Consider the following 144,179-nt stretch of genomic DNA (forward strand, 5'->3'; position numbering starts at 1 on the left):
AAATATCAAGAAAATATTCCTTATCTAGCCCTTACATCAATGACCTTTTCTTCTTCCTACAGGCACATACCAAAATCTCCATATGTCTGAAAGTGTAAGAGCCCCCGGGACTGGTTCCCAAGCAAGAGGTGACGTCTTCCAAAGCACCCTGGCATCCTCCCGGAAAAATACACAGGGCAAGAACAGGCAGGGTCTACAGTTGGGTCTAATAGAACCAAGTGACATTGGTTTCACCACTTCTCCTGACCCATTTTTTCCCCATAGGAATTCATATTACTTAGCAGATCCCATGCTAGCATAGCCCTGCAGTGATTCATATACAACACAGTTGGAACAGGTAAGAAATATGAACTGCTTCAGAGTTGCAAGTGATGCATGAGCTAAAGCTTGGCTTCCCTAGGCCATTAAATACCTACAGGAGAGTGAAAAATCACATGGATTTTCACACACCTGCTAATGGAAAGACCCTAATGCATAAGAATACCTTTTGTGCTTAACTTCCCATTTTGCTTGTGATGCTTCTTTTTGCTTAGTTTTCATATTCGGTCTGCATTTAGGGTATTTAATCTGGCACAGCCTGCACAAGACCATATGCCACACTTAGAGAGCAGAGCAAATACAAATAAGGAGCTTTCATTTAATCACTTATTTAATTTGCAATGATCTAGACCTCTGTGATCTGAAGGAGTACCGTACCAACACCAACAGACAAAACCAGAAAAAGAGTGCAGAGAGCACACCTGCTGCATCAAGTAGATTGTGCCTGACCCCACCCACATATACATTGTGACTGGACACAATCTGGGCACCTTATCACAGGGCTCATAGGAAATTAACATTTTTCCAGCAATTACTCCTCTGAAATGAAGAGAAGAACCAAAATTATTCCCAGGATCTGTGCACCCCACTGGTTCTGACTGGCAAAAACTATCCCCAGGTTCTCATAAACAGTTATATTCAGTCTCAATGTTCCCAAAATACTAGCTTGATAGCTGTTAATCTGAGCCTAGGAGCAAAACCAGAAGACAAAACTTCACTAGCTTTTATACACACAATTAAAGAGGTAAAGAAAGGTAAAACAGCGGTAACATCATCAGCTTGGCACGACAGATAAAAAGTAAGAATTGAGTAAATTTCGCATTGCCCAAGTAGACATGGATAAATTCCAGGTAGTTGTCCTTATTCTTTGCTACACCTGAGGTTCCATCCAGTTTTAGCTCATACTTATTTTCTGATGCTACTTCATGATAGCAATACAGCAGGCGTGCTTTCATGCAGAGTAACTTCTGCCTCAACACATCTTCCCAAAAAGTATTTGTACCCTAAGAGAGAGTCTTTGTTCAATTCTGACTATGACTCAAATGCTGAGACATAACATGGACAACAAAAACCTCAACACTGGAATATCTTCCTGTATAAGGCATACTTCATCATCATCTGAGCAATTAAACTAACTTTTAAGATCATTGAAGATTATGCAAGGAAAAAAAAAAAAAGAAAAAAGCAACCACCATATCCTAAGGGGTTGTTTTCTTCTGCCTGAAAGTTAAGTGACATTAAACATTTCTAAGGCTCTGTGTTACTCACACAATAGATAGAGCTCTCTCAGCTATTTCTGCATGTTAGATATGTCATTTACATTGAATGACAGTGACTTAAATGTCAGCAATGGGTGCACGCATACAAGAAAACCAAGACTCTTGGGAACAGCTTACTATCAATTAATGATGGGTAACTATCAAAAACTCCTAAATTTCAAGTCAGCTCACCGTCTGTAATTATTAAATGCCTTATCTGTAAAAAAGACCTATGTCTATGCAACACAGTTATATCACAATACAGCAAGTCCTTGCTGATTAAGAGTTGATTAGAAACATTATAAATACAACACTATGGGAGCAATTTTGCATTTTCAGTCTTAGTTGAAACTCTAAACCTATAACATAATTCAAAATAACGTAAATTTAGTAAAGCATTTGTTTTTAAGATGTGCTTAAGATTGGGGATTTTTAGCCTAACTGGGTACTAAGAAGTCAAGAAACTTTTAAGCAATTGTTTTGGATTTGTTTTGTTTTCTCTATTGCTTCGTCACTCAACATTTTCTTGTTAGTCACTTCCCCTCTTTTTATACCTCTGTTCACAGTCCCTCCCCTTTTCTTACCTTCATTCCCCTTCCACTGCTGCATGTACAATTAATAAATATCTGCAGTGTAAACGTTTTCTAAGCTACCACTCCAAACTTTTAAAACAATCTATAACTGATCAGGTCACAAAATATCAGGACAAATAGGAAAGATTTCCTTCTAAGTGATGTTCTCTTAATTACCACACCAACAGCATTTTTCCCCACAAAGACTGAAAACTGTTTACCAAAAAGATGAAAACTGTAATGTTTAGTCTTCAGTGTGTATACATAATTTCTATACATACAAAAAAGAAACAGTTTCATATACAACTTTTCAACCAACCTTACTGTACACTATTCTGCAAACTACAGTTTGAAGCTTTGAAATACAAATAGCAAAATTTTACGTAAGTACTTCAAATATCTTCCTTTACCAGCCTGGATAGCTGTGCCATCTTTACAAACCTTTGTTGTCTTACGCAAAGCTTCTTGAGAAAGCACCTACTGCTTATATCTGATTTTCGTCTTATATGAGTGCCTTTGATCTGGCTTTGATCTTCTCATTTCAGTCAGTCTCACAGAATGAGAGACTCAAGTCACATTAAAACCCTTACCATGTTTTTAAAAGCTATCATTTAATACTTTGGGAAAAGTGAGACTGTCAAAAACCTTTTAGCGAGATTTCTGTAGAGCTTTGATTAAAAGAGGTAGTTTTTAATTTTTAGAGTAATGTCGATACATTTCAAAGAATTCATTTTCTAAATCTATTTAGGAAAAACATTTTCTCAGTTTAAAAGGCTGAATAACAAAATCAAGAGCTTCTAGTTCAGTGTTTTTAAACAATCAAAATACGCAGAATGCCTGTTAATTTCATTTAGGTGAAGACAATTCATTGTGAACCATTAGTTCGAACATAGCTAACCACAGAATCTAACGGGGTAAGGGAACGGTGTCCATACGCTAGCCCAGTCCGGCTGCTACTTCAAAGGTAATGTTATTCTTTCTGAAGCAGAACTCAAAAGTGTTTGAACACAAATGATAGCTACAAGTCTACCACGTAATACAATTTAGTACCGTATTCCAATGTATACATAGTATACATACAGGCATCTATCTGTTTGAAAACTGATAAATTCCAGATACACATTTTCAAGCATTTGCACATAGAAACTGGATCATTTAACAAGGAACCATCAAAATGACATCATCAACTGAAGATTTTCCTATCTGGAGACAGCATAATAACAGACTAAGAACCCCTCTCTTTCAAAGTATGCTCACCTTGTCCAAGGACTTCTCAATATCAGATGTGTAAGAGATTCCTCTGGCCCGTGACTGGTTCGGAAATAAAGATACACCGATCGCCTAGCTAGCAAGTCAAACAGAACAGTAAAATATTAGATCTTTTCTCCGAGGGCAGCACTAATGTAGGTCTGTCCTCTGTACCAAAGCCAGTACGAAATGAATTCCTTTGACACATCTATCACTTTCTTAAATTTGGATTAAATTAGCCAACATCTAATTTCAAAAAAATACAGAAAGATGATGGAGCAAGCAAACAACAACGCTATTGCTTTTTTTCCCCTGTAGGAAACAGGATCAAAACAAACAAGCTAGTCAACTCAAAGACTTTCCAACCCAGTTAATCTCTTGTCAGTCTGTTCCTGTCAAAGGAATTCTCCAAAAAGCGTCATTTTTTTTTTTTTCTGGACAATTATTTTCAAATATTTAATCTTTTGTTGAACTTAAGCCTCACACCTTAGCAACAGAAGTCCTATACGTGTTCCTTGGCAGATGGAAACAGCATTTTCTCAACTAACGATTCAGGGGGTTATCTTAACCCCTGTCAGAAGTTTGTCTGGAGCCACTGTATGACCTCTCTGTGATTTCTAACGTCCAGTTATTAAATTAAACGAACAGATGCCCGCAGCAAATATTTTATTAACACAGTAAGGACTTCAGTAACTTTCCAAATAACTAATTCACATAGGGAATTCATAAGCCATTATAGATTTATAAGATTTTATCTTGCTGTTCCTGGTTAATCTCGCAGTTCTGCCCAATCAGAAATTTTCCTGCTTTTTCACACTATGCCTAACTGCATTGAAGTATGAAATGTCTATGCACAAAAACTGACTACATTAATTCAAATAGTTTAGACCACTTCTATAAGGAAAAGAGAATTTCCACTGCAACAGACTTACATGCACAATATTCAGTACTATGGCCTTAAACAGTGCCAGTAACCTATAATTTGATTGTAAACATCTGAGCACAGCTGAGTGACAGCTATAATGGAATCAAATTGAAAGCTTACAGCGGTCCAAACTGTTGGTTTTCTTGGCTGACTGAATTAGCCAAAACTAATGTTTAAAGTCTGTCTGTGAAAAGACTTTAACACTTCCTAGTCTGCAGGTAGTTGTTTTTCTCTCTTCAAATCATTCTTCTAAAGTTACATTAATATTCTGAGCTGTGGTTTTACATTGGCATTTATTTTGTCACAAGCTCAAACATAAGAAAGCAAATGTTTGCCTTTAAACACAAATAAAAGAAAAATATAAGTTATTATGTGAATAAACCTTTCCTTTCTCTCCAGTCTTCTTTAATCAGTTAAGAAACTAATACATTTGTAGAAAGCCAGGAACACTGATTTGTGCATTGCATTACCTAAATCCTGTCAAATATATTGTAATAGTTTGTTCTTGACTTCTCTGCAGAAGATCCACCTGAACTCACACTCCATATTAACTGCAGAAATCAATTAGTTGGGGGAAAAAAAACATTATATCCCATATTACAGCAGTTAAGTTCTCAAAGGATATGTGTAGAAGGGAAGCCTCCACAGTAAGAAACACAGAATGGAAACACAGTGTGATTCCTTTATGACTGCGCTGGTTTTACTGGAGGATGGCAAGAGAGTAGAGGCCCTATTATAAGAGTCTAGCAGTAACATCAGGCTCTCTTTGGATTCAGGCTGAAGTCTTCAATTATAACTAGCACATCCAGCAAGGTATTAAAAAAGTGGATGCCAGAAGCCTTGCCACTGAGCTTTTGAATGTGTCTATCACCCAGACTTAAAAGGTGAATTGTAGAATGCTCCGATTCCTGAGGTGTGGTTCAGCACGTGTCTGTTTGTTCAGGTTTTTCCTCCTCTTGGGACGAACAGATTTGAAATTCTGTATTGCTGCTTCCAAATCCTTTAATAAACAATTAACAATGCTTCCTTAACAGTGTGGGGAATATGAAGTTATCAGAACTGACATTCTAGGGCTGCAAAAATAATACCAGAAGCAGAGTTAGCCCTTGTAAAATGTTCAGACTACTAGCCTAAGTGCTCGTTTCTTACACCATTCTATCTGACCTACTTAGCCACTATGACTTAGAGTATTCTTTCTGCTGTGAGAAATGCTTTCCACCTCCACTGTCACTTACAGTTCTTTTTCTGATGTGAAAAACGCTTTCCACCTCCACACGTACCCTCCTGGTCATTTGCCTGGAATGTTTCGAGTATCCGTTCAGGTCACATCAAAGATCTGCCCCACACATCATCTATGAAGCTCTAGTACATCTACTTTTACAAATCTCCCAGCTAGTTTGAGGATGGAACTTAATTGTCTTGCAAAAGGGGTCGCCTGCAATACTGGGGCCAGCATTCAATGACCTTTCCACTCCCACATTCCTCCTGGAAACAAATAGGTCACTGAAAATTTGTCATTATCTGTGTTATTAATTATTGATCTTTAAAGAGTCACTTTGAAAAATTTTGATCAGACTTCAGCCTTTTAACAGAACTTCAGGAATATCATGCACACTGGCTTAAGAGTCTTCTCCAGGAACTTAGAATACAAGTAATTTCCAGCAGGTTTGGAGCCGAACAAAGGCTCACTCTGAAAGCACTAGCGAAGACCAGTATCTACTTCTAGGCTTAGATCTAGATATTAACCAGTAAAAAATCGTATTTAATGCATGTATATTCAACGTGTGCAGAGACAGACATCACCAGTTCTGTATGACATCCCAAAAGCCTTATCTGCAGTAAGATACATTCACAAGGCATTGCTGTTGATTTCAAAACCTGGCTGAAGGTTATACAGATCCCTTTGAGAAGTTATAGTCTTTTCTTCATTACAAAAGTGTAAGGTGCAAAACAGTCCCATGTTATACTGACTCTGCCAAACTAGCAAATATTTTAAAAAGACAACAAATAAATCTCCAGAATTAAAAATAAAATAAAATAAAATAAAACCTCACATTATTTTTATTGGTTGATAGCAGTGTTCACAAAAATATGGCTGAAGAAATTCTCCTGCTGTTTATTTAAATGGCCTGTACATCTGCTAGGGCCAACCTAAGCATTAGATTGTCTGCTAGATAAGAAAAGATGTGAATCAATGAGCAAATTACTCGAGCCACTGCACTGCCAAATTGGAACTGAGAGTGATCAAGTGGTAAAGCACATTATAGTTGCAAATATCTTCTGCATCCATACTTAACATAAAGAATTTGCAAGAGGCAGGTGACTGCCCACACAAAGATGCAGGCAGTTCATGACAAAATGGTTGTCTCTCCTAAAAACAAAACTAAATACAAAAACAAAACAAAACAAAACAAAACAAAACACCAAACCCTACTTTTCTTTGTAACATTAGGAGGAAATTCCAAAACAAAGCAATATTACATCATTATTCAAACTGCAGTAGTGTTTAGGATCCTGCCATGGTTCTAAATGGTGTAAGGTACTACAGTGCTATCCCGCTTCTTGAACTGGCAAACTCCAAACCCAGTGTGTTCAAATTTTAGAGCTGGTTGAAATATACATTATATATATATATATATACACACATATATATATACGTATTATACACATATATACATATATATATACAAACACATTATACACATATATATACACATATATATATATACACATATTCATTCCAATTAATTAATTAACTTTTTCTTTTCTTTTTTTTACAGTAATAATTTCCATTTTATAAACATGTTTTACTCAGAGTTTGGAGGGTACTTTTTGATTTTGTTTTGTTATGGTTAAAAACATCACTTAGCAGAATTTTTAAATAAATTTTTTAAAATACGTCACAACTTGACTGAAATGAACAATCAAATTTATCAATAAAAGAATGAAAATGTACCACAATCTAGCAAGCCAGATTAACAACACAAAAAATTAAAAATATTCTGCTGACACACAAAATAATTCCTCTGAAAGGTTTCATTAAAATCTTTTAAGATGGAAAATTTTTTTATTTTTTAATAATCCTAACTCAAGAAAAGGAGTGATTTTGGCAAAATTCAATCAACAGTAGCTGTTTCTCTGAAGTTCAACATACAAGTTTCTCAAAACATTTAAAAATAATTTTAAAATACAGTCTACATTGTTACTTGTACTCACACTGTCAAATTAGCCTCAAATTACTTTTTTATATAGTATTCCTTCCAAGGTCAGTATTTCAAAGCATAGCATCATATAATAGCCAGGTTTTTAATCATTAGAGAGAATTACTTCAGCTATTCTTCATCTTTTCACACAGAACTTTATCTGAGAAGCATTATTAAAATGACAAACTTCACTGGAAAATTCAAGAATTGAAAGGAAGTGCTTAATAACACAAATTCCATGAAAGATATTCATTAAACATCTTCAAAAATTCTCAGGAATATCAATAATAGTAAAAAATTGTACCTGTTTGCTGGAACAAAGTTTTGAATGAAATGCTTTGTGTAAATTTTGATCAGTTCAGAATGAAATAAATATCGAAAATATCAATTTTCCACAAAACAGAAATTCAAAAAGTTTCAATTTGTTCTCATGTAAATGTCAATATTTATCACATAGTGTCAACAGCCATGTAGTAACACAGAGAGACTTTCATAGCGCCCTCAATTGCCTTTTCTTCACCAGGAGGTCATGAGCAGATTAAAAATTCATGGAGTACAAAAATATTGTTACGTCTCCCATTTCAAAGCTGCATTTTCAGTACCAATTGCAAATACTGAAGTAGGATACAGTGTGATTTACAAAGGAGAGGCTATTAAAGTGATACACACATACACAACACCAAACTTACAAAATCAGTCTATACCCTGTTCGTCAGGACTTCACCATCAGTGTCCACATACTTCTTCATGAATATTGTAAGAAGCAACCATGCCTCAAAACAAGAAGAAGAGAGTCATTCTGGGGTCTTACTTTCTTTCTCCTTTCTCCTGCAACATGAATCTTCTATTTCCGTGCTACAGAAAAAAAGTTCAGAGATGAAGAGCGAACACAAAGTGGGTGTGAAATTCAAACTGTAATGTAAGTAAAATAAAGCTCTTCGGTAAATCATTCACCTGCCACCTTTCTTGCCGGACATGTTAAACTGGATTTAAGGGACATGTTACTCTTTACAGATATTCAGTGTTTAGAATGAGGATCTCACAGCCTATCACCTTTCATGGTGCCTCCTGCATTTTGAGAGACCTTTATAGTAATAGGCTTGTATTTATCACCAAGCTCCTTAATCTTCTGGAGAAAGCCAGTCGTCAATATAAACATAAAGCAAGCTAAACACAAGTAGGAACTTGGTATGAGACAGGCATGACTTTATACAAGCGTAGAAGAGTCTAGGACTAATATAAATCAAGATGTTAACAAATACATCTTTGTCTTGAGACCAGAAAACCATTTAAAAATGAGGTGAAAAGAGACAATTGAAACTTGCTCTTATGTTTGAAGAAAATAAAGTATTGTGAAAATGAAGTTTAGTGAAGTATATTTTTTCATAAGGTTCTGCAAACAGCACAGAACTAAGTGTGTCTAAGAGATGGAAAAAAAAACCCTAAATTAACTGAAGACCCTATTTTTCCAAAGGTCTGCAAACACATTTAATTTGATACATAATAAACACCACCACTTCTCACTGATGGAAATACAGGCAACATTCCTACCAACTTCAACAGGTTTTATCCATGTTCATAACTACACATATAAATCTCTTCAGAATTAGGAACTTGGGCTGCTGCAGAAAGTGCTTAAACTGCAATGAACAATTTTTTCAGCAAATTACTGAGCAAAATAAGCATCTTCCTGTACTGCCAGTTATCTGTAACTAGATAAGAAGATCTACTCATTGCAAAATTTTCATAGTTTTCTGAACAAATTTTAGCTGTAAGATTTCTTGTGAGGTATGCAGTACTTTGTATTACTTCGCAATATACACTAATAAATTAATAGTATGTGTGATTGGTGATTTAGATCCTTTTTTGGTAGATGATGCAATATTTCACTAACCAATTTCTATTCATATTTACACAAATATTGTCAACAGGCCTTAAAATTCAGTTTTTATAAGCTCACACAAACAAGAAATGTTGCTTGAATAACTATAAAAGAATAAAAAAGAAACACAGATAAATTGGACATAGAAAATAATGACAAATTCTGTTCTTACAATATGTTCAGCTCTAGATAAAGTGCAAATTTCCAATATTCGGCGACAATCAAAAGTCTATCACATTTTTCGCCTATGCTCACCTTAAGAACCCTGGCCAAAATTCAGCATAGCTGAAAAATTCAGATACCATTCTAGATTTTGTCTTCAGTACTCATTATTCCTGCTTCTGCAAGTCTGATAAGAACACTATGATGGAAAACACCATCCTTGCAGTCTCCTGTGTAGATCAGAAAATAGTATTTTTCTACCTGACGTGGCAATTTGTCTTATACGGTTATCATATGGTTTGATAATATGGCATCTACACCACACTTGCTCTGCTATTATACAAAACACTAGCCAATGAGTATTGCTGTTGAAAAGTCACACATAAATATTTGCTTGGTCGTGGATTTTTTTTTTTACGTGACCTTTCATAACTGAACACTCAGGCCCTGCTCCTGAGACGCATGTGTGGAAATGTTAAATCTGTACTTTAATGTTTTAAACTCCAGGGTCCTGAACTGCACTCTACTGGTTTTATATGTTTTCCTTCTTCCAATACAGTTGTATTCTAGGAAGAATGCGATATAATTCCACAATTAATTCCTACCTGCTGTGACAGCGCCCCCTCAGGGTAAAGATGATTTTTTGCATTAATACTCTGAAAGCTGCCACTGTGACTGACCTTAAAGACACTGACAAATTAATTACTTTGCTAGTCAATATGGCATGGCAGCTTAAAGATTTGAGCAGATACCCATTCAGTTAACATGCATGCTGCCATCTGCTGAATACGACAGCAAGGGATTTGTAATACTCTCTCTGAAAGAAAAGCTGCGTAGCACCTTCCAACAAATATGTTACCAAACTCCTCATTCATAGCTTATTTCACAAGTCAAATAAAGACTGTTGAGGTTCTGTAAGAGAACTGGTAGTATCTTACATTTCTTTGATCCACAGGTTTAAAATTAAAAAAGAGACTATCTTAGAGGATTCATTAAAGCTTTGGTTCTGAGCCCACTGCTTTAACAGCTGGAGCTAGGTTATATTCAAAAAGATCATGAGATTTATGTGAACAGTCATGCAGTGCAGATGTGAGCAAGGGAGTTCATAGTTTATGTACCTCACTGTCAAGACTCAGTGATACCCTGACTTAAAGAGCTCTCCTCTGGCTTGAAATAAAAAAAAAGTGGCAATAACATTCAAGCTGAAGCTCCTGCAAAACAATGGTCGGGGCCAGCACAGAGGAGTGAATTTTTTAAAAAAAAAATAAGTACGAGAAAGCTTGATACCATTCTTACAAAGACTAGTTTTCTTCTGAAAAAAAAAGCAGAGGCCTACCAAAACTTCATACATTCTTTTTCTTTTTGATTTTCAATAAAACCACATCAAATTAGAAAACTGAGCAATTTGTACTCTACTGTTTGTGCAAATAAAAATATACATCAAACTGGTCTAAAACTATATACATACACACATAAAAATATATACATATATATACAGATAAAACCATTACAATATACACTGTATCGGTCCAAAAATATATACTGATGGGAAATACAGCACCTATTTTTTCTCATCTATGTCGAGGGATAAGATAGGTGGCTCCAAGTCCCACACACAGCAGAAGAGGCAAGCCAGTTGTGCAGATCACCACTCTTCACATTGAAACAGGATCACAGGATAATTTAGACTGGAAGAGACCTCAGGAGGTCTCCAGTCCAAACTGCTCCTCCAAGCAGGGTCAGCTGTCAGGTCAGAGTTGGTTACTCAGAGTTTTATTCAATCTGGTCTAGAAAACCTCCAAGGGTGCAGACTGTACTACCTTGCTGGGCAACCCGTTCCACTGCTTGACTGTCTTAATGGTGAAAAAGGGCTTCCTTATGTCTTGAAATATGTCGTATTTATAGCTTTTTACACCTCCTGAATATCAGATATTGTAGGTATGACTCACTTTTCAGGCACACTAGTTGTAAATGAAGGACAGCTGTCCAAAAGACCAACAAAATTACTGGAATGTAAACCACAGCATGAGGGAAAACAAGACCCTTTGCACCAAAGTATAGTTTTATTATGATCATTTACTATGGATGACTTAATCCAGCTATTCCCTCTAGAATGTACAAATGGGCTGATATCCTACAGAAACTGAAGAAAATCTTTATAAACATTCTTCTCTAAAGAGATGCTGTGTTTACTTTGATCAAGTATCATAGCCAAAGCTACGAAGGAGTGGAATCGGAAAGAACGGAACCATTTCATCTGTCCATCTGATGCTGCTGTGCAACAGGATAGGAGAAATTCAAAACAAAACTTGGGCCAACTCAAGCATTTGGGGTAACACTGGGCAAATGGAATATGATAAAAAAAGGGATAATATGTCCCACATGCAAGTTACAGACTCCTAAATTTGATATTGTAACGAGAAAATAGAAAACAAATGACGCTATATTGTGGAATGCAGAATCCGCTGAGCTGTTAAATCTATCCAGTGCAACTCTTAGTGAGCAAACCTACACTGCTTCGAGGCTTGGATGGAGCTTGTTTGGAGGTCTCCTCGCTCAAGGCAATTAGTGTATAATCTGGATAATCTCCTCACAGATTAAGAAGAGCAGATACCATTCAATAATTGCCAAGAGACACACCAACTTACTTTATAAAAGGACTTTAGAACCTAACAAATGTTGTATGAAGTAAGCTGAAATACTTTTTTAAAATATTTTTCTTCCTAACATTTGCCTTTTAAAAAGCTGTCTCCCTACTTAAACTAATCTCAGAGAGAATACTGACATATACCTTTCATAGCTACGATCCCACATCAGTGTTCAAAGTCTAATCCTACAGAAGCACCAGGGGAACGCCAGTAAACACCAGCTTAGACCATTACTTTTTTTCAGATTAGTTATATTCTAGCACCCAACTAGAATTAAAATATCATAACAGTGCCTGAGTTTATGTCATCAGCTATAACAAGCATCCTTCTTGGCTGTATGGGACAGACCCACAAATATTGCAGTAGTACCACAAATAGCAGCATACTACTAGGTTCTTGTACAAACTGAAACTGATTAAAAATCAAAGTGCTGAACTACTGTACTACAGAAAACACCCACCTCTTAAGCTCATTTGTCTTTGTGGCAAGTTCTTAGGCAAACTTTTCTTTCTCCATTCCAGCAGAAATTTCTGTACAGCACACAGACGTGAGATAATAGATACACTGATTCTTCATCTGGGGAAAAATATCGGGTATGAAGGCAACATTCAGAACTTTAAAATAGAACAGAACATAAAATCCATCAGAACGTTTGCACCATAATTTATAATCATGACCTAATCATGCTTCTAAGTACTTGTGCCCTTAAGCGATTGTGACAAAGACTGGTATTGCAATTGAACTTTCAGTAGTGATTCCTTGTTATTATTATTTTGAAAGTCAGTCCTGCAGGATGCCGAGCCCCAGAAACTCCCAAGGATCAATAGTTGAGGATACTCGGGTCCTTTCAATTCCCACAAACATCTCGTTGTTTCACAGGAATATTGGAAGCAGCCTCTTCACTATGACACTCTGCTCATATGTATGCTATGAGACACGAATTAGTCTTGTTGCATATAAACATTTACAGAATTAAAATTACTATCTAAATAAATTCATGTGTCATCATGCATCATATTTCTCTGTCTTTGTTATTTTTGCAGTATGTATTTGCAAAGTACATTATGTTCCAAAATAGAACTAGTCAATATTAAACATTCTACAGATTCCCAAAACTTAGCCGAGGAATTAATTTTCTGATCAGCTACTTAGCTCAACTTTAACTGCGACTTGACAGGCTGCAAATTATCTGGTTTAAGAGGTAATATTCAATTTTAAATTATGCCAACTGAATACTGTTTAAAAATGTTATTATTGCTATTCATACTGAGTGATCGTATCTTCTTTATTTTCAAAATCTGCTGGCCAAACCAATTTCTATTAAACAACTGACTAGATTTTACTATCTGCACTAGAATTCTGAAATAAAACATATTTCAACCTTAGTTCTCCAAGCTGCACTTATTTTATGTGATAGTGAATGTTTAAGAAGATCGGAGAGTTCATCAAGAACATATTTACTGCCCTTGTGATCTTTTAAAAGAGAACTTAATCCTTAAGTTTTACGATATTTAAAACTATAAAAGTCACACACAACCAATAATACACTTAAAGGTCCCTCTGATGGGATATGTTGTATTGTACTTGTCCATATTAGAGAGGAAAATATCAGGAAGCTTGTGAGCAGAGTTCCATAATGTTCTATGAGAAGCATTTTTGGTAGATGAGCTTTGTTCACATATGCTGTGACTTTCATTAGAAATGCCATTCCTACATTTCAAACTGATGAAATCTTTAATTACGTGTTTTCATTTCTATTTATACAGTAAGTCGTATTTAAATATAACTGATTTGTAAACCCAAAACGACTATAGCCATGTAGTGCTCTAAGTAAAGATGATATTAACTCCTAAAGGGACAGAAAGAGTAAGATAATTTATTTTACTAATTTGCTTTTGATGCATAAATAAAGTCGTGACTTAAAAAAAGCAAAGAAAAACAAAGAGAACTGAATCACCTTATAGAAATATTTACAAATATTGATATTCAGATCAGCTTCAAAACAACTTACATTTCCACAGAGTTAAGCCTTTGTTGTATTTCATATGAACTCTAAATACCTGGGAATAATTTACTAGGGCAGTTTCTCCTCCTTTAAAATTAAGGTCAAACTTAACCTCCAGCAAAAGTAAATTCTAAATATATAGAAAGAGCTGGAGATGTGAAAGAGGTGCTTAACCCACTGGTTCTCTACTAAACCTGTCCACTTCACCCAGTACCCAAACACTTCCGTACATCCGCCATGCACGACTTTGCATACTTCACAAAAGCCAGTAACGATTATGCTGATCCACAGCTACCTGCACCTGCAGGACGCCTGACGCTGGCACTGACAATAAGCTCATTGGGCAGTAACATTAGTATTGCAGTTCTTCAGAAACTTGAATTTTAACTATTTTCAGTGCACACTTAGATAAAAAGGAAGTCAATTTTCACAGAAAAGTTCCTAAAAAAACTCTGAATATCAAAAAATCTTTTTAAATATTCACTTTAAGAGAGCAGGGAGTAGTAAAAACATCAACTGCTAGATTTATTTTCAATAATTATTTAGTGAGCTTTCAACTTTCATAATGTAGAGAAAAACAAAATACATTTTTTAGGTATTAGTAGGATTTAAAAAAATGCTCAAGTGTTGACCTAACTGCACAATTCTATTTAGTAATCATCACTAGGACAGTTACACTGATAAAACATGCTTCTAAAACTTCATTTCAGAATTGTAACTAATATAGCAATGGGGATTAGGAAGCGAGGTTGTAGTATTGACAGACTCCAAAAAAATGATGACTCTCCTTACACGACTGATAACTATAAAGTATATTTCAATGAGATGGCAAAATCTGTCCAAATACAAGCAAATTTAATAATTTACAGTAGTCCTGAATTTCGTCCCATATCTGCAGTATCTCTGTATTTTTTTAACATCTACATACTCTTCACTGGCTAAATTAAATAAATTAGTATTTCACTGATTTTTGTATTCTCTTGATTTAACAAGCCATCTGTTTCTCTCACGTTCCTTACAAATATAATCAAATACAACATCTATCATAAAAGTTTAGCTTCCGTATCATTGATAGCGTAATTTTGGTTTTATCTTTTTCTCTCTTTCCTGTCACTGAAATATCAAAGTCTCTTCTGTAATGAAAGACACATTTACATTCTCCAAGGCCATGTCAGCTCCATTAAAGGGTCAATATTCAACCCCTTTTCCCAAATCCCTAAACTACAATGCCAAATCTGGACCACCTTCCTAACTTGGTGGAAAATTTAACACCCATGAAATATTTAAGACTATTTAAGCAACATTTTTTTATTTATATATTTATAATATTAATATTTAAGACTGATTTCATGAAAAATTTTGTTGTCCAGAAAAAAATATTCAGTATCACTGCAATTAAAAATACAGCTTTCAGGTGTGACCTGCTATAAATAATTTAAAGAGTGTTTGTCTACAGATGCATATGTATGTTGTCTTTTATCATAACTCCCATCAGTACTTTCGAGCTGTCAAACTCAGATTGCAGAACTTAGAACTTATTTATATATAATTCAGTACTTACACCCAATTTATCAACTTAGTTTCCAATGTACCCAAGTACCTGTCTCATTCCGACTGCCAGCAGTACATGTTGCAATATGGTGTGAAAAAGTTGTTATAACTTTAGCCACACACTGAGAATATCCTTGGCTATCTAGACAAGCTGCATTCAGCGTGCCTCCATTTTGCTAACACTGTCACTGATGCCTGCAGGAAAGCTTTTGATATCTCTTTTCTTCTCTCTCGTGACTATTTTAGCCTGACAGCAGCCACCTCCGTACAAAGAATTCAAGAAGAAATGTAATTCACGCAGAATATCATAGGTTTTAAGGATGATTAAAAGCTTTGTTAGAGAGAGATCGCTGGAATCAGGTATTCCCTTGAAACCTTGTGGCATACAGCAGAAGTAAAAACTTCTCATATGGACTTGAATGTTGTTTAATTATTTCAGACGCATTTTAACAAACTCAGTTATTGCAGGTACTAATTGCTACTGATTCTCATCACTCTTCAGAGAGTCTTTTCTGGCAAAAAAATGAGTTGTCAGGTTGCTAGAGGGTGGAGGAATAAGTCCATTACATTATTTTCTTTTTTTTCCTAATGGACTGTTAAAATCAAGCGGAGCAGAATTGGGACATTTCACGCTGTCCTTTTGAAACACATTTCGGTACCTTTTCGTATATCAAACAAATTATTCGCTTGTAACACATAAAAGTATCTGAGGATTTCAGGAGATCTGAAGTCTCACTTTTTCCAGGGGCCCAGGGAAGCATTTGTTTTATTTTTAACTTGCACTCTGCAGTATTTTACTGATTTCAAAGACATTTATTTTGAGCAGCATCAGGAAGCGGACAAACATACCACATCGCTGAAGCTCTTCATAAAGTCTGCATTCTACGATAATTTAATAGTTCGTACATCTTGCCAGTTTTATCTATGGTAGACTGAAAAAAGGGAGTGGGAAAAAGTGTGGGGAAAATAAAGGTAGGGAAAATAAGAGAACTAGTCTCTGAGGTACTCTAGAAAAGATCTAAATACCTTCACACCCGCCTTTGTGATTTTAGAATCTGTGTTCTTTTTCACAAGAAACTGTTTCTTTAGAAAACACCATTCATTTTGTCCTTTGCAGAACCTCAGATTTTCAGTGCTTTGGTAGCATGACTTTACTTATTATCGAATCCATATTAATATATGCAGCTGTCCCTTTTTTTTTATCATTATTTCATAGAAAATAGACCTTTTACATCTTTTCTACAGAAAAAAAAAAAAACACAACAACCAAGGCACAAAAAACTAAACCCGCCTCCTTGCTGCATCTTCTTGAATCTTCTTTGCAGAAGAAAATTCAATAGAGTTCGTATCAGAGGGGATTCTCTTCCCATTGTAGACCCTGGAATGTCAATGGAAGCTCATCCATAAATTCTATAAGTTCTTCTTCTTGTCATAAGGAACTACACTTTGTAGATCTACCTTCCATGGAAATGGAAGACTTCATCTTTGTAGAAGATACTGTTGACCAAAAGGGAGCTTCTCTAAGTCATCTTACATAAAGCATAAATTTTGACTCACTCACAAAAGAAAAATGTGGTTATTTTAATCCTAGAAGATATTCAGAACGCAAAAATATAATAAACCACTGCAGGAAAAATTGGCATTTTTGATCTGGGAACATAATGCCAAGGACATGCAATCTTTTTGGACAGCATGTGGGCAGAACAGTTTCTGCTCCATTTGTCTTTCAGTGGTGGTCTTAACTCTTGAAGATAAAAGATACCAATCATGTAGGCTTGGAGAGTATAAGTCAGAAAACCATGCCCTGTCCATACTCACTGTATTAGACACTCAACCAAAACACCCTTCCAAGCTTGCATTTTTGTTTAATTTCTTTATACCGAAGTTTTGCTTCTTTAAGGCTATTTTTATCCTATTTTTCTGTTTGTTAAGATTACATAGCATCTAAAAATCCACCACAGCATTGGCCTTTCTGTGCTAGCTGCTAAAAAAGCACACAGTGTAGACCCCACAGAACCTAATAAAGACCAAAAAAAAAACCCAACTGTAAAGCTAATACATTTTTACCATATAAAGCTGAAAACCTCATTTATAATAATCTTATTTATAATCTTATAACTCAGGTTACCCTGACCATAGATCATGAGCTCGACTGAGTCTTGTACAGGAAAATAACTGAAACTAACATACTTTGCCCATGCTAACGGGATGGTGCTGCTCCAAGTGTGATTTGCATGTTGGCCACATTCAGCTGTGCTGAACATGCCACCCCGAGGAAGCCAAATCGCATCCCTGCCTGCACCTCCTCATCTGGAGCTGTGGAAGAGTGACCATGGGCTGCTGCACAGGCAGAAAGGAGCCTGGGCTCACAAACCAGCGTTGTCCAACTGCAAATACGCCGGTTGAAGTGGAGAAAAGGAGACGCTTGACTGCACGCTACAACATGTCCTTGGGAGGATCCCAAAGAACTCCTCAACCAGTGACCTCCACCAACCTTCACCTACGTAGGCCTCCCCACCGCAGCTCACTGGCCAAACCGCACGACGGTCCCTTGCTGGCCCGCGGACTGGCTGGACAGCAGAGTGGCAGCTTTCCCCTCACCGGGGCTCAGCCAAGCCCCGACCTCACTTTCTAGATGCGGGAGCGAAAGGGCAGCAGGATCCCCCAGACAAAACCCCCCTCCCCGCTGCGGCACCTGCAGCTCCCCGCCACGGCCCGCCCTCGCCCCTCTCCCGGTGCCAGGTGCCCCTCTCGGGAGGGCCGCACCTGCCCGCCCGCAGCCGAGGCGAGAGCCGTGCCTGGCTGCACACTGCCCTCCGCGGAGAAAGCAGCCTCCGCCAGCCGCCCCCTCCGCCGGGGAACGACTCAAACTTTGGGCGAAGGGGCACGGAGAGCCCCGCCGTGAGGCGGGACACCGCGCCCTCCAGCAGCCCGGGCCGCGCCTCTCCTCAGCCGGCGGCTGCCCGCGCCCCTCAGCGGCGCGGCCCGGCGCGGCCCGGCCCGGCCCGGCCCGGCCCGGCCGGCCACCGCGTCCCCGGCCGCTCCCCGCTAACTGTCCGCGGCTCCCTCACGGCGGCGGTGATGTCACATCCGCCGTCCGCTCCCCGTCCAGCCCCGTCCGCGCCGCCGTCTCCCGGGCCCAAACTTTCGCGGTGGGCTGGCCGGGGGCGGAGGGGAGGGGCGGGGGTGGGACGGGGCAGCCGAGCCGCTCCGGCAGCACGGGCAGCGCCGTCCTCGCCCGCCCTCTTTCCTTCCTTCCCTCCCTCCCTCCCCGCGCCGAGGCTGCCCGCGGAATGAGCGTCCCCCGGGCGGCTCCCGCTGCCGCCTCCACTCGGGCTCCGGCGGGCGGGCGGGAAGCGCGGCTGCCGGCGCGGTCGCTGCAGCGGGAGCGGAGTGAATGACCGAGCGGAGCGGCGCGGAGAGGCAGCCCCGGGATCAGGATGCGGGCGCCCGCCAACATCCTCAACCTCCTGCTGCTGTCCTTGCTGGCCGGCCTCGATCCCTCCAAGGTAGGAGGCGGCCGGGCGCCCCCGCGGACCCCAAGTTCTCCCGGCCCCGCAGCGGGAAGCGGAGCGAAGGCGGGCGGTGCCGGCCCGCGCACGGCGTATGCAGTAGCGGGCGATGCGGCTCCGCCGGGCGGCTGGATGGCTCCGGGGACAGGCGGGTGCGTGTCCTTCGCTGTCCGCTCCGCCAGGCGGGAGAGTTCGGTGGCGGAAGCGGCTGGCCCCGGTCTCGGGGTTACCGGCTCCGCCGGGCGCGGCGGGGACGCGCGGGTGCGAGCGGTCGGAGGGGCTGTGGGCGCGCTGCAGCCGGGCCCACCGCAGCGGCACGCAGAGCACCCGCACCCCCCAGTGTGTGTCCCCCGCACCCCCAGTGTCTCCCTCAGAAGTTCTGTCCGCGGCGGGCGGGGGCCGTCGGGCCGGGGCCGGTAGGTGTCCGTCGGGGACGGACGGCGGGTGGTCGGGCTCAGGAGGCGTTTGGGGTGCTGGGTGGCTGCAGCAGCTCTGGGGAAGCCGCCGGGCACTGGAAGCGGGGATCGACGGCCTCCGAGTGGAAATAAATTTGTCTGGAGTGGGACCGGAGGCGTCACGTGAAGACGCCGGTTTTAATGCCACAGCCGCTGCTGCGGAGTTCCGTTATTTTCGGACGTGTCCAGGTCAGCAAAAGATCACATCTGGTACCGAAATCATGATAAAGAGTAAACAGTAGGCTTTAGCCACGCAGCCTGGCGTGTGAAGGTGATTTTGGAGTAAATCATTAAAGCAATCAGAATTGCACTTCAGGGCAATAACGACTGAAACCCCCTAGGCCTGCAGATGTCCGTAGTGCTGCATCTTATGGATGTAGAACTTGTCTCGTTTGTCTTTTTGTGACATGCAATCCTGTAACCGCGAGCATTATAGAAAAAGTAACGGGAGCGGAATCACTCTTACAGCATCGCAGTCCATCACCAGCAGCGCGCTGTCCCTACCGCGCTGCCGCGATTTGTGTGGTGTGTTGGTGAATGTCATTGTAGTGGTACCGTTTGGGTACCAGACGACCATATGAGGCAATGTTCAGCTCCTCTGGCGGGTTTTTTTTTTTTCCTTTAAAATAAAGGCATTAATCATATACAAACATGTACTGCATTTCCAATAGTATGGAAGGGATGTTCCTCTATAAAAATGTAAAGATAGAACTTAAAAAAGCAATTCAGTGGAAATGTGATTTACAGCTGCAGCATTCTGAGTTTTTAATCAGTAAGATAACAGTGACAACTTCAAAAAGCAGGAGTGATGTAGGATTAATGACATTAGCTAAGTAATTAATTATATCAATATTATTAAATAGGAGCTATTTGAAAGTATCAGCTATTGCTATGCCCGTAAAGAGACTCATCAGGCAATGCATAGAGTTCCACATCTGTGTCAACAGCAGCACATGGTCACATTATAATTACAGGTTTCCAGACACTCATTTTTCTTTATTTTTCTATCTTCTGTTACACTTAGTGAGACCTATTAAAGTTAAGAGACTTAGACTGCGTGAAAGCAGGGAAAGCAAAATTTGTTTAACTGTCTATCCACAGAAGAGTAAAACCACTAATGAAGCCATCGAGCTTCAGCTGGCAGAATTATTCCTTTAGTTCAGGTGTTAGAGATATGCCCCAAAATAACAGTGGGAAGAAATGCTTCGTCTTACATGTCTATCACCATCCAGCACTGAAAAGCAGGATGAGCCACTGGAATGAAATGGCATAAATTAACTTTTGAAACTTTGCTTCTAGCCTTTTTTGCTGTGGCATACTGTGCAGAGGGCATAAAAATGGCCTTTTATTCATCACTCTGTGTGACATTTTCAGGGATATTAAAATGTTCATTGCAGGCTCTTTTAACTTTGTGAAGGGGTCACGAGCCAGAAAGCTCAAAAGTCCTTAAGATTATGTAAAAATAAGAGCCCTTAATCAAAGTCTGGTGTTTATTAGAGGTAAATTGGGTTTTCAGAAATAAAAACATGAGATTAAATGGTTACTCAGATCTTTGGTTAAGATGCTGCACCACATTAAGCACAAAAATGATGCCACATGGCAGATAATAATTTCATTTTGTTGACTATGAACAACAGATTTCATATTTCTGTGAAAAGTGATATATGTAAAAATGTTTACAGGTCTTTTTTAGCAAATAAGTACAAGTTGTGACTGAAATCTCACTTTAGAAATGGAAGTAGTGATTTATGTTAAATTGAAATGGAATAATAATTTTCTGCCCTGCAGGTTGGGAAGCAAATACATCATATGAAATTAATTGTAGGAAACAGGGGGATGTTAAGTTCTTTCTTTTCCAAAAAGAATTGTGCAGTATGCCCATGACTAGACAACTTTTTCCATGCCCTTGACACTCAGCTTATGAAAATACATCACATCAGGCATTTCAAAGCACACACAGTACATTCCTATTCATGTCCTACATAATTAATATTCAAGTAATAACTTATTTTGCTGATTGACTACTTTAAGATAATGCCTGAGAAATAAAGCTTTGATTTAGCACCAGGCCATCACTGACTCAAGACTGCTGTCCACAGACACTCTTATTATGACAGGGCTTTTATGCTAAATTTACTAGATTATTTACTGATAGTAAAGTGTTTAAGTATCGCCATCTTATGGTAAAATATGTAACAAAAAAAAAATATATAGGTTATTCTTAAATCTCTGGAACATTGAGATTTTGTTTCAATCATAGTTATTTATTGCCCATGCTTTTGTATTTTTTATTTTTTTCTTTCTGCTAAACAGGATATAGAATACTGACCAGCTCTGGAAATTCTTCTTTAACAAATGTAAGACAGCTCACCACTGATTAATTTTAAACACTCTTAGTGCTAATTACAGAATATCAATGTGAAGAGACTTACTAAATGTTATATCTCTTAATTTGATTCTATTTTTCTCTGTGTTTACATAGAAAAATACAAGAAAATATAACTATTTGTTATATTTCAGTAAAATTTTATTTCCAACAGGGTGGCTAGATATTCAGCAGGAAGCCAGTTGTAGGGTAAGGACTTGGAATAGAAAATCTTTCTTTTCTACTTTTCTCCTACACTTAAGTGCAGTATCTTGAAAGAAGGAACTATTAAGTATTAGGAAATTTCTAAGAGTTACTGCTAGATGGCATCTCTGTGCTGCTTTTCTGCAAGCCTGGAGTTTTCTGTAATGACCTTCATAGTATGCAAAGTGGACTTCTTTTAGAAGGGTTGCTTTTGCTGGTCATCATTTGATGATCACAGTGGTATAACCAAGTAAGCATTTTATACTGATGTAATGCTACTCCACATTGAAATCAAGCTCGGCAGGTTTCAAAGTCTTGATGGCATTTTTTTTAAGTTTAATTTTGAAAATTTAAATAGATCTGAAAAACATGTTCATTTTTCAATGCAATTAATGAACTTTGTGCCTTTAACTTTTATAATGGCTGTATATCCTACATCTGTTGGGTTTGAATTTGGCAAAAAAAATGTTTCAGAAGAAGACTGCCAAATACAATCCCAAAGAGAAGCTAAATACAGTATCATTAAGGACAGTTACAGAAAGCAGCTGTTATGTATATTCATTGCTTGGGATAATAGGATATTTGAGAATATTAACATTAAAAAATAAAAGCAAATTTGAAACCAGTCATCTATTTTTGAATGCTTAATTGAACTTTACATTTTGATCTTTAGAATGGTTGTGTTTCCAAAAGTTAAAAATCTACAATTTTCACACGTAATCAGACCATGCAACTCACACTAAAATCTTTTTCACAGATTTCAAGGACTTGTCAGTAGGAAGAGTGTGCTGCTTTAACACTGCTTCGCAATACAAATTAATTCATCCCTATTGTGAGATTTTATAACAAGAATACTATGTACAAACAAGGGTTACCACAGTACACTGGTTTTGACTCATAGTACTACAATGCACTGCAAAATTAAATGAAAATCTCATTAGCTACCTGGAAATTAATTTACCGTGTTTCCTACAGCATTAGTTAGTCAATATGAAAATCATATACAATTATTTAGCCTGAGTGATTTAAGTGTGCCCTAAATCATTAATTGCTGAAAGTGGTCAACTCTCGCTTGGTGTCTGCTCTCCCATTTCTGAGCAACATGATTCAGTAGCCATTGAAGAACATCCTACTGCTCCAGTACATCCAGGGCCCTCTCCCAGGTGTCATTCCAGTTACGTTACTGTCACTCTGGTAACTTCAGTCAATGGGTAAAGACCAAAGAGTGTTGTTAACACTACTGTTTCTTCCTGCAATGGTCAATACAATGCCTTCTAACCTTTCAGTCCTGGACAAAAAGATGCTTCATATATTTCATATTCATCCACACTCAATGACACAGGTCCACCATATGTTATGTAAAATCACAGAAAGGGATTCACTATATCATTTTAAGTAACGTATATGAAGGTATTGGAAGAGACTATGCAAAGACACGCATGTGAGTGACATCTGCATGGCTGCTAACTCTTCTGGCTTGGTCTTCAGACATCCCATGGTCTTTAAGGGCTTTTTATGGTGTTTCTAGATGGATACAGATTTAACACAGTTACAAATTTCAAGTTCAAATCCATGAAGTTCGTAAGGGGCCTATTAAGAAATGAACAGAGAGTCCTCAGAGAGGGTCCAGTCTATTTTGGGCACTGAAATCCCCTTTTCAATACTGTAGTATGTCAAAAGTGCTTCAGGGCATCACTTAGGCATTCTTACTGAGTCTTCACTGAAAGCCAGGTGAAATTCAAAAGCCATGTGTAAATCTTTGCAGCAGTGGTCTGGGAGGAGTCCTCTCAAAGACCGTCTTTCACAAAAACGACAATCTATCCTACTGCCTCACTCCACAAGGCAGTAGATCTCTTGTGTAACATGAAACCTAGAGAAAGTGAGGAGCTTGTGTGCCTGGGTTTGAATACAGAATTCTTTTCACGAGGGAGCGTTCAGGAAAAAGTGTAAAACTTCTCTTACTTATAGAAATGAACTGAAAATTTCAGAAATTCTTGCATTTAAGCCTAAGTTAGATAAAAACAGAAAGAAAGAAAATACCTCAGAATTCCAGACCAGATCTATTATTCACATGTTTTTAAACCAAGTTGTGTGACAGCAGCGCGTGTTTCTAGACACATCAATAATTCCAGCTAAGAACCTCGCCAGCAGAATTCTTAGCCCTCCAAGCCAGTAAAAAACAGAAATACAGGAGCAGTACTTATTACTCTTGAAAATTCTTTGAATGGTCTACAGAAAAACATTCAGGAGTTAAACATTTTTTATGTAATTCAAGAATGCTGAAAGAAGATCAAAGAGCTTAAATGGTAGTCATTTAATGTAAGGATACAGTGTGCACTTCTTCCCACATGGTCAGCTAGTAAGTGTGCATTTGGTGCACCTGCAGAACAGAACAATTTACTCTTCACCTGATCTGATCTCATTTTTCAAAAAGGAGTTCCTGCACACAAAAAAATTAAGCCCAAAACAAACAAAAAAACCCCCACAGCCTCAAATCTGTCCCCCTTCACTATTTTTACTCACTTTTTTTTTTTCTAAAAGGAAATCATTTTAATGCATTCGCAGGGAGATCTCTTAAGAACTCTCAAAGTACACAGCATCAATCTTCATGTACTTCATCCTGGCATTAATGATGTTTTTGTTGAGTTTGCTAAAAAGAAAAAAACAGGTGATAAACATCTTAACCATTCCTTTATTCAGTCAGCAGGGACATTTTCCTAACACTAGAAAGAATTAATTTTCTAGAGGACAAAATTCCTCTTACTTCAGTACTAACTTATCTTTACCATCAGTTCAGAAAGTTGATTCCTTTGTTTATCATATTTACACTGGAACACACTGAATATTAACCAGAAATGACAGTGCATGTTATCCAAGAAGTAAAAATATAAGTGAAACAGAAATGTAAAGGTGGCTGTTTTGTAGTGAAAGCTACACAGGACTCTAATTTAGAAATGGACAAAAAGTTGCAACTTTAACAATTCTGATTATGGCACATTATTATCTGGCTACCTGAAGGACGCCCGTCCACCCCTGATGGCCACTTGAAACCTTTCACTGTCTGAAATAAAGGAGCTACCCTCATTTCAAGATGCAGGAATTGAACATAAGTTGTTCAGTTAAGGGAGCATTCGTCTCTGTTCATGAATTTAAGGTTCATATTACAATGCTTGGATGATGGTGAAGTCCAAGCAAAGACAATTCTGAGATTATTTCTTAACATTGTGCACAGTGCAGTGTCAATCTGAAAAAAAAAAGAGACTGATCTTGGACAAAACCTCTTATGTCACAGCATTACTTCCAAGAATCAGTGACACTTCACTGTAACCATGGACTGCAGCTTCAGATTTTCTCATTAGTGACTCCAATCTAAAGGCAACTGAATTTCTATTAGCAGTGTAATTTATCAGAACACTTAAAACTATTTCAAAAGCATTACTGTTTTTATGGTCATTGTTTTATTCCTCTCCTTAAAGGTTTTTCAAGTCTAGAATTGGTTTTGTTTGGAATTGGAGAATTCATATTTCTGTCTGAAAGAGATACCAAGATACCAGAATGGAAGATAACAGGGCCCCCTATATGGATTATCTTATCCCCATTCAGAGGACTATCTCATTGGGAATAGTACTAGAAGATTTTTTAACAAATAGGGAAATAACCTCTGTATCAGACAAAGAAAGTCTAGCTAGCTTCTTTTTGAGTAAAACTAAATGATCTAGTCCTCATCTTTACTGGCAAACTTCTAGAAATAGTCTCCTAATAACTACGTTTTCTGACAAGATGACTGATTCATATTAATGCACCACAAAATGTGCATGCTCAGGGAAAGAAACACAACACAAAATGTTGGTGATACCAGCAGTTAACCTTGAGGAGGTAACTGTATTAATAATTTGCTTACTTAAAGTCTCGTGGTGGTGTCACACATAGCATATACCTTTTTTTCATACTATCCTGTGCCCTCTTCAGCTTCATGACAGAGGTTTACTTATCAGAAAAGCAAAACAAACAACCAGGCATGGTTTCCATAAGCTGGTAAGCAACCATAAACTGGAACTTGAGTTATAGCCAAAAGTAGGTTGAATAGGAAATACCAGGCCTGTGGATATGGAATTTTGTAAACTCTTGCCCAGCTGCTTCTCTATCTATGTCTTTCACGAGAAAGAAAAACATTATGTAATTATTCACAAAATATGCTCTCCTATTTATTTAAAACTTTTTTCCTCAAGAGAAATTAAAGTAATTTTGATATTCTGACCTCTTCTGAGCCTCAGACTTTTAAATCACTTAAATAACTAACCTAAAGCAGCCCCAGATGACACAGATGTAATTTTCTCATCCTCCATTCCCCTCAAGAACAGTCATCTGCCTGCTGCACTGCCTTCTAACCAAACAAATCCTTGCAACTGTGAATGCAGATTTAATATTTCTATTTACTTATTTCACCGAAAAGCGTATATCAGTCAGTGTAACAGCAGCTTAAGCCAATTCTGAAAGCAAGTAGCTCTCTTCACTCCTATGGCTTTGGGAAATAGTGTTTACATCCTCCTGAAGCTGTAAAATAACCTGTAAGGGGGGAGCCGGCACAATTGGAAGAGACTCACTTGGTTCAGAGGAGTGCAGCTTCATGGACTCGTGTATTAAGTGCCAATCACAACACTGTGAACGATATTCTTAAATTATTGGTGCGTGTTATTAAAAAACAGAGTTTTCTAGAGATTTTCATGGACCTCCTTTTTTTAGAACCACTACCTTAGGAAAATACTTTAATATATGCTTCAGTGTATCCCTTTCAAGGAGATAACTAAGCACTTAAATAATTTTCCATATATGAAATTGTAGATGTTATTTGAGTTTGGACTTCAGTTTTAAAATTGGATTTACAGAAATACGGACTTCAGCAAATTTAGAATACATGAATACCTGTGGTGACATCAAATATTATTGATCTGAGATCTCATTATAAATGTAAACCTGTTACACACTTGCTTACTTGTGTTAAACAGGGTTGTTCAGCCTCCACCTCCCTACTGCAATTATTTTTTTCCTATTCATTTGGTATAATCTCTTACATAATCTAACAATTCTACCTCTTGAGACTTTTCCAAGAAAATACATAGAAAACAGTGTAGTTGTAACCCTGAGCAGCCATTACTGAGTAACAAACAGTGCATAGGATAGATGATGGTATGAAAAATTTAAGATACAGCTGTAGATATATGCACTCACAGTTCTGAAAGCAAGTGTGTGACAGGTTTGAATTGATGAGATCTCAGACCAATGTTATTTGCTGTCATCACAGGTGTTTCTGGGCCCTTGCGTAAAGAATACAGAGGTGCATATCAGGCAGAGTAGCAAATGAGCATGTTACAACACATACGCTCTTTCTGAAGCATAAAGTAGGGAACTTTGAATATTTAGTAACTAATTCATATTTTCAGAAATCAACTACCAATTATGTCTGGTGTTTTATTACAAAAAAAGTCAGATAAGCTCAGGCATCACAAAAGTCCACAACTATATTAAATAAAAAACCCCACAGATATTAAGTAATATTCAAATTATTCCACCAATAAAGTAATTGTAGAAATTAATGAAAAAATACTGGTTAACAAAATCAGAATTGCTAAGTTCTTAAGTTTTTTGTAGAACTGTAACCTCCTAAATTATTTATAATATGCCCTGCACATGTTTTACTCAGACTGACAATGAAGTGAAAGCTTTTTGGAAGTTCCTTATTCAGAGAAAAGGATTCTGAAAAGCAAATTTAAGCCTGAAAGTTACTTCTGTCACCTCAACTTAGCCATGGAATTATTTTAAAATACATGGTTCAAAGAATGTTCAAAATTGTGGTTGTTTGCTTCAAAGTGAAATTACATTTCCTATGGGATCAGCACCATTCAACAGATTATTTTCTTTTGAGTTAGGCTTTCTAATATACTCAGTGAATTACTTTTTAAATCAGTAGCTATTTTTCAGATACACAAAAAGCCTTGTTCAAGGTGTCAGTTACAACATTATATTCAGTTTATTCAGCCTGGACATAATTTCTATTCTGATAACTGATTTGTCTTGAACAGCAGTTACTTAACATACTGCCAGGAATGAATTTACTATGAGGAGTAAAGGGCTGTGCAGACTTCCCTCGCGATCGGTCTCCGTGCATTCCCAGGATCTATTCTATGGCTCTGGCTCCCCAGTCAAAATGTCTTCATGACAACAGTACAGTAAAATTAGCCAAAATCAGAACCTGGAATAACTCTTTTGGAGGTTACCGTTCCTGGTAATTATTTCAAGAGATTCATATGTAGAAATCAAATTAAAAAAAAATAAAATAAATAAGTGCAACTCAAAAAAAAGTCATAGTGAAATGTAGTGTAATAAAACTCATTTTCCTGAAGACAAACAAAGGGAATGATATTAGCCTTTCAGTCAGTTAATACCAAATTAAAATAATAGTTGGTAGTTGCTCATTCATGGCAAATAGATGACAAAATACTTGTCATGAGCTCAATAGTCCCAAGCGGTTTTATACAAAACAGGTCATGAGACTTTATCATCAGTGCAATCAGAGACCTTTGGAGGTCGTCTAGTCCGTACCTTCAGCATTCAGACCCCTCTGAACAGCAGCTCTGACCTTCGGCGATTTCCTCTAATTTGGTGTCATTCTGCCCCATCACCCTGAAGATGTCAAAGCCTATCAACCCCTCAGCAGTGCCTCTCGCTGCCAGCTGCAAGTGAGACTTCAAACCACTACCCTTTGCCAGTCCAAATTCTTTCTGCCCGCCTTGTAATCCACCCATCCAGTTCATAACTCCCCAGTTTGACTACAGCAAGGATACTGTAGGATACCATGTCAAAAGGCTCAGTATGTGACATCCTCTGCTTACAGCTCAGGTAATCGGAGATATCTAGTGGTTTCTTTGTTTCTGTTCGTATTTTTCAGTCAGGCTCTGTTGGGTATGGTTACAGTCCATTCCTAGAGGAAAAACAGATTTATCCAGTGATACAAAGAGTAGTTGTGAGCTCATACAATTTTATTTTGGAGTTTGCTTTCATCAGGTCCTAAAAAAAAAATTCAGCAAATACTGAAGTTTTTAAAACTATGGCAAAAAGAAACACTGGTGTTTTTATACAATGTTGATTTACGTCCAAGTCATTTTCTATATATCTTCCCAGTGCAATGTTATCGTGAATAATAGTTTTCAACTGAGTGATTGTGATAACATAATCTTACTATTTGTTTTCTTATCTTCTTTATTGGAAGAGGAGCTACTGATTTTTCCACAGCACAGTTCTTATCCTAAAGCCATTAAGACTGAATTTATATTTCTCAATTTTTTCAGCAGCAGACTAAGGGCTACAAGCATAGGCTTTAGTGAAGTTCGTGGATTGTTCAATTCAGAATGACTGGAAGATTTAATTATTTTGTTAGTAGGATACTGAGGTATCTCCTGGGCATTATTTTTCCTATAGGAGATGTAGAAATGTTGTACAATATACTGTGATCCATCTTCCTTACCCTTTTGTCCACACCAGCTCTTACTTAACTGACAGCTATGACTTTTAGTTACATTGAATTTCTGTAACTCACAGTGGTTTTGTTTTATTTGTTATATTTGAAAAATAATTATTTATTGGTATAAATCTCTCCTTTTTTAGACATAGGATATAATATCCTTGCCCACTTGCACTACAAGTAAATTCAATAGAATAAACAAATTTACTTTCTGTAAGTAATTTATTATTCTTATACTTCTCAGTCTGTCCCCTTTCTAAATAAATTTATTCTAGTACTACTACTCTCCCTGTACTCTAATACATCTTTTGCCAGTGCTCTAATACATTTTTCAGCAATTCTTTAGTCCCCACTGCTTATTCTGCTTACTCCTTTTTGAGGTATTCTGAGAGAAACTCGTTACACTTTTTGAGAGACACACATTACATCACATAGGGAGAACTGGTCATATCTTTGTCCTGTGTGTATTCCTGGTCCCCATGGAGGGGGTTCATGGATAGGCTTGTTCTCTGACTTGCAGCAATAGCCAGTCCCGTTGGAATGTACCCTAGAAACAGCTGAGATACAAGGATTGCCACTGACCTGGTTTCCATTCTGTCTCTGAATGCATGCACAATTGTCAAAACATTAAAAACATATGTGTTACCAATCTCCCATGAGGATCAGCTTTAGCCACAAGCAAAGAATATGGTCTCCTGCATTTTTGTCTTTTCAGAGCCTCAGGTTCCTCTCTGACTCTTTAACCTAAAGGCTAATCCTACTTCCACCCCTGCCTGCCATATGACGGGCAGGGATTTACTGACTCTCTGATACCTCCTCAGTCCCCAACACCAATTTTGCAAGTGCTCTTGCTTTTCTTTCTCTTTGTGATTAATGTGTTGACATGAAAATGATATGGACATTACTGTTTAACAAGCTCAACAGCACGTATGTTAATAACACATGCAATTAAACTAGATATGCAAAAATACAGCTGAAAGGCATATGAGCAAAGGGGAAGCTATATTCCATACTATGACGCACAAAAATTAAACTTTCTGGTCTTACAGAAGTCCCTCCTGGCCCCGGAAAACTACACTGAAACCAAAAGCAAAGAGTAAGAGAAGTTCCTCTAAGATAGGAAGGCGTATAAATAGTGAGAGTTGCTACGTCTTTACCCCTCTGCTGAGTTTGTACATAAAACTCCTGGAGTTACATATGCACCACATATTTCTACATTCTGTGGTATTACAGGCTCACTTACAACATCAAAAAACGTGTCAGTTGTGGCTGTCAGAAGGTTAAATAGCTAATTTGCATTCTAATCCTTTTTAATAAGAAGTTTATAAACATAATTTTTCATGACCTTCTGCTATATTAGTCCTGCAGACACTGGTAAAATAAATACTTCCATATTAGCTGATGGTATAGAAATACGGGTCTACCTTGTTTCCCTTCCATACGTCTTGCTGTGATCAGCAATCTGTTCGGCACAATTCAAGGTGTTCAAATTTCTGCACTGTAGTTGTCCTCTTTTGCTGATCTTCCTTTGCCCTCTGGACTTGCTTTCTCATAAAACCATGTACATATTCCGTTAAAGTTCAAGTCAGCGAATGTGAATATCTTCACTGCAGTGAAAAAGCAAAATCAGAGTATCCAAAGGTGCAGTTAGTTGCCTTACACTTAGATATGGAACCCTGGTGGCTTTAGATGATTGCTCTTGTCCGTATCTAGAGTGAATGTTGCTATTGCAATTCTCTGAGATCTTTATAGTTTCTTTTCATTTAAACAGCTTTTAAATATTGCTTGGCACCATGGCTGGGACATTCATTCAGGTGTCTCTTACAAAATAATTTTATATATCAGTCATTTTGATTAGTAGTGGTCCAACACATTTGAATCAGGAGAAGTACTAGAAAATACAAAATGCAAAGACCCCTGCTATATCATTTTCATCAGCAGCTCTTAAAAATTTCAGAAAATCTACTTTTAAAGCAAAATTCAATATCCAGAATAAAATTAAAACTAGATATACAGTAATTTATCTTTCCCATTATTATATTTCTAGATCTAACTTTTGCTGAAGTGTTACAAGTTTATTATTAATTGTGATGATCTGAGACAGAAAATTGTTGCTTTGGAGAGACAAGAGGCTTTTTACAAGGATATGCTCATGAAAAAAATAACATCATAAATTCTGTTTAGAAAAGCTACTATTAGCTACAGATTGTTGTTCTTCGTAATTTTGTTATCAAAAAATACAATGACAAAAATGCTGACTCTTTTCTGGAAAAGGCTAAATATTTAGTTAATGGAAATAAGATCTATATGTCATTTTACATTATCCACTCTGTGCTCTGTGTCACCAATCAATCTTTTTCATAATCTCTCATTTCCTGGGACGAGTTATCTTTATTATTTCTAATGTTTATTTCCTGCTTATTTATGAAACACCTTTAATTCACTATATTTATTTTTATTGATTTAAAGATATAGCTTCTATTTTAAATATTAATTTCTTAGAAAATTATTTTTATTGGAGGGTGTGAAAGATGAAGGCCTAAGGGTGGAGGAAGTGGCTGGTTTATTTCAGTTCTATAACCTTTCTATAAATTAAACCTTGAGCGTTTTTATCAGCCCTTTCAGTCAGAAGTCCACTATGGGAAACATTTATTTTGGCAGTGCAGCATCCTCCATTATGTTCACTGTGTTTGCTTTGGTGTAAGACACTGCTGGACAATAAATCATATTCACAATAGCAGCAATGTTCTGTCTTTGTTTCAAGCCGCAAAATACAACTTTAACTGAGGACCTATATGCTTGTTCTCCTCCTCTTTCTCGATGAAAAAGAGGATGCATTTGAAGAAAATTTTGAATGGAAATATTGACTGAATCAGTGTTCTCAGACTGTCCCATTTGTTTAGACCATGGTGGTCATCTTTTTTTAAATACTAAGCACACCCTTCTCTGAGGTCGACTTTCTCAACTCAAGAATGAAAAACTATTGGCTGAAACACTCAGTCACTGAAAAGTATGTCATGAAGCATTAACTTTGCTTTCATGAGTGCCACCAGGGACTAGATTGTGGAATTTTGGAGTGGGCAGAGAAGTACAATTTCTCCTCCCAGTCAGTGGTAGCTTTCCCCTTCTTCCTCCTCCCACTCAGAGCTACCAGCTCCAGAGAGCAGCACATGAGGAAAACCACAAACGCTACTCACCTGCTCTTCCAACTCCTTCAGCATCATCTGCGTGTGGAGGGATGTACAGGCAGATCTATTGCTCTACATGTCGGACTAGATGATGAAATTATCCCAGATGGAAATGATGCGCACAGAGAGAGAACGCATGTGTTGGCTTAATTTGTGTTTCCTCTGGCCTGCGTGAGAAGTGAAGAGACATTCTTGTTCCTTTGGAGATTTCAGAACACTCTCCAAAGACAGAATGTCATGGCTTCCCTGATGTCTCTGTACATGAAGCCACCAGGCAATACTGAGAGCCCTGAATTTTAATTTTTCTGAGAAAACAAAAGAAAAGGGATTGTGATGCAATACTGGCAATAGCTGTAGTGTGCAGATTTGCCCAGTGCTAGATTTGTCAAGTGAAAAAGCTACACTAATGACAAAGGTTCACTGCTGTTCATACAAAAGAAAAATTTACCCAGATGCTACTGGCATTCATATTACATTCACTAGTGTCTGTCAGGAATAGAATGAATTGCTCTTGTTTATAGCTCTCTCCCGTTCAGAAATGCCACAGAAATTAAATAAGGTTAAGACTGGTTAGGTCATTGAGTCTACCTCTGTACAAGGGACATGACCAGTTCATGTTATCTCATATGGTTACACAAATCACTTTCGAAACAGATGGTAATAGTGATGGTAGTTATTGAAAAAAATTCCTGAAAAGCCCTACCCTCCTAGTTCTTCTGTTAAATAGAAACAAGGTTGCAATTTTTTCTCCTTTGGAATTTTCCCAAACCATGTGCAATTAGATATTGCCTAACACTTACTTTCCCCTTCTCATTAATATTCCTGGACATAGGCTATTTGTATTTTGTGGGTTTCCTGTTTTGATAGCCTCTAGCACTTGAAAATGACTGATGTTGTCATTTCACTTTCTAATTATTCTGGACCCCTACCTCCAGAAACTAATCTCTTAGGCAAATCTTTTCATGTTAAAATATCACCCTTTTCTTATCCATTGACATAAATTTCAGGTACAGTTCTAAAGACTTACAGTGTCACGTCATCACTAGAGTCCCAAACATTTTCAGTTTTTAAGAAACTGGTAAAGGTGATATCTTGCTTTTCTAATATTTTTGCTTCCTCTGGAAAATCTGTTATTATTAGCTAATTTCATACCAAAGTCCTTAGGCTTCTCCTTTCTTCTCCCTCCAAAATGCTAATTGTTATACTGTACCCACACACTCCTTGTTGGCAATCTTGGAATGCTTTCCAACTAGCCATGTTCCTTACAGAGCCCCTTACCTGCTAGGCATTTGCTTCTGCCATATTCAGTTGTCTTTAGAGAATGGCTTCTTTTTCCAGGAACCTTTTTGATATTTTTCAGTTTTGAAAGATTCTTGAGAGTTTTGCTAAGTTTTGACAGGTTGCTCCATTCCCCTCCATATCACTTCATGTGCTGAATTTTGTTATTTCTATTATTTTTAATAATAATTGAAACCAATCCTCTGAGCTACAAATAAGTGCATTTCAAGCCAAATGTGCTGTTAACATAAGGAAAACATCCCAAGATTGCAAGAATTCACATGATTATGGTTCATGCACCATATATGTTTGATTTTACTTAAAAGTCCGTAACAGACAGATCTAGTAACTTGTTCATTGGACTGGAAAGACTTTCAGCTATCCTTCCAAGGGCATATATCCAAATTCTGGAACAGTTACTCCAATTAGTATCAGTTCAACTACAATGCTTCATGACAGGCATTGGGGGAAAAAAAAAAAAAAAAAAATAAAAAGAAAAAACCACCACTGCCTAAAGGTACCGTTTTTTATATATTGGTTGTTTTGGGGAGGCCATTTTTTGACACACGTCTGCTCAAACAAAGCATTGGCTGTAGCAGGAGGAACTAATGATCACCATACCTGACACCATCTATTTAAACACAAGCTTAAGAAATATCTTAAATAATCTACTTGGTAATTTTAAATTTAAAAAAATAATAATTATTATCCAGTCAACAATTCACATTTGGAGATCAGGCATATTACTTCAGTCTCTACTTTTTCTACTGAACTTTTATTTGAATTCAGAGCATTTTAAAATTGGCAACATTCTGTTAGAGACATCTTGACGCCAAACAGAGCACGTCCTTCCCATTTCCAGTCAATAAAGCTTTGCACTTCTCTTTTCGTTAGGACCAGTGGGCTCAGACCTACAACCTGAGCGAATTCTTGCCTGACAAAATGACAAGGCTGATTCCACAGTACGAGTGAGTGCCATGGTGTCCATTCATTACAAGACCCTACTTGAAGATTAACTTCCTTGAAGAGTAACTGGCTGAAAGACCAAAGATACACTGGAAGTAACGGGAACTTCAGAATAAACCAATAAATGCCTAACTGTGGATACAGACTATGCCACTGCTGGCTTTAAAAGTGACCTCTAAATCAAATTCAAAGCTACATGCTAGATCACCTGCACTGTTTACCTTGAGGCATGCCAGAGGAGAAACTTTCCAGCAAACCACTGTACAGTCGTACCCAGTTGCAGTGTGGACATTCCCATAACCAGGCATCTTAGGTGTAGCACAGAGGGAGCCGTACAGGCTCAAGAACAACTGCATATCTATATATGTATTGCTGGCCTGCGCGCTTTTTTTTTTTGTTGAGGCAAGCACATCATCATTTTTACTGGGCCTTTCTTATTAATTTTTTGCACCACTGATTCTGAAGTGAGAATCAGCACAATAGGTATAGTTTCTGGTACGTTTCCCTTACAAATTCTGTTTTTTACAAGTGAAATATCTCTTGGTGGCAAAGACTGCCTCTAGACTGAGCAGTGGATACGTGCTAGGGTACGTCTGGAGGCTTGACTTGTTCATTGTCCAGTCAGGGTCAGTGGGCACTGGGACTTCTTTGCAGCCCTCCTTGGGTTTCTCTCCCACTGAAACCAAGGTACGGGAGAACCTGGTTAGGTGCCTATAAGTAGCCTTATGTGGGCTTATAGCCAAAGCTTGTACCCAGAGCTAACAGCTTGCAAGCACTCTCAAGAGCCCAAACTTAGAAAATCAGAACTGAGCAGATAAATGCACCCAAATACTTTTTTTGCTACTTCGTTTGTCACGTGGCACAAAAATTGTTTCTTCTGAATTGTGTTGTTTGGAACAATGTCTGTATTATAAATGCTGAATGCATGAGATACCAACCTTATAGGATAAAATGAAAAATCACTCTCAAATAAAAAGACTGTGATACGGTGATAGATTATGATGGGAAGAAGGATGCCAGTAATAAGGACTTAGCAGAATGTGCTAAATAGCGGGCACATTGTGAAAAATATACTAGGTACTCTGAAAAGTGGCAAGAATAGGCTTAGGAAGGGAAGATAACGAGAAACCCAAATGACACAATGTGAGATTAAAATAAATAATTCTACTGGAAACACTGAAAATGGAAATATCTGAAAAAAACCCATGATAATATCTTGAAGACTATTTTGTCTTTCATAGAGGTACTGACATATTAATAAAAGAGCATATTAAAAATAAGACTACCAGTACCAAAGTAGACTGGGACTGGGATACATTTTGTTTAAAAATACACTGCTGTTTGCGTAAAGAAAGCCCTATGGCTGTAACTCCCTCTGCCTTCCACCAAGGGAAAAACCAAGAGATCTCCAAAGAAAAAGTAATGGCCACAGCAGCAAAGCTAGGTTCATTTCTCACGTGTAACATCACTCAGTTGTAAGTTAGGATGTCACCATACCCGTGACTAGGTCAGCAGGCCTATGCCCGTCAAAGATTATCTCTTACTGGACAAGCACATCGGTGCAAGATGCCTATGAAGAAAATGAGGATGAAAAAGGTCAAATGATTCAATGTTTTTCTTTTCTAGCACACTGTCTTCAGTAGATCAGAAAGAAAACAGAAATAAAATCTTCCACAAATAGTCATTCCCATTTTTAAACAAACACAGGTTAAAAATTGTTTGTACTCCTTTTCTAGCAAGCAAAATTGACGACAGAGCAGAATGTCAGGTGAATACTGTAATATATTTTTGAATATGAGTTTATAATTTGCACTTGCATTCATACAGGATAACAAATTTTCCCTACTCATTTAAGAAATACCAATATATTTTATGGCTTATCAATCCAAAGTAGCTCAAAGTTTAGCATTCAGGTTTGTGAATTATTCATAAAATAGCTACACACCAGGAACTATTTCTAGAAATGTTGCAGAAAATAGCACTCTGTCTATAGACTGGTTCTAGTAAAAGAGGAAGCTAATTTTGTTAAATTGTTTAGATCAAATCATCTGCTTAGCCTTATTATTGAGTATACAGTGCAGTCTATTTTTAACTATGCGATGGGGCTCTCAGCACATCTCAGAAGTGTGACACAGCCTAACACATTGCACTGCTGCATTTTTTTTCCCAGTTCTTCATACTCCGATTCAGTCCCTACTGTTGTTTATAACAAAACTGCCCAGAGTTAAGTAATGCTTAGAAAGCAGTATCTGTTTTACTGATCGCTAGGGAGGAGAAATATATGCTCCTGTTGTACTTTCTAAAAAGTAGTTCCATGCAATTATGAAAAATTAGATAAAGTAGGCAAGGGATCTCCCAAGTCATTGCATAGACCCAGGAATAAAAAGGGGGAAAAAAAGGGATCAGTCACTAAAGCCTTACAGAAGAATATGAAGTACTATTAAATAGCAGGGAAGAGTGAAAGACTAAGAGACGTTTGAGTTTCCTTCAACAGATGACTGAGGAATGAGTCAGAAAGCGAACAAAACAAGGAATAAGCCACTATGTATTTGAAACAGAATCCTCGACAATGTGATTTAGACCTGTTCCCAGGTTTTATCACTCTTTAGGTAGCCATCAGTCTCAAGTAGTTTGCAGCAAAGAAAAAAGCTCTTTCCTACTAGTTTTATAGTTTCTTGCAACATCATTTGCTAGATTTTTAAGTCATTTATTCATGTCTGTAAATAATGAGCACAATTACATAAATGCATTTTAAAGGACAAGGGGGGAAATTACATGCTTGGATTTTAAAAGAATTTTTCAGTTTTATTTGCTTATTTTTCCTACTATAAACATACAGATCTTTGCAGGAAGGATCTATATAGACAGATTGATGGATGTGCGTGAATAGAAGTCATCTTATTAGTTGTCATCATAAATGAAAATATCAATACTATTCTAAGGTGAGATCGCGTTTTCTGTGCTGCTACCAAGACAGGAAATAGCATTTCTAACTCTTAGTATTCTCCCATCTTGTACTAAGAGTTACGCAAACATTATCAGGATATTCCACTAAGATTTTAAAAAAATCTAGTATCATCCATACTTGTACTTTTACTTTGTTCATTTTCAAGACCATTTTTGGTATTAGATTTTCAATAGTGTAGATATACATACAATTTTAAAGTTGCAAGCTTAAGTATTTTCAGAAATTCATGTTCTTAAATTCAGACAAGTATTTACACTAGAAATATTTGTCCTGTCAGGAGTCAAAATTAAGCACATACAACTAAGTTGACTGGTCAAAATTATCCATATAATCTTGAACGCCAGATGCTTTCAGAGACAGATTTGTAACAAAACTTCAGCCAAGGTTTTAGGTGGGTCAATACCACAGCTTTTGCAGAAGACACTTGAGGACATCAGTCTAGTATCAGTAACTTTGTGGTTGGATGAGACCATGTGATATTTTCTGCAAACAGTCCACCTAGCTCCAGCAGTTGTCTTTCTGACAGGAAACAGGTACAGTATACAATGAGTCCAGAAAGTGCTTTCCAGAACTTCATGAGACCTAATAGCCTTTTAGTAATACAAAAACACCTGTTCCTAGAACTCCTCAAGGTAATTTCCATATTTTCTTGTCTATCCAGTAAACAAATATTGTTCTGTAGGCCTACTATGAATATACAGTTATGAATGGATCCAGAGTATGGATTTGCTTCGAACGCTTCTATTCAAGTAAATCTTCCATTGTGTTCCTGGGAACTGCTAAGCCATCCTCTTATGTTTCTGTCCAGACCTTTTTCTTTTGAGGCAATCATACAGTAGGCAGAGGAAACAACAGATAACTTCCATCTGAGAAAGAGTAAACAGAGTAAACAAGATGACTGTTACTACAGGGTTCTCAAGGGATTTGTATAGCACAATCTCAAGGCAATAAATTCCCTTATTCTATAGCTAGAAGAGGAATGTGTTGGAGTTAAGTTAGTCTGAGGCACAATTAAGAAGCATTAGGACACCTAGGCCAATGTTGCTACTCCAGGATTGATGTAGTTACAAACACTGTCTGCACTGCAGCAGGGAAACAGAGGCAAAGACTGAGGCCTGACTTATGACCAAAGAACATCAGAGAAGCATCTGATCCTGAAAGGTCTGTCTTACCGTTTTTATTCATTCATGCTGCAGACTTATAAAGATATTTTATCAGAAAAATACAATCACACTGTACTCCAAATTAAGTCCTTGGGGAAAAGAATGATTTTATTTTCCTCCTTCAGTACTCTTTCTTCTACTGCCTGGAAAAAAAAACAACAACAACAAAAACACAAGCTTTTTGAAAGTTTCTCCAAGTTTGGATTTCTTAGATATTTTTGCTCTGCCATTTCCTAAGATTCATGAAAGGGAGAAAGAGACTTCTGAAGGTGAGAACTGTAAAAGCCCATGTATGAGCTGCAGGAAAGCAAGAATGGGAATTATAGTTTCCTCATTAATACTAGACAGAGTGTACTTTAAGAGAAGGAGCCATCCACAGCAGATCCATGCAGGCAGCATATTCCTTGGATGATTCTAGAGACTCGAGATATTTCGAAAGAACAAAACAATTATTCTGAGTATGCCAGACCTTGTAACCCTTCTGACAAGCCCTTTTGCTTTGGTCATTCAGGTTGTATATGGTGCAGGAGGACAGCATGAAAATACCTTACCTCTGGGCTCTGCTTCTAACTGAGAGACGCTGCAGCCCCTGAGCACTATCAGAAGGCAGACAGGCAGAGTTATACCTGTTGAGGATTTGACACTAACTCAATTCTTTGTCATAATTTTGTGGTGTTACTGAGTCCTAGAGTGATCCTGCCATCCTCAAGTCAGTGATTACTGGCTATGCCTGGGACTGACACCCACACAGCACTAAAAAGCTAGGGAGATGAGACAGAATCTGGCCACCATTATTTAACATCCTTGCCCCCATTTTCCTCCTTCCCTCCTCTTCACTAAACCTGAAATAACAAGACATTTTTTAGATTCATTTCTGTCACCAGAAGTTCTCAGAGAGGTCAAGCTGAGTCAGGAGCTGGACCCATTCTAGTGCTAAAGAGAAGTCTAAACTGCTTTGTGTGCAGTGGAATTCTCAATTGCCTTTTCTCCTCTGCTTGAAAGACTTTTAACAAAGTCATGCTGCTTTTTACTCCCTGCTCATCATTAGCTAAATAAAACTGCTACATAAATATTTTATTCTGGTAGGACCTTAATATTCAAATAAATCAACATACTCCAACAAACACGTCCAGTATTACAGGTTGCTCTGAGTTGACCAGGCACGTATAAAGCTTTCTTCCCCCCCAGCCAATAAACAGAGTTGTTATGCTTTGGAAAGATCACCCTGAGTGTTTTCATTCTGTTTGTCTGGTGAACCAACGAGCAGAAGAAATGTCCAGGGAACAAAATTCTGACATCCCTTAAACTGATGTAAACAATGTACTATTCTGAAGACAGTCACTTCAGGTTTACTCCTAGATATCAAAAGACACAATGGGGCTCAGTACTTTTTGAGAAGACGGCTAAACTTGCATAATACAATGCCATTTAATACTCAGAGTCACCCCTAACAACAACCTTAAGGTAAGCGCAGAGTTGCATTTCATACACAGAAATGCCTATGGAGCTAAATGATGTTTATACTTGTAAAGGGTTTTGCTCATCTTTTCTATTAGTTATCATGCAGATGCAGTTTCATTATTTGCTAGCAGCAGGACTGGAAATCTACAAAACACAGATATAGTAGTTTTGAATCCCTGTCCCTTTTGTCAGCTTAATTTTCAGAGACTGTTTTGAGAAGAGTGCAATAGCAGAGTGTGAAAAACAGAATGGTATCTTTGGTTTCTGTACCCAGTGACAGAAAACACAATTTCTTTTACCATGCACACTTGCAACCAAGTAATTATGTTTGGTGAACAGACAATCCTGAATCCTTAACCTGTCTAAATAAATAAGAATTTAGGGATTTAGCTCTACATAACAACTGCTTCACCTTATTAATATATGATTACCTTTACCATGTTTAATGGTGAGATAATATGTTGTTGTCACCTAGTGTTTAGTATTCATTGTGCATAATCTAGAAACAAAATGCATTTACGTGATGTTTCCTCACACATGCACATATATTCTCCATCCATTGTGAAGCGGCATATGGGCATGCTACTGAGAGTCATACAGAAGGTATATTTATATCTTACATAGCATATCCTTTTTATACCAAATCTACAGTTTAGGGGCCAGATTTTATCACAGCTGTATTCAGCTACAATCAACGGATGTTACATTCAGTTCTACCTCTATTGCTGTCACTCCAGGGTTTTAGGAATTTAACTGTAGTTTCATATCCTTTACAAGAACACACTGTTCATATCGTATGGGAGGTAACAGGATTTTAGAATTCCTCTTTTTTGCTGGGCTGGACTGACCATGTTAAAATACTATGACATCCTTAGATTAAAGTCTCTGTCTAAATTAAAATCATTATTATTACCAAAGAGAAATTAAAGAGCAATTTGAAAGACAATGAAATGGAAAAGAGTTCAGTCAGACTTGTTCCGGGCTTAAATACTTAACGTCTTTTTGTGAATTAAAATTTGGTTGAACAAAAGAACATGAGCTTGGGTAACCTACAATTAACTCACATGAAGTAGTGATGTGGAGTCTTTCTGAGGAGCTCCTATGGCACTTGGGAGGTGGCTGATTAACTGCGCTGCTGGGACGGATTCCACCTCCGCGGAGTTTCCACAGCATACCTATCAGGAAACCCTCCCTGTACAATTAGTGTACTCTTTACTGACTGGACCTGAAAAGATGACAGTGCAGTAGAACTATTTGCCAATTACTTGCCCTTAATGAAAATTGTGTTCCAAACCCTTCAAGCTTTTGTAGTGTGTAGACTACAACTCATTTCCAGATGATCCATTCTTCCTCTCTTTATAAGATTAAGCCTTTGGAAACAATATAGGTTGTCTTCCTCCAAATTATGCCCTGGGGATACAATTGTTAATGAGCATTAGATTGTTTTACTACTACATGAATTGCACAAAGAAAGAATTGTTTCCCCCTTTCCTCCAAAAGATGTTAATTATTGCTATTAATATAAGAAAGTGTTTACTATTCTTGTCACGCTGGCTCATTTGCAGCGGCAGATTATCTTGGGAAGAGAAGAGGCAAGCCTACATCCGTTTTTGTATTCCTCCCTGCCCTGAAGTTCTGTATAGCTCTCTGTGGGAGGAACAAAAGAACGGGACTCATTCTTACTTATTTTCCTCAGCAGTCACACAGCTGATTTCACAATATAATGCTGAGTTCATAACGCTTCCAGTGTTTACCAAAATAAGGGAGACAATGCTGTTTGTGTGTTCAACTTCAAACTATGAGAGATTGCAGGAATGTATACTCCTGTACCAAGTGCAGGAGAGAGGGAGTGGTCCAGAGCTCAGTTTGTTTTTTAATGTTTCTTGCTCTTTCTATTCCATCCCTGTTTACTAAAGGAATAGTACAGAAAAAATATTTGCAAAGGAACACAGGAGGGACCCTTCCTTTGTTCATTCTGACACTTCCTTGGCATTTATTTTGTCTCAGTTTGGCAAAATTACATTGCAGCTGTCTGGAAGTGTTATTTAGTCTGTTATTTAGTCTGTTCACTCTGCGTGAAGTATTTTTAGATTTGATTTTGTTGAGCCTCCTCTGTTTTAGTAAGTGATTTCTAATTCATACAAGTTCCACGGACCCAAGAGCTCCATTAACCTTCACTATGCCATCTCTGCAGTTCATAGTCTGAGCTCATGTACAAATGCAAAGATACACATGAACCAGTGTCTTAACAAAGATTAAAAATTTATCAAACAAACTTCTGATTGAAGGAGAAGCTAAGAGGCACAGCTGGCTTATTGACACTAAGATACCACAGTTGTTCTGTTTGACTGTTTTTAGTGGACCAGAACCTAGTCAATAGTTTCTGACTTTTCTGTCTCGGTTTCTGTATCAGAAGAGATCACTTTCTGTCACTCTGCTGCCTTCTAAGAACACAGCTCATTTTAATAGTATTTCAGGGGATTTTCCCCCTCTTTAACTCATATGAAAAGAGGAAAAATCTTGCAGGTACTTCAGAAACTTTTCTCCTTTCCAGTTCACTCCCTCCACCCAGAAACAAATCTTGCACTCCCTACCTTCATCAGAACTATCACAGAATAGTGGAAAATATAGACAGGAACTCAAAAAGGTATTTCATTTATTCCTCCAAAACTGTATCATAACTCATCATAAACCCTCAGCCCTGCATTATCGTAGAATACAGTTGAAATTAATTAACTTTTGAGTGCTCCATGCTGACAGAGAGTGTCATAAGACCATTTTCTTAAATGGGAAATGAACAAATTTGTCTCAAACTAACAAAGACTTCCAGCCATGCAGCTCTTCCCTTTTGCTCTAAAGTCTTCCAAATCACTTGTTGAAATTATCATCTAAGCATTACAGAGTTCTCACTCATAACTTGTGCCTGCGCATTGGGCTATCTGATGGAATGTGCAGGTGGGATTGAGCAGATCTAAAATACTGTGCTATGGAAAAGAAAGGAAAAAAGTGATCAAGTCAGTGCTGTGAAAAGTGCCACAATGTGTGGCCTGTTGTTCAAGAATGTTATTCTGAACATAACTGGCATGCCTTATGTTCCCTTTAAGGCTTTGAGTCAGTTACAGTTCATGAATTTCTTTGTTAGTGTTGCCTCAATTACAAAAGATGATAGCTTGTACTGTATTTTTTTAGAAACATAGTACAAAGTGGTGACTTCCCCTCTGTTTCCCAGAAAAGTTTCACAGAGTATTTATATTTCAACGGATAGGATGTTACTTGTATTAAAACAACCTCGGCCATTCTCACTGATGCATCCTCCCTCCTACAGCACTGTGCAAGGTCTTCGTCAGAAAGTGTGGGGGTTGCTGTCCTCTGGAAGTGCTCTTTTGCACAGGACAGGACACATGAGCCTGGAAAGGTTTGCCTCAGTGCTCCTATTTCAGAAACTCACTGAAACACAATCAGTATCTTTGAAGTCAATGATATTTGACCATGTAACATTGCAAGTACCAATGTACTAATTGATGGAAATGATGACACATTTTTAGAAATTTATATTTATTTTGTTTTACAAAACTCTTTAAAAAGTTGCATTACAGTTTCCTCAATTCTAAGTGTTCTTTTCAATTCCTGTAACTAACCAGTAATTTATACATTACTTCAAGAGCAGAGGCAGAACCCATACTTGCATTCTTGTGCATATTCCTTTAATTACAGGATATCCATGAATCTGTATTATGAGCAGGAAAAAATAAGTGCTGTAAATAACAATCAGTGCTTCCATAAGGTGAAATAAGAGGTTTTCTTTCATCATTTCATTGATTACATGGTGAACTTGTAGCAGGAAATTCTCTCCAGTTGATTGGAATGAAAGACAGTTCACTGGGTAGCAGTCGTAGGAATTTTCATTCATATGGACGTTCCTTTGTGTTTCAGTAAAACTATATCAGACTTGGGTAGTGCGATTAATTCGTGCACCAAATAAAAACCATCAGAAAGCACCACTGTGTATAAGATATTTTAGTGAAATTTGCACACTCCTTTACTATTGATAAGGGACTCTGGAGAAACAGTAACACACCAGTCCTTTTCCTTTAAAACTGTATCTCAGTACTACAGCCTGGCATTTCTGCTGTGATTTCCTAAAGATTACAGGTTCACTTTTCAGGAACCACTGACATGTATCCAGTAAAAGACCAGAGGAGAAGGGCTAACATGATCATAAATCACTTGCAGTACTGCAGTCTTGGTGTTGCCAAGAGAACCTGCTCATCATAACACAAATCAGAGCTGACTGAAGCCCGTGATGCCAAGAAGTGATTGTCTCAGAGGTCCAGGAAGACAGTGAGCAAGAGTCATATAACGCAGAGATCCCTTCGTGCCAAGACATCCTTTCTTAGTCAGGGCAGGACAGCAGAGAGTCCCAAAGCATCCTAACAGAAACCAGAAAGCGTCTGTTTCTTGAAGTATGTCAGCCTTAGTTCTTACTCTTCTGTTTCATTCTCCCTGTGAAAGAGCTCAATTTTCAGCTACAGTAGTTTTCTTTTGGTAGATGGTTAGCATATTACCTAGTAGAAACACCATACTAGACTGAGAAAAAATCTTATTAAAAAGGGTCATTATGGAATAAGGAATAAAGATTATTACTTCAGTCAGCTTTCCATAATAATGTTCCAGACTGATTGCTGTAAGCCTGAACACCCACTGCCTCTCTTGTTTCTTTACTTTGGCTGCCCCTAGTCTAAGACAGAATTATACATTAAATCTCAGGTTATTCTGTTACTCCATATATTTCCTTCTGGTTTTATCTGTTACTTTCATTTGTATAATGCTATGTTCCTTCTTCTTCCCTACTTTTTCATTTAGTCTTGTATTGGCCTATGTAGTATTTTTGCTTTTTTCCTCTTTTACAATAGATTGCAGATCTGTTTCCCAACCCAAAAGGCTTAAATTATAGTGTGAAAAGAGAGTTGCCTTATATTCTTCATAATTACTAAAGACTGACTGTGCAATAACATAACTGTCTGTATAGAACGCTGGAAGGCTTTTGTCCCACTGGTTACATTCCTAATGCATAAAGCAGTATACTATCTTATAGCTACATTGCAGTTCATATGCCTTTGGCATAAGTAACGGCTTTGAGTAGTATGGAATTTATCATCTCTTTCAACATTTGATAGACCACATTCTTCTTCGGGGTGCTTTTGTTTTGCAAGATACTGATATTCCCAACTGTCAGCCCTTTCAGTTTCTATTTCATTTTTAAAGGGTCTGTATGGGCTTCTTGGACACACTATTTTCTCCAAATTGTCTCAGTGATGGATAATATGTTTGATTATCTTCTCTACAGGTATCTAATGAAATTTTTCACATTTAGACTGTAGGGCCAGTTTTCTCTTTTTTTCTATTTAGTAAGTTACTGGAGAATTGTTTTGTCTAATGGAGCAGTACTTGCATTTTGTGCTCAGAAACAATGTTGTTTCCAATTCATTACATAAGGAGAAATGAGGCATCTTGTGAAGTAGGCATTAGGATATGAAGTCAGAAAGTCTGCATTGATAAGCCAGATTGGTCTGTAGGGAAATTGGATGTTTCCACCCCACTAAAAAGCTATTATAATCACATTCTTTTGACTGCAAAGCAAGCTGCACTAGAGACTCCATTTGCTCCCTCCTTAATGCATCTGATTTCTAATACCTCACTTTTGAGTCAAAGCAAGAGATTTTACCATTCTTCTTGTGAATTTCTTGCACTTCCTGATTCCCGGCCTACATTCCCATACTGGTTTCATTAGGTTCTAGCACCCTTGCCAGCAGGACAACATAAACTTGCAGCAACACAGGAACAATATCTTCTGAATTAAACGCTAGTTCCTCCAAGGCCCAAAGTGCAAAGAGGAAGAGTAAAAACAGTAAGTGGTGTTTATATCTAGATGGTATTTGTACATTTATACATCCACCTTAGCTTTCCAGCTATATCTCTAGAGCACAATGCAATGGAGGTAAAAGCTGAAGTTTCTCATCTTCTATGTAAACCAGTCTTTTCCTATCTCTTCCACTCTGCCTCCTTGCTCTGATGTGTTTGGGGTAGAACTGCCTACAATCCCACATTTCAGGCTTGAGAGAAGTACTCCATTCAAGGCTGCAGGAGTCAGACATACTTTCTGCTGTACTTATGATGAAGCCATTTTTACTTCAAGCCACTTGAAGGAGTTTGCCTGGGCCTTACCTTTATGTTCATTTAATTTTTCGTATGTTTCAAGTTAATATGCATTGAGAAAGGACAGCATTGCACAAATGAGCTCCTTTATGTAAGAGAACTTGTTACATTTTGAAATAAATATTTACAAACCAAATATATTCTGTTTGTCTCTGGGACTGCTGATCAGTTTGAAGGGATTTATAGCCATGACGTTTCACATACATCTGGGAATTCATAGCAGGAATGAAAGTCATCAAGGAACACTGCTTGGGATACTGCACGGTGTTTTGCTATCTCTTCTAAACATACTGCACAGTCCAAAATTTATTTATAGGCAGTTAGTCATACCTTCAAGGAACTACTAGGGAAGTCTATACTAGGAAGGTTTGGACCTTAGCAAATCTAAGTCTACAGTCTGATACCTCAATTTCTTAATACAGAGCTACAACTCCTAGGAAAGAATTTGACCCTGCAAGGAAAGATGGAAAATTTGGAGTCAGATTACAGAGTTTTTCTGCAAAGAGATCCAGATCTGGGAATCTGATTCCAAAAATCAGTTGCTCTAAACCCAGAAAGCAAACTGTAGCACAGAAGTGTTAAGGCAGTGTTCTACATCCATGTATGTACACAAGCCATGTGAAGTTTTTACGAAGAGGTCATATCATTTATTAAAGTGACTGATAGAGAAAATGGTTTGCTAAGGGAAAAATTTGGCAATTTATGTTGCTTAAGAAACCATAGCCATGAGTTCTGAAGAATCAAAACCACAAGAACTACAAACAGCTGCTTCTGTACAGCTCAGACATGTATCTTAACAATAAATAAACATAAAAGACTGCCAGCAGCAAGGCGTTTGGTTAGATTTCAGGATAAAAGAAGGTTGTTTGAATGTCTACAGTGAAGTGTGGTTTTGTAGTTTGCTTTCCCAGGATCTAGATCATTCCCATAGGCTGTTTTGCTTTTAGAGTAGGGCTATATCCAGTACCCTGTTAAACGGCAAAGTATATTTCAAGTCTCCATCAATTTTTCAAAAGAATTAAGGTGTCTAAGTTGGTATTGTCTAAGCTGGTATTTAATCTAAACCCTTTGAAATGATAATTTGTTGTTCAACCCAAAATATCCATTCATGTTACTAATAAACCATTGAATTTCTGTTAAGTGACTTGATTGACAAGCTTTCTGTGGATCAAAAAGTCATTTGCAACCTAGGGACTTGTCTCTTTCACATATTAACAATTGATTAAAAGGAAGCGTTCCAAAATGTTTCTTTTTGTATCAACATCATTTAACAAAATCTCCAGTGATAAGTTTAATATTTTAAATTCATTAGAATATTTTTAATTCATCATACTGCAGATGAAAAAATGTGCATGTCACTACCGTTATCTACTGAGTTACCCTTTAGCTCATGAAATAACTCATCTGCATCCTTAGTACACTGAACAATGAATCAAAAATCTCACAATCCGGAGCAGAGCTTAACAACGTGAACTAAAGTAATCTATGCAAACCAAGAGAACTGTGATATACCTCTTGTGCAAATCATGCAAGTCACGCTTTGCCTTTAAACTGATTTTGATTATTTGACTATAATGAGCAAAAACCATTTGCAAAGTGACTGTCATTTGATTAAGTTACTCCAGAGCTAAAATTTAGCACTTTATTTTAAAACTCCATCTAAATTATTCCAGGAAAACATGGTAGAAATTCAAGCTGGGTTTTGTTGCAGTGCCCTTCAGGAAATGGCTTGTATTATCTGTAAAACGTGCATGTGGTAGTAAAAGAAAAAGAGCTCTCAATGGAGATAATTTAGAAAAGCATTAATAACAGTCTTCAGCCTCAAGTGGTCATCCCTCGCATCAGATTTAAGATCAGCAGAAGTCTGTGTCCTAAACAGTCAAAAACAGGCGAGAAGCTGCAACGAGCTAATTATTGGTTTACTGGGGTTTATTTCTATTGACAAAGCCAGTGTCTTTAAAAGTATCTGTTACTGTCTGTCCATTACGCAAGTTTTCTTGTTTTCACTGACTGCACACTGCTACAGTCACGTGTTAATGTTTCTGCTTTCCTTGCTCCTTTGACCCTTTCCTTCCCTTTTGACTGCCAGAAAGCTTGTGAGAAATAAGAACACAGGCAGCGGGCGTTTCCCTGCAGCAACCATGTTTTTAAGACAGAGAATATATTTTCACCTTTTTTTTTCCAGCGTTATATGTTACATTAAAGAAAAAACCCACCTAATTCTTGCGAATAGCCCTATGGCATCCCATCTGGCTCAAAAGAAAACAAGTATTTTCCCTAAGCACTGGCTGAGGTGGGTTCCATCTGGAATCACTTTTCTCCTTATTTGTGACAGATTGACTATGTGTTATATTCACAAGAAAACAAATAAACAATCACTTGCTAGTCCATCAAAAGCAAGAAGTCAATAAAAAAGTATATGTGAAACGCAGCTTCTTCAGCTTCACACTTTTAACCTCTGCAATATTTTTTCAACGTCTTCCTATTTCTGCCAAACCATCTCTTCTTATATAGATTTTAAATCATTTTATTTTAGTTATAAATTTAAAACTGATTTCCAAGGCTAACAATGATGGACCTCAGCGCTTTCTTATTGCTGTTTAATTGCCTTAACACCACCAGCACTTTGACAAATGGGCTAAGATGTATCCATTTTTTTCCAGTTTCGTGTTAATAGTTTTTACTTTTATGGTTTAATATCTTGGTGCTTTTTAAAAGCAGAGATCTGAACCTTGGCTAAGAACACATGAAGGCAAGACAAAAAGTCAGAACGCAATATTCACTTGGTCAGACAGCTGTAAAAAAATAGAACTTTATAGTCAAAATTACTTCTGCATTAGCCATCTTAAGCACGTCACACCCCTTAATAGGAAGAGCACCTTGCCTGCAACTCGCAAGTAATCTTATTAGGCTTCAAACAACAAAAGGAGAACTATGATAATTTCATTAGATTTCAAATACTAAATATTTTAAGCCCACCAGCAATCATCAGCCTCCTTATATTTAGAAGTGCCTGAAAAGAATATGTATTTCATTGTGTACTTGAATCATTTCTGTATGGGATATTTTGGAAGTACTGAGTGATTCAAATAGGATTCAAAAAATATATAAATATAATCTAATATGCTTTACTCAGCTCAGGATAAAACATAGGAAATAAAATTCCAGATATGTTATAGTCAGATCTTTGAAAAAGATTGTTCATTTCTGAGGCACTATCTCCAGTGCTCTCAAGCTGGATTACAATTTTGAGAGGAGAGAAAAGCAGCCAGATTTTTTTCACATGGATTTTGCTGGAAATACTAAATACGTCGTAATTTTCATAATTTTCTCCTCTCAAGCTACATTTGAAAACGTAAGCTCTACTTATTTACAGCATTTCCTACCTCTCTCTTGCTATCCAGATGCTGACAAAGACAGTTTCACCCCTCTAAGCAATGTCTCACATAGAGCACCCATGGCATCTCGGATGTTTGTATTAGCAAGGGCATACTGGGTTTCCAGGTGAAAATTAAGGTGTTTCGGTTCACAATGAAGACCAAAATTACAATGCTTTGTTTGTGAAGGGCATTATTATGACTCGGGATACTAAATGATGGTTCACAGAAATCAAACAGCCATGATTAAAGAAGTTCACCTTTAGCTCCAGCAATAAAGATGACAGTTTCAACAGCTTTTCTCTGTTGACAACCAAAGTATCAATGTTCTTAGTTACTTTCAGTGTATGAAGGGCTGATATATGAGTGGTTTAGGTGCAAGAGGGCTATATTGATGTATCTGGATCTTGAATACTGTATTCTACACTATGTTATAGGGCTGATGGGGTTTTTTCCCTTTTAAAATACAGAAAAGTGCATACCAGATAGTCTGGAACTTAAGCTTTCATGAAATCCAAATAAGCATCTCAGGTGAACTGTGTAATTGGCTGTAGATTAGTCATCTCAGCTTTAAGATATGGTGATATCACAGAAATGGATTAAAACTTTTCCTCTGCAGGCATTCGCGTTTCAACAGACCTGAAGAATGAAGTGGTTTTCCTTTCAAAATGCTGTGTGCTGTTTGCTGTTGGGGTGGGGTGTCTTTACCTTCATGACCTTTACAGTAGTTTGGATTGAAATTTCCTTTTCGTGTTTTGTGATCCTTGAGATGAGTTTGTGCATGTTTTTAAATGATCTTTTTGGATTGAAAACACTTCAGGAGCTCCAGCACAAGTTGTGTGTCTAAAGTTACTTTTTGCCCTTGCAAATAGTTCCTTCACTTCCTGCATCACTGTTAGCCAAGCTGCAGAAGCAAATTACAAGATTTATTAGAAATCTTTTATTAAATTTCTTTCATTTGCTAATGAGTTAGTTAAATCTTCCTGTAAAATTAATATCAAATCTCAAAAGTTATGTAAATGCCTTCATTAACCAAAATCTTGGCCCTGTTTTATTAATTAGATCTAAAAACTTATGTAAAACTTCACCAGCTTTGCCTATGAGTTTTATCCTTCACAATCACATTGCTAAGCAGTCCTTTAAAGACTCACTGACTTTGGGATTCTTAATTGGTGAATTCCCCTTAATTCAAGCTAGAAAGAAAAATGCCTGCCTTGAACTTCTGGTGGACAGAAACCTTTTTCTCTGGAAATGAAATCTTTGCTTCTAAGCCATTCATTGATGCCAGCTCCTCACACATTTCGTATTTTTCTCCTGTGAGAGAATAGTCATCTCTACAGTTTTTAATTTTGATATTGTAAACAGAGGATTATGACTGCACACAGAGATTAAGGGCTGGAGATGATAAAAAATGGCCTTAAACTTCCTTCTGAAAAGACCTTTTAAAAACATAGGTTACAGACTGTATGGAGAGTGTCAGTAAACAGAAGGCTTCTGATGTGGGTTCGCCTGAGTCTTCATCATTTATACTCCTCTGTTGTCAGCTCACTAAACCCCGCAAAACTGCAGAATTCCAGTCATCTCGTAAATTGGGAATGACCTTGTTTCCTTTGGTCGTGAAATGCGACTATAAAACAACAAGTGCAATGTGACATGATGTGTACGGTTATTTCTTTCAGAATACTTTGCATTTGGAAGCTGGAATGTGAGCCTTTTGTGGGGGATAAGTCATTGATTAGTTTGATGTCAGAACTGCTTACTGTGCTGTAAAAGCTGCCACAGCCTGTAGTATCAGACATTCCACTGCATGACTGCAGAGCAACACAAAGCCCAACCATTTTCCACTGCCTCAACTGCTGCAGTCGTGTTCTGTAATGACTGAAAAATCACTCATTATTAGTCCAAGACCACAGCTCTAACTCAGACTAGGATTCAATGGCTGTTTTAGAGACTCGTGAAAAATGTTGTGAAGGATAACACATTACAGGGTGAAGAATCACAAGCCCTGAAATGATTAACCTTTAAGTACCACCATGCAAGCTACATAGGTATAGTATGAACATAGTTGTTTAGACTATCTCTCCAGCTTTTATTTTTCACAAGTTTGAAGAAATATTCTACATTTAACTCAGTGTTAACATTGGCTCACAATTTTCTGTGCCTAGTTTTAGGAGAACTTTTGGTGTACCCTCTAAGTCAAAGTGCTGGTAGAATGAAGGAAGGAAAGTCAGAATACAAAGTACTGCTTTCAAAACAACGTGGATACCTGTGGCTGTCCAACACACTTGCTGAGCCTGGGATCCTGGAAAAAATCACAAGCTGTATGAACTACAGTAGCCTTATTTGTCCCAAAAGAGAGGCAACTTCCAATCCTAAGAACATTAACCAGTTCAGGATTTTGTTAATGCTCAGGGGAGGACATCAACCCGCACGCAGTGTACCCGGGGTGACGGAATGACCATGCTGAGGATGGGCGCACTAGCGTGACTGCCACTGTCCCATGCATAAATACTAAATTTATAAAAAGGTGCTTTGGGTTGTCTGTCTTCCAGGTATCTTTCCTTTGTGACAGTCAAGTGACAAGTTAGGAGCAAAGAGGCAGCAATCCCCAATACCTCACCACTGAGTACGTCTCAGTACTTAACAGCTCCATTCCCCCACCACCACCACTGCCTCCCTGCAGCTTTCTTTTCCTTTCTCCTACTAGTTCTACAAAGTTATGGTAAACTTTTCATGTTCAAACTAGCTTTTACAATCTTGCTTCTCACCCATGTGCAGAAATCTCAGTCATCCTTACAAAAACTTACAAAATTGGGGTTTTGTCATTTCAGGAAAATGGTAGCCACATTTTATTTAAGGGTTTTTTTTATTTTCTGTAAGCCAGTGTTACCTCATGAGAGGTCAGAGCACTGCTCTTCACAACATCTGGGACATATTTGTGGGGTTTTTTTCATATTTATGTTTGGTTTTCTTCACTGCTGTGCATTTCTCACAGTACTATCTTCAGACAAGAGCATCAATTTAATAAATTTGTCTTTTCGCCCACTATGGGCTGGGAACAGAATTTTGGACCTTCAAATTTGACACCCAAATTCCTCATCCATGAAAAGCTTCAGCTGCTGTCAGCATTCTGGCCCTGCGCAGCCCCACAGAGGGCAGCACCCGTCCCTTACAGGGATGGGCCTCACTCAGCCACCCAGAGCCTTACGTGCCCCTTTTGATAATCTCAGTGAGAAACAAAAAGCAGGGTAAAGGGCAAGATTTGTCAACATGAATGACTGAATCCTTTAAAGTGAAATATGGTTTAAAACTTTTTTTCTGTTCTGTAAAATATAAGTAGGAAATAAAAAAGGCGTCTAGAAAAACTGTGCATCATCATTTCAGTGAGGTCTATGAGATACTCCATATGATTTTTCTGCAAGTAATACAATTTTGATTAATTTCCAAATACGTATCTTTAGGTCTTCTCAGCAGAAACTTTCAGGATTGTAACAGCCTTATGAAATAATAAGTGTTTGCTTTCTATACCCCTATTTAAACATAAAAGTATTTTAGTGTCTCTGATCTCAAATCATACTTTGTGGCATATACGTGGGTTATTTTACCCACTACCGAAATGCAGCCATCTCTGAGGTGAAACACAGCAGCTGTTTAATTGTAGTCAAAGCACTATACAGCATTTAGAACAGATTACAGAATCCAACTGAAACTGCAGGAAGTCTTTTTCTAGACAGAGCATAGCTAACTCTGCTGGAATTTGGCCATGGCGTTCAGATTAACACCTCCGTCTTGCAGGAAAGATCGCCCGTGGAATTTTCTCAATATTCACTTATACTCTTTGTATGCTTTGATTCCTGTTTAAAAGTAAACTAGTCCTTCCAGAACGGTATCAAGAAACAGTATACATTAAAAGTGGAATCACTTCCAATGAGGCACGTTCACAAAATCCTATTTTTTGATGATTTTTCAGAAAACACATGCAGTGATTTCTGAACAGCCACGTAATTTTCTTTCTCGATCTTTCTGCCTACTGAAAGAGGTCTTAATATCTCAGAAAGGAAATATTGTCAACGCCACTGTTTTTAGAAAATCCTAACGGAAGATGCTGCAGCCTTTAAATGCCATTATCAGTGCCGTGCTGGTTAAACCTATAATTTTTTGGTTAGTATCTACATGTACTATAGCCCATGGGGTGCCAGACCTTGGGAAGTAAGCACTAGTTTAGACTTCTGAAGAATTTTCCCTATTTCATCCTTACGGAGCATATGACAGGGATATGTTAGCAGAGGGAATCAGTGTGACATGACAGCCTGAGAAGAGGCTTGCCAAAAGAACCTATGAAGCACAGTGGGACGAAGGGCAGGTCAGTAGGATAACCCTCCCCATTTCATTTTTCCGTTAATCAGTTTACAAAGTCTGTACAACTATCGGCATCAGGAAATAAAAGGAGAGTAAAGCCAGGTGTTTCTGTAATCCAAAGCTGTAGATTTACCAGGACCTGTTTGTCAGAGTACAGCAGAAATCAAACGACAGTAGATAGTTCCTTTGCTTTCAGTTCCAAAGACAGCACTTGGCCAAACGTGAATACACCCATGCTACTAAATAAAAACAAGATGAGCTGCTCTCTGGACCCTGAGGCACAGCTCCTTTCCACACACTGAAACTACTCTCTTTACCTCCTGAAATTGCTGTATCCATGTCCAGACCATCTATGAATCATGCCCAGGCATAAAAAGAAAAGGTGATCAGGCTATGGGCCAGTGTCCAACCCCGTGCTCCAACCCTGTTGTATTTATAAGTACAGACATAGCCCACTAGTCTTTTCCCAAAGCCCAAATTCCTCTTTTAGAGGGAATTTTCTTTTACAAACCTTTCCTACTTTAAGTACTTTTTCCTCACTCACAAAGATTCAAAAGGGCGATTTTAAAAAGGGACTGAACAAGTTTACCTGTGGCTATTAAATGTGTCAGTCCACAGGCAACCTCCAGTTTAGGAGTCTGTAGCCACTGACTGCCAAAAGCTGTGAGCATACATTAACCAGAGGAAGGTTCAGTTGTGCTGGCCATTTTCACAGAGTCTAATTGGGCTTCTGTTCCAAGTATCTTATGTCTCTGCTTTATGATATCTAGTTGCAGTCAGAGGCAGCTGAAACCACCTATTTTATTAAATTACCACAGAATTCACTAATTTTCATGGCTCAAGCTCTACTTCAGGATTGTATGCTATCTAACTTCATGGTGAATTTCTGCTTCTAGATATCTTAGAAGAACAAGTTTGTTTTTAAATTTATCCTCAATGAAAGCCAGCTCACCTGCCTCACCCACCCTCAACAGAATAATATGTATTTTGAGGTTGGAAAAAAGACAAAATTGCAGATGGTTAAAAACCTTAAGCATGAGGATTACTCCAGAAGGAATTATGCATAAATCCTTATATCAAATCCCTACAGTTTTCAAAAGAACATTGAAACTGCAGTACTGTGTGATGGGCAACCAGTTCCAGACGCAGGATCGTCCAGCATTGCACCCTGCCATTCTGTGGGTGTTCGTAGCAAGAGGAGGGAGCCCAGGTTCCTCCCAAAGCATGCAGATTCCCAGCCTCTTTTGAAGGGAAAAAGGACACTCTGCACAATCTTTAGTTGCTCTCTACTAAATTCTCTCTTTATATTTTAGAAAAGAATCTTTTTGAGTAAGTGTGAATAACCTTGATCACCCAGAGAAATAGAGGACAGAACAGAAAAGGGCGATTTCACTGAGCTCTTTTTGTCCCATGAGATCCGTCACCATATCACACATTTGAGGGAAAAGCTTATGAGGTTTTACTGAGTATCTGATATAAATGTTATTGAAAATTAAAATGGCAGGAAGTCAACTGAAGAAGTTTGAGGGGTTTCTAAGGGTTTTTTCCATTCAGTTACTCCTTCCCTGCCTGTTTGGTTTTGTTGGTTTTTTTTTTACCCCAGCTCTTACAATTAACTTCAGACTTTCCTAAACCACACTGCCCAGCCTGCTTCTAGTTTCAGGCAACTCTTATCATTAACTAGGCCCGCTGCAGACACACTACTTTGACGGTCTGTACACTTGGGAATTGCTAACAGAATACAAGACAAAAGGTGGGGAAAAAAAAAACCATGAAAATGCTCTCTAAGAACAACGCCTGCCTTCATTCAAAGGAAGCTCCCCAAAGCCTGAAAAAATGAACAAGCGGAGAGCTAAGACCACTTCAGAAAGCATGTCACCTCAACAGCATTGGTATAGAAGCACGTAAAGGACAACAGACTTTGAAAATTCCCTGCTTGATACTTTTCCCATCAGTGGAGATGCCCAGCTGAAGAATGTCACTGTGTGTGCACAGATGAGCTGGTGAAAGGGTATTCTCTAGAAAGGGCATCTACTTCTCAATCTGCTCTTACAAAGAACCTGGATATCACTACTCATACGTAGCACTGCAAAGCCAGAGGTTTTTGTTGAACAAAAACATAGAGTTAGATAAGAAGCTAATGTTTTCTAAATTCAGAGAGTTGAAATTGAACAAAAAGTGCAAAGATGTACTTTCTCAGTCCACCTGCAGCTCTACAAGTTTTAATTGCTATTCAGATTCTGAGAACTGTGCTTTATACATGCATTAACCTCATGTGACTAAATAGCGCCCAGCAACATGACTAATGTATGGACATACATTTTTTAAATGAATGTAAATCAGAATGTAACAGGATCTCAAGGTGAAAGTAAATATCAGAGACTAGAAGAGCCTCCAACTTCATATATAATAACAGTAACAGTGAACATGTCCCTGTCTGGGGGAAGGGTGTAGCCGACGTAAACAAACCCAAGTTCAGCATTAAATTTGCAGCAGCATGGGACACAGCTGCCACATACTTACAGTCCTAGAAGATCAGTATTGCAGCTTTCCAGCGTCAGCGGCACTACTGTTAGTCCCGGGGCTAGGGCCGCGTTACAAGACTCACATATACCTCTACAACCTGCCGTCATCCCTGCAGTGCAGAGCAAATGTGCTTTAAGGCCCTTGTGCAGTTATAGGGGATCCAATTTCGGCACCATGGGGATGCCAACCAGATACCAGCTACGTGGTAATTTTAAATTCTATAACCAGCCCAGAGTGCTAGAGGATTATCTCCTGCTGGGCTCTTTAAAGATGTATCTAGCAGTGATACCATGAATCACGTCAGCAGGTTTTCTCTTTAACAGCTAAACTAGTTGGAAGAAAATAAAGTTCTAAACTACTTTAATGAATACTGTATCACAAGAACCAAGCCGCATATCAGCTGTTAGGAATAATCATAATAACCAACCAAACAGCTTTCTTTGCAGTAGTTGGCAATACACTGGATTAAGGATAATTGGTAGTAATTATTCACCTGGACTTCAGAAAAGCCTTTTATTGTCTTTTGAATGTACTTTGTCCAAGGTTAAAACAGTCAGGAGGGACCAGTTATGTTCTTTTCTGGAACAGAAAATGTTCAAGAGAAGAAAACCAAAAATACTAACAGCTGCAGCTCAATGTGGTAAAAAAAAAATAAAATCTATCATTACTTTAAGGAAATGTCTTGGTACTTGGGGAATTAATATGCTTATAAAACTTCTGAAAGAGGATAGGAACAAAAAAGGTGATAAAACTGGTGAATGACAATCTTTTTTGTGTTAGGTTTAGAGAGAGTGCTGAGGTACTTCAGAAGAACCCAGTAAAACTAGAAAGTTATGCAACATTGCCAAATGTAATCTATCCCATATTGGAACTAACCAATGCAGCTACTCAGAAGATTGATAAATTAACAATGAAGTGCAACATTTCAGCAAAAAGCCTGACTCTGGTATCATTCTGGCTGGTTCAATATGCACATCTGTTCAGTGGACAACTTTGAGCCTATCTCCACAGAAACACGAACTCTGTTTCAAAGACTCAAACACCCCCACTTGCTGTGCTCTTCGTCATGTTGAGGTAATGCCTGACTGACCTCTCAGCCTCAAGACACCATATCAAAGGGTGTCTTCCCACAGGGTCTCTGTCTTCGGAGAAACATACGTAATGGCCACCATCACACAATCCAAGCTGTTATGAAATTTATCTTCTGAAATAGAGGAAATATGCTGAGTAATCAGCTGCCATTGCAGAACTGTGAAGTGCAGGAGTGCTTCTGAAGCTCTGCATCGAAGAGCACGTCCCTGTACCACCAACAACCCCATACTGGCCTGAAACATGGCACTCACCAGCCATCCCTGCTCTGTTTTTCACAGTAAGGAAACCCAGACGCTTGGCTGGAGCCAGTTGCTTACACCAGACAACAGGAGGCCAAGGTCCAAGCACACACCGCAGAGAGTAAGCACAGACACCACTACAAGCGCTGATTTATGAAACCTAATGCTGCTGTTGACTCCTTTGGAGTCAACGGAACAACAGAAAGCAGAGTCACCGCGGGCTCACGAAAGATATCAACACCATTAAAGAGATTCAACAAAACTGCGTTGTTTCATGGCCTTGATTACCACGGTATCCAAGTGCATTGATGAAGGGATTTTTCTGTTAAGCAGCTAAAAGCAATTCTGGTTGTTGAATGCAGATGAAGGTCACAATTTTCAAAAAAAGGTTTTTCAATGGAAAACTACAGATTTGGATTGAGCATTTCTCAAATTTGCAGTCTAATCGTGACTTCTAGTAAGTATTTTTTTCACACAAGACATAATTAAGCTGTGGAACTCCATGCCAGTGGATGTTGTGCCTCCTAAAAATACAGATGAGTTAAAAAGTTTCTTGAGAAATTCATGGAAGAAAGCAGCATGAAAGACTGTTGAGCATGAAGTTACAACCTCTGGCCCAGTAAGTACCACAGTTTGCAGGAAGGTTACACCAAGAAAAGTGTTACTGTATGTCTGTTCTCTTCTTACATTCCTCTTTTAATCATCCACTGCTGGCCATCGCTAGAGAAAGGAGTTAAGTGGATCAAGGAGACTGATCCAGTGCAGCATCTTTTTTACTGGGATTTTTTTTTTTTTTTCCCTGAGTTCCAAAAAAAAGTGTGTTTTCTTGTTCAGACATCAGGGCCATCAATTATCTGTTGATATTTTGAGTTCTCTGGAGAAAACAGCCCTTGTGTGTTATTTTGTCCCAGGAGTTTTGGTATCTGTTAGACAAAGTATGTGAAATAAGCCAAACTGCATGCAAACAAGTGTGTGCATTCAACATGGTACAGGTAAATAGAACTACAAGGTGTTTAGTATTTAATTGATTGTCATTTTCCTATTTAGGCCTTTTTCTGCAATGTGTATATAAATACAGAGAAACTAGCAAAAACCTCATTTTTCTGTGCAGAAGCTGTCTAAGCTTTTTTTTATAATATATAAGCATATTCTTTCACTGTTTTTAAATGTATCTCTTCAGTGAATTGGGATTTTTGAGTATTTGAAACATTTCACAGCTCACCTTACTGTGTAACTCCCAGAAAAGTTTTGATACTTGGATACACAGAATTTCTCTCTGTATTCTGTTGCTAGAAGACTTTTTATAAGATTGTATAATGGCTCTCAGTGTTTTTTCAATTTCTTTTAAAAAAATTAATTTTCCATGTGTCTTTATTAAACTGCAGAGATTTATTGAAATAATTCTGCATGAATGTTGGAACAGAAAAGTCTAGCCTGGATTTGGTGTATGAGCTCCGAGAATCTCAAAAACCTTTTGCAGGGGTTTAGTAACTTCAATAAACGCATTCATGATCACACAGTCCTATAAAAATACATCCCATCCCTTCAGTTTCACTGCAGGTTTTCTTCATACAAACCAACAAAATTCCTTAAGAAAATTATAGTCTTTTGGAAGCAAATGCAGAAACAAAGTCCATAACTGCCTCTGGCAAAAATACAGTAGTCTAACTCTACAAACTTTTAAGCAAGTTCTCTCTAAAAAACAAATGCTCTTGGAAGTCTTTGCTCAGCATTTCTTCTTTTTAAAATAATTCTAAAAAAAAGTAAAACAACCCCAACGGCACAATGATTTCTACACTCTTTTTTTCTGATGGGTTTTTTTTTCCCCTACAGTTGCTAAATTCATGAATAAGATAAATTGCTACTGAACCTGGAGATCGTTCTACAGCACTAGAGAACAGTAGATTTAACAGCAGAATAGAGCCAAAAGAAGCCTCAAAACGCTACATGAGCCACCCACAATTTGTCTTCTGTTCCCATCCAAACGGCAATGAAGACATACTGAGTCTGCCAGCCCGGGATGTGATACAGTAGCTCTCGGTATAAAAAGTTGTGAACTAACAAGAACACTGAGAAATGTGAATCTTTACTGCTTCAATGTTCTTCTATGAACAACAGATATTAAGCAAATATCTTAATAACAAGCTGTGCGAATCCTAAAGTCACTGATGTTTGTAACTTCTGTGAGATGAACAAATCAAGAAAGGTTCAGAAAGGTTTCTGGTGTTTTCATGGGCAGGCTGACAGGCTCCCCCATCCCCCTGGACAAGCATAGTATCATCTTTAGAAATAGGCGTGAGCACACATCTGCCAAGGCAGCGATGGGGAGTGGGGGGTTTTTTGTGCTTGGGTTTGTGATTGGGCTTTTGCATTTCAGACAGGAACACATACCACTCTGCAAGGACTGAACTAGTGCTAATTGACTCTCTAGCAGCTATAAGGAGGTCATTCACCCATTCCATCTCCCACTGGTAACTGCAATGATTATTAGCATAGAAAGGACTGCTTATTTAGTGGTCAGCATAAGGTAGTCGTAAGTATTTGTTAGTAAGAGCAGAAAGACAGAGGGCAAACAAGAATACGAGTGTCTTTAATGGATGATTAGATCTGGGTAGCTTGATCTCCTTTCATGCTGTGGATGTTGAGTGCTGCAGTCACGCCTCTCACTGCCAGCCTGCACTGGGGATGATAATCAGTCACTATGAAAACTCATTAGCTCCACAGCAATGAGTCCTCCACTGCTGAAGCTTGGTGCTGTTCTTAGTACCATGGCAATGATCTCTAACTGGATGTCCCAAACTCTCCCATCTCTGGTAGGACTAAATACCACCAGAATAACCACTTCAGATACTCTAGTAAGTAGCTGTGATGTGTTGCAAGCCATCTTCATGCTGAAGTAGTGTGTAAGTGCCAGCAAAAGCTTTAGTTTGCTGCCTCTATGTAAATCTCTTTAAGCTACTAATGTTCCTATCATCACTTAATGCATGCTTCTCTTTGGGCATCATAAAACTGCACATTGGTAAGCATGTTGTAGTCTTATTATGAAAGGAAATATTTTAAAATAGCATCCTTAAATATTTAAGAACAAATGCCTTCAACTTGAGCGTGAAATGCTAAAAATAGTACAGCAATGTCATTTCATTTGTCTAGACTTTTTTTCCTATACTTACTGTTCCAGAAAAATGTATTGCATTACTAAGAAAAAAAGATGTGGCTGTAGGTTTCTTTTTGTCTGAATAATTTTGTATATTAGCTATTCACTACGACATGCAAAGGGTCTGATTCTCTCCTATTTTTCTTTATCAGAGTACAGTTAAACAAATAAATAGCTGTTAGAAACAAAACAAATTTGGTACTAGGAGGCTGGGTACCAGAATTTTAGAAAGGCTAATATGGGAATAATACAAGTGGCACAAATATCACTTTGTATCATTGATGCTTATATACAGCAGCCTGTGTTAATGAAGACCTACAGAACAGCTGTGATTAATGACTCATGAGAAGCCTGAAAATTAAAGTAATACTTCAGTTGGGCAAGAGGGAACACTGTACTGGTATTCATAAATAAAACTAGAACACCATTTTCTAAATGTTTAGTAAAACACTCTTCTCTCATCTTTTTGTGTAACTGCAATCAGATGTTTACATAATAGTATGTTATGTAAAATGTGAATTTAACTATTTGTACAGTAGTTTACTATGCTCAGAACTTCTCGTTTTTTAGTTGTAACTCAATATGATGCTTTTACTAATCAACAATTAATTAATTGAATATATACATGTGGGAAAAACATTACTGCAGAAAATCACTGCATTCAGACTTTAAATATTACAACTTTAAAATTAATTAAATGATGTAAGAAATAATTGTTGTGCTTTAGAGCAGCAAGAAGGTGAGAAGACAAGGAAAAGCTCTCTTTATTTTCTTTAAATGTAACCTGTGCTCATTGAACTACAGCCTATATTGCTAGTTCTTGTGGCAATATGACATTACAAGTGATAATGGTCCCTCTCACGTTTAAGTGCAAGCCTAGGTTGCAACTGAGTAACTACGAGATGCACACTAGTTGTTATTACACACACATATATATCTTTTTATACACACACACACACACGTATGTGTTTATATATATTAACATGTTCAGATTCCAAGTAGTGTAAACTGTCATGCTTCCCTTGGCTGCAACAGAGCACTGCTGATATAAATGTCCCCTAAGGATTATTTCAGTAATGCACTTTGCAGTCAGTGAGCTGGAGTTTTATGTATATGTTGTGTTTCAAGAGGGGTGGCAGGGGTGCCACTAGAGCTGGGGAGACAATCATAAAAATCTTACTATCTGAGCTCGGCAACATCTGCCAAGTGGAAAAAAATAATAATAAAAAAACCAGCTTCAAACGTGTGGGGTCCTTTTCGCGTAAAACCAAGCACCCCAATCTGCCACCTTTCTGTAAACTTTAGATGTTGCTGAGAGACCTTATGCCCCAGGTGTTCAGTAATACTGAGGTCATCACTGCCCGGTTCTTAACTGCCATCAAGATTGTCCACTGGCAGCTTGTCCAGTGAACAGTGCAGCACTTGCACTTCTCCAGTTCTCTCCTAGCATACACACAGCTCATGAACTGTGTATATTGTACCAGGGGGAAAAAAAAAAAAACCTCTCAATTTCCTCCCCTCAGCTGGAAGAATTGTACGAGGAGGTGGGGTTGGGGAAACTGCCTCCTCTTTGGAGCTCTGTTCCAGTCCCAGGATTGAAATTGCAAGACAAGCTGAAAAATACTGTTTATATTTAAGCAACCGTATTAAGTATATGTACTGCTGTTTGCCCTGTCACTAGTAGCAACAGAGGCAACTATACCAGTTTTATTAGAATATATAAAAGTGCAAGTGAAAAAATAAATCTTTTGGAGGTAATTGAAGTGAGTCTGTGGCACAGCAGCCTGCCAAGGCAATGGATAATACTGGTCTTTGTAGGGACTCCTCTGTTTCCCCAGATTTTCAAGAATAGCATAATCTATTATCATTGCTGTTCTCCACTTGTTATTTCTTTTCTTGTTTGTTTAGGAAGGCCTGTTAGCAGTAAGCCTGCATTTGAAGAGTAGATTCAGTAGCTTCTGTAAGGTTTTGGTTCTAGCTCTTTCCCTGCATGGCACAGCAGCTTCTGCTTGAGGTAGGCATTAAATGTCAAACTGAAAAAATAACAGAGAAAAAAGAAAAAAAAGCAAAGTGCACCTACACCCACATGCTTGTTTTTCTCTGTGATCACATTGCCCGTCCTCAGTAATGCAGGAACCCTAACGGCCCAAATACAGGGAACCACCGAGTACCACAAAGAGCTGTAGCCTACATTGTAGGAGGACTATGTGAGCGCTCATTTATGCAATGACCGATTACCAACACCATGCGCTTGTATTGGGCCTGACAGTCTCTCACTGTGAGATATAGTCTCCCAAATAGCAGTTACTTTTTAAAGTCAAGCTGGATGTTAGATACCATAAGAAAATATCTGCTAAGTTAATCAATAAAGGAGTTTTTTTTCCTTAGATAAAGCAGAGAGAGACACTCATGACATCACTAGAATGTAGAAGTACCTTTGGTAACACAGCCTGGTTTATAACGGCTTTATTACGGACTGTGCATGATCCTGGCATCTCAAACATTCTCTGCTGTAGAACACTAACTTGAATGCAGTAAACCCACTTGCTACCAATCTAAATGGAGCAGGCATAAGGCTCAAATATCACAGTTTTTCATAAACTCATATTAAGTTTTTCTGTCCTTAAGGAATTATAATCACAAGCTGTAGGTTCCTGAACAAGTTCCTGAACTTCAGCAAAAATTCTGTTGCCTTGCTCATGCATGACAGCACTGTCTGGGCATAAGTTCTGCAGAGAATCATGGAAACTACTGAAGTGAATAGAGCTTACGCTTTGCCAGGGCTACCAGCCTTGATAGGCATCACTTGTTCAAGCTCACAATTTTAGTAGCTGCTCAAAACCAATTTAAATCATCTCTGCAGGTGTAATTTTGTCTAGTTTTTATTATTCTCTATGTCTTAAACTAGATTCCCTTCACCCTAAAAATTAAGGTGAAGAGAACACCATAGAGGCGATATGATTTAGCACTGAATTCTGGATACGCCTTTCTAGCAAACCCTGAGGCAAGTTCAGCAATCCTCTTTTTAGTCACCTACATTATGACACTTTTTTTTTCCCTTGTAAAACAGGGAAACAATACAATTTTGATTTTTCAGTTAGCTCTGCAGTAGAAGAGCTCACTGCTATCTTCAATGACTTCTGAAGAAGAGTCATTGTGAAAAATCTGTGCTCTTTTCTAACCTCAGTCCACAGAGATATTGCGCCTCTTCTGAGGTGAGGAGCTCTGCAACTTACTCTGCGCTAAGCTGCCAGTAAAGCATCGATATCAAAGCTTGCCAGTTTAAATAATCACTCTGTGTGCTGACACGGAGTACAGTTTTATAATATAACTAGGAATTGATTCCAACTCTGGCCAGACCAAAATTACTTCAATGGCATCCATTAGCATCTGTGCTATGAAATTCAGCAGTCAATACTATATTGTTAGGAAAGAATAATGCATAATATTAACTTTAAATTACAGTTTAAAAAGAAAGTAAAAAAAGTCTTATGTTCATTAGTTTTAATTCCATCACCTGGATTAATTTTCAATCATTAATTATACTGCTTTCTCTCATTCTTATGCTGTGTATTTCTGTACATCCCACTAAAAAGACAGATACCTAGTCCCACAAGGTATCACACCAACTTTAGAAGCAGTGCAGCATCAGCCTGCTCTTCAAGAAAACGTGATTTTTTTTGTTTTTCGTTCTTGGTTGTGGTTGCTGTAAAAAAGAACAGGTTAGGAATTTGCAGGATTTTTCTGTCCCAGTGAAGGACATGCAATGTCTTAACTGGACTGTGCCACGCTTGCCATGACCCCATTCACCTAAAGTAGCCTTCACTGCTCCCCTGCAGCAAGGCTCTCTTCCCTTCGGTGTATGTGTCCAGAGAGAACAGTTTTCGCTGTGCTGCATCTTTAAGAGCAAACCTGCTAGCCCGCATCCCGACCTGCCTCTGAGCCTGTTCCCAGCGCCTGAGTCACGTACACCGTGCTCTCTCTTTGGGCTTTTATATTTGTTCTTTTCTGTCTTTGGTGTTTCCATTAGTCTAAAGTAAAAGTCATTCAGGCTGAAAGGACATGTTTGGTCTCTGTTGATGAAAAACTGTAACATCCCTTTGCAAAGAATTAAATTGACTAGTTTGTGCTGAATCACAAGCAGAAAAGTGTTCTCGTCCACTCTGGAAACAATGCGTGCTCAACTCTTCTAGAGAGCTATTACCAGGGTGCAAGATATGACAAGACTGTGCAAAACCACCAATCTAATTAGTTAAGAGAGAAGTAAGTGTTGACTAGGAGGAACCTCCTTGGAAACACACACTGCAAAAATAAACAAAAATAATCTGAGGTAGTGGTTTTTCAAACCACACCAAAAAATTCAGTTCAGTTCCCTTTATGTTTATTATTTTGTTGTTACAGACTCAGATTAGCCCCAAGGAAGGGTGGCAAGTTTATAGCTCAGCCCAGGATCCTGATGGCCGTTGCATTTGCACTGTGGTTGCACCTGAACAAAACCTATGTTCAAGAGATGCCAAAAGCAGGCAGCTCAGACAGCTGCTAGAGAAGGTAAGTCTTGCCAACTAATTCCTCCTTTTAATCACTAAACTTCTCACCGAAATCCACTCCCTTCCCTCTAAGTTTAATACATAATGGAGTACTGAAGAATTATCTAATAAAAATATTTCTTCAGAGTGTATCCTCCACCTGTATTCTAACCACAGATCATTATTTGTCTATTTTCCTTAGATCACACCTTTCCCAACCCAAGCCATTTATCTAGCAAAGCGAAGTTGCATCTTCTCTCTTGTTCACTCCTCCCAAAATTATTCTTACACACAGACAGGACTGATTTTTCTGTGTAAAAACAGTTACAAATCCCACCTCAAACTGGCTAGTTGCTGTGGGATTTAAACTACAGCTTCTGCTTCAATCATATGAGACGCTTGAAGGTCATTTCTTGTCTCTTATCAACAAATAACAAGATACAGACATGACAGCATCTGCAAAGCAGACTGTACAGAAGAGGAAGAGTTCTAATTTTCTTTCATTTGTTCTTTCCTCAAATAATACTATTTATTCATTCTCCAAACAAACCAATTCTTGTTTCCAGTATTATCCACTATGGCATATATAGAACAAACAGTGAAGTTATTTTGCATCAACCATGGCCAAAACGCTGCACCCGTGAAAACACGAACTATTGCTCTGCATTCCCTGTGTAAGTAACCAAGGTTACAGCTACTGTATCACAACTAGTGGTACAGAACCTGAGGCCTGAGAGAGGGGTTGAACAGCAGCAGAAAGCAATGTAAAATGTAGCCTTAAGATTACATTTTTTAACATACAATTTTCAGTATTTTTCTAGCTATAGAAAAATCACTCCAGTGCTAACACTGTGCCAAATTCCCACAGATTATCCTTCCTCAGCAGGGACGTAGTTTCAGGTTGTGACAGAGCCCGTAGCGTGGGATGCAGGGAGAGGGCACTGATGAAGCAGCACACAGAGGAGGAGCTACCTCCCCTCACACTGTCCATTTACTAACAGAGGAGGACTTCAGTCCCCAGGGTCTTTGCTCCAAATACCGAAATATTAATGTAAAAAAATCTGACTTCCTTTTTGGGGTGGGGGCTGGAGGGGTGTTAAGATCTCAATATAGTTTTTGAGCTGCCACAGAAAAGAACCTAAATCATCAGTCTCTAAAAGGTATTTTCTTATGATTAGAACTGTGGTAATTATGGGTATGTAATGTCCTATTATTTCTTCTCTTAAGTCCGTGCACAGTTGTTTAATTAGAGCCTCTATGTGAATGAATCTTCTGCCAAATGAAAACACTCAAAGTTCTTCCAAGACCTGAAGGACTTTATTTGCCTGCTTTCAACAATCAGAAAGCAGAGAAAAAATAAACCTTACTGGTTTTCATTAAAATTACTTCCTAAGAATTGGTAAGGGCGACTGTGCAACAAATAATGTATACTATTTTCAAGAGCATTTCCTGAATCCACACATTCTGTAGGTCACAATATATTAGTTTCAAACATTAATATCGGTTCAAACATTGCACATTCTTGCAAACAACAGGAATATTGCCAGGTTTGTCTTTTATTAGGAAGGGGTTTGGGTTGGTTTTTTTTTTTTTGCTTGAGCCAAAACTTCAATATGGTGTCTAATACATTCAAAGCAGTCTACTTTTTTCATGTTTTGGGAAAACAAAACACTTACTGAAATAGAATAACTGCCTTGCAAAATGTGTCATTTTTATGACTGGCAAAAGCATTGATTTTATAACAGTCACTTTTAAAAATACGTATAATTTACTCTAGATAACAGTTATTCTTGCCTCATTGTGGTAAAAGTGCTCACTATAGCTACAAAGTCACTTGTTCTACAAAAGTTACCTGAACATTCACTACTTCTCATCTGTAAAAAAAAAAAAAATGTGGTTTTCTACCAATAAGACAACTGGATAAAATTTCTAATTTTATATCTACTTAGAAAATCATGAGCAAACACCTATTTGATGATAGGCACACCCCAGCTTATCTCTGGATAGTGTTACGAATTCCTTATACTGAATTATTATACAAAAGCCTACTGGCAATAAAAATCATGCTCTTCATATTATCCAAAATCTCCAGATCTCAGTCCTGTCCCTCCCAAAGTCCTTGGGAGGAAACAAGTGCTATGTAGCACATCCTGAAGGACAGACAGGATCTACTGCAAGTGTCAAAGTAGACACCACTGCCCAACAGCCTTTTTTGAGCCCATTGGTGATGTTGCTGAAAGGATCTCTCTCTCTTTACCTCAAAGAGGTTACTCCAAATCACTTAGAGCTTCAAGGTCTTGCTCCTCTGTTAGCCCTGTTCCCCAATTTTTGTACTGTCATGCAGTTATGGAGTTTAAAACTATACTGTGGTATAAATGACTCACAACTAAAGCATTGACATCAGCACATTTTATTGCCTGACATTTAACTACCTAACCAGGAAAAAAAAATAAAGCAACAAAAAGTGCATTTAGAGAGTGTTCTTCTTTAACAGGTTCAGAATATGTCCCAATCTATTGAAGTTTTAAATCTACGGACTCAGAGGGATTTCCAGTATGTTTTAAAAATGGAAACACAAATGAAAGGGCTGAAGGCCAAGTTTCGGCAAATTGAAGATGATCGGAAGACATTAATGACAAAGCATTTTCAAGTAGGTTTTATTTTAACAATAACTTTGAAAGCCTGCTGGAAGCAATGTACTAAGCAATGCATGGACTGCTAAGATCTCAGCTTGAAATGCTCATACAAGAGCAGCATTAAAAAGTAAAGCATAATAAATCTTCCTTTATGATGATAATCTTTTGCTCTGTTCAATTTAATTGTAACAGGGAGTAACTATTAATTATTAAGTCATTAGAGAAATGTCACTATAAACAGATTCCTGTCTTTTCTGTATCAATGTGCATGTCATATTGAGAAATTTATGTTTGTTCAAGCTCCAGTGATAAATGGGGAGATCCAATGGAATTAACAGCAAACAACTAGAGAGTTCTGCACTTTTACTCTTGCCTGACATTTACTGCAGTTGAAGGGAAGAAAGCCTATAATAAATCAGGTTATTGTAATTTTTATCCAGTACAATTAAGATCTAATTTCATGTCTGAAGGTTTGCTCTTTCGAGTTTGGGATGGGGAGGAGGGCAATCATTCCCAGTCACATTTGTGTGATTAAAAAAAGACTTCAAAGGAATTTTAATGACAACAAAACCCACAAGCCAATGTTTTTGTGAGGAAGGAGAGTTGCAGAGATTACGAAATAGCATTGTATATTCTGAAAAAGCTATCTGAAGTACTCTTAAGGAAATAACGTTACAAGAGCATGTTTAAATTCTTTAAATATCAAGTCTGATAAACTGATATTGCAAGACTGCAAGACAGCGAAATAGCATCTAGAAAATACATTCTGAGGATAACATTATGTTAACTAAACATGTATTTTAAAGTGTTTATGAAAGTTCACATAAAATGGACTTAATTTTCTTATTGGTGCTAAAGTTAGATACTTAAACAGTTACATAGCTAAGGGGTCTAATGTTTTTCAGAAACGCTGAATATTCAGTGGGACTTAATGAGCACAATAATGATCCAACTACCAAATTTTGTTCTTTACGTCATCATTCTTAGTTTAGTTTGAGCACATACTGCTTCCAGCTGTTTTCAGATAGTAGGAAACTTCTTCATCTTTTTTCCTTCATTACTCGCCGCTATAGTAACAACACGTTTGTATAACGCCATGTATATGCTGTAATCTCATTATAGTTTTCCTTGGGAACAAAATACCAAAATTCAAATGTCTGATACCTGATGTCAAAGGTAGCAGATTTCTGCAGTACTCTAACCTTTTACATATTTGGTATTTTATTGGCCAGTCATTTAACTTCAGTTTGACAGTTTGCCAGGAGTATATAACAGATTTCCAGGCAATCAAGTTATAGAGTAATTTAAAAGGTCAACATAACACAATATGCTGCTGGCCTTCTGAAATTTGATCTACTAAAGTTCCAGTGCTTTATCTTTTCTGAGACAAAGAAACTCATTCTGGATACAGCATAACCCTTCGTATCAGCAGGCACAAAGTGCCAGAATGTGTCTACCACCTATCCAAGTTGCAATACAAATTAGTTCTTGTACCGCTCATCACAGCCACAAGCTAGGAGTGACAGCATTTCTTTATCATGAAAATACCAAAACCATCTTTATACCATTTACTGAAATGAGATATTCTAACACTGTGGCTCCATGTTGACGAGAACCAAAGAGTACAAACTTGATCCAGATCACGCTTGAGCGTGGCATCATACTTCAGTCAATCCGCATTTATGGCAGGCAGGAGATACCTGATCGCCACAAAAAGTTACAGCAATTTGCTCAAATGATACCTCATCTGGCATAAATCCTGTCAGGAATAAGTTGCCTTCACTAATTCTCTTAAATGCATTTTATCTTCCTGAGTTTTTACAAGCTTTGCTTTTTTTTTCCCATCATGGTTTACCCATGATTTTTGGCAGTTCACTGCCCCGCAGAACGAAAGCGTAAGTTTGTAGCCTCAAAATGAAGTGAGAAAAACTTTGGCTTCTGGAGCTCTGCTTTCTATGTCACCAAGCCTACTCTCCCTGTCATTAAGGAAAAAATAACTATTCATTTTAACAGGCACAAAGTAGGCTCAAGTTATTTTTTTAATAAAAACAGTCAAATAAAATCAGTTTTAACCGTAGACAAACAGACTCTCCACTTCTTTCTGTCCATTTCAGTAATTCTGCTACTATAACGTAATTGGCAGCCCCCTTGAGAGTAGAACCAACAGAACTCCTGGTACTCTCAAATCCATTTATAATGACTTACCTGCTTATAATTTAAAATGCAATTTTCTAGCTATTAAGGTGACCTGTGTGCAAAATATACTTCTTAACAACACATGTAAGTCTTTGTTTTGAGTAAACAATATGGATGTATTAGCTAGGTGATGAAGAGATCCCGCAGAACTCTGAAGCTGTCTTAGAACATGTTGGAGAGGCAAAAATTCAGAGGTGGATCTTCAAGCAGCAAAAATGCTGACCCTGCCTATCGGCTTCGTTCACATCTCCTTAGCAAAAATGCGTTTGGCATCATCATGTTATTTATTTTGGAAATGCCCTACCCTGTTTATTGCATCCTTTAGTACCAGTGATGTAACTAGCGGTACGTGGGTGTCTTCGCACTCCTCAGTGACTACACTGACCTCTAACCACGTTTGCTTCTGCACCTCTTTCTTGTGCTTGGCTTCCATTTAGTTCTCTTCTGCATTCCCTTATAACCTGCTGAGTACCCCAGCTATTCCTCAGGACTTGACTTTTTAACCCTTTCAATAGCCTCTCCCTGTGTGTCCTCATCTGTTCCCAACCTCTATGACCACCTAATGCTGGTACCCAACAAATCTTTATTTCCATCCTTTGCCTTGTTTTGTCCAGGCTTGCATCTCCTCATGTCTCTCTTGCATTTGCTTATGGGAGTCCTGCTGTTCCCTCAAATTGTAACAAGATATACAAATCTGTATATACAGATGATACATAGGGGCAAACATGTCTGCTTTTCTATAAAGCAAAACCTTTTGACAGCAAGGATTCTTTAAGGTTTTCAGCAGAATAACCACCAAACAAAAGACAACCTCAAACAACTAGTTTAAAATTAATAAAGCCCTTATGATTAGTGCAGTTCCAAGGACAATTAAGAAGTGAAAGATAAGCAGCCGATATAGGTTACAAACCGAGACAAATTCTCAAAGTATGAGACTTGGCAAAAGTCTGAGAAAGGGGTGATCCAAGACTCCAAAGTGGAGCCTTATTTTATTTAGTCAATGTTTATAAGAATATGATTGGCAACACAACAACAACTGCACATGGCAAAAAAACAGACTTGTGATAGTCCAGAAAAGAGATCAGCTGAGGAAGTTCAAAGGCACCTAGTGATGTAGCAGGGTGACAAATACAAAGCACAGTTAAGAACCATGGATTTTTTACTTCAGAAGAAACAGGTGTGTATCACTGTGGCTGGAACAGAACTAAACAGTGTTCAACAGCCACTGAGAAAGAAAATGAATTCAGTATTTCTAAGGAGCGAAATAGAAATTAAGAGCTCACCAACTATGACAGCACTGTAGAACAGGTATGGCCTCCTTGAACATCGCTGTCTGTTCAGGCCTAATCACCTTCTCTCAAGACAGACGCACTTAGTGGGGGGTTGTATCCTCTGGAAGGAAAGTCAGACCTTCAGCAGGTTGGGATCAGATCACTTGAAGCTAATTGTGTACTGTCAGCAGAAAAACTATTCTCTCGTGCATTTTACCTACTGCTTATGAACATTAAGTCTGAGGTTTCCAAGTTTCACAATACACTAATAACAGCTCTGTAAGTAAAATCAATAATCATTTTCAAGTCATTTTAATAATCAGGCATAAATATTACATTAATGGGAATTAGGGGATTGAACTCCTTTAAACTGCTCTAACGCACATTTGATTGCCTTTAACAGGAGTTGAAAGAAAAGATGGATGAGCTCCTGCCACTGATCCCAGTTCTGGAACAATACAAAACTGATGCCAAATTAATCACCCAGTTCAAGGAGGAAATTAGGAATCTGTCTACTGTCCTCACTGGGATTCAGGAAGAAATTGGTGCTTATGACTATGAGGAACTACACCAGCGTGTACTCAGTTTAGAAACCAGGCTTCGAGACTGCATGAAAAAGCTCAGTAAGTTAACAATTTTATGGCAAATTTGGTCCCTCAGCTCTATATTTTTAGTTGTCTGTATAGAAAGATGAAGAGTTTTTGCTTTGATGAAAGACAGCATTACATTCTGATCTGTGCTACCCTAATAAAAATCAAGAGTAACTCAGTCCAAGGTCAGTCATACCGTTCTGTTTGCACCAGTGTATAATGATCTGCCCTACTGTATGCAGAAGGAATTAAGATGGAAAATGATAAGAGACAGCAACTTGAAAATCTAAGAGATTTACAACTGGTTGGAGAGCTACAAATATTATTTCAAAAAAGCTCAGCTAGGCATTGAGACTGGGGTCATCTTTGGGATGTCAGTGTGAAAAAAGATTTCGTGGGAAGTAGACTGGGATCAGTTTCGCAACATCCACATCATAGCCCTGTCACCTTGCTGTGATGCCTGAGAGGCCACTCTTGACTGTGATGTCTTCAGATCTGTAATATTAGCGTTAAGAGAGATGTGCCATTCTCCAGTTTGCGATGCGACATAATTAACCATTACACCTAGTTTAAGCGAACAAAGTATGATTTTCGAAGGAGGGAAGCAAAGCAACAGTCCGTTGCGAGCCCTGCACTGGATTTACATCAGGCAGCCTCCACCTTGGTTGCTCACATGCTGGCTTTAGTTAGAAAAAGTCAAATGTTGAGCATCTCCAAAAATCAGCACTAGCTCAGTGTCAGCTACCAAAAGTGAAAGCCTGAAGAAGCATAGTCAAGTGTCTTCCTCAACCTCCGTTACCCAAAGAGGGATAATTAGTACCTACCTGCTTTACAACCCCAGTGCAGTCTCCCCCCTGCCCTATCCATGCTTTCTGAGACTCCTGAATGGATCACTATTGCCATTTGGATTGCTACAGCCAACAATCCAGCCCCTCTATGAGAAATCAATACTTTGTAGGTTAACACTGAACATGAATAAACTAGAAATTCCAAGGTGCAGTCCTGGGATCAATATCTCAGTTATCAAGTGTGAATGTTTACTTCTAAATGCATGACATGAAATATGTTATTAAATTGATAAGCAGTGCCTCTTTATTTTTGTGAGGCAATGGAACGAGAAAACTCTAGGTTAGGTTAGCCTTCTAAATTATTTCTTTTCAATTTCTTTGTTTTACACTAGCAATAACACAGTGATGATGGGCTAAAATACATGAAAGACTTCTACAAACAGAAATTTCTAATGATCCTATTTTCCCCTCAGTACACACACATAATAGCACATTACTGCATTGACAGGAGGCAGTCAGGAGAAAATGGCTGCATTGCAATACCGCAGCAAGCAAGAAAATTCATATAAATAGGCAGTATTTTCTGCTAGTGAGTGTTCTAGTAAGTTTGTTAGACACCAAAAGATCATCAACTTATCTTTAATGAGTATCGTGTTTTTCTTTGCTTTCACAGCATATTCTTGTAACATTGACTAGTGAAGTGACTACAGTATAAAATAAGTTTTATACATCAGAATGACTATCTGTATTCACAGGGGTTATTCCCCTATTTTTCATCCACATTTCCCCTCCTATCTATCCTGAGTTCTTGTAACACGTTCTATTTCTCATGATGTACTAATGTAAAGAAAAAAATTATTAAAATTATGTATATTTACAATAGAGAGAGAATTTTTGTATGAAATGGATTGTTAAGCACATCCATTATTAAAAACGGTTTGGCCTTCTCAAGCTCTACAGATTTATTCATCCTTATTGGCATTATTCCCTGGTCTTAGATGCTTAAATGACTTTTATGCTCGCCTCCTAATGGGCTGGCTCTATTTCTGGCCTACCTCTGTGTGCCTTCTAAAGTAAAAACAGCTTCAGTTAGGCTCCCTGTGAGTGACTCTTGAAAGCTGGTGCTGCGTGTTTAGATCAGCAAGCATAAAGGAAAAACCGCTTTCATGGCTACACCTTCTCCCCAGCCACTTCCACCGCGCTGGAGGTGATCCAGCTGTGACTGCCCGTGCCAATCGGATGGCCAGAAGCCTGTGGCAGCAGAAGGCAGATCGGCCCCAAAGTGCCACAGGATCTGGCTTGAATCTTCACAGATTTTGCCGCATTTCACAATATAATTATCTAACCGGCGTGTGTAATAGCTATTTTCCATTCTTCTCCCTAGCAGGTGTTTTTCAGCAGTATAATACATTATTTATATTGTCCTGGCCACTTAAAAGGGATCTTCCATCTGCACTGGCAACCCTTTCAACCCTCATTAACATACAGTAAGCAGTTGGTTTCCTTTCACTGAGGTTTAATGATTACCAGAGCAGTTGTGATAACTGAAACTTGCTTCTTCTCTTTGCAATAAGAGCAAAATCAAGCTGAAGCTGCTGAGAAATTTGTCCACAATACTTTAAAATTAGAGTGAATGCAATTAAACACGTAGGAATAGAGTGCATAGGATCGCACACACCACAAATTCACATATGCTTATGCATGTATGGGTCCTTTGCTGGCAGTCATGTAAGGCATGTGCATTTGTAAGAGAATGCAGGTTGCACAGTATGCTTGGGACCCTCCTGTTCTTGTCATAATGTGTTTATGAAATTGGAAAAAAATTATATGGGTAGCATACATAGAAGCCAATATTCTGCCAAATGTTGCTTATGAAATATGAAGAAATAATTGCAGGAGACACAGATTGGATTAATTTGTAGCTACATCTGTTTATAATGTAGAATCTAAACAACATTTTACAGTGACATTTTTTGTTCTAAATTCAAAAGCAGAATATTCTCTATATCCAAAGAAATGCTGTTATATCAGTGACAGAAGAGGTATTAGTGCAGGCATAAGATTACTTTGATTGCAGCGGCACTTGTACTTCCAAAGCATCCTTCCCTTTGGGATTTGAAGAACTTGACAAATATCATTTAGTACAAAATTGTGCAATAGATATATATACATCCCCATTTTGTAGAGGAAGGAACAAGCAGCCCAGAAGGATAAATGACTTTCCCAAAGATTACACAGCAAGTCATTGCATGGAGGCAGAAGAATCCAGAGGCTTCATGTCAGCAAGCCCTAATAACTGGACTGTAGTGCTTCCTGGATTTGTATTATGCAGGACAACGGACATACACCCACTAAGTAAGAACTAATTCTTCATTCCCTCACGTTACAATGTTATGACAAATTTGACCATAAGCAGAAAAGCACAAGTAGTAAAACACTTGAAAGTCATTTGTGCAACCACTGAAAAAGAAATACTCGCTTCATTTCCCCCTATTTATTAGCTACAATAAATAGAATAATGATGCTTATGAACACTTCGAGAGAATGTTATGATTTTATTTCGCTTGCAAGTCCTTCTATAAATCATACACTCACTTGGTATATATAGCAGCTACCAATATTCTTTTGCATCAGAGACTGGGACTATCAACTACCTATTCCTAGCTGTCTTCAAAACAGCTCCCAATTGCTCTATCACAACCTTGTCCTGGTATTTGCTCACTTTGGAGCAGCTTTCTAGATGTATTCTGCCCCACAGACTTTCCAGCCTACAGGGCTAGTACACCTACTTTCTTTTTCAATGGTCACTTCATTCTCAACTTCTTCCTTAATATAAATAAATACAAGAAATCACAGACTTACAAGAGTCCACGGCACAAAACTGTTACAAGGGATGAATCAAGCCATAAACAGCCAGACTCTACAGTTCAATTTAGGATGAATAAACACTCAGAGGTTTGATTTTCCAATTACTACAATCAGTTATGGTTGGGATTTTCTAATGTAGGCAGCTGCTTCTTTCAATGTCCAGGGTAAGAGACCGAATCCTTTTAAAATTCCCACTCTTTTTCTGTGTAACCCTGTCTGAGCCTCTTAGTGGTGGAAAAAAATGCCTAGAAATACCACTTTTTTTCTTTTTTCTTAGTGTTCCTGAACTTCCTGACATTTGCTAGTATGGAGATGTATTTGACCTACCTTCTCACTAGCATCTGGTCCATCTCATGTCACAGAATTAGAGAGCAGAGGTTTGCTATAAACCAAAACTTTTCAATCAGTAAAAAAAAAAATCGCCTTCCCACCATCACAGGAGTTATTTCCACATCCTCATATGTTCCCTTCTGCCACAAAAAAAAAAAAAAAAAAAAAGGCGGGCTAGAGGGGGGAAGGAGTTTTTTGTAGTGTTTAAAAAAAGAATGCATAGGCCAGTTTTAATTCTCAGCCATCTCACTGCTACGGAAAATTCATAGCCCAGAAGCGTTTCCCATTTCACTTGACATTTGTGTGTGTTCTACTTCCCTACATACAAAATGAGCTCAAGTAAAGTCTCAACTGGAAACTAACAGAATTTTTTTAATTTCGGATTCGCAGACTTGCCGTACCACAAAAGCATTAAGTAAATGATCCTGCCTTTCAGAATATTGGTATCACCACTCCCAAGCAAGAAAACCCAGCGTGCAAGATCAATTTTAATATAGCCACACAAACAATTATAAGGTTCATTCTGCAGCTAAGAATATAGGCTGCGATTAGATCAACACATTTCACACTTAAGCAGACAAGAAGAAGCTGTTTCCAATTCTAGTGGAGGAGCGAGGAAAGTTTCTTGCACTGAATGCAAAGCTGGAAGTGCTTACAACCACACAGAAAACTCGCCTTGCTTTGTCAGCGGGCTGTTAAACACTATCTTGAGCTTTGGTCTGGAAAGAGTCGTCATTCTTTTAACTTCTATATCAAATGGAAGATCAGGCTTGGGCAAACTGTGAGGGAATTATCTTTATAAACCAGTATTGCTAATGATTTCAGTGTTAGACTGATAAACTGCATATTGTAGTAACACGTCATCACAATGCTGTGATATTCATCTGGAATAAATTATTTCATTGTCTTAGTAAGACAATAACACTTCAGCACAGACAGCACACTTGCTGCTTTAAAATGAAGAAAACATAAGTGATCCCGATTCCGCCAGTTTTTAATAGGTCTGCTGTAATGACTGGGTAGACACATTCGAAGTTCCAAAAGACAGAACTGGAGAAAACCACGATACCTTTCTCTAGAGGAATGAGAAATTAGTTTTACCATTTTCTTAATTGCATTCACTTGATTCTCTTAACTTCCGATGAAATATTGGAAGCAACATTGCATTAGAGGACTGCCTGAAGGTTTGACAGAACAAAGTGTGAACTGAATGTCAGAGGGATTTAAATGAGAAGGGGAGGACAATTTGGCCTCAGTCACTTTTTCCGAATCTCACACTCCCCTGCTTCAGTCAGCGACAGGTTCGCTGTGTTCGCAAGACTGATATTTAGCAAGCCAGTTGATTTGTGGAACACTTGGGACAATTTATTTCTACACTAGTTACCTGTGCAGCCTTAAACAGTTCAAACCAGCGTGAGCTGATTTATCAAGTGGACCGTTTGGCCAGGGCTTGCTTTGGGGCTTTGTCCTGTTCTTTCAAACAGTTCTTTCTGAAGCAAGAAGACTTGCTGACGAGTGGTTCCAGTCACCCTGTGTCTGGAAGCAATGGTCTGAGTTCTGACTACTCAAAAGAAGAGAGACACGACACCCATTTACTTGTCCCTGGACGTTCTTCAAATTAACAGAAGAGTAAGATTCTGAAACAAGCTGCAGCTGGAGTAAGGGTGAGGGTAGGAAAGTGCAAACAACATTTCCCCATTTTTAAAATCATTTTAATAATTTTATAAAAAGGCTGCCTGCAATAGCAAGGTACTAGACTTACCTGACTAGAATTTTGGTGGAGACTTCACACATTAAGCTCCTGTGCCTAAGGATCTCCCAAGCCATGAGGAGGCTGTGATGACAAGACAGAGGCGGGCACTGACAGCTCGGCTGCTTCCTTCTTACTGCCCGTGCTGCCAGCAAGGAGGCCGACAGACCTCAGGTACCGCTGAGGTTTACAGCAGAAACCTGCTGGTGGGATATGAATTATCACTACAACAGGAACGACTTACCATATTTGGAGAAAACACTTGTAGTATTAATCCTTAGTTTTAAATACCAGGCCCATCAAGTTGTATCACAAATGGGCAAATTTATGGGTTTCTCTTTAATGAACAAGAGAAAGACAAGTTCAGACATGCTACAGGGGAGGAGGGAAAAAAAAAAACACCCAACAACAACAAAAAAACCCACCAGAGTTCCTCATGCATCTTACAAGATGCTCTGTTTTGTTATGCTGACAAGAGAAGCTCTGTCACTTTTTCAGTCAGCTGCCCCTCAGCTATATAGCAACTCTTCTAAGTTTTCCTTTCTTGATCACTACATGCTATCTGAGAATAAGAACTTCATCGTATAAATATACCCTGACTCAGACTGCTCATCATTTAGTGGCTGAAGTACCATGTCATCATTTTTTCACACCAAACAGTATCTCGATAAATTTTGAAAGACCGTTCTCTAAAACCATCTGCCTCCTGTCAGAGGGGAAAGCGGCTCGGTTCATGCAGTCTAAATGAAATCAAGACTGAAGATGTTTGTTAATTATTAAAATGTAATTAACAGGATCAATAAAAGTAATACAACAGACGAACCACAGTACTAGACACTTAAGAGACATTAATAAACCTGCAACATTCTGAACACCCTTCCCTCGCTGGAATCGAAAAGCTCCAGTCGCACATGGCACACCACGCGCACCCACGCCTGTGGAGTTAGGGGCGCGCACCCCCCACAACACTCGGCACGGGCCACAAGCACACCCCGACTTCTACACCTCTCGAGCTCGACGTGTGCCCGTGCTGCTCCCCCCGGTCCGCTCACACGCGCGGCTGGCGGGAAAGCCTGCGAGTTCACCCGCACCTGCCCTGGCTGCGGGACCCGGCTCGCTGCCCCCGGTCCTCCGCCACCCCTCGCCGAGCGCTGGCCGCCCCCGGTGCCTGGGGGGCCGCTGGGCCGCGGGCATCGTGCCAGCGGGCAGTTTCGCAAATTCAGCTCAGGCCGGGCACGCTCCCGTGGCCACCCCACCGCCCGGCCTGGCCCACGCCGCGTGCAAGAGGTGGGCTCTGTGAGCACCCCCACGTCTCTGCCGCAGGCGCTTCTTTAAGTCTTGTCCGTTCAAAAGCAAAATTTCACAGCTCCTTTTTGATTCCACGTTTAGCTTCCTGGGTGTTTTTTTAATTACAAGAAACAGTGTTTCAGAATTCCAAATTCTTTGCTTATGTTTTCCTACTGATTTCAATACTGTGTTTTAAAGGCACCAATTAGTACACCCTTTAACTCATATATTCACTTTATTTTAGTTATCTTAAAAACTACAAATTCAGGAGTAATTACTTTTTTCGTATTTTTTTCTACTTATTAGTTTTCTGATAATTTTATTCTTCTGAAGGTTTGACTTTGCCTCATGCCCATTTCTGAGACTATTTACTAACACAGCAGCTAAAAATAAAAGCCTTCACCTTGATAGGATATAGTCCTCTACTTTTCAAGCTAATAGCAGTTTCTTGCTGTACAAAACCAGCACTCAGCACACAATACTAGCAGCCTATCTACAAAAAATTGCAGAATAAGAAATTATGTACTATGATAACAACTGTAGAAAACCTGTAAGATTCTTTAAAATGGGAAATTCCAAAATATCTTCAAAAGATGGTGAGATACATCGATTGAGATACATAAATAATAATGTCTTTGAATTAACCCAGAAAACAGACACAGCCTACCCTGCTCACTGAGGTCTCCACATGTACTCTGTTATTATTTCCACTGTGCCCCACTTCCCTGGCCATGAATGAAATCCCTGCGAGCAGCCCCAGCGTTGCCACCACAGCATGAACCCCCTTCTAATTGACCGAAACAGGCTTGCATGATACATTCCTTGCCAGTTATAAAAAGTAGAAAACCCAGGCTTGATGTGACCTTCTCTTTTGAGCTGAATAAAGTCACTCTCAGCACAAGATACAGTTTGTTTTCCACATTTCCCAGACAGACAGGGTTATTGAATATAGCACAACCATGCATCACAGAGAAGCATCTACCATTAAATCAAAAAAAATAAATTAAATGTGTCACTTCTTTTTACATTCTTATGGAACGGCTTTTCTTCAAAAACATGCTATTTCACCTAATCACCTACACACCACGGTATGATATTAAGCCTCCTGGTAAACGTATGAATTCCACCAGGGGCTTGCTGCTAATAGGTATGTTATTAACATCCCCTAAAATATAGATTTTTGGATTGTTAGGAAGGCCAGCATCCAAGATCATATCGACTCTCATTATTTTCTCCCAGACAGTCTAATATGAGACAGCCTAATGGATTAGAAGCCAACCGATACAGCCAAGGTTGCCGAATAATTCTCGTATTTGCTTTCTTAGCTTCAGAGAGGCCCCTAGGACTGGAGCAGCCACGTGTGTGTAACCACAGGGCAGTCAGACATGGGCAGTTATTTACAGCTGTGGGTTTTGCGCACAAGCTCATTTTCTCCCGTCTGCCCTTAACCTCCTTGTCACCCTGGTCAGCCGAAAACTGAAACATCCATCAATCCTAGCCTTGCACTGAACTTTCTGAAGGCAAAAGTGAGGAGGGGTTATGTCTTCTTTTCATTTATTATTAAATGTTATTCACTTCAGCTCAGAAGATATTTTACCAGGTTTTATTTTTCTTTATGCCCAGAAAATGTAACTGTGCTTTAAAATATATAAACCCAAAAATATACGTTGTCTACATTTAGCCTGTATTGGGGCTAAACTATAACAGTCGCTCTATCACCTGACAGCCCCTCACCAGCCACGGAGGGGAACTGGGAAAAGGGGGAGCAGACCCATGGATGGAAGTGAGAACAGATTTTAATGAGATAACACCAATACCCACAGAGATACACAGTTATATGCACCGAAATGAACACCCAGTCATGACAATCGATAGGAGAGCAGTCCTCAGGAGCAGGGAGAAGCCAGAGGAGGAGCAGGAGGAACCTCAGCAGGAACCCCAGAGGAGCTCCCTCTCCTCAGCAACTCAGGTCAGCTGCCCTGGCTGACTTGAACCTGCTGATGGCCTGCCCAGCGTGGCTGGGCTGTGATTCTGTCCCAGCCAAACCAGGACAATACAGAAATAAATTTTTATTTGTATATTTTTACATATTTATATTACTGCTCAATTTGGAAAAGTTCATACGGTGAAGATGACAATCCATCTTCAACATAAGCCTGAACCCCCCTGGAGCCACTATTTAGTTTAGAGCAATTGGTCTTGTGCTCTGACTGATATCAAGGAGAGTTGTGTAATTATTTGCATTAATGCATTTGTTTTTCTAATTTCAGCATGTGGCAAATTGATGAAAATTACAGGCCCCATTACAGTCAAGATATCTGGAACGCGATTTGGAGCCTGGATGACAGATCCATTAGCATCAGAGAAAAATAACCGAGTATGTTAAGGCACTGAGTATCTTTGTGTCCTTCTGGAGTTTTACTTGCTTTATTTTCATCTTTTAAAAGATATTTCCCCCCTAGGAGGTTACACTCACAACCATGTTTCTTCTACTTCTGTTGTTTTCACTGTTAAACATCTCCAGAGAAAAAGCAACAGTGTTTGTGCAAAAATATCCAAAGACCAAAGTTACCTGAGCACCTTTGTGACATTTCCTTCAACTGTTTCAGGGATGACATACACCTATCAGAACTGACCACACAATTTTTTTCCTTCCTACCATATTTAATTGAGTTTAGGTCTATTAAGAATCCAAGTAATATAACACAAACATCAACTGGTTTACCCAAGAGCGTAACCCATAAAGCAGCAGAGTCAAAATTTGCAGGGTTAGGCCCCATATAAGCTGCATTCAGACCATTTGCCACCTCAGATCCCAGTTATGTTATTGTTTGGGTCTGCGATAGGATCCCAAATTGGCCAGGAGAGGGAGGAGGTACTCTCTCCATGAAAGGGCTTTTGAAGTCAAAACACTGGGTTTCGTTTGTGTAAGACCCACAAGGTTAATTTTTTCAATGCAGAAAAAGCCACAGGCAATAGCAAAGGCAACATGCAAATGGTAGTAACTGAAGATCTGCGTGCAGCTCTCCCCTGCCTGCTGCTCCAGAACCATCCCCAGGGGCCCTCACCTCCACCAGCACCTGCTCCCTGCTGTGGACCCCTCCCCACAGCCCTGCAACCCCCTCCCCAGACAGCCTCCACGTTCCCCCATCTACCACCCTCTTAAAGCAACACAAAGACTGCCCGTGTGCAGGCAGATCCCTCACAGCATCTCGACTGATAAGAAGATGGGGAGCTGAAACAGTGTTTATACAAATGTTTTGTTAATGCCAGTTTTGAAATGGGCACAAAAAATATCTCCAGAAATTATTCTGTTCGTCTGTTAGTCAGGATTTGAATTTTCCTCTGACAAACTAAAAGGAGAAAAGGCAAAATGCATGAAAGAAATAATAGGGCAATGGAAGCTGGCATACAGAACATCAAAAAAAGTAATGATTTTGTTTTCTTTTGTTTTAACTTCCTAAACTTTACTGGTTTCGTTACTATTGTATTTGGTTTCTTTACTAACAATACACTGTTTTTCACTGATTAGAGGTTCAGCTGAAGAAAATTCAACCAAATTTTTTTCTAAGCATAAGTCCAAGCTTGGCTCACATGCCATTTCCCGTCTCTCTCTCTGATTAGTCTCTGAGAATATCTTTAAGGAAGCCCCATGTAGCAGAGACCCAAACCCTAAATAATCCAAATTTAAATCCAAAGTTAAATTTCTCTGAAAATGCAGACACTGTATTTAGTAACAGTCTTCTTGAGAGTTCACCTGTATAGGTAAGTTTTGATTCAGAAATTCAAGAGTTCCTCATGCTTTTGTAACAGGAATGTGGACAACACTGTACTTCAATAGCCTGCTGCACACCTAAAACCTTTTTTCCTTCTTTTTCTGCGATGTATCCATCATCCCATACCATGATCATGTTTCACAGATTGCGTTCCAGGTGTTTACTCCCAATCTTTGTTTTCTTTCCAGGTCTGGTACATGGATAGTTACACTAACAATAAAATAGTCCGTGAATACAAATCAATTGCAGACTTTGTCAGTGGGGCGGAATCAAGGACATACAACCTTCCATTCAAATGGGCAGGAACCAACCATGTTGTCTACAATGGCTCCCTCTATTTCAACAAGTATCAGAGCAACATCATCATCAAATACAGCTTTGACACTGGGCGGGTGCTTGCACAGCGTAGCCTTGAGTATGCTGGCTTTCACAATGTCTACCCTTACACCTGGGGGGGCTTTTCTGATATTGACCTGATGGCAGATGAAATTGGGCTATGGGCTGTGTACGCCACCAACCAGAACGCAGGCAACATTGTCATCAGCCAGCTAAACCAGGATACGCTGGAGGTGCTGAAGAGCTGGAGCACAGGCTACCCAAAGAGAAGTGCTGGAGAATCCTTCATGATCTGTGGCACCTTGTATGTTACTAACTCTCACTTAACAGGAGCCAAGGTCTACTATTCTTATTCCACAAAAACCTCCACTTACGAGTATACAGACATTCCTTTCCATAATCAGTATTTTCATATATCCATGCTTGACTACAATGCAAGAGATAGAGCTCTCTATGCCTGGAATAACGGACATCAAGTCCTGTTTAACGTCACTCTTTTCCACGTCATTAAAACTGAGGACGACACATAATTCCTTCCCTTTCCCTCACCTCCCTCCCTCAAAGCAGTGTCATTTGTGAGAAACTCTAAAAGCATCCATCTCTCTCAGTTCCTGTTACTTTACATTTCTTTTTTCATTAAGGAAAAGCAACATTTTCTACCATATAATGCATTTCAAATATGGCTGAGCCTGTCAAAAATGACCTGTTGGAAATAAAAGCATCCTAACTCATGATTCTACAAGGTCTGTCAAGACCTTGTCTTGAAAAGCACTAAAGAGGATTTAAGTGGCTAAAGACAGTTTTTAAAAGATTATGATCTGCCTTATTTTAGAGTCGGAGACTAATGGTGGCTTAGATGCATGAATGTCTTTTTTTACCTCACTTTTATTTTTAATCTTTTGCTCAACTTCAGGAAATATTTTGGTAGTGTCAGACACATATTGCACATTGTATTTTTTTATTTATTCCAAAAGAAAGATTTAGGAATTTAATTTACTTGGACATGGAGTATGATTCATTTTGCCATCACCAAATTTCAGATGTGGTGCTGTACAGTATGTTTTTAAATCTCTTGCAAACATTTTATCGACAGTATGTATTTCTACCATTGTAACCACCATTGTGCAATTGTATCTCTTCACTTATGTGAAAGTAAACTAAGTACTATTTTTTATAAAAGATATTGAAGCTTAATTGTAGTTCTGGCTATGGGTCAATTGAAAGTGGTAAAAATCTGAGAAAATGTTGTTATTTCTGAGAAAGACCAATAGTTCTCAGGTGGTCAAGTTGCTTTCCTTAACCTGCCTGTCTTCTTACTCATAGTCGAAGAACATTCATCTGTTGACAAAGCTCTTCTCTGGGACAGTAATCAGGGAGAAAACACAAAGGAAAAGGTTCAAAGCCTAAATGATCAGTGTGGCACCTGGTAGCCACCATATTGCTTGCCCTTGCTGGAAAACAGCCACAACACTAAAGCCAACCTCTTGCAAAGAGGTTTGGGTTGTGCTAGCAGTAGTATTCTTACTTATGGTCAAAACCGATGCCTTTAAGAAACAAATATTTCTGAAAACTATGTGTCTTGCTATACTATCTCATTAGACATTTGGTGGGGGGAGGGGGGCACATTTTCATTGAGAAAAAGGAATGAGGTGCTATTTATTTTGGCATACACTGAAAGAAATTAACATTAAGAACTAGCATAAGACTGTTTATTGAGCTGGGCTATCACATAATGCAAAAAGAGAGGTATCTGAAAAATTGTGTGAAAGCTTCACTCCTCACAAAATCTGAGATTCTCCTCTTTATACCCTTTGAAATTGGCCTCATAGAAAAGCAAGAACATTTGCAAAAAAGTTCCTATTTAAGAACACGAAAAAAAACTTAAATGCACTGACATTTTGCCAGATCTTTTTTGAAGGCATTTGATTTGCTGATTCTTCCAACGTGTACCAGCTGAGACCACCTTAAGTCTCATGAATGTTTTCATTATTATAAATATATATGTCTGCATACATTCACAAGTCTGCTTTACAATGTAAGCCCACATGACACTGAACAACAAATTGCCTTCTTTTTCATACTGCTTGCAAAACAGAAAACTACTGATTAGGTTTCAAGAACTGATAAAGGAAGAAAAACCAACAAATTACATTACAACATGACCAAAGAAAAGTTACTCTCCTGCTTCCATTTCCCCCGTCCTGCTTAGCTGAAATGATAGCTGTTATCCCTTACAATCAGTTACACAGGATTTCGAGACACCAAGTTCAGCTTAACAGACCAGTTAAACCACTTCTGTAACCAGCCTTCCTGTATTGACAATGAAACCTCCTCTGTGACACGTGAAAGTCTATACAACTACCCATTAGGAAAAGTATTTTTGTCACACAGGAATGGTTTATGAAAACAAAGTGTGTTCAGATTTTTATCAAAAGCCCTAAAACAAATCCTAACTTTTCCCCCACACAGAGTAACTTCAACAAAATAGAACTTTTTCACAAATACAGCTTCCTTAAAAACATTAGTCATTAGACTGAGAAATAAAACTTCTTTCTACTATATCATCATAAGCTAGACTAATAGTCATGACATGAGAATCACTTCATTTGAAAAAAATGGTTACTACCATATTTCTTTGTAAGAATTTCGTACTGTGCAATTAGCATGCAGACGTTAGTACAAGTTGATAACAGTTCTTACAGTAAGATTAATCTCACCTGATTTCAATGCCATTTAGTTAGCCATTTGAAGGGTAACAGATTCCCATTAGTCAAAGGAAAGAAAGGAGACACAACTACAGGGTGCTAGAGATGGGTGGATAAGAGGGCTAGGAAAGGGACCTTTGAAGGGTGATTTGTCTTACTGATGAAGCCACTGTGCTGAAGCATATTAGTCATACCTAGATAAATCCTGCCCTTCTAAATTAGTAACAATGGGTTGGATTCCAATACCTTTAAACATGAAATAACAGCTTGCGCAGCATCAATACCACAAAGCCTGGTGAGAGATTATCAACTAAGTAACTTCCTGCTAAGGAGCATTCATTTTCCTGTGAATCAGTGTTGATCACCTGTCTTTTCCAAATTGGAAATTCCGAAGTCATGTTCCCAAAAGGCTGAAAACACCATGCCTCAATATAAGCAAATCTGTGTTACAAGTCTTACCTTCGTAATTGAGCAGCACAAGCAGAAAATCTTCATAACATAGCAGCAAGTAAAGTTTTATTCTTATAGATGAAGCATATGCTGTTTGTTATGAGGAGGTAGTGATACTATACAGGGAAAAAAACATCTCTCCTTAAAAATGAGAAAATTAATTGTAAAGCCTATTTTAGTGTGTTGGTGACCTCCTGCTTCAAGGGGTAGACATGTAGAAAGGACCACGTCATTCCTGCACCCAAACCAGAATTTTTAAATTTCACAAAGCTGTGCTGCCAGCAGAGTGGGATGCACACAACCTCAAATCTAGCACAGGAGCACAAGTCTGCCAATCCGCCAAGCTTCCCCTCTCCTGGGGGAGCCTGAGGAACGATGTGCACCATAAAGCCCACAGCCTTCTCCCTGGTACAGGTAAACCATTCCCCACGATGAAAAAGGTAGAGCAAACCTCCTCAGAAAAAGCTTCCTGAAGAGTAAAGATCTTTTATAGTCCCTTCTGGCAACTTTTTCCAGTGAGTAAGTACCAAGTCTCTTGTTACGCATGTGGGCTGTCCAGCCTGCCCTACCTGTCACAGTGCGCTTAGGAGACCACTGGCAGAGCAGCTCTGCGGAGTGTGGAGCCTACTCGGCACTGTAGTCACTGCTAGCAAAAGGTGGTATTCAGTTTGAAAAATCAAAAGAAAGTTGTTGAATGAGACAGATTAATACAATGTTCTAATCACAGATTGGTTATATCTAAGCACATCCATTTCCAGACAAGCTGAGGGGCACTAGCTGTCACTCAGCTCAGCAGGCTGCATCCGCAGCAAAGGAAGACAGGATCTTTGTTTCAAACCACAGCCTGAATAAATCTGCTACCTGGTAATTTGTCATAATAAACAATTGCTTAGGAAACACTAGAGTAGAGATGAACAAATCGTTCACAGCAAATTATTCATCCGGTAAATTGTATCCTTTTCCAGTTCAATAATTGCCAGGGAACAGTCTTGATTCATACTGATTTTTATGCTAGTCAAAATGTTTTTGGAAATCATTTGGATGGGCACGTATCTTCCTATAAATCATCCAAGCATTTCCTGCTGTGAATCTTACTCTAGTGGCATTCGGAAGGCAATGCTGAGCATTTGGGCATCTTTTCCACAAAAGGCTGATGAGGGCTGCAGCTGCAGAGCTTTGAGACAGAGCTGCATCTTAGCCCGTTGTGCTGACAAGCTCCCCACTGCACAAATACTGAGGAGACAGACTCCTGCTCCATGACATTCTGTAACAACTGCATCCCGCCAGAAGCTCACACTCAAAAGGAATCAAGCACGCAAAGACTGTCTTCCACAGATCATAGAGGGAAGTCCAGAAGCTCACTCCCCCCATGAAGAATAGAGACCGTCTTATCGCCAAAACAAAAAGCAAAACCCGTTTTCTAAGCTGAGCTTTCCTCACCAATTCTCCACCACATGACCATATACATGCACATCAATATGCAAGCAAATATATTAGCTATAGACTCATTCTAGAATTATATAATAATAATAAGGTTATTTCTCCCACAGAAAACAGACCATTTCAGCTATGCAAATATCATTATTACTAGGGTTTCTACATTCAGTTACTGGGAAACTGAGAAGACACGGAGTTACCCAGCACCAAGTAATGGAGACTACACAAAAATGAATGTTTGTGCAACATGGCTTTCACTGGGCTCTAGAAAACACATGTACTACATTGATGTGATAGCTTTGACCACAGATTCACAAAACTGACACAAAAATAGATGAGAACTCTTTTACTCCAAAGACCTGATGGCTTTGAGTTTCTGTGAGAACAAGGAAAAGGGATTTTTATCCAAACAGGTGTCAACTGCTACACATGCTTTATGTGAAGTTATACATTGAGTTTGAAAGATGACTGCATGAAAAACATTTGGAGAGGAAAATACCTATACAGCGAAGTTGTTTTAAAGTAATCTGAAAGAAATGTACCATGCTGTATTACTGAATTGTGTTACTCCTTTGATTTTCTTAAGCTTCCTGAAGTCACTCCCTTAGTTTTCCTCACTCATGTACAAACCACTCCAGATTATTTTTCTTTGCATTTTCTCTTCTTTTGTTTGTTCTAATCTTCTTGATCTTCACCTAAACCTGCCCCAACCCCTCTCATCTTGCAGTGAGAATTTTAATGAAGGGTTGTTCAGACAGAACTCAAACTGCACAGAAGATTTATAGCACAGCAAGCTTCATCTGGAGAAGGCCTAAATTTATTCTCTCAGTTAACTAAAATTTAGCTCTACTGTGCCCATAAAACTGCCTACGAGCAGTACGGATTGTATATCACGGGTTGCTCTACAGAAATAATTTAAAACAGATTCACAATAACTTTCTTCCCTTTTATTTATTTATTTTTAAGGAAATCTTTTTTTTTCGCATTTACAATGGTGAGAAATTAAATTAGAATCATCTTTGTCCAGAGCAGGTTTAGTCATCCATTTGTCCCTTCTGGATCAAACACTCAAGGTGGTCGGCAATGCTTCCATCTCCAGGCATCACAGTAATTGAATGTGCATCCTGTCAAAGGTGCTTATGCCGTTTGAGTTAAGCTCCAAGTCTGTGTCACACCATGCAGACAGGCCATTTATTTAGGCTTCCCTCATCTGGGTAAACCAGGCTTACTGTCTCCTTGAAGGACATTACAGATTAATGGTTTCTCAGGACCGTCACTGTCAGTCCAGCACTTTGAGAGACAAGTGCCTTTTGGAGTAAAGTACACAGGAGAAATGCTTTAACTCATCACTACAGCTCCAACACAATGGTAGCTCATTCCTGGAGGAAGAGCACACACCACCTGACATTTCTGTAGCAGCCACCTCCTCGGGACTGCAAGCAATTTACAGACACTAATTAACACAGTTTCCCACTCCATCAGGAAAGAAAGGAAATTTTTACAAATTTCATTATTCAGACTGAGCAGTTTGGACAGAGAACAGCTCAGCTTAAGCTTAACAGGGTTTCTTTAGCTCACCAGGAGTTGATGTTACATTTCCAGTATCTCAAGTCAGTGTATCATTCATTAGCTCTCCTGTAGAAGCAAACACCTGGGCCCAGAAGTTCAGTTCCCACACTTAGACTGATTTTTTTAATGGCTTTTCCTATTCTGTTTTCAACCTAGAAAGGAGGCCTTTGTTCATTGGCAAGGTGTTAATTTTAGCTCAAGAGTTTCAGTCTCAGTGGCTTGTATCTTTCCTACAGACTGACTTACAGTAACTCCACTGCTGCTAGACTCTACTAGCTTCCCTTGGCCATGAAGAGGATTATCCACAGTGCAGAGCCCTTTATCCAACCCAAGACGCTCCCACGGCAGCGGGATGGGATGGGAATACCCAAGGGATGGGGTATAACCTTGTGCACAGCCCTTTGTGGAGCTCTGTGCTGACCCGCAGCACGGCATGTACTCGTTCAGAAAGAACAGTGGGGACCCACCTAAACATGGTTTGGGCTCTTACATCTCCTGACTAGGTCTCTTCACTTCAGAGCACAAACCTCACCAAAGTACATAAAAAAGCAGTTCTGTTCACCAGGCCAAATGAAGGAGGAAAACCTGACAATTTTTGTACACTTTGACACTGATTTGAGAGCTGAAGTAGGACTTGGGAGATTCACAGGCCTCATCCTGGTCCTGTGCCCAGGAACGAATTTCACTCTGAAAGACTAAACTGCACTCTTAACGGCAAATGTTAATACGCTGTTATTTTAACAGTACGGCAGTACCGTGATACAGAACAGAAAAATGACACTATATGCAGCAGAGCCCCTAACCTGAAAGACAATAAACACTCTAAAATATAACACACTAAAATAAATAAAATTATCCCAATTGACTGTTTCACAGTACATCCTCTAGCTTAATAGCACTCAGTTATAGTTTTTCAATAGAATACACTAAATAAATACCAACTCCGTTGATTTTATTAGTATTCACGGAATGTCAATATGCATGACATGCCTAGATAATTATGAAACTGGATTTTCTGTAATTATTTTTGGAATTAATTATGGATTGGAATTTATATACCATATGAAAATGAGTATTTATGTCATTTGACTGGCTCACAAAAATAATCCAGAAAATCCTAAGATTATGATCTTGAAACACTCCTTGTTTGCCACAGTAAGAAAACATATGGAAGTAGAAATATTTTACACCATATATAATATAAATTAGAAATCAGTGTATACAGTGCATCAAATACATCTGGATGAAAGAGCTACATAAATTTCAGTTTTATGTTTTCCTTTCCAAGCAGCGCTTAGTAAAAGCACAGAACTGATTTTACAGATAATATAGACGTAGATGCAGATGTAAATACAGATACATGACTGTACCTGAATTCTACACAATATTTACAACCATGTCTGGAGAGAACACAGCACCTCTGGGCAATCGCTTACACACTGACTGAAGCAATAACATCCAGAAAAGGATCCAACGCGCCATAAGAAAACTACCCCCTTGTTAGTCAAACTCCCTGAAATTGAGATAATTCTTCTACCTAGAACAAAGTTTGCTGTGCCGTGCAGCAGCTGCAGCCTGCCAGAGACGGTGGGAGAGCCACGGACCCCAGTGCCCAGGCAGCTACCGCTGTGCAGTGCAAACAGCAACACAGTCATCCTATGGAAAGCGCAAAGCTCTCTGCAGATGGTCCCAAGAAATCATAATGCTCCTCCTTTGCTCACCTGAATAATCAAAGGAACATTTTTAATAAAGCCAAGCAAACTACAGTGTAAAAAGCTTTGTAAGAAAACAATCTCAGTGTAAACAGCTTCTGCCTGACAATAAGCCCTGTTTGCTAAAGAGTCATGCCACTGCCTAGCTAGTCCACTTGGTGGCACAGACTCATGAAGAGGGCATTTTTTTTCTACGTTTGCCACCTGGCCTTCCAGGAATTAGGTGAGGGAGATGGGGGAGATTTATTACAGAAGTTTTGATAAATGAGCAGACAGCTATAGCAGGCCTAGAAAAGCTAATCAGGCTTTTCTACAACTTTTTTCTAATCTGTATTCTTTTGGGATACCTTACTCATCTGCTACTAAATAGGGATTCCTCTGGTCTGCCAAATAACCCATTTAAATTAGCATACATTTACATACACTGACATACAAATTGGCCCCACTGCCATGTTTAGATGTGATCTTGTCTGAATCCAGCTATCAATATTATCAGCTGAATTACCATTCACTGACACTACTGGGCCCCCTCCTGTAAAGTTTCTGAGCCCTTTTACAAGGTGTTTCACTAAGTTACAGACAAGGGGCTTTAGCATTTCAAGTAATCAGATATCAGTGCAGTAAATGCTCTGTTTTCCATTTCCTTTCTTACATAAGCAATACTGTCTATTCATTTTAAAAGGGGAATTAAGGAACAACGTCTAAAGAGAAAACATTTTATATCAGTAAGACATATAAAAGAACTGAGTGAGGAGATTTCTGTACCGAGCAATGTTGGCTACATGTGAACCATCATGAGTTACACCTCAGTTTTGCTTCAGTCAATCCCAAGCTATTGGGCTCAACAAGGAGCCCATACTGGAGTCAGTTTTGGGGAAGCATAATGGTCTGTGAAATAGGAAAGGTCAGGTTAGGTGATGCATTATTCATTATAGCCTTAAACTCTCACAACATGAATCTCTGACATACTTAGATCTAAAGCGTTTATCAGTGCTTTTGGGTGCATTCTTCCATTCAGATTTATAAAGACTGAATAAACACAATGCTTCAAGAAAAATTAGAAGGTCAACATTAAAACATTGTCCCATTGATTCACACTTTCCTGTGCTTATTGAATTACTGATCTAGAAAGTCACACGTAGTTATGGAAGCTGTTATGAATAACCCCTCCTGACTTTGTGCTTTTCAAAAGCAGATTGATTAACATTAACAATGGTTACTTTGGCCTGTCTTTTGGTAATACATACAAGATACCAGCATTCAATCAATTTTTAGCAATTTGTCCTTAACACAAACATCGTTAACTTTGGGGTTTTATTGGATAAGTAATTTACTTGGAAAAATCATAGAGTGATTTCTGTTTTGTCAATGACTGTTACAGACTTGGCACGAATCAAGACTGCAGTCACGAGTTTCTACAAAGAGTGTAGTTTTACATTTCATTTTCAGTAGTAGTAAATCCAGTTAAAGGGCTTCCCATTTTTCTCTCCCTGTCTCTATCTCCACCTCACTTCTGCAACTCACAGCCTGTTTGAGCTGGTACAACTGTTTGTGGGGTATGATGTAAAATTGATAAATGGAATCATTTAGGGTTAGGAAGTCAAAAGAAAATAAAAAAGACATACAGGCAACTAGGTAGATACTGCCACACGGACTGGGAAAAATAGCCAAAAATGTCTCATGAGGTAGAAAAATGCAGTATTCATTGATTTGAATTAGAAATTAAGTAAAACAGAAAAGAAAGATTTAGTATCCGCTATAATTTTGGAACATGATTACAAAATTGGATATTGAATTCTAACAAAATACAGACCTTTCCAGATCTCTATCCTGACTCTAGTAAAGTTAACATTGCACATGGAATATAAATGTTAAAGCAAGAAATACAAAAGCACCAACTACAAACAGCAGGATGCAGTAAATTGACTTTCCTCTTTTTGGAGAAACTTAAGATGAAGTTTAAGAATTGCCTTGGTTAAAACAAAAGCATGTTACAATAGCTATATAGAAGATCATGGTGAGCTACTGATGGATTTGGCTGAGTAAACCTCTTTAGGTAAGGAGAGGAGCGTTAGAGTGATGGTCTGAATCACCCCGGCTGGTGATTCTCCTGGCTGGCTCTGCCTTTCCAAGATGCCTATCCGACAGGAAAATTAAACCTCAGGCATATTGAGGAGATTCAGTCTGTCTCAGTATGGCTTAAAGAAACCCAAACAGCTTGGAAAAATACAAGCCAATCTTGACAGATACTAGCCACCAGATAACCCGACCTTCTACATATTTATGAGTCAAGAACTGGCTGTTTATTCACTTCAGTGAATACTGTGGTGTATGTATAGATAACGCTTGTAAATCACAGAATCACAGAAGTAAATAGCCATCTTTCCTAACTGCCACCTTTTATTTTACAAATGTACAAGAGTGAGTCAGAGGCCTCCATATTCCCATTTAATTTTATTATCAGAGAGAGAAGCTCAATTATTGTCATTGTACTTTTTCGCTTTTCATCCTTGAAGACACACTAGTAGTCCTCTGAGAATATATTCTTTGAGGTATTAAATAGGTTTTCTCAGGGTAATAATTCATTACAGAAGCTGAAGTCGCTAGACCGTATCAGTAGCATTGTTCACAACCATTGAGGCTTTTGGGGGGGGGGAAAGATGGTGCGCCAGCTTCACAGCTACCTTGTGGTACTATAAACCTATGTAACTGGCCAGTTTTACAGCTAAGTTTCTATCTGCGTTGTCACACAAGGGTGCGGCAGCTGTATCAAATCTGTCACTCACAGAAAGCGGAAGACATTCTCAGGATCTCTGCTGGTAACCTCATATGGAGGAGGCTCAGACTGTACGAGGATGAGTGCCCAGCAGTTGTTGGTTACTTCATCGTTCTTTACCACTGACCAGTTCTGGATAATTTCATTCTATTTCACTGGGGCCATATCAAGCATAAATTCAAAGACTGTATTAAATGCAGTCAATAACGAGTGAGAGAACAAGCACTTCAAAGCCTTAAAAGAAATAAGCCCACATTTTATCTTCATGAGTTTAGTATGCAGCCTCGATAAAGGTCTAGGTTTAAATACAGTAATATTTTGATGGGACTTGCTTTCTCTGCCTGAGAGCTGGATCTCTATTTTGTACACTTTAAAGTATCTAAATGCTAATAAAAATATCTTTGAGAAAGAAAATTCCCATTAGAACTTGCATATTAAGTTAAGCCTTTCTACCGAGAATATTATTAAATCCCACTAAATCCTATTTCCATTCAGTCATCAGCAGCTCTGTGCATAAATAGATAGAAATAATGCTATAAGGGATTATGTTTGTGAAAGAACTATCAGCTATCATCCTTGGTGCATTCTTTAGCAACAAAATAACGACGATTCTTAAAGAATTAGTTTTAATCTCCCTAAATCAAGAGGCTACTGACAATACTATTTCAAATCGCATAAGTACCTTTAAGAACTTTAGCAAGATCAAACCATGAGAAAAACTCCTGGAGATGAGCACTTTTCTTACTGTAACTTGCCATGTTAGCAGCACAATGGTCAGGAATACAGAATGAGGGATTATATCAGATTTGCCCCAAAATACTCTGAACATTTGTGCAAAATGAAAGATGTCATTAAACATATAGAAAGATGTATGAGAAAAACACTTTTTTGAAAAGAGAAGAAAGCAGATGTGAATATTTCAAGTTTTAAAACAAATCCAGGTCAAATATGAAAAGACGCTTTCACCCCAAACATTCTTGCACACAGAGATTTAACTCCTAGAATATGATACTTCTGAACAATATCTTGCTTCCAAACTACTAGTGCAAAGCTAACATATTTCACTTCATACAAGTAAGGGAGAGAGATTTGTTCTGCCTTACGAATTAAAGGGAGTTCTTCACCTCATGAAGAATGCCAGTCATCCAACAATTGCATTGGTTGGCAGAAATTAGATGCAGCACAGACAACGGGTTGGGAATTGCACAGGAACTTGTAGACACGAGTTGACAAGCGGCAGGGAGCCATTTTTCCAACTGCAAAAGTCACTGACTTAAGTGTCCACAGGGATTCCGGTTGAACTTGGTGATGGCTCACACTAAGAGAAAGTTAAGTCCTTGAGAGTGCCTTTAACGTACACGGGTGCCTTAAAATTATCTTCCCATAGGTCCTGCCTTCGAGCCTACACATCCTACTTTAATGCTTCAACCTTAATCACTATTTCCATAGCTTCCCTCCAAGGCCAAAGGGAAGAGTGTGCCTAATCCTGGCACATTTCTCTGTCTTTAGCCAGCCAGACCTGTACTCCTTCAGGATAGATCCTGAACCGCAAAAATATTCCCTGGTGGCTATAGAAGAAAGAAAACAGATCGAGATTTTCTCATCACTTCTCAGAATCAGAGGAGGCAAACTCAATTTTCAGATATCATTACATTTATATATATTTTGAAATATCACATTTTTTCACTAAGGTTTGATATCTTTAATACACTTTCATGGAAATTGCCCACCAGAATGCCAGGAAATTCTCCAAGTTAATTTACCTCACCTAGAGCAATTTTTTTCTGATTTAGTCATTTTCCAGTTTTCAGAACTTGTGCTAATAGCTGTGTGCTACACATACTGATGACTTTGAGGGTTCAGAAAGGAATTAAAGAAGATAGGGGGTTTGGTGCTATTCTTTTCTCTAAGGATATTTGCTCACCTCAGTGGCCTTAGAAAATATTCAATTCAGTACCAATACTGAAAGAACATTTTGTTTCCAATAATGCAGTGATGCACAATTAGTCTACTTTTGCTGCATGAATAAAGACTAATATTGGGAGCCAAATATATTTCTTGTACACAGAAACTGCAGGTTAAACAATCTCTGTGGATGTATATGTAACAACTCTAGTGTAAGTCTTCAGCTTTCTGAGGTATTTCCTTATGGTGTTTATTTCCTTATGGTGTTTTCTATGTCGAATTTCCCATAGTTAAAAGTTTCATATTTTATGGTTTTTAGTGTACCTTTTCAGTTTCATTTTGATAGCTGGCTTTAACAGCCTTTTCCTACACACTGTAGCAATTTCAAATGCTCTGTCTTTATATATGGCTAGACTTAGGTTCAGACAAAACTTTCCCAGTTTCTTCACATTTGCGAGCAACAAGTATTTTCAATTAATGTTTGGGAGATTTTTAATTTGGTTTTAAGACTGTATTGATAAAACAGAAATGGTGGACTTTTTGCGCTTTTGTGGAATTCAGATTACACATGACTGAAAACTACAATGAAAGACAGCACATCATACCACACAGGAACACCACATACAGTAACAAATCAGATGATTCAAACAGCATAAAAGCATCAGACCTGAATCTAAACGTACATTATTTGTTTAGCCTAGAAAACATAATTCAATAATACGTGCTGTTGGACCTAAAACCCTCCATGGGAAATGGAACTTTAGTCTCTATAATACTAAATGAGAAATGAAACAGAGATGTGTGAGTGTGCATGATTTCAAGAGCAGCCCTCTCCTTCCTGAGTTTGCCTTATACTGTTCTAGAGGCACCTGCTTTCAGACCTTGTCCTTCAACAGTTTCCAAATTCATAAGACACAAACACCTTCAATTTAGCCCTTCAGGGACCCCATGTTGGCTGTGGATAAGTTATTTTCTTGCCCTACCCAGCAGCCAGAAGTGACACAATACAGGATTCAATGATGTGGGGAATCACTACCTGAACAGAACACCCACAGAGATGTATTACAGTGAAAAACTACCAACATTTAATGCCTACCATCTTTTTTTCTGAATTAAAGCAGCTGTCTCCATCCTTCTACCTATTCCTAGTTTCTGCCAGGAAGTAATGCAAAATCTTACAACTATCAGATAAACATTGGCTATGTAGAATAAACATGTCTTAGCACTTATTCAAGCCTTTTTCAAGTGTTGGAGAACCACAGAAATATGTCTGGTAGCTACAGGAAGCATCACAGTACAGATAGAAACATGAGAACATGAAGTTTCATACCTTGAACAGCATTGATCAAGGGGCTAAATAAGACAAATAGATTAAACGTGCACTGTAATGTCAATTATATTCATAAAACTAGAAGTCCAGTGAAGGTTAACTAATACTGAAGTCCATTCATTCACGTCAGTGCACTGTAGAATCATCAGCTGTGATTACTTTATGCATTCCATTAATATAGCTAATTTACTCTACAAGGTGTCTGGTTAAATGAAATTCCTTTGTCAAAATAAATAGTTAAACTGTAATTGACAGTATTTTTGACTGTGACTAGAGCAAATCCAGATTTTTTTCACCCGTACTTAGGCTCAGATAAATGTTTGTGATCCTCCCCTTCTAAAGCTGTGACGTTTTACTCTTCTGACCATTACACAGCATTTATGATGGATAGACATTGCATTGACAGTATGACCATACATAAATTTAAACTGTCACAGCACAAAGAAAAAATAATGTTAAGAGTATTCAGAAAAGTCTGCCACTACTGTATCTATTCTTGTCCCTTCTTGCTTTCTTTTCCCCTTCTGTGAACTAAAAGAGTCAGTAGCTGTATGCACTTAAATTACCTGGCTTGCTGTAGACCTTTACATACAAACTATTTTGAAAAGTCAGTGTCATAATCATCTTTCATCTATGAAAAACAAAAGGGAAACTTACAATATCTATATGAGTAGATAAGAGACACAAGCTGTATCCTTTTCCCTCCATGAAATACTAAATATGATTGAAAAATACGTGTTATTCAGCTATGTAATATCTGGTGATAGACAATAAAATTATTGCATTAATCAAATTGCAAGGAAAAATATTTAGCAGTGTTTACTTTGATTCCTTTTAATCTAGCTAATAGATACGGTGTTATGTGTCAAACAAAAAAACAGAATAAATCTGGACTCAATCAATGTTTTCTCTGACAAAATCCATTTCCAATTAACCAGATTTTCCTGCACTCTAGGCTGCCAGCACTAATTTGTTTTTTTGCAACTACACAGCATCTTTCCTGCGTTTCAGTGCTTTGATATAGAGTGCATGACAGAGACTTAAGCAGTTTAAAATTCACTTGTGCAAAATTGCAGAGGAGGATGAGTATCTGCCTTTGCTATGGAACAAGGAGTGCTTTGCAATCATGTCCTCATACAGCAAACTGAAGACACTGGGCAGGTTATCCTCTGTTCTCTCTTCGTTCGTGACCCCCAGTCTACTCAGAGTCCTGTTGTGTTTCCCTAACCCACAGTTAGCCTCTCCAGGACAGGTTTCATTACACACAGTGAAAAGTAGTATATCCATGTGCTAAACATTACAACCTGGAATTCCCGTGTCATTGAAGAGAAGAAAGGAATAAGAGGATGAAAGAGAAGAAAATAAATGCTGCTTTCACTTCACTTTAATTCCCGTTTATACATAGATCCTAAGGGCTACAAAAGGCCAAAAAGATTAGATAAATTAATGAACAATAGCCATCTACATACATGTGCTGTGCCAAACCTCCTCCCAGGGACACTTGCTCCTCCTGTCCCATCAAGACAGTGGACGATACACAGTTCTGTGTCATTATCTCTTCACTCACATCGCAGTAGATAATAAAGGATCTAAAAGACTCTTTGTTCCCTACTTCCCTACAGCTAAGCATTGATTTACAGTCACTAGAGTAGGTCTGTCAGTCTCTGTGCACATCTCTGGTTCTACACGATAAAGGCACTTTTTGTAGATGGTGAAAGATTTTGTTGTGCCTCATCAAATGGTGTGAAGATGTTGGAAGTTTGTGAAACACAGCACGTTGTTAAGCACAGATTAAAAATAAATATGTGGCAAATGTCAAAAATGCCTACCTGTTTTTGGGAATTGCAATTGTATTTACACTTCATAGCTGTGGCTGTGGGGCATGTGTACATTTACTAACTTTTGGGATATATCACACTTTTTTCTGCAGAAACAGACCTGTGGAAACAGTTACAGTTTATTATAATTATTTATGTCTTGCAGAAGTTTTCTTGCAGCAGGTGGGGATTATTAAAGTTTTATCCCATAATAAGTCAATACAAATGCTTCCCCTGAGTGGACTGTGGGAAATACATTCCACCGTTAGTTTTCTAATAAAATAAATAACTGAACATCTGATGTTCTGATTCCCTAATTGAGAAAGGAGAATAGACTTCGTTCTTATTAGCAATTTACCTGTTACATTTCATAGACTTGTATTTCAAATTCACTTACTAAATGATGACATCATAAATGCAAATTGCAAATGTGGTTTTTTGGTTATACATATGCTTATTAAGATATAGACTGAAACTAATATCTGGGTTTTCCAAGCAAAGTAATTAACTGAGCATTACAGAAGATCAATACTCAGTCAATTCATGTTTGAAACACAACAGAAAAGCAGTCCATGCAAAATTAACAGAAGTTTTAATTCTGTTCTCTCCCCACCAACATTTAGGAGAAAAGGGAGACATCAAAACATTGTTTGGATAGATAATCTTGACTGATATCTGTTGTCTACTTTCACAGGCATCTGAAGTGTTATGAAAATTCAAAGGCATTAAGAATAATACCTGTAAGTCTGTTGAGAGACTCAAAATCCAGGTATTTTATAAAAGATCCTTCTGCATATGGTTGCATCATAGCAAGTCCTTGAGGACTTCTGCTTTTTCTTTTCTGTACATTTATGTTGCAATATGTGCACATTAGTTAAAGCATAATTTCAAGAGAAGCATGTATTTTGTCATGCAACCGCAGCAGATCATGGGTTTTCCCTATTAGACCATAAACTTTATGTTCAGATGTATGCTTAAGCTACAGCATTAGGAGAGTGGCTAACAGATACACTGGCCAAAAGCTACAGCACACAGAAGAGCAGAGATGCCTGGAGAGAAGTATTCCCTGTGAAATCTCTTAAATCCCTCACTCTGTTTTGTCACTTGGCAAACTTTATTTCTGGAACTGAAACACTGTGTATTGGAAATTTTTTAATGAAATGAAAAAATGAAAAAAAACCAATGAAAAAAAGTCACAATTACACAGGACTCCATAACATAATTGTCAGATATATACAGACACAAGACAGAACTGAGTCCTTAAGCTGGCGTGGTTACCCTGCAAGGGAATGTGATCTGTAATAAACAGCTATATAAAAAGCACTGCTTTGTACCTCTGCAAAAGCACATATCTGCACATACTCATGCTATTTTTCTAATTGTTCAAATCTAAAAGCATGCAAAGCACTATCATTAATAGTCTTACAATAGATGTAAGGATTTTCATAGAGGAAAAGTACCATCTGTCAATACCTACTTTTGAATGACACTGAGAGGCAACTTGATAACAATTTTGAATGTTCTGTTTATCCTCCTATGGCTGAACACAAGAGTGGGAGCAGAGATATGATAAATTTTGGATTTTACTATTCACTTAATTATTGAATCTAGCATTTATCCTAATGCCTGTCTAGGACTTATTGACTCCCTTACTGGTGAAAGAACAAATCGCACTTCATCAGGAGGTAAGTCTCAGATAGCACATGAGACAAGGCTTTTGGTTGCTGAAATTTTCAAATCTGACAGAAACATTCACATTTCTACAGAAATCCTTTCAATTTCATCCCTCAGTAGATAAAAACACCACATTCAAGTATTCGGCTGGTTCACCAACTATAAAACAGTCCGGTCTGTACAGAATAACTATTAAGGATTCCAGTTCGCTTAATTTACCCATGCTAAAGTAGCTTACAAGCCTTCAGGAACATCTAACAAATAGTGATTCAACAGGGTGAACACAAGGGTCCAAAGAAAGCGCTAAGGTATTTTATAATAACAACATAACTATTTGAAGAAACAAAACAGCCTGATGGTTTCATTAATTTAAACAGTTCATTAGCTTTTCCATAAGAAAAAAAAAATCCATTATCATTAAGAATGTAAAGAACGTTTTTAAGGGTATGAGACATCTGCAGCCCCACTGTTAGCAAACAGCTGAAACCCCTAGTTAGGCCTTTCTCAATTTTTCCCATTTGTGCCTCAAATATGCATATATGCCAACAGTAATTATTTCAGCAACATACAGTGTCTCCTGTGTGCTGGATATAACACAAAATATCCATCTCGTTCTTAGTCAATGTTTATTCATTTCCTCTCAGTTTGCATAGTCGAATGAAATGTTAGTTCCAAGCATAACGAGAATTGTTCCAAACCTCCAGACAAACAAGTTGCTTTAAGTACAAAGTAAAGGAGAATCTTGAACAAGATATTTTACAGACACCTTATCTCCAGTGTATTGCCCATGAAACTACTCTTCTTAAATCTGCTCATTTACCACGTACACAGGCATCGTATATTTCATTGTTTGTGGAATGTTCTTTGTTCATCACACAGGCATTGAGCTTTAAGAGGCAAAACTGATTCTGAGCTTGTAAGGGCAGCCCCACTGATCAGACCACAAGGGCATAGGCTCCCTCAGGATGCAGGACTGCAGAGAAGAACAGTTGTGCTTCTCTACAACTCTATTCAGTTTTCCGAGTCTGGAAAATCACAGGCTGACAATGAAAAGCATTAGAACAGAAATCCAAGGTCCAAATCAAAGACAGGGATATAATCAATGTTGCAGCGTATGTTGCTTCTTGGGTTAGTTGCATACATAAAAAAATATGTGTAGAGCAAATAAAAACTAAAATTAGTGATCATGTGCAATGTTCCATTGAAATCTATCCTACTAATGATATCTCATAGACAGAGTTGATGCAAATGATTTACAAGTAAAATTTTTTTAACTTAATGGTTTCAAATAGCTTATAGACAAGTTTCAAAGGAATAATACCAGTAATATCAGCAAACTGTACTACCAAGACATCTTAGTAATGTCTGAAGTGAATTGCAGATGTTCTTCACATTCTTGTTAATACAAGCAAATCATACATGGTGCTGAAAACAACCTCCGTGTAGCGCTTTTCATTTGTATCAAACATTATTGCTGAAAAATCTTCCTGCATATGTAAGGCACTTATATCTGACTTTCCGCCTTTAGGTCAAGCATAACAGGTAGTGTAAAAATACCCTAGACTCCATGCATACAAATTAATTCAAAGAGGTAAAACCACTAAACATTGCCAAATCTGAAGGCAGCCTGATACCACCTCATTAAAGTAAAACAATTTTAGCCAGTTTTGCATAAATCCATTCCACCTCTCTAAACACCTAAGCAAAATTATTAACCTAGAAATGTGGCGATCCTAAAGCACATATATATATCTCAATCTATATATATGGGGGGTGGGGTGGGTGTATATCATCTAATCCCTCAAAATAACAACTTCAGGGAGCTCTAATCCTAGCTCTAATCCTAATTTGGGTGCTGCAGTTACCTGCTTAGGGATAGGTAGGCTTAACTGGTCTCCCATCTGCATCAGTACCAGATTCAGGGCCCATGTGTGTATTCAGTCAAGGTGTCTGCTGATGTCCGTGTTTTGTGGCTAGCCCCCTTAAAAGGAATTGTGGGATTAGTTAAAGCACAAGATACTGATGGTGAGAACTGTTCACGTTCAACTCGGGACACTGTATATTTTGCTACTCATGAAAATAATACAATTATCAAAGAATAAAGGGAAAATTTACCCATAACATTTGGCTAAGGAGAAGACATAAGTACATAATATGTCATAACATAATTCGTATTATTGCTGTGAAATAATGTATATACTATTCAACAGCTGCCTAACATTCTCCTTCAATTACTAAGACCCAGCAAAATTTCCTCCACTGCTTTCCATATACCAGGTGCCAGCACCAGTTTGGGCACACAGCACCCACACCTATTGTGCCTGAGGAACAAAACATTTCTAATGAAGACATGGCCATGTAGATACCTCAGCCCTAGCCACTATCTACACTATGAAATGTTGCTTCTCTTCTGCTTTCATTTCTGTTTTGTTAGGCACCAGGCATTTGTACTGCACCTCTAGAACGAACATTGATTTACTTAATTCCCCACCTACAGCCCCTTTAGGTGACACAAGTAACAGTCCCTGAAGCGGCAAACACCGCAGTTGGGTACCACTGTTAGCTGCACAGCTGCACCATTTCTTCCTCTAGCAGCGCAGGAACTGAACACACAATGTCATGAGGAATCGGTGGCTTTTCTGGATAATCTAATGTAGTCAGCAGCTAATTTAACAGTTCCCTGACAGCGTCCCAGCAAGCGTTGGACAACTCCTTGCCACGCACCTTACTATTTAGCCCAAATAGAGTTGAAAATTAAAGGAAGTTTTCTTCCATGCTCTATTTTGAGGGTTTCCATTTGTTTGGCAGATTTTCTGTATGGTTAAAAAGAAAAATTCAGCTGGAATCAATGTTACCTTCTCAACGTCAAGTTAACTTTTATTTTGCCTAAAGCCACAAACTAAAGCCTTGCTAACTTTTTTACTATTGTTGATAGCACCACAGATCCAAAAAAGTTTGGCGTACTGTTGGGAAGTGTAAGGCTCTCTTCTGATGAAATAGTATGAAAAATCGGGGGGGAGGGGGGAGAAATTGTCTGAAATATATGGAATATAGTGCAATAGGTGTTAGTATAAAGTGTTATTTTCAGTCCACTATGAAAATACAGGATAGTAATGACAGTTCTGCAAATAAAAAAAGGGGGGTTATTCTTGACCTCCAGCTGAAAGCGAAATTAAAACTCCTTTGCTGTTGAAAAAAAAAAAAAACCAAAACCTGTACTAATATGCATGTTGGTACATGTCACAAGTAGAGGTGTTGGACAGAAATACATGAACTAAATCTTACAAGCTTTGAAAATTAATCATATAATGCTCTAGCTGACTCACAGCATCCCATTCAAGAAAGACAAGAAACAACTGGACAAAGCACAGAGAAGATCATCAGGTCATCTGAAATCTACAGAAATACGACCTCTGCTTGAAAGACTTAGGTTTCTTTACTGTATGGGAGAAAAAATATGAGGATTCACACGGTGATAAGTGATTACGAGAGACCTCTGTGAAGAAGACAGAAGTAAACTGTACTCCATGTTCATTGCGGGCAGGACAAGTAACAAGCTTAAATTGCAGAAGGACATTTAAGTTACGTAAAATACTCTCACTAAATAGATAAGTTGCTCACACTACTGTCTCAACCCTAATCTATTTTTCTGTAAGTTTAATATATTTAATACGTGGTCATTCCTTATATATTGTGAAGTCCATGAGTCAAAAAAAGAAAAAAGAAAAAAAAAAGAAAAAATATCAGGCATGAAAAAGGTGCCCAGTTCACTAAAGACAGCAGAAAAAATATCCCATCAACTTTTGCAGGTTCAGGGTTTTGTCCCATAAGAAGATGCAATGCTGATATGGTTTCATTTGCATTTCCTTTCCTACTTGGGTATGTATAAATAGAAACAGAATTAAAAATATTTTACTGGTGTATAATCTCCACAGCAGAAATTAATGTTACTAGCAGTAGCCACAGAATTGTTTTATTTTTTTTAGCCAGTGGTACATCAGGAGGGATTCTGTAGCACTTGGAACAAATGGGATTCATTTTTTCCTAAAATTAGAACACAGATGTATTTTGAAACACATAAAAGGCAATTACTATGCTGTTTAATAGACATCATGTTGATCATGCTGCCTCTTTCAGACACCTTTGTTTCCCAGTACTAAAAAAAAAAATTAATTAATTAAAAATCAGAACATTCAAGAAACATCAAGCATTCAATTGACAATTTCTGGTTTTTAAGGCAAATAACCATGTGCTGGTGGTGTGGGTTTTTTACTTTATGGTCCATCTTGCATAAAATCCAATTTTATTCAGTTTTCTTAAGTGCCCAAAAAGCAATATCCTGGTAAGAACACTGTTGAAAACAGTAATTGGGTGAATCAGCTATGAATCCTAGCCCTGTGCTCATCTAGAAAATACAGGGCATTACAGAATAATTGTCTTCATTTTGCAGTTACACCAAGAGCAATATTTTACAGATAAAGGCAAAAATACAGGGTGAAAAGCCATCTTTATTTTTCAGCATTACTTGGGCAAGAGCTCAAAGCATGCGCTGCGAGCTTTTAACAATTTTGCCCTCAATTTTGTACATTTACTATCAGGCAATTTCAAATCACATCAGGCTGAAAAAGTTTGTACCTGGGCTATCAGATCAAAACTGATGGGATTTTTGTTACAAAAGGTTTTCAATTACTTGTCTTTCTGAATTTATAAGGCAAAAAGACACCATTTTGGAAGCAGATTTAGATGCACATTGCCAACTATAGCACTGTGAGTTTAACTTTTTTTTATATTTTGTTTTGGAAGTACAAAGAATCTTTAGATAATAAATTAACTAACTTTATGGTGGAGGCTTTAAAAAAAACAGTAACAAAGGATATTTAAATATGAACACTAGCAATTTAGTATAGAATATTTCACGGTTAAATATTTGATCAAGTACCCAAAAAAATTAGCAACATGCAGAAACCTAGTGACTGCATAATGGGCCTTGATGAGTGAAGCAACCGTTTCCATTTATACCTATTTTATTATATTGGTTTAAATTAAAATACTTTGAACAGATTGTATTTCTATATCTAATCTGCTGTAGCTATTCACAAAACAGACATCCCAGTAAAAGCAAGACAAAATTGGCTCATCCACTCCTCCTTAAAGTTCATATGGCAGCAGTGTCATGGTGGCTGCCAAGACAGCGCCCTGGTCTGAAGGGTGGGCTCCATGGAGACGATATCCAAGAGTGCCTGCGGGCCACCTGCCCTGCGGCAGCTGGCAATGGGTAATCACTTCCATTACCTTTTCCAACTGATAGGGGTTACGCGACTCCTCTCGAGCTCTCTCACAAGGTGTGCTCATCTATATCAACTGTGAGAAGTGGCATTGCGTTGCGGATTGGAGCTGTCCTTAGGCTACCTAGCCATAACTCTACATAGACTTTATCTACCGTGAACTTATTCTGAAAGCATAACATTCAGAGAGATTAGCAGATTCTAGAGTTCAAACAACTACACGTACAAGCCGCTGCAACGTTGAGGTCACAGTTTTAAGCTTGCCTCTCGACCCCAATTATCATGTTCTTAGACCACCTTTGTTATGCTGCTCTATATCGGTATTTTACTGGTGAATAAGTGATGATTCTGTATTATGTATGAGGATTACAAAGAGCACTTTTGAATGCTAAAACAGCACAAGAGAAAGATGCTTGCAGATGTTATGTAAGCATAACAACCATCTCTCAGGTTTTCATTAGATCTTCTGGATATTTTGTTAACTACTGCTGAGAACTAGCCTTTATCAAATTTCAAGTTAACATATGCTTCTGTCTGCTTATACATAACAAAGTCTCTGGAAGTATGTTTTCACACCTATCTCCCACTGCTTGCGATTGAAGGTTAGATTTTTAAATTCTCTTGGGGATTTTGTTCCCTCTGCCACCACTCTTCCCCTGTAAAATGGGAACAGAATAATTTCCATTTACACGCTTTTCTAAAACTTGAACTCTTTCTGCCTGTCTAAAGTGATGTCAATTTACAGAGTTTTACTGGAAAGGCCTTTTCATTTTGAGAACATAAATACTGCATCTTCAACGTTTCTTCTGAAGAAGCATCATCTCTGTCACTGATCTCAGTATACTGACTATCGACTGTATACTGGTTAGACAATATTTCGGCAAAGACAGTAACAAAGTTTACCATTTTGAGAAGATACCCCTCTGAAAAAAAAAAAAAAAAAAGATTTTAGTGAATATTGCTAAAGTGCATCTAACCATTCTCTTGAATTCAGGCAATAAAGAAAAAAATTCTCTACAACACTAAGCATTTCATTAGGTCTTCAGTGTATTTTGCCTGCTTATTTAATCAATAAATTATGAAGACATGGGGTCGGTCTATTAAATTTATTTAAACTTGAGAACCTTTTGACTCAAAGTTGTTTGATTTTCTATAGTTATATATCATTCATCCAGTTTATATGCAGTCTATATTCTATCTTCTTCCTGAAGTGCCTTTTTGTTACCGTGTGTTAGAAATAATTAATGCTGCAATAATACTATGGCAACACACACGTACTTGACACTAATGGATTTGTTTTCATTGCTTTTGGATATCTGTCTACATGATCTGACAGCTTTAGTCTGAATTCAGCTGAAGAATAAGAGTCAGTTCTACTACCAAGAACACAGTTCATTTATTTCTAATGAGGTGTTTAATCAAAATTCATTTGATATGATAGCTGAGGAAAGTAATACTGAATATAATGCAAGCACAGGGTCAAACAACAGGCCAGAAAACACGCTTGATTCTTATTCTGAAATGTTTATGAAGCAGTTGTTTCAGATCATGAAAAGACATCCCTAACTTGTAATCCTGACCATGGGACTTCAAAATAGCATTTAGATAAACCATAAATTAAATCATACAACAAATAAACTGAAGTACCTGCCAGAATGTATTGCACACCCAAACAATTTTGAACCTAAATATTAAAAGTTGCTGTAAGAACTTCAGAACTGCAGAAGCAACATGGATAAACTCCAAGACGTTAGAGTTGTGTTTGTTCTCTTAGGAAAATATTTTGTGAGTTAGTACTACACTGGCACTACGTTCTGCATATTTATATCCAAGGACCAAGAGTTCTCCATAATAGAGACAGATTGTCTGTTTACAAGATAACATTGCTTTCCCTTTGCGATGAAGTGACCCGACAGCAGAGCAAAAGGCGTGTACCAGGTCCGAGTGCAGAGCAGCCAGCAGGAGGCCGTTGGCAGAAGCTGGATCCAGTTGGCAGAAGCTGGATCCAGGATGAGATGCCTTGGAGTTGTCAGCTGTGCTACTACTTACATATTCCCTTGCAGGCAGGATAAGAATTGGCAGATAACTAGTGAGATGGCACGATGCTATTGTCTACCTTCTCTCTATTTTAGTACTGTTCAAGCTGAAAGGGGGAGAGTACGAAGGAAACACAAAACATCCATTGCAGTCCACAGAGTATATTTAAGCTCACCCTTACTGCAGAACTGGGGAACGTAAAGGAGCAGGTTGCTATGTGATTTTTACAAAGGCAGACTTCAGCCAAGAAATTGAGAATAAGAAGGATGAGAAACTCCTAATTCTGCACTCAGTTAAGTAGACAACATCATATCTACGCATGTGCTAAAAGAAATTACAGATTTTAAAACATCGGAAGGGCCTCTTTGGCCTTTTACATTCCTCCCAGCATAACAGCTAGAGATATAAGCAGGTGTAAAGGATCAGATTCTGTATATTCTCCAGATACTGACTGCTTGCAACTACCTTTAACTTCAGCAAAATGTGACTGTTATCAATACTTGTCAATGGAATACTGTGTATGCAGTACTATGGCACTAAAATACGACTTAAAATCCTCCACAGTTTGCCCTCAAATGTCTTTCTTTAGGGTCCTTGATACCACAATTCATATAGCTAATCAAAAATGCTAATTAGTTCTACTTATTAAATGGTATAAAAATATTATAAAAGATGATGATACACTTTATGTCAAAGAAAAATTGATTCAGTTCTTAGGCATAATATCCTGTGAATATTGTTTCCACTTTTTCCACTATACTTGTCCAGAACATTTCCTTGGAGACTCTGGTCATTCCTATGTCTCTTTCCAGGCAAAAGAAGATGAGAGCACATCTCATCACTTAAACACTCAACATTTTGCAAGTTCTGCACTTTTTTTCTTTCTCTGGATGCCCTGCACAAGTGGAGGGAATGAAGTTAAATAGAAACTGCAATTTCACTAGTCATACTTTTAGCAACTATACTGTTGCACAATCTATGTCTCACAAACGCATTACAAGTAGAGGAAGGGACAAATCAAGAGTGAGCAAAAAGACCACATTCTGGCCCTTAGTATTTAAAAGATCAGTCTGAAATATTGACTTCATTAGACTCAATGGCCCAGTTTTCAGTGCAGACCCAGAACACACTTGAGACTGTAACTGCTTACTGGATAGTTAATTATCCATGAATATTGCAGGCATGGAAATGGATGGAAAGGCAGGTGCAACTTGACATGAATAACAGCACTCTAATGTTGATAAAAATACTTGTTTACTAGCAAATTAAAGAAGTTGACAAAACACTTTCACACAATGTCAGCAGAAACATGTAAATAGCTGGTTTCTAAGGTGACATTCAGCACCCTTCAGAATGATACAGAGATCAGAATATTTTAAAATGTGCTAAAGAAAGCGTGGTGCTGGTGAAAATAGAAATCACTTGGTATAAAAATTCTGCAAGATGTCTTTAGCTACCATATTTTAAAATCAGATTAAAATAGGGATTGCAGATATGATGAGATATCCTGTTTGTTGGCTTTTTCTCCTTTCGCCCCTTCTCTTGCTGGAAGAGAGAATCACCCAGCAATCCATGTGCTATATGCCGATTCAAAATTAATAGAACTATAATCATGACTCAGTCAACTCTCCTCTGTTACTAAATCTTCTCTTACTCAAGTGTATTTGGAAATCTCACCTGCTGAAGTCACAGGCACAGCTAAAGTCGTACTTTACTGCAGATAAAACATATCTAAGGGATAAGACATGCCAGTCCATGATTAGGTTAGAAAGTGATTAGTGACTTCATCCACCTCCACTTGTGGATGCCCAAAGTGGGAGACCTTAAAAGAAATATTGATAGGCAGAGTTCATTCAAAGACCATTCCAAAACCCACAGTGTATCGATAATCAAAGAAGTCTTGGCTTGAGGATATAGGCAAAACCAGAAAATACAAATGAACTGTCATTTGCATAGCAACTGAAAACAATTCAGGGGACAGTTTCATCCCCTCTCTGATGCTTGTAAGTGTGCACACAATCTGAACAATTCAGGCCAGAGTGGCATTCCCCCTCTGACGCTTATAAAGACACACACACAGAATGTGAACTGTAAAATCAAAAACGGAGCTGGTCCCAGCTCTATCTTACAGTAAGGATGATCGTGGTAATACACCCATTTTCCAGCTCTTCAACATATGCCATTCATGCAGACACATTGCAGTATTTTGTTTTGAAAAATGGAAGTGAAAGAATAATGTTTGAGGGCGACTTCATATTTTATTTTTATAAGGAATTTTACAGTTTCTGAGACAGATTCATTACGACCAAGCCCAAGTGATTCGAATGATGGTATTTTTGAAAAGGTTTTGCTCAGAGGTGAGAAAAAGTGGATTATTTTGACCCACTAACAAAAAGCCTTTCAGAAACACACTGAACATACTTATTCTCTGATGTAAATTAGAGCAGCTTCAAAGCTACTCTAAATTCCACTTTGTCTGCAAAAGCCGGGGAAATTATGCCTGCCAGAGGCTGCTGCAATACAGTGTACTTTGAGGATGAAGAATAGAGCAGGCAGCTAACCTGCTGCCTTTTTTCTGCATAGGGATTTATCTTACCAGAAGGCAACCTTAGATGCCCAATTAGAAGAATTTCTAGAGTCTTGGTTTTTAATACATTGAATATATGTAATTTAGTAGTCCTCTACATGCAAATTTGTTTTTGAATAACAGCATGATAAAAGGCTATACAGAGAGTGTTTTCTCACACTGATCTATAGAGCACAGGTTGTTTAAAAGGTGCCAGATCACAGTGAAAAGGAATCACTTCACCCCAGTCTCAACTGCACTGTAGTTCATAGTTCTCAACTGGTCCACAGTTCATTTCAGACCCTGAAGAGACACTGTAATAAGCCAGAGGAAATGGTTCAAAAACATTGCTGGGTGGAAAAGCACCTGTAAAGAGATGACTTTTTGGATATCTGTCTACATGATACCAGAAATTAAGATTTATCTCTATAATCCTTTGTAGAGGATTAAATAACCTTTTGTAGAGACTGCAGTCTATGCTTCCAGGTTATCCCAGTTCCACAAATATGAAAGTAGTGACTGAGCAATGAAGAGAGTTCAGCTTTTAGGGATTCTGCCTGGCTGAATTCCCACAGAAGGCATTAGCTATCCAAGTCACGAAGAAGGACCGAGGAGCTTCATCTTTCCCAGTTCCTGATAGGACTCAATATAGCCCCAAGGAAGCTGGCAGGGGTAATTCTCCAGGAGGGATGAATTGTGGGCAGTATCAGACCCATCACTCGGGATTGTTCTTTCTTAATTCATGTGGGAAATATCCTTTTTCACAAACAGTCGATTTAACTTCACCATGTCTACCAGAAAAGTTAGCATTGTAGCATTTTTAATCACGCCCTCTGGGGAAAAAGTTTGATTTCATAAAATCATGCCAAGCTTGATTATTTCCACAGAAGAATGCTGATCTTTTCAAAATGCAGTCTTTGAAGTGTCCAAACAGCACTTGCTGTAAAATACACACAAGTTCTGCTTGCCACATCTCAGATGCATAATCCTAAATGAAAATACAAAATTCCAAGCACAACGTGGCAGGCTGAATCCCGAGACTAGTCTACCCCAGCAACCACAAAACTCAAGCTACAGGCTTGTGAACATTCATTTTGGACCAGATTCTGATTAATTTGCTCAAGATGAGCAGCATCATAGTCCTCAAATGACTGTGTTGAATTGGAAGTATTTGTACATTTCAATCCCAGTCTGCTGTATTTTAGCACATAGTATATATCTCCCTGTACTTCTTACTGCATCTGTGCTATATACTGCTGCTAGGAACAGATGAAAAATATTTTTGGCCAGGCTTTTTTGCCATTAAAATAAATACAATTTATAATATCATTAAGTTTTGACGTCACATCTTGACAAGAAGCCTAACTGTTGAGGAAAGGCTGTTGCAGCTGCTACTACTGGGTGTAACTGTCCACATGTATTTCCTGCTGGTAAATTAAAACTTTCGAAGTTGTGTATGGACAAAAGTTATTGCCATTGTTTTGCTGAATTTATAAGCACTAGATGTCGCAAAACCCTTGCCGCCTATTTTCAAACTACACTCCGTGGCAAAATACAGGCTACTGTCCATCTTTGCCACAGATTTTTTCACTAGGAAGGGAGGGAGGAAGCCTAGTAGTTGTCTATGCCTTCAGAACAATGGCATGAGCTAAACTCGGTGGACTGCTGGTACATAGCGTGAAATACCAGGTGTTGTGCTAGTCAGGAAAAGAGAGTCGCCACCTCTCATTTTCCCCCACTCCCCTAGGATCGCTTTTTCTCCTACATGGTTTTTTCTCCTGGTGATTATCTCCTGATATGTTTAACTTCCTTTTGCAATAACAATGAAGAAATAATGTAGTAGCCTTGGGGAAGATAATACAGAGTGGCAACTGGAGAAAGCAAGATGCTTAACCACTAGGTAACTTACTCGTTTTTACCTACATTGTTCTATTACTTTGTGTTATGTATAGCTTCCCATGATGCAAAGTAATGGAGAAAGCATGCACATAATTACTTTTAATGGATTATGTTTACATGACTTCTCTCTAAATTAATGAATTAGGAAAGCTTTTGTGAAGGTCACCTTGTTAATGCAGTAACACAGAATGACAGGACCAGCTGCCATCCCTTATTAATATAGAGTGGAACCACAGCTAATGAAATTCGCAGTTCTTGGATGGAGATCTCACCCAGCGAACAGTCATATTTCTATGCACAGCATGTCTGTACCAATAGCACAGACTCACACCTCACCACGGATCAACACAAGCCTCTCAGGACTAGGTTTGGGGAAAAGAACAGAAAACAAAAAATGAATCTTCAAAAGGACTTGTTTAAAAAAACTGTCTGTAAGAATTGTGATGGGAATCCCTGTGTGCTGGCCCTTTATTTTTCAGATGATAACCATTAAGAAGTATCCATGAAAACACAGATTTAATTTGGAAAATTTGGCCAAGCTGTGGGTAAGCAAAACCTAAAAAAAGAGAGGTACTTTAAGAATCCAAACTTCAAATGTTAATGAAAGTCTCAGAAACCAAAAGCTTTTTAAAAAGATATCAATGCTTTCAGGAACCAGCACTTGGAATAATTGAATTGTTTTTAAAACATATTTCTTGGCTGATTTGATTTATTTGGGGAAATAGTTAATTTTGTCTGAAGTCTTCAAAGATAAAAGCTCAAGCTGTTCTGCAAAAAGCACTGAGTCAGGAAGCTGACTTGCATCCTGGACTTTCTTAGAATTTAACACTCATTATAAATATAAATTTATAAAAAAAAATAAACCCAAAAACCATTCATGTAAAAGGCTTAGCGGACTTTTTTGCTTTTAGGTAGATCAACTGACAATGCATACAACAGTATGCTAACAAGAATTATATCAGAGGAGATTATTTTATGTTGAATACTGTCTATGGCAGTCTTAACAACATCTTCAGGGAAATAACTTAAAGGGAAGTTATTCAAAATATTACATCGATGCATTGCTCAGACAGAAATTTTAATCCACACAACTCAGGGAACCTCCTAACCCAAGGCAGGTTCCCATAGCAACTGCAATTACAGTACCTTCACATATGCATTATTGTCTTTTCTTACAAGATAACAGAAGAGGTAGTTTGGCAGTCTAAAATTCTATTAGGACATTGCTTGTACTACATTTGTAACTCTGATCTACAGTGTGCTACTATACTCTGAGCTTCTAAAATTATTTTTGTACTCTACTATGAGTTATGTTTAATCTTGAAAGCCAGTAAGCCTGATCCTGACCTCACTAATATTAGTATAAATCAAGCCTGAAACAGTAAAACCACAGAAGTTCAAATCTCACTGAAACACATAACACACAGCAACACAAAATTTGTTATATACAGTTTTTGTGAGAATAAGCTTTCTTTCGATGGATAAACCCCAAAACCTTTTTTTTTTTTTAAATTTAATACCTATTATTTCAAGAGTTGTTATTCTGGAAATGTTAAATTCATCAGAATAAAACATGACAAGGAAAAAAGTGTATTTCTGTTTCTAGATGTCTGTTCTTAATAACAGAGTGAGCCAAACACTAGAGGAAAGAAAGTATTTTAGTTTAAGCCCACAAAAAACTGCACTCTGCATATTACAGATTACCACAGAAACCTCAACTAAATACACTGGAATTGCTAATTTTTAAAAAATTTATTCTGACATAATCCACTTTCTTCTGAATTTAAGAATGAGTGGAATAAATCCTTACACACAATCCCATCACACCTCCTTTAAATTTGGTTAGACGATGTAACCCTGAGCTAATAGTTTGGTTCAGAACAAAGAACAATTGCAACTGCTGAAATCTTGTTCAACAAAAACAAACAAATGAGAGATTTAGAAAAGATCATGGGATCCACCTAACATCCTGACAAATAGTATTTCAGCAATTTAAGCATAGCTACTATGCTGGAGTTTATAGTCTGCCTTACTGGGTTCAAATACAATATTTAAGCATACTGAAATGTACTGGGTATCAGAGCTTTAAAGATACGTAAACATATACAGATCCCACTGAAACAAGGAAACGTCAGAAACCTGAATGTCTGATAAAGAGTTTATTGACTGTGAGTGCGGTCAGTGGTGTTCATACACTGTCAAGAGACTATCCGAAGGATGCTTGGTACAACAAAACTGAACATTTTTCCTTATTATTCAGATACTTACGTGGAAAAAAAAAAAAAAAAACAAATATTTTGGACAATAGCAAGCAACTAGAACTTTGGCTATTATAGCTGCAAATTGAAAACTTTGGCTAAGAGGAATTGAAGGGCTGGCCATCCCTAGAGTGTGTGGAACAATTAATCTCCACTATCTTGTCAGAGAGGCGGAGATATCTATCTCTAAATCCATAGAAGACATTTACAATGCAAAGCTATGCTAGGAATCATGTCTTCAATGACCCACCTTAAAATAAAACAAACTCTAAACAGTGCATGATGTTGACTATGGTATAAAGAGCAGATTATTGGATGACCATTGTTCTTTACCCAAAAGCTAAAAACCAGAATTAAATTTGAGCTGACCTATATATTTCAGATCCCATATCTATAAATGACAAAACTATCTCACTAGAGTACTGTGTGAGCTCGCCAGTGTTCACAGCTTTCAGCGAGGCTGGCTCAGAGCGCTAAACAATTCGCATTCTGCAGACTGCTCTGTGGGCCAGCCCTACTCCCACGTGTGCTGCAGTGCAGTGCGGACAACCTTGCCTTTCTGCAGTAGGCACTCGGAGAACATCCGCAGGATTATCAGTCGTTACTCTGTAGAGGTGTTTTCCAAACCTCGGCTAACCTACACTGTGGTAAAACACTCCCAAAACAAAGCAGGTAGGATAAAGTTTCAGGTGGGTTTTGTGGTTTCTTGGATTTTTTGATTTTTTTAATTTTTTTTGGTAATAGTGTGAAAAAAATGTATTTGGGATCTAATCAGCTCTCTATGTTTTTAAGGAAAAATGTGAAAAAATATTAGGCTATCCCGAAGCCATATGAAATAGTCTGCTGTCTTGTACATTCACAGATATTTGCTGACCACAGAAATATCCACTCTCCCATTCTCAGTTCCTCTTTTTGTGCATATGCCAAATGTTGGCACGCAGGCTGCCCAAAGGGAATAGTATATCATCTCCGGAAAGTTGTTAACACAAGGCTGAGCATGTACCATGCCATTATTATGACAGCTTGGTCTAAAACAGGAGACAAGCAGAAGAGGGAGAAAAGTGCACAGCTCTTGTTTGTACCACATGTCTACTGTTCATTCCTAAATATTAAGCTTACTATGATCTAGTATGCAGACAACTGAGAAAACACAGAGCACTTCAGCAGTTTAGCTTGCTGTAGCTGGTTTTGCCCATTTTTATCACTGAAAATTATCAACAATATTCTGAATTATTAACTTCAGTCAAAATACATGTCACAGAAATGTATGACACAAGAATCTCTCAGCTCTTCCTCTTCTCTAAACTGTGGGATCATTTGGATACAACTTGCAGAGGTTTCCTGTATTGCAAGAACCGGTAAGCTACAGCAACAATCCATTCACTTTATGTAGCTTGAAGTGACCGATCTGGACCAAACACAATTAGCAAACTTCACCATGTCATTTAATTATATAATTTCTCCTTAATTCTTCTGCTTCATTATATTCCCACCTCATAGAATTAGCCTGGAAATATTTGAAAACACATGACTTTCATAAATATTTTAAATAAAATATTAATGAATTATTTTTTCCATTAGCTTCTTGAGTATTTTCCCCAGAGTGCCCACTGCAGCCTTGAAATACTCAAGAACTCTTTCTGCTCTCATATTGCCAGCTCCTACCACAGCTATTCTCTGCTCCTTTCTCAACACTACAGCAACCTCATTAGTCTCTGGTATTCCCTGCCCTCTTTCTTTAATAGGCCCCAAAGGGATGTTCATTTTTAATTTCCTTTTTACCTCTTGCATAATTAAACTGGAGAACCCATGTCTCCCATTCTGTGATTCAATGAAACCAAGAATGGTAAAAGCAGTGTTTCTCTCCTATCAATACTCACACTTATCTTCTACCTTTTGGAATTTATAGCATTTTTAAAACTAGGTTGGTATATACATTTGACCTACTTGGGTCAATTTGCCATTTCTCTACCATTTGCCAATTTTCAAAAAAAAAAAAAAAAAAACCAAACCCGAAACATTTTATAATACACCTTTTATATAACTTTTCGAAAAGACTTTAATGAAAGGATTTCCTTGGTTTGGGATAGACTACCCAGTCAGAAGAGCAGAGCTAGTCTTAGGGCAGCCAGCAGGCCCTTGTGCTGTCATTAGGCCACCTGGTGACGCCTCTCACCTGGTGTGAGAGAAGGCCAGGTACTTTCCCCACAGGAATCCAGGTGGGTCATGGAGATGGCTGTCCCTTTGCAGGTCCCTACCCCTCATGCTAGCATTTATTTTGTTATCACTACTTTTCTCTCTTTTGTGTCCTTGACACAAATGTTTCTATTTTGTTCAGAAAGAAAATCAAGAGTATATTTTACTTAACGAGAGTCTTCCAGTTAGCTCACACATAAATCAAACAGTTCCAGAAAAGATACTTCAGACGTTGCAAAAAGGTTGAGTTTAAAACATTATATTACATCATTGGCTTTTTGTTATTGTTTGTTAATCTAGTTGTAATATAAAGATAGCAATCAAATGGTAGAAAGAGTACATCCAGATGCCAAAAGGGATCTCTGCAAAAAGAACACATCAGATTAGTAATATTACCCGCTTTCCTCTTTTTTCCCTTTTTTTAATCTCATACATTGCCAATAGACTATAATATTCATAAGTTCTACAGAAGAAAAAAAAAATAGGGAAAAAAAAAAAAAATCCACAAAAACAAGAACCTGGGAAGAGGGCTTGCTGTGAAGGAACCAGCAACAGTCTGAGCCAAATACCTACAGATGTTCACATACTGCTTCAGCCAATTTAGCCCCTCAATAAAGGATACTTTTCTTCTTGAATTATATGGGCTATACTTGTAGCATGTTACCAACTTTCTCAGGTTTTTTGGTTTTGAATGATCTTCCACTTTGAGAAGTTAAATTTGAGGACATTTTCCTGCTCTCTCCTTCAACATTACTCTGATATTGATGATGCTGAAATATTCATGCTGTGCTTTTATGGCATTAATCGATTCTCACTAATAGAACTTTTTTAATTTATGCTTGCACATCTTCAAGAAACACTAACTACTTTCCTTCAAAAATAAAGTTATATGATTGCAGAGAAAACCCAGGTGAATCAATTAAGTGATTCATCCAGAGCCACATCTGTGCCATCCTTGTCATAAACCAGATGCTAACACCTACTACCAGAAATTAAATTCACCACCATTGACTCCAGACTTCATCAACAGCAAAAGTATTCCCCATATGTGAGTGAAGAACCATATATGCATGTGTATTTATATATTTTTTTAATATATGTGATGAAGTCGTGTATATAAATATGCACTAGTCAATAAGGGGGAAGTCTTGGCGTACGATCAGAAAGGAAGCTGAGAGACCAAGCATGAAGGCACTGTACAGAGAGGGAATAAACAGAGAACTCATGTAAGGATTTCTAACAAGTGGCAGTATGACTGAACATTATATTACGCTTCTGAAAATTGCCATTTGCTTTGTCATTAGCTCTGGGTGTACTAATTTTGGCATTAGTATTATAGAAGAGTAAGATCTCATATACTTTAGATCATAACTTCAAATTACTAATAAGGAAGACAGCTTTTGCAAAAGAATTTTAATTCACATTTTTAAATAACACAGATAAATGTACTTGTGTAGAGCTTTTGATTAGTATTTAATTAAGAAAATTCACTAAACAAGCTGATTATTTCTAAGGTATTCTTACCATTGTAAATATTTTATTGAAACAAGAAAAATTTCTGTTTCATCGAAATTTTTGTGCTCTACAGAACACAGCAGAATATAATTACCAGAATATCTTCACAACCCTGATCTTCCTGCAGGATAGAGCTAGCATGTGCAAACCAGAGGATGACCTTTTGCCGTCCTCCCCTCAACACTGCAGGCACCATACGGTCATGAAATTCTCATTAAGACCCTTTTTAAACCAGCAGATTTCATAAGGCACAAAATATTTTGCGCCCTGGACATTAATTGCTTCTCTTATTGCCACCCATTTTCCTGCCGCCTGCACATACAGAAAAAGCGGAACTCCAGCATCACGGTTTTTACATTACTTCTTGCTACTTCACAAAATCTTTCACATGAAAAGTGACATGAAAGGGAAATGGGGTACAGAGCAAAATAATACATAATAATTCAACAGTTAAGCTTACTCAGGCGCTTTTTTTTTTGCCATTAAGGAACCTTTAAACTTTTCATTTGGCAGGTAAAATAACTGCTCTGACAAACTATTAGCCTGTAGCTACTTCTTGCCTGAGATTCTGGAACCTTCTTAAAGAATTTGAGTCCTTGACACCGATTACTTAGTAACTATAACCCCTGACCTGACATGTAAAGAAAATGAGCTGAAAAGCTTGTAATAGCTTAGTGTTTTGTACTAAAAATGTAACTGAGAATGCCCACAAAACAAATCCCTGTAGGAAGGGTATTGGTATAGAAGTGCTGATGGATTTGTGCCCCCAAAAATGAAGGAAAGAAACCAAAAACTTGATTAGTACATGTTTCAGCAGAGTTTTTTTCACTGTTTAACTCTGAGCCATTTCTAAATGAAATACTGCATGCAAGTAAAACCATGTACTTCTTGCCCTTGTTTTGACCTTTTAATTACCTTGTACTTCTCAAACGACAATTTGCACTGTAAGAGAAACTGATTTGAAGCACTGATGAAGGACTCTTTCTGCCTTCCTGCCTATACAACCTTGATATTAGCTTATTGAAAAAACAATTTTGCACTCAAAACTAAGTGCTATGTTTTGTGGAAACCAATATTAAAAAATTAGGGAAATTATGCATACATTTGTTTCTTCTTCCCTTGGAGATTATAGACACCCTGAGGCAGCTCATTTTTACAGAGTGTTTGCTGTCAAGAAGCAATGAAGTGCAAATGGAAGCCAATTGAACTTAGCAATTTGTTTACCCAGGAAGACAACAGCTGGAGAAAAATGGAGTATTTTAATAATTAGCCAGTCGCATTAGATAAGGGACAAACTGGTATACGATCTAGCATTATAATAAGGAGACTTCCTTTGGGGGATTATAAGGAATTAGTAATTATCTTCCTTGAGGATCAAGGAATTTACTTCACCTTATCTGAGGATGCTGCAAACTATGAATAGTCCAAAATACCAGTCCCTGCCTGTTTTTTTCCAAACCTTCTGGCAGTGCAGACTTTACAGTTTTTTACTTCAACGTTCAGAAACCATTCTGGTATATCCACCAGTCCCTATCTTCACCAAAAGCAAAGCTTCATAAAACAGAAATTGTTTAATGATTAGATATTAAGTATCTTGAGAAATTAACATTTTTGTTATTAAGCAGGTATTGTTTTGATATCTTCTTCCAAATTATCTCTTAGGAATTCTTAAGTTTGAATAAAACTTTACTAATACATAACAAGTCATTTACCCAAATAGAAATAGTAGTAAATTTTAATAAGTTGTGCAGCTCAATTTTCCACTACTGACTGGTACATAAAAGGGATAGGAAAAAAAACATATTTCTTCATTAAAATGTCTGCATACAAAACGCTTAATCCAAAACCTGCTGCAGCAAATAGTAAGCTTCCTGATGCCATCACTGGCTTTCACATCAGACTCTGTCTTGCAGAACAACTTGAACTCCTTCCATGGATGCCTCAGTAGATTTTGTAATGTTCAGTGAGTTCAATTAAAATTGATTCTACAAGACTGTTATTTTAGACCTTTGGCTAAAGTGACAAATTTTCTTGATATGCACTTGGAAAAAAATCAGGCACAAAGACCTGAAAAGTATACAGAGTAGGCTGTAGAAATTACTACAGGACTGTTTTGAAGAAAATAATTGTTTCTTACCTTTATATAACCATATGTTTTGTATTGATTTATCTGAGTAACAGTGACTCATCATTACTGGACAAATTAGAGAACAAGGACCAGGTCTAGTTGGAGTCTATCCTTTAGTCCTCAAATTTAAGGCCACTCAATTTCTGCTCCGTTTCCCATTTTGCAAGAGAAACAGGCCTAATAATACCCTTCAATGCTTTAGGCCAAAGTTACCGCTATGAAAACTTGGCTGGACCTTAAATCAGTGTTTCCTTAGCTGCTCCATCTCCCCATGAGCCCAAGTATACTCCAGTTCCAAAAACCCCACAAAATTCAGCTGAACATCACAGGAGAGAAAAAGCAGCAAAAATTGCTATTTCCAGGTTTGGAAAAGCTCCCAGGAAGCAAGTCTTATATATTCGGTGAACTAACAAATGCTAGTCCATCCTGTCTTCTTCTAATATATAATTACAGTATTCCTTGTTGTTGCATCTTCAGAACTGACACCCTTACCAGCAGTTTGCTTTTTAAGTGAAGATGCAGTCCTATGTGTCTGACAAATGGTAGAGAAACATAAGGCATCTCTGAGGAGCATGCTCGTTTTGCCAATACTGCAGTTGTCAGCTTGGAGAGAATAACTTAAGCAATTTTGTGTTTATAGAAAAGAAGCCAAAGAAATAATATAATTCTGCCAGTTTGGGGAAGCAGTTGCATAATTCATACTAATTAAAATCTAGTTAAGTTCAGGAAGTGTGGGTTAGATGAGTAGACAGTGAGGTGGATTGAGAACTGGCTGAAGGACGGAGCTCAGAAGGTTGTGATCAGTGGTGCTGAATCTAGTTGGAGGCCTGTGGCTAGCGGTGTTCCCCTGGGATCAGTACTGGGTCCGGTCCTATTCAACATACGCATAAACTACCTGGATGAAGGGACAGAGCGCACCCTCAGCCAGTTTGCTGAGGCAACAAAACTGGAAGGAGTGGCTGACATACCAGAAGGCTGTGCTGCCATTCAGTGAGATCTGGACAGGCTGGAGAGTTGGGCAAAAAGGAGCATAATGAGGTTCAATAAGGGCAAGTGTAGGGTCCTGCACTTGGGAAGGAATAACCTCACGCACCAGTACAGGTTGGGAGTTGACCTGCTGGAGACCAGCTCTGTGGAGAAGGACCTGGGAGTCCTGGTAGACAGCAAGTCAACCATGAGCATGCAATGTGCCCTTGTGGCCAACGTGCCTGGCGTGCATGAAGAATAGTGTGGCCAGCAGGTCGAGGGAGGTCATCGTCCTCCTCTACTCTGCCCTGGTGAGGCCACATCTGGAGTGCTGTGTCCAGTTCTGGGCCTCCCAGTTCAAGAGAGGCAGGGAGCTACTGGAGAGAGTCCAGCGGAGGGCTATGAAGATGATGAGGGGACAGGAGCATCTCCCCTATGAGGAAAGGCTGAGAAATCTGGGGCTCTTTAGCCTGGAGAAGACTGAGAGGGGACCTTGTCAACACTCATAAATGTCTAAAGGGCAGGTGTCAAGAGGATGAGGCCAGGCTCTTTTCAGTGGTGCCCAGTGACAGGACAAGGGCAATGGGCACAAACTGGAGCACAGGAAGTTCCACCTGAACACGAGGAAAAACTTCTTTACATTAAGGGTGACAGAGCACTGGAACAGGCTGCCCAGGGAGGCTGTGGGGTCTCCTTCCCTGGAGATATTCAAAACGGGCCAGGATGTGATCCTGTGCGACCTGCTCTGGGTGAACCTGCTCTAGCAGGGGGTTGGACTGGGTGATCTCCAGAGGTCCCTTCCAACCCCTACCATTCTGTGATTCTGTGATTACACAGAAGAAGCTGTAGTTAATAGGTAGTTGCTAAACCACTATCTCTACAATTTTATTTGTACATACAGCACATAGAAGACAAGGCTTTATGACATTTACAGTTAAATTACATTACAGCAAATTAATTTTAAAAGCTGCCTCTGACTTATATACATCATGATGCAATAATCTCATTATTTTCTCCATTTTTTCATTACCAATCTTGTTAAATATCTCTTACAGAATGCAGTTCAACCCTTTTCTACTGATAAACCAGAATCATACTTAAAACAAACTCATCTTTTTTTATCTAAAACTAGTCAAAAGCCAACAGCCTAACCTGAAGTTTACACCAAACAACTTCCCATGCAGCCTGAAATTCTCACCAACTACATCCATGTTCTTTCTGTGATTGTTTTCTATGAGTAAATTGAAAAGGTGCAGGAGAGACATTGACAATAAATTATAAATAAACTAATGCAACATATTTTTGAAAGTTAATTTTGAACATGTCATGAAAGAATTTGTACCAGATCCCTGCTTTTATGAAGCAAACTCCCATTCCATAAATGTCACTGGTATCAAGTATATTATTAGGAAGTCCAAGAACATTGAATCCTCATTTCTTTGCAGATCAAGATCATACTTTGAAAATAATTAAAAATACAAATACACTAACCTGGTCATGAATAATTTGTAAGCTGAAAAGAGGACAAATACTCAACATACATTGTGTTCACCACCACACACCAGTGCTTCTAGTTGTTATCAAATAATTCATGACCACCAAAAAAAAAGGATATAATTTTAACATCAAACCCAGTGTAACCTCCTGTTCCTGCAAAAAAAATGAGAAACAGTGGTTCTATTCAACAAAACAGAAAATATCAAAAGACACCAAACTAAGTTTAACAAGACACCTAGTTTCTAGAATTTCTAGAATTTCCTATTTAACATAGTCAAAGATTCATTCTGCAGATGTGTAAATACCATTTTTCACCTCATTAGGACCAATTAAACCATGTTTTCACACAAGAAAATACAGAACCAACTTCAAAGAAAAACAACATCCGTGTAAAGGAACTTTTCCTTTTAAGTCTGTCTAATTTATAAGTCCTCAGATTTCTAGAAAAATAATTAAAACAGATTAACTCTTGGTAAATAAATGACAGGATGTGAAATTTGAGAAATACGAAGCAAACTGAGCTTTCAAATGTTAGTTCTGCTCCAACTGAATTATTCATTGTGCGTTATATTCTTGTGAATTTCATCCCCTCTCTTATCACAAATTCTCCAGGAATTGACCATAATTTTATTCAAACATTCACTACCTGTGAGTATTTGCTGAATATTTTATGTCAACAAATTTCAGTCCTTGGGATGCTTGTAAAATCTTCACCTCAGTACCATACTACTTTGTTATTTCTGGAATGTTTGGCCAACTTAATTATATAACAATGTCTCTGGTGCTCTGATTGGATGACTAAAATGGTTTAAACAAGAGAATAACCAACGGCGAACACTGAATAGCAAATAATGAAGCAACAGAGCAGATTTTTGGACCAAAAAATTCAAGCACATATTTAAGGCATAGGTATAAATGTGGAACACGGATACATTTAAATTTAATCACTGCCTCACTTGAGAGTCATTTGGTATTTTTATGTTTGTCCACTACTTTACCTCTGACTTGTTCATGGTCTTGAAGCTGTATTTTCAAAGGTGCTTTACATATCTGAAGATTGTCACGGTTTGAGGCTGGGCCGGCCACTAACGAATGACAGACGCTCTCTGCTAACCCCTCTCCCCTCCCAAAAGGGAAAAGGAGAGAGAACAAGGGAGAGAGACTTTACGGTTTGGAAAAGAAAACTAAAACAGCTTTAATGGAACAATAACAATAAAAGAAAAGATAATAATAAGAATAAGGAAAAAATGAAATATATACAATATGTACAAATATATACAAAACCAATACCGAACCCAACTCCCCCCCACCCTGATGACAATATGTCATCACCACACCGCAGGGCTGGCACTGGGGCAGTCCCAGGCTGGACTCGGCAGCAGACAGGGATGGGATACAGGAGCTGGACTCAGGCACTGGATTCAGGGATGCACGGATCAGTCCTCCTCAGATGTCGGCCATTGAAGAAGAGAGGAAGAGATGAAGAGGCGAAGAGAGCGAGACCCTCGTGATCTCTCAGTTTTATACTGAATATGACGTCTATGGGATGGAATACTCTGTTGGTCAGGTTTGGGTCACCTGTCCAGTTCGCTCCTCCCTGTAGGTGCGACCCTTTTCACTCCTGGCACCCCAACACGGAGTACCAGATTTAGCAGTGACTTTGGTCGCCATAAGAACAAGTATAAGCCAGGGCCTCTCTGCATCCCATTCCTTGGTACTAACTATAAACATCAGGCCTTATCACTGCTAGGAGCAGTCACTGTCTGGAAAAACAGGCTGCTGTTTCAGAAAATGCCGTTAGTTAGAGGAGACTTAACTGAAAAGTTAAAAGCACTAAAACAGAAGTAGTTCTGATTTAGCCCAAACCAGGACAAAGATGCAAATGAGGTCAAGAAAGAATTTACACATGCATATAAATCCCTTGATTTAAAGATGTTTTTGAAAAGCCCATTTTGATGCTTTTTTACATCACTGGGCATCTAAACAAGCTTAAAGATCTGATCATTTGTGTGTCCTACACCTCATTGCCTTAATTCTTCATATTTGACGAATAACAGCTCTATTGAGCTTATTTGGAGAACTTAGTTAGGCTATGCATAGACAGGATAAACACTGGGTCTTGATCCACTATAGCTTGCTTAAAAAGGAGAATGAAATTCTACCCAAACCATGGGCAGAATACAGCAGCTCTGTCCATTGTCTTCAGTTGGACTGGGACTTGACTAGGAGTCAGAGAGAAACGGCACATTTCTCCTGCTATTTTGAAATCAAATGCTAAAAATAAGATGAAAGGATAAACTGGAAGAACCTCATCACACAAGACTTCTTTTATATATGCAATAGTCTGTGCCTGCGATGGCAAAAATTGATCTTTATCTGCTTGATGAAAATAAACTTAACTGAACTGCAGTAGGCATCAGTTAAAATGATGGTGATGATGCTCTTTGTTTCCCCCAAGGTATTCCTAAATGTAAGACTAATTCTACATGGAAATAGCATTTATGGTGACTGTTTCTCCAATTACATGACAGCTGGACTAAAAGGCATATTTTACCAAATGAGGCATATATGCATAATTAAAGTAAAACCCAACACAAACACTTCAAGCTTGCCCAAGACTTTGCAGCAACCCATGCATTAACACATTGCTACATTCCTCTGAAGTTCTAAGCAGCAGCAATTGCCTGTGAAAATAGTGAGAAAGGGGATGCATTCAACATTTCGCTTTATCTCCTTAAATATAGGTCATCTTCCTAATGTTGTATAAGCCCATTTGAAAACCTCCGTCACAAGCTCCCTAAAACCAGGCACAATGTCAAACTAACAGAATAAACACATAAGTCAGAAATAGTCTTGGCCTTATTCCATAACATTCAACAAAAAAGCTCGTAAACAGACATTTACATTTTCAAGGAGATACTGACATGCTTTAATCTCATTTTGCTTTGAATCAGAATCAGAATTAATTTTTTTAAAATACATATTTTAATATAAATAAGTTTTACCTAATGCTGGGGCATTGTACTTCAATAACACTGAAAAACTACTGAACTTTATATCTAGGCTATACCTGTGGTATCAAACACGTGCAAGATGAAATGAGTAGCGTACTAATAACAAATACTTTAGAATAAAAACCTAAGCAAATGGGGTCAAGTTGGAAAAAATATTTAAATATTTCAATGATATCAAAATGAAACAAGTTTGCAACATCTATTTTGACATTTTATGCAATCCTGTGACTAGTTTCAGTTTGATAAGACTGAAGTTTCTGAAAATTCTGCTTAAGCTAAGCCAGCACAGAAAGCAACTTTAGAATTAAACATCCTTGAAAACTCCCTGCTACTTTCTATCAGACACTGTGTCTAAGAAAGTGTGGTCCCGATATCTGTGCTGTGGCCACAAGTGGCAATTGGAGAACGTCAATGTCCATAAGAAAGATGGAAAAGGACCATTTGGAACAGAATTCCAGTCATATCTGCAATCCAAATACACTGTTGGATTCAAATAGTATATTGTTAAGGCACTATACAAATGGTTCAGAGAAGCAGGACATGAGAGACATACTCAAAGTCAGAGGTGACTGAAATTTTACTTGAAAGTAACGAGTCAGTAGTGGCTTAACAGGACTTCTGTTGACACTGACTTTCCAAATGAAATCAGTGTCACATATTAAATTACTATTCAGAGAATCCAAATAATTTTGAAGGAATATTTATTGGAAACCAGTAAGACATCAACACAGAAGCACTTATGATCATCAAAAGGATTCCTGTATAACCGAGACCAAAAAAAGGATCCGCTAGGGCAACATGAGACAGCTGTGAAAGACATCAGTGAGATTTAACAGCAAGAAAGAAGAAAATACTACTTTTTCTACCATCTTTCGATGCTGAGGTAAGATATTTGCATATTAAAAAAAAAAATCTGTCCACATGTGAGTCAAAGAATAGAAATTAAAATTACTGAAACAAGAGAGTGAAATTAAGATCATGGGGAAGACAGAAGAATGTAGAAGAAAATAAATGTGAACATTGTAGAAAGCGGCAGAGAATGACAAAGTCTCAAAACAGCCACAGGGGGGGAAAAAGGAAGCTCTTCAGTGCGATGAAAAATCGTATCAAAGACCAAATTTTACAGCAGAAAAATCACACACCACCTACTGAGAGTGCTAACTGGAGTAATCAGTGTAAATCCAAATAGGTGTGCAAGAAATGACAATGAATCAGACATTCCTTCTGTTTCCAGAAAAGGCTGAACACGCCACTTCATGGCTATTGAATGCTGTACTCCTTACAAACAAAAAAGGCTGGTTTTCCTTCTGTTTATAACTACCACTGCAGTTCCCAGAGTTATACAACTCACATATGAGTATGAGTGAGAGATGGATGGATATGAATTGATACAACGTGATAGCATGACTCATATTCTGTGTCCCTAATGTTGTATTGTTTCCCTGAACAGAGTTTAATCACAGGATCTTTTAAATACGGAGAAAAAGAAATTCTAAAGAAAAAGAGATCATTGTGTAGTTTTTAATAATATCCTTATTTATTTCCTCACTGCCATTTATCACAGGACCATGTAAATAGAGAAAGGAACTAATAAAAAAAAAAATCATGCAAAACTGTTGAAGAAATAAGGACATTATTAAATACAACAGAATGGATTTTCCTTACTATTCTTTCTTTCTTCATGTTTACAGGGTCCTGTAATAAATGGCAGCAAAGAAAGAAGGGCCTTTAAATATACACAGGCAGAAGCAGCATTGGGAAGAATAGCTAAACTTGCTGTATGAGCTTAAATATTAACCACGGTAGTTTGCCATCTAGTATAACAGTCACTGCCAACCACTTCATCCTGAGTGTGACTGTACATAATCATTATCTTCTCAACATTGTGTGACGTCATTTTCATCTAACAGTTATTTCTTACAGGCTACTAGACAGATTGCCTCTCTGATGCTTAGGGCATTCATAGCCAATTGACTTCACTTGCCAGAAAAAGTGAATCATGGTTTCCTACTTCTGCTCTGCAACAGTGCCTAGCTTAATGTATCACACATCTCAAATTCCTGTTCTCACTGCAGTCTACTATAATCAACCATGTATACACATAAGTTTATTCCTAATGCACAAATTTATCACCCTTTTTCCTTTCAGCATAATTTACTGTGCTCATCACACTAATCCATACCATCTCTGGACAGTACCAGGACAAACACCATCTTCTACTGCTCATTTTGTTACTCTCTCAGACACTCTTATTTTTGTCTAGGCCAATTATTATATTTATTTGTAAAATACAAAAGAAAATAATTGCAATGAATACTATTTGTAAAATATCCTCCAACCTACAATACTAATTGGTGACAAACATTGGTCCCACTCCGAATATTCTTGCAGATCTTTGTAATACCATGACTGCATTGAATACAAACAAGTTCTTCATACTTACAAATTAGGATTGCAGCTCAACAAAAGAGTGTCAACACTTTTGCAAGTGAACTTTCTTGGGGTGAAGAGAAGGGAATTAGCCTAGACCCACTGAGGGTGTTCACCTTCTTCATGGTGTCAGAAGGAAGGTCCAGACGACTTCCCTTGATTAGATGCCTAATTTTACATGGTTTAAGTGGGATAAACCCATTCTAAAACCTGCCTGTATAAGCAGTAACTTCCATTGTGGTCATCAAAATAATTGCTTTGTTTCAACATGTTATTGCAGTTTCTTATTAAATTGCCAAAAATAATTATTTTTTTCAGGCATTGTTTTGTCCCAAGTGACTCTCATTAAACTCAGTAACAGATTTACTACTGACACAAATGGGAGCAGAGTTAGACCTATACAGCATGGATATTATATTCTTTGTCTAATACTTCTTTACAAAATACACCAGAGAAGGGAATGGAGTCTTCCTTTTCAGGAAATGAAATTACATGGTTTTAATTACTGTTTGAAGTATATCCAGTACTATCCCCATGAAATTCAGTAAATTCCATAAACAAGACTAAAGAATTAATATGGCCTCATACACATGCGACAAGCAAGACATTGAGATAAAAGTCTGTAGAGTCACAGTTCCTACACTTTTATTTTTTAAGTGACAGTAGCCTAAAGCAGATGTGAGGAAGCTAGGATTCAAGCTTGTTACCCATCAGAAGCCCAGACTAACATTGATCAGTAGCACTTTCTCTTTACAAACTTAATCAGTTGCTTAAACCAATGAACATTACAACAAATCTGACAACAATTAATTCCTAGAAACAAGTCCATTACTGATTGATTGTATTAATATTAGGGAATCATTTAAAGAACGTTAGCTACAAGAAAATAGAACTAAATTTTTGTAAGTTTAAATATAATTAAGTTAATTGTTAACACAAAGATATAAACAACGTTCCTGCTGCAACTTCACTCTGCCAGTATCCACAAGCAAATATAGGAATGGCTCTACAAAAGTAACTCACTAACCGGCTGGAAAGATTCTGCTTCTGTCCAATACTTGCTCCTCAGAGTACTACACATGGAGAAACAACAATCAGGTGTTAGTGTGGTCTGCCTAAGAAAAAGATTTCAAGACAGACTTGGAAAACAAAAGGAAACAAGCTCATCATTTTCAGAGTCTCTTTATATAGTCTCTGTGAATTTTTGAAGTCTTCTCTGGAGAATTCTGTTCGAAAAAAGGTCCACAAACATAATAAATACCTGACAACATACAAATCGTACCACAGTCATTTAAGTCCAGTCCATTTCTGAAATTAAGCAATATCAGAACTGTACTAAAAAAGGAGAGAAGGAAGAACTTAAAATATTGAAAGAATAATGATGCAATAGCTGTTCTACAACCACAGTTTCTTATTCATTCCAGACAGTTGCCATCCAGCTTTAAACTTGAACCAGAAGGTACATGCTCCATCTCATAAAGGTTTGATGAAAGAAAACAAACCAAAGGAAACATTATGAACTTAATTCCTTGCATTTACAACTCCCGGTGTCTAATTACTGCATTTGCAATCTATGCAAGGAATCATGTACCTCTCCACAAATGATTAAATGCAACCTCAATTTTATGGCCACATACTGGAAGCTAAACATACTCTTAGTTTCTTGCACTTCTGGTCCATCTAATCACAAACATATCGCCCTTATGAAAATCTACACCTTTTTGAGCGTCCTTTTTATCACATGACTTAATTATGTGCCACAAAGTATTTCTACCAGGTTTCTGATTGTTGCATTTAAATTTCATTTAGCATGCCTTTTCTCTCGTATTTTACGAATTGGAGTAATTAGAAATAGTCAGATGACTTTTCAATCCCAGGTAAAAAATTGCTGTCATGTCATCTTCATTTGCATATCCTTTCTAAGCACTGAACTTGCTGTAAATCTAAACTTTCACAGATTCTACAATAACTCTTCCGAGACAGAATGTCACACCTATTTACAGTATTCAAGGTGACAAGATACCACTGATTTCTATAACAGCCCTGTATTTTCAGTTAATTTGTAGCTTTTTATTAGTAAAACATAACACCTTCTGTGATTGTAACCAACAGTAAGCAATGAGCAGATGCATTTACTGAATTCATAAAGTACTGCCAGCATATTTTTTCCTCAGTGGTTATAGATAATTGAATTAAGCTTTTAATCAGTAATTTATCAAGCACACAACTTCAAAAAACACAGAAAGACAGAATATGAATATATTTAACATGAACATTATGGCTGAGATTTTTCAAAACATTCAAGGTTTTTCCAATCTCATGGAAATTGATAGTAAAACTCCTATTGATTTCAACAGGAGTCAGGTTTGAAAAACTCCCTTAAAATTCTGCAAGAAAACAATCTTTAACAAGATTGCTTTAACAAAACTAAACTTTAGATCATCATCGATAGCCATACAGAATTGAAGACATTCCTGTTTTAAAGCAACTCCTTTAATGTAGGTATGAGAAAGTAGCAGAAAAGATCTCTTTTTATAGTTGCATTGTGTACTCCCAAAATCATAGTTTCTACATTCAGGTGTAAATAGGTTCTCCTGCCTTTCTCCTCCACCAGGATGACTTTCTGAAGAGTGCCAAAAGGAAGCAGAGCCAGAGCACCATGACTGGTGTCTGCAGTTACACTGCTCAACTCAGCAGAACGGTGATGTTGCCAAGGACAGAAGGGGCCTGTGAACATAACGCACCACTTTCCGAGCTCTGTATGAAATTAGGTGCTGCTGCATTTCTTGCTATCCTGGCTGACAGGGAGATTACTTTTCTTCTGAAACAGTAGAAGGCCGTGCTCTCAGGAAAGGAAACATGGAGGGACACCACGTTTGTTTGCAGGACAGAATATGGAACTTTGTTATCCTGGACTTCTGAACAGCAGCTTTTTGCCTTTCCTTTTTCAGCAAGGGAAAAAAGCATCTGCTAGAGGCTATGGAACACTTCATTCGCCTTTTAGTACAGTTAACATATGATATCAGCACACAAAGGCAAATGGTAAGTTAACATAATTTTATAGATGCAACTTTCACATCCTTCTCATAACCCAGATACCAAGGGACCAGATCACACTTGTTCATTATCAGTTAACTTGCTCATCTTAAATTCACTAAGGCCACAGAAGCTATTTTTTCTAGTACTGTCTGCTCCCTGCTCTTTGCCCCCAAACAATTCTTTATGGCCATGCGTGGAGATTAACCTTTCTTTATGAAACACAATGCATGATAAAAATTGGCCACTAAGGTCTTACCACTTCATTAAAGAAGCTATAAATGGAGAGCCACTTAAATATTCACAATAAAGCCACTCAAATATTCACAGCATGCCTGTTTCATATATATAAGTGTGGCCTCCAGGGAGCATCTATCTGCGTATAAACATTGTACAAATAAGATTTTTGCTTTATATTCCACAAGTCTGCATTTCAGAAATTTATTCTAGAGTTTACTGTCTGCTAGTGAACAGTGATCTGAAACCAAGTTATTTTTACAGTCTATAGTAACAACAGCCCAGCTGTGGCACTGCAGACTTATTCAAGTAGCTCTGAGGAAAAAAAAAACTTGCTCAAAAATAGGAGCAAAGACATTGCAGTTTGGTAAGTAATTAGTATTCCATTTTGCATGTGAAACTGCACATCGTTTGGTCCAACTCTAATATTCCCACTGATGGAAATAATGGGCAGTGCCAACAAAGCCAGCAGAATTGCACTGATTTAAAGCTAATGCAAGTAAAAGAATAAGACCCAACATCTGGAACATGCACTAACCCATTTGTGTCTGCTCAAGAGCCTATTTTATTATCCTGTGACTGTCCCTGAAGTCCCCTTTTGTAATGTTCAACCTTGCGAGCACAGAAACCTCTTTAGTTGAAGAACTTGATGGTAAACTAATAAATAATAAAATCTGAGAGAATAATATCCTGGAGCAAAACTGCTGAGCCTTTAAAACTCTCCTTTTTTTTTTTTTTATCTGCAGTAAAGGCTTTCATTTGCTTCCCTTCCGTACCTCCCTAAAAAAAAAGAACAAACATCAGTAAAACAAGCAATAGCTGTTTACTGAGTTTCGGGTACTTTCAGTGGTCCATTGCACAGGGAGTGAACCCCAGCACTGATATTTCAGTACTCCTAAGGAGGCTTCATCGGGTTCTTCTGGTACGGCATACAGCAGTGGCAAGAACATTGTGTGACAACTGCAGCCTTGAGACTGCAGAATTTTGCACATTCCCAATTTTCACACAAGCAACAGTTAGAGTATTTAAGAACCACATTCATTATCATGTATTTGCACACTTGCTATGCCCTGCCCCAAAACTATTCCCAGGTAGGACCAAATAAAGCATTAAGTTCTGTCTTCTGCTACAGTTTGCAAAAGTCATAGTCCCATTCATAAAGAAAAGAAAGTTCTTATCTAACAGCCGGGAAGGATTCTGCCCCTACTGCTCTGACTGCAAGTCTGTTCCAGGACCCAATTTCTCTGACTGTTAGAAACATTCATCCAGTTTCTACACAAGCATATTAATGAATACATTATTTATCCCCGTTTATTCTCCACGACCTGATGTTACTTTGACTGTGATTCCCCCTGCTGCAAGAGTATAATTAATTTAGAAAGAGATGGGATTTCGCTTCCTGTTTGCTAAGCAGGTTTCAGTTAAGTACTGGGAATTCTCTGCGGATCTGTAGGACTCCCATATTTACTGCTTACCGTGTCTGCAGTTCTGTGAAACATCCAGATTTCATCAGCACAAAGGAATACGCTCTGCCTGTGCCAACCCTGGGAATGACACGGTGATTGCAGATACTAAGCCAGCCAAGGGTTTTTCTCCAGGACATCTACTTGACACAAAAATCATATCTTTTCCTAAACTATTATCTGCAGCTAATAAATTTCTGCCACATCAGACAATCACAAAACCGTACTGAGTTAATCGGAGTTTATGCAAATTTGCCATGACTTTGCTCATTGTCTGCATAAGCCCTTTGCATCAGAGCACTGTTAGGCAACTTCATTGACATGGAGCTCAGTTCATTAAAGAAAAAGAAGTCAGGTTTTACATGAATGTATAGCAAGTCGGAATTTTTCATAGCCAGAATTTTTTTTTCCTTATTAAATCATTGATATTTTCTTAGCACACTGATGATCTTCAGTGGATAACAGCATTTACAAAACAGGAACAATAAAGAATCAGGACAAGTAACGCAGAGAAAACCATAATTAAATTCTTTTCCTGCTTTCTATTTCAAAATATAACCTAGAGACAAAAATCAAATATCGTGATACATCTGTAGGCTTTATCTGAGCAAAATTCTCACTGAAATCAACACAAGACTTTTCAGCACAGCATGTGTACACCTTTGCATTTTGAAGCAGCAAAACAGAAGCCTTGAAAACGGATTGATTGCTCCATACTGTAGACTGTGCTTGAAAAAATTACCTAAATACATAATTGTATCACTAATATGCTACCGATATTCACATGTCCAGCATCTCAGGTAAAAAACCAGCCACGATCATGGCCGCCTTCTCAGCTCAATGCCATTGTGACCAGTAGGATTTCTAAGGCAGCCTTTCACCACCATCCCTGAAGCAAGTAGAGCCTTAGAAACATTACAGAGAAAGGAACCACCTTCACTTCTAAAAAGCCCTCATGTTTTTAACAAAAGACAGGAATTACTTCTTTTACATTCTGAGAAAGACTGTATAGGCTGAGTTTATCTTTTTATCCTCATGATATAAGATTTTCATATCCTGTTTGTAAAATTTGCAGCACATTAGCAACTCTACTGAATTCTGCTCTCTTGTTATTAGATTTAGGACCCAAGTCAAGCAAAAGCACTTGCAATATATTGACAGGTTTCTTACTCTTTTTTATTAGCTGGAGATTTCAGTGTTTCTACATAAGTATATAGCCATTTATGTAACAGATTTTACAAATAATTTATAACAACAAAATCCTGATGTGAATATAACAATGTAGATTTATAGAGACAACCGCAGGTTATAGTTTTGTGTAAATCAAAATAAGACTACAAAGGAGAAACAGTCGTATTTCCTACCATGGGTAGCACAGTATGTTAAAATGTGACCCTGGTTACTGGTCTTTAGGTGGAGAAAGAGCAAAACAGCCGAACAGTGAAAAAAATGGACATCTGTTGAGGAAGAGCAGGACTGAGAAGAGAGATGCTTTTATTCAAAGAAAAGGAAGGAACAAGACAAGAAGAGAGATGAAGATAAAAGATAACAAAGTTGAGAGAGAAAAAAAGTACGGAAAAATAAGACACAGGGAGGCAATAAAGTAATCAAAAATATGAAGCATGGAAGAACAGGAAAAACAGTAAGAGGTAAAAGTGCAATTTTATAGATTATTATATTTCTTATATTTATTTTTGTGTTATATTTTTATATTGCTTATATTTATATTTGGCATTTTATATTACCATCATTTTAGAGGGAATTAGAAAAAGAAAATCTAACATCCACTAACCCGCACTCCAAGTATCTGTAGGGCAGCTCTATGCTGATAAAGGAACTAAAAACATGAACTCAGTGAACTGGCTGTTTTGGTGAACTATGCTGTCACAAGTGCAAATATCTTACTGCAAAGAAATAATACAGGAAAAGATCACTATACTAGTTAGTGTGATCTACATACCTACTCTATATTTACCACAGTTTGCTGATTCATCTTTTTTTATTAAAAGCTCGCCTGTAAAGGAGGGCTGACAATATATGCGCGTATGTCAAAACATCCGTTTTCAAGTAAAACAGTGAAGTTATACAGACACTTTTAGGACAGAGCTTTCGTTCCAATTTACATAATGTTTTATGTGTTTATTACCATAGCAGTATCAGGACATCTCATAAATCAGACTAATTCTGAAAAAGCAAGCTCTTTTCCACTTCCCAGGTGAGTTAGCAAGAACTAAGTGAACTAACACCAAATACTTGGGGAGCAGGATGAAGAACTTCATGTCAGCCCACACTATCCACACAGGAAGACTGCAGGCCAGACCAGTAGTTTTGGTCATTACAGACTCCACAATTGTTATAAAAAAAAATTTATAGGGAACATTGAACTACATAACTGATCCAGACATACATACTAAGCATTTCATATGCCCCATCTCACCATTCATCTGGGCAAAGCAATTCCTCAGGTGAGCTACCAATGTTTTGTAAATACAAGCAACTCTGTTCATTTGCTCTGTTATCCATTGTTCCTGATCCTGGATTTACTCCTAGAAATATTTAGCCTAAAAATGTTCATAGGTGGCATCTGGGAAGATCCAAGGCTTACACAGAAATGTGTTCTATGCATGTGTTATACACCTCCCTCCATTTATTCACCTGCTTTTTAAAAGCTTGCTGATTAAAAATGAAACAGAAACAATAATGTGTGAGTTAGGTGACTAGTTACACACCATGAAAAAAATGAGCAGCTCCCAAACAACCTAATCATGGAAATGTATTGGCTGAGCTATCTGGCAAGTGCTTATAAATTACAATTAGATCCCAAGAAATCAATAGCCATTTTCAAACAAACAAAAATATTTAAACTAAATTGATATTATAACTATTCTGAGCAGTCCAACTATTTCTAACAGTAAGAATACAAATCAAAAATAGATGCAAATTCTATCCAAAAATCTGACCTCACTCAACTTCTGAATCCAGAACCACACTCCCTCACACATCTGTTCTAATCAAATGGAAGGTTTACTGCAGCAGCCAAAGCACACTCCTAGCTTTATTAGGAATAAGAAAATAACAAATACAAGAGAAAATCTGTGAGCCATGCCTCTGGCTCTCCCAAGAGAAATCCTTTGCAATGGAGAAACTGCACAGGGGAGTAGGGGGTGGCACTCCATAGAAGAAAAGGCTTTCTTTTCAAAAAAGTATCTTAAACATGTTCCATTTTATGTATATAGTTCACAAGCTACAAGACTAAAACCTTAAATACGCAAATTTTGTAGCTACAGCCCAGTTGCACTGCACCCACGGTACATTACTATATTCTGCGGAGCCACGGCCACATAACGCAGTCCTATGATTTGTCTAGGTAGTGTGCCCAGGTGGCCAAGAAGGCCAACAGCATCCTGGCCTGTATCAGCAATGGTGTGGCCAGCAGGAGCAGGGAGGTGATCGTGCCCCTGTGCTCAGCACTGGTGAGGCTGCACCTCAAATGCTGTGTGCAGTTTTGGGCCACTCACTACAAGAAGGACACTGAGGTGCTGGAGCGTGTCCAGAGAAGGGCAATGGAACTGGTGAAGGGTCTAGAGCACAAGTCCTGTGAGGAGCAGCTGAGGGATCTGGGGTTGTTTAGCCTGGAGAAGGGGAGGCTGAGGGGAGAACTTATCGCTCTCTACAACTACCTGAAAGGAGGTTGTAGCAAGGCAGGCAGTCTCTCCTCCCAAGTAATGAGTGATAGGATGAGAGGAAATGGCCTCAAGTTGCAGCAGGGAAGGTCTAGATTGGATATTAGGAAAAATTTTTTCACTGAAAGAGTTGTTAAGTATTGGAGTAGGCTGCCCAGGGAAGCAGTTGAGTCAGCATCCCTGGAGGTTTTTAAAAGACATGTAGATGTGACTCTTAGGGAAATTGTTTAGTGGAGGACTTGGCAGTGTTAGGTTAATGATCTTAAAGTCCCTTCCAACCTAAATGATTCTATGACTACAAACAAGGCAGCATACAGCTTTAGATTTGTATTTGTTCTTGAAAGATAAATGTTCAGGAATGAGAAAGGGCCAACGACCCAGATAAAGAGATGGTATTTCAAGAACCCAAAATAACTGTTTCCTTCACTTTACTGTGTGGACTCATTGCTGAAACTTTCTTCTCTCCTATACAAGGCCTATAAAATAATACTTTGTCTTTTTTTTTTTTTTTTTTGGACCCTTTACTTTAAGGAACCTCAGTATGAGAAACTGTCTGGTTTGCTAGAGTTATCATTCCTGACTGCCCAGCTGTTTTATCACTAGGAAAGACCTTCTTGAATAATGAAACCAATAAGACAAATTTACACTCAGTTTTAGTGACAGTGCAAAAAATGCACTGCCTCCTTTGATGTCATCTATTCTGCTGTAAGATAACTTTTTTCTTATTGCTGCTTTCAAGTGTCATCTTTTCCTCACGTATCTTTGTTTCAGAACCTTTTTCTTTAGGTGCAATGAATTATTTACATGCTTTACTAGCAACACCCATAAACTGCACATACAGTGCAATGCACTTCAAAATCAAACGAGAGCAGCAAACTCCAGCTAGCCCATATTTTCTGCTACCACAGGTGAACAGAGTGCAACAGCATTACACAGGCAGCTGAGCAGGACAGAGTAGCACTCGATGAGGGTTAAGTGTCTATTGGATATGGCAGTCTCAACAATTATACACTCATTGCAACACGCTAGAGAAAGTAGTTGGGAAGGTAATTTTGCTCTGAGTTTGTTTTCAGGTTTTTTAAAGACATTTGAGAAGTCATTTCCACTTGCCTTTCTTCTTGAACACAGGAATGTTCTTCTCATCTCTTTCAATCCATTATCTTTAGTAATGTCCATTCCCACACAAAAGGGAAGAAGACCTCGATTTGATTCTGCCTTGTCCCCAGAGAGACAACCCAAGCAGTGGGAGCATGCCCATCACATGATCCAACACCACAATGTGTTCATACTACAGAACTCAAAGCTAGATGTTCTTTGCTTCCCAATTTTCTTTTTAAAAAAAAAAAGTTGAGCAGTTCCATAAAAATGTATTTTTACAGATGTGTCACAAACGCACATAGTTTTCAGTAGGAGATAAGATAAAAGCCCAGGCCTTCAAGAAACTTTATTCCCAAATTCCATTTTCTGAGCACCACAGACAATTTACTGTCCCCAAAGCATTCAGTTTTGGTTTTAAAAGTATATTCAGCTATCCAACTTTCTGAGAAAGGAATCTTCCATCTGACAAATACTCTTACAAAAAAACCTGACATCTCATTTTCCTCCACTGTATTTGCAGGTAGCTACTGCAGTAAAAGCACAAAAAAATCCACACACAAATCATTGTTCTAAAAACAAGCATTACGATGCTCAGGAACCCTATCTGGACATCGTTACAAAGAAGCAGTAACCAAAAGAGCTATGCTTGGGGAAAAAAAATAGGCTCTAGAAAAAAAAGGGAAAAACCTTTCCCTTGTTGAGAATGGAAAGCCAAAGTTGGGAAGGGAGGGAGGGAGGGGGTGAGAAACAACCAGGACCCACACTAGATTACAGCGGAAAAGCTGAGGAGAGATAGACTGCAGGATCTGATCAGCTGATCTACAAATGACTCTGGAAGCTTCATGCTTTGACTGTAAAACCTATTATCTTGCCTCTTCTTGAGGATAAGCGTTCACACCTGGTGACCTCCCTTTTTTCTGTTCCTAGTATTTTGCTTTTCACCTCAGAGCCTCTCAATGCTCATCTCTCTTGCCTTCTTCTTTTCCAAAGAAAATGATTCTTACACTTTAATCCTGGTTTCTTTTCACATTCTCAAGCATTCTTTAACATAATTGATTTTTGGCAATTAATCCTCTAGGGACCAAATAATGCAGTCCATGTTATAACTATTCATTGCTTTAGACCTTACCTCTTGAGAGAAACAATAAAGAAATCTGCTTTCTTAGTAAATGGATTGGATAACATATTAAGAGTAAAAAGAAATGGAGACTGATCTTGCGTGCTGCTGCTGTGTGCTGTCCGACAGATAACTGTTTATAAAAACTCCTCTGTGTCTCCGGTACCCTGAAGCTCTGGGTAAGTTCAGTGTGAGACTAAAAGTTTCTCATTTCTATGCCTCAGCCTCAATTATCTGCAGAACGTAATAGCATTTTCCTTCACACACTTAAACTTGTGACTGATGAGAGAAGGATTAACTACCATTCCCCAAGACGATGTTTATAGCTGGTAGCGTTAACACAACTTGCCACGTACAGTCCTATTGCTCCTTCTCAGCATTTGCCTGCCCTAACAGCACACAGCAGAACTGTAGCAGAATCATCCAAAGACGATTTTGTTTTCCCCAGTAGATCATGGCCTGCATCACGTAGCAAAATACCTTACTCATGTTTCCAACACCGCCGCAGTGTTTGAATATGGGCATGCAGTACATTTGTATACCTAACAGTTTTCCAATAGTATCATTACTACTGCAAACACTATTTTTCAGCCAGAATAGTAATTTCTTACTGGTACACCATTCTTCTCCTCATGAAGTTACTTGCTGATAGGTTACGTGCCAGTCACACATGCTTAGCGTAAGCATCACTAGGACTGCTCTAGCTCAGGCTAATGACACTGCGGAGCCTGAGAACGAAATCAGCCATTTTATTTCCTTTATAGTTTCTTATTATTCAATTACTTCTGGTTTTTTAACTCTTTTTTAATCAGCTTGTGTGGTAGAGAGTACAATTTCAGAGATGTAGATTACTCAGAAAAGGTAAATACAGAAGACAACAAGGGAGAAGTATCATATTAAATTATCATCTGCAGTCACTTCTGCTTGATAATGGCACAGCTTTGTGTGAAACAAAACTCATTGCTGAAGTCAGACAATATAGAGTTTGTAAAGAACAAATTAATTAAAAAGTTGGAGAAAGGATGTGAAGTCCCTCTTAATGCGTTGCAAATTAATACAGTAGAGAATTAGAATATATCTAGTTTTCATACCCGTGGAAGATTTTTCCAAACAATCTACATAGACAAGCATAGCAATTTTCCTTTATGTCATCTATGGTTTGACTTCAGGATGTGTGATTTTGAGATCACTGCCAAATACATCTGGCTTCTACAGAACTTTCAATCAAATCAAATTTACATTATAAAGCAGCCTTTGTGCAACATTCTAGGGCACTGAACAAATTCACTTTAAAAATAAATGCAATTTAATATTAATAAGTCAAGCCAGACACATAATTTTGTTTTATAGTTAGAAATGCACGGTTCTTCTACAGTTTTCATACAAATAGGGATTGAATTTCACAACCAAAGATCACACTGAACAAAAGTATGCAGGCCCCAGACGCAACCAAAATAAATGGCAAAGCGAATGAGGTATCCTGGTGAAAAATTAATTTGGCTGCAGCTCAGGTAGAATTGAGACAAGCTCTGAGCATACGATGAATTATGGTCAATCTGGCTTTTGGCCAGTACAGTTGAAAACATTAATCCAAGATTCTCATAGAGACATACCTAATTTAGAAGCTAAATTTACTACTCTGGGCTACAGGCTCATATTGACTGTTACCATGTTTGAGTTATCACCATGCTATCACGTAATTAACGTAATTCAAGAGAAACCCAAGATTGAAAAAAATGGATTTACTGATTTCAGGGCTCTGTTAGTCTGGAACTGTACCTGTGGGTGTAAGGATTTACATCTGCTCCACACAAATGTGCATATCCGCTCACATCTATGACCCAAATTCATACGCATAGAGATCTTACCTTGCTTCAGAGCTGAAAAATACACACACAATTATGTGTATATATACACGTATACATACACAGACAAAAAGTTTGTGCTCGGAAAGACTCCGAAATATCAAGAATTTCTATCATTAGGCATCCTTAGGAATGTCAGGTGGTACAAAGTTTACTGGACGAGTCATGAATAAGAAAGTAAAGACACATGTAACCAACCATACCTGCAATGTAGTATTTCCACATGCAGAATAATCACTCCTAGAGCCTGAGTTTAAAATCTGTAGCTTCAGTCCACCAAAATATCTAAACAGTCACTTAACATTATCTATGTGAGTAGCCCTGTCAACTTCAAAGGTGCAATTCATAGGCTTAATACAAAGCAGGTCTCAAAGGATATAGTCTTATACCATTTTAGATATGTCTCTATTACTATAATTAACAGATAACGAGAAGAACATAGGTCAACTGTTTAAGATGACCTAATGAATTTAACCATACATAACATTTATAACCCACCCTACTTACCATCTCCTGAGATGGTATATGATTTGAAATGACTGACAGAGCTGATTTTTTTTTTCATCTCTTTGTGCAGATTTTCTCCTTTATTATTTCTACTGTATCATCTAAGCAAGGCTATCAACAGACACCTCATCACTAATGAGTCAAAATCTCAGCCCTGTTAATAGGAATATTACAGACATACATTACTATTCAAAATCAAATAAGCTAAAAACCTGAGTATTAAGCTTCTAAGGGATAGCATCAGAAGATGACCTTTTCCTGTACGTTTTGTAAACTTACAAACTTAAGTTTGCCGCCTGAGCAGTGTTGTGGACATTAAGAAACCCCAGTGTTGCCTAGCAGAACTTTTAAGGAAACTTTGCTTCTCAGCTTGCTGCAGTATGACTTTGTGCTCATTGAGTTTCACAGCAAAATAAACTCAGTGTTCACACAAGTGCCCCAAGAAACTTCAGAGACAGAGAGTGCACATCACGCATACAGGCATCCTTTTTTTTTCCTCACTTTTCTTCCTATTTTCCTTTTCCCCTCATGATCGAGAATATACACTAACTTCACAGGACTACTGCATTCAGGGAAGAATGTACAAAAATGCAACTCAGAGAATCAAGTCAGAGATAGCTGTGCAGTCTCTGGAGACCAGAAAATCAACACAGCAGGGAACACTGCAGAATCTAATAAAATACCTTGCCTGTGCTCCCCTCAGCCACTTCCTGTTAGTTGTTACTGAAAACATTTAAAAACAACAAGCAATGCAGGCAATGTGCATATCCGTGCGCAAAGGCACAATTCCAAGCAATTACGACACCATAGAATTTAGTGTATGCTTTTTTAACTACAATTTCTGTTCCTTCCACTATTCTAACTCATACAAGTCATCCCACAGGAAGAGATACAGATAACCCATTCTATGGGGTAACATCTGAAAAAACCAGGTATACTTGGGGATCTCTACTAGAAGCTGGAGAAAAAAAAACAGTCCCACCCAACCAGCAAATACGTTACAGGTTAGCTCTCCACAAATTAGTCTCTTCTCTTTCAGGAAAAGAGGAGGGAAACAGATGCTTCCCATCTTCTCCCACCCAGCACCCAAGATGGGAACTTGCCAAACTGTCAGGTCTGATACTCAAACTCTTCTGTAGCAAAGCCTGATAGGTTCCACTGCCAAAGCAAATCTTCACGGCATTGCAGGCTGGGCTAGGATCTACCCCACAGCCCTCAGAAACCACTTATCAGTACAATTTTCTCCATTCTTTGTGCTCTCTTCACTTCTGTCTCCACTTCCTTCATTTTTTATGTATGGTTGTTGGTTTTTTAAAACCTTACCATTATCCTTATCCTGATATCAGCCAGGAGCTTTTTGTTGGCTTTAGTAGAATCTGGATTAGGCCTTAAATTTAACTTTACTCTCAAGAGAGAAATTAATCATGCAAGAAAACAACAGCTAATTTAAACAACCTTTACCTTCTCCTTCACCAATATGTTTACAGGGCTTGAACTTTCCCAAATAAATATAACTATACCTGTTCTGTCACGTTCATTCAAGATTTGGCAGGTTAGTACATTGGTTCCTAACACATTGAAAGGTCCTCATCCAAATGGAGCCAGAGTCGACATAAGTTATTCTTATTAACTGTCACAGGCTTTGGATTAGGCTTAGAGATATCACTGCTGAATAAAGGCCCACCAAGTAAGAACAGCACGAAACATGGAAACAACCAGTACCTACTACTGGCCATCTTCTGCACTGGATTTTACTACTTATTTTATGCATAACATGTTAGTAGAATTTGGTTCTCAGATTAACACTGGTAATGACCCAAGTCACTTTTACCATCTCT

The 144,179-nt window shown here is 38.2% G+C and overlaps 1 protein-coding gene across 5 annotated transcripts; it reads left to right on the forward strand.

The window, feature by feature from the left end:
- The first annotated feature begins 19,213 nt into the window (after positions 1–19,213).
- On the forward strand, positions 19,214–84,699 carry OLFM3 (olfactomedin 3). Of its 5 annotated transcripts, XM_086462643.1 has the most exons (7): positions 61,388–61,516; positions 62,568–62,594; positions 66,223–66,363; positions 68,836–68,991; positions 72,848–73,067; positions 82,328–82,434; positions 84,022–84,699. In XM_086462643.1, exons 1-7 carry the CDS (start codon positions 61,388–61,390, stop codon positions 84,697–84,699), a joined length of 1,458 nt encoding a protein of 485 aa, XP_086318769.1. The 5 variants fall into 5 exon arrangements, with proteins under 5 accessions (XP_086318771.1, XP_086318769.1, XP_086318767.1 ...); XM_086462645.1 differs by lacking the exons at positions 61,388–61,516; positions 62,568–62,594 and adding an exon at positions 19,214–19,282 and having other exon boundaries at positions 66,217–66,363; XM_086462641.1 differs by lacking the exon at positions 62,568–62,594 and having other exon boundaries at positions 61,388–61,560; positions 66,228–66,363.
- Positions 84,700–144,179: the final 59,480 nt, after the last annotated feature.

The sequence above is a fragment of the Leptosomus discolor genome, chromosome 3, assembly GCF_034619465.1.
Source record: "Leptosomus discolor isolate bLepDis1 chromosome 3, bLepDis1.hap2, whole genome shotgun sequence".
Classification (NCBI taxonomy): Eukaryota; Metazoa; Chordata; class Aves; order Leptosomiformes; family Leptosomidae; genus Leptosomus; species Leptosomus discolor.

What these genes read in the sequence shown, in the direction of transcription:
- OLFM3 (XM_086462641.1), top strand. Translation starts at nt 61,388, where the DNA reads ATGAGTCCTCCACTGCTGAAGCTTGGTGCTGTTCTTAGTACCATGGCA. An exon ending in TCAGACAGCTGCTAGAGAAG is followed by an intron (nt 66,364 to 68,835) that starts GTAAGTCTTGCC and finishes CTTCTTTAACAG; the next exon opens with GTTCAGAATATGTCCCAATC. An exon ending in CATCAGAGAAAAATAACCGA is followed by an intron (nt 82,435 to 84,021) that starts GTATGTTAAGGC and finishes TTTTCTTTCCAG; the next exon opens with GTCTGGTACATGGATAGTTA.